Here is a 144,179-nt window from a genome sequence, read left to right on the forward strand (position 1 = left end):
AGGGGAAAAAGGTGTAGGAATCTGTGTTATGGATGGTGACATAGGAAGGACGGCGGGAGAGAAAGGAGCCGATCAGACGGACGTAGTTAATGGGAAGGGTGAAGGTTTGGAGCTTGAAGAGGAGACCGGAATGCCATACGCGGTCATAAGCACGTTCGAGGTCCAGGGAGAGGAAGATTGCGGAGCGACGGGAATTAAGCTGTTCGGAAAGGAGATGAGTGAGGTGAAGGAGAAGGTCGTCGGAAGAGAAGGACGGCCGAAAGCCACACTGGGTAACGGGAAGGAGGCGGTGCTGGCGGAGATGCTGGTGGATGCTTCAGGTGAGGATAGATTCCAGGACCTTGCTGAAGACCGAGGTAAGGCTGATGTGACGGTAGGAGGAGACGCCGGACGGCGGTTTCTGATGTGTATTTCTGCATGCCGCTCTTATACTGATTCCAGGAGAGGAGGTAAACATATTTACGTCAAATGAAGCGGCAGAGGCAGAGGCATGCGGCGCAGCCGTGCTGGCTCGTCCCCGGCTGTTGGCCCACCAACGCCACCCCCAGCTCGCTCACTTCCGTCTCGCCTCGGCCAGCCTGGCTGCCCCGTAGCTCGCGAGCCGCGGCTAGTACAGAGCCGGGCCGCAAGGCCACGATCGCTCCTTGAAGGATCAAAAGTTACACCTAACCTACCCAAGCCTGTAGTATAAACTAACGCAGCTACAGCTATTCTGCTATAACATGTGCAGGCACACCTACAGTTGACGATTCATTCCAATATTTGACGAACAATACGTTCAAAAATACATTCATTTTAAACATAGCTACCACAAAATAGCCGGCCGCTGGTGGCCGAGCGGTTCTAGGCGCTTCAGTCTGGAACCGCTGACCGCTACGGTAGCAGGTTCAAATCCTGCCTCGGGCATGGATGTGTGTGATGTCCTTAGGTTAGTTAGGCTTAAGTAGTTCTAAGTTCTAGGGGACTGATGACCATAGATGTTAAGTCCCATAGTGCTCAGAGCCATTTTAACCACAAAATATTTCACCTAGCTAGCAATAGAATGATTCAGGAAACTATTCTTTCTTGTAAGCGCTCTGCGTTAGAAATAGCCTTAAGAAAACGTGTATTCAACCACAACAACTAAGCGGAATGTAAAAGTGATTAGGTTTGGCGGCAGCTTCTCCAAATAATAGTATATACGTAGTACATAAGACACGTTTTGTGCACTTATAACATGTACTCAGTGTCTCTGAAACAATACGTGCTCCACGACGGAAAATTCTTTCTGCTAAGGCACATCATTTACATCTCAATGATACACGACTGCTAGAGAACATTGCTCTTTACGGCAGTCAATCCACTTGTAAATTAACACCATGATATCGCAGATATTAGGCAACACGTTACTAGGGATAAGAAAGGCCTTAAGGTTTGCAACTAAACATGCTACTCCTAGCTACTATTGAATAAGAATTTGATTATTAACGTGTCCTCATAACCATGTGTGGGGCGTTCGACTCTCAGTCAGCATAGACGTTTCCGTCGCCTTGTTTCTAGTTAAACATGCGCACATCTCGCTAATGGTGGACCAACATTGGACATTTCTCGTCTGTTCCTGGTTAGACAGCGACGGCGGTACGCGCCGGGTTCGAATCCCGGTCAGGCAATACAACTTCAGTCGTCATTTAAGGATCCAACCTCCCTACTGGTGACAAACTGTGATATCTACATTCTGATTTTACGTACTTATTCAACAATCTGATTAGGTGCTGGGTTGGCATCCTTGTCACCAGCATTACATGATGGCATTTCAATTTTAAACATGTGAATCCTTTGTTCCTTACAATGCAATAATATACAACGCCTTTCGAGGTTAATTACCAAGAAGGTAATTGTCATGTTAGGGTTCCTGGTTTCGTACAAACATTATCGTCATTTACGTTCAAGTTGAGAATTGATAATTGATACTGGTGCAAACGTCAGTATTTGACGTCTCTTTCTGCCTAGTGATCGAGTCTCGATAAGGCACAAAGCTTTGCTTGGTTAACAATGGCTTTACGTTCTGGGTTTGCATCTGGATCCAGAACGAAGACGTTGGTCATGTCATTTATAGTACAACTTTGTGTATAGCTAACTGTTGGTGAGTAAAGTGAATAATGACATTACTTGTGATTCGCTGTTAATGTTGGGATTTCCATAGAGTGCTTGCTGCTGTTAATCACGTTTTCTTTTAACTGCTTAGCATTACATAAAGTTAATGCGAAACGACTCCCCGTTGAACGTTGAATGACGTTCAGCATGTGTTGGGTAAACCTTTTAGACAGCAAAGACCTTGTTTGCAATTGCCATACAATTTTATAGCTCCATATACTGACTCAAATATTTAATTGTGCCTAAGGATTACTGAAAGATTTATGTGACAAAATTAGTTGTCCCATAACGTTTGAAATGTCACTTATTGTAATTAAGTTTACTTTACAAACGTTAAGGACTGTCTGATCTGCCCGCATCTCGTGGTCGTGCGGTAGCGTTCTCGCTTCCCACGCCCGGGTTCCCGGGTTCGATTCCCGGCGGGGTCAGGGATTTTCTCTGCCTCGTGATGGCTGGGTGTTGTGTGCTGTCCTTAGGTTAGTTAGGTTTAAGTAGTTCTAAGTTCTAGGGGACTTATGACCACAGCAGTTGAGTCCCATAGTGCTCAGAGCCATTTTTGACTGTCTGATCTCTTCTGTACTATCTCGTGGTGTTACTTTACATCTGGACCGACTGTCATAAAGACCGGTGTTCTCTAGTAGTCTCTAGCGGAACCCATTGTGTATCTTACAACGACTGTACTGTGGAGGGTTGCGACGATGTGCAGCACAGATATGATATGTTGGTTGCTATTCAGGTGCAGCCTACACGTTGGAATTCAGGTGTGACCCACTTTTTTTGCTGTCGAGTGTACATCAACAAAAGCAAAACGAGCATAATGCAATGTAGTCGAATTAAGGCGGGTGATGCTGAGGGAATTAGATTAGGAAATGAGACACTTAAAGTGTTAAAGGAGTTTTGCTATTTGAGGAGCAAAATAACTGATGATGATCGAAGTAGAGAGGATATAAAATGTAGACTGGCAATGGCAAGGAAAGCGTTTCTGAAGAAGAAAAATTTGTTAACTTCGAATATAGATTTAAATGTCAGGAAGTCGTTTCTGAGAAAGTATTTGTATGGAGTGTAGCCATGTATGGAAGTGAAACATGGACGATAACTAGTTTGGACGAGAAGTGAATAGAAGCTTTCGAAATGTGGTGCTACAGAAGAATGCTGCAGATTAGATGGGTATATCACATAACTAAGGATGAGGCATTGAATAGAATTGAGGAGAAGAGGAGTTTGTGGCACAACTTGACTAGAAAAAGGGATCGGTTGGTAGGACATGTTCTGAGGCATCAAGTGATCACCAATTTAGTATTGGAGGGCAACGTGGAGGGTAAAAATCGTAGAGGGAGACCAAGAGATGAATACACTAAGCAGATTAAGAAGGATGTAGGTTGCAGTAGGTACTGGGAGATGAAGAAGCTTGCACAAGTCTCAGGACTGAAGACCACAACAACAACAACATGTAGTACATAACTTAGAAAGCGTTGCGTCTAGTGTTTTGAACTTCTTGCCGAGCTATTCACCGTTTCACCCGTAGCAAATGGGAGAATTGGTGAACTCGGGCAGGGGTGATACTGTGAAAGACTTTTCTTATGTGTAAAGTGTAAAGCTTTTATTTGGGTACGTCCCAACCAGGGTTTTTGACAAGTCATGAAATGTTAGCGTTTCCTATCCCATGCGAGAGTTATATTCTGTTTTATCCGACGTCTCAATACAATCGTTAATTTAAAAATTAGTTTTCATATATTTTTTTGCGAGTACAGTTTGGTTTGTCAGTGATTATAAAAGTAAAGGTTCTAACTACCGCCATTGCTCCAGGCAAAGATGCCTACATTTTACAAAAGACAAAATGGATCCAGCCGTGCTGGTTATACAGAGGAGCAACTTACCGATGCCGTAAGAGCGGTGCAAAATGGAATGAGCCTGAATAAAGCCTCAAATGAGTTTCATGTTCCATGGTCAACGCTGAAGAGACGATTAGTAAACGAGTGCTTTACGAAAAAACCTTTGGATGGGCCGCCTGTACTAACACAAGAATGTCAGAAAAAGTTGGTAAAAATATCATAAAATTACAAAACTACGGATTTGCACCGACAAGCACAGAAGTACGTACCATGGCATATAAACTAGCTGAGTAATATAACCAAAATCACAAATTTAACCGAGAAAAAGAAACTGCTGGTATGGACTGGCTACAATTACTCTTAAAAAGAAATCCGGAACTCTCAATCCGCAAATCGGAAGGAGTTTCACAAGTATGGTCAAGGGGTTTAAGTACGAGAAACGTTTCAGACTACTTTTTAATTGCTGCAGAACATCTCGGTAGAGCATAACCTCCTTGATAAGCCGGTAAATATATTCAACGTAGATGAGTCCGGACTTCATCTGAATAATAGACCAGGTTACGTATTGGCAGCAAAGGGATCTAAGTGCGTTCCAGTGATAATATCCGGTGAAAAGGGTGAAACCATATCTGTAATCGCTTGCTGCAATGGAGAGGACATGTTTTCACCCCCAGCTTGTGTTTTGAAGGGAAAAAAATGAAAAGGCCGAGTACAAGGACGGTATGCCGCCGGGTTCCACGATTTTCATGTCACAAAAGTCGGCGTACGTAACAACTAATATCTTTCTTCTGTGGCTAAGGAACCATTTTGCACCGAAGAAGCCTGAGGGAGCAGTCGTGCTTTTTTTGGATGGACCAAAGGAAAAACCGTAACCAAAGAGACTACCAAAGGAATTATCAAAAAGAAGCAGCCTAAGAAACGAAAAGCGTCTACCACTGACACCGAATCCGTCTCGTCGCTGGATATCCAATTTTTAGACGATGATGACGACGCAGATAATGAAGAATGTTGTTGTGTAGGGTGTGGTGAACAGTACAGTTGCACTAAAAAGGATGTGGATTAGATCAAATGTATTAGCTGCCAACGTTGGCTGCATCAAGACTGTTCAAAATATGAATCTATGTGTGAGGTATGTGCAAAAAGCAGGGGAAATAAGTTCACCATTTCACCCAAAGGGCATTCGCCATTTCACCCATATCCATGGGTGAAATGGCGAAATTGATAAAAATAAGTATTCTTTTTCTTTTAAATTTTGTAGTGCCTTAAAGAGGATGTAGTACTGTTAATGTATTACTTATGTATTTTGTGAAAGGAGAGTGTTTTTATTTTGTTTAAATAAACAATTTCTTGTCTTCTAAGAGGCCCAAATTGTTTGTTCACCATATCACCCTGATTTACCCTATAGGTAAATATCCTATCTGTAGAAGGGAACAAAGGATATTAACCAGAAATCATCTGATGATACAATTTTTCAGTCCAGAACATAATACTGTCAAATACACTGGCGGAAAAAAATCACAACACCAAGAAATTTGTGCGACATAAGCGAAAATTGGTACGCGTATTTCGACATCTTAAAAATGAAGTCTTTGAAATTTCGTGCCAATCGAATAAAACTGGCACTAGCAGCGCCACTACAAGGACTCAAATCAGGTGTTCTTCAAATACACGCTGTAACGGACGTGAGCGTTAGTTACCTCTGATATCGGATTTGGTGACTTGATGTTAGTCAAGAACGCCTTTAAGGTCACAAATACCTCACTGAGCCTGAACGGGGTCGTGTAATAGGGCTACAAGAAGCTGGATGTTCCTTGCGCGATATCGCAGATAAACTTGGCAAGAAACTAGCCACTATACATGACTGCTGGCAGTGTTAGTCACGAGAATGTACGATCGCAAGAAGACCGGGCTCCGGATGGCCACATGGCACTACCAAGAGCGAAGACTGTCGTGTTTGGCGTATGGCTTTGGTGCATCGTATTAGATTTACAGTAGCAATTTCAGAAGCATTTGACACCACTGTGACACAATGAACTGTTACAAATCGGTTACTTCAAGGACAGCTCCGAGCCAGACGCCCTGTAGCGCGCATTCCACTGACCCCAAACCACGCCATTTGCGACATCAGCGGCGTCAAGCAAGAGCTCATTGGAGGGCAGGGTGAAGGTCTGTTGTGTTTTCTGATGAAAGTTGGTTCTGTGAGAACGAAGTCTTTCGTGACGGCATCGTTGTATAAAACATTCTCTTACCTCTTGCCGCCTCGATTCAGGGTAAAACATCATGCTTTCGGCGATTACCTCCGTCGTCTTCGTCAGTTGCTCCGGACCAAGACTTTGGAGGTAATCGCCGAAAGCATGATGTTTTACCCTGAATCGAGGCGGCAAGAGATAAGAGAATGTTTTATACGAAGCTGGTTCTGTCTCAATGCAAGTGATGGCCGTGTGTCGGTTAGCAGGAGACCATTTGAGGGCCGGCAACCAACCCGTCTGTGTGCTAGACGCACTGGACCTACACCTGGAGTTATGGTCTGGGGTGCGATTTCGTATGACAGCAGGAGCGCTCTCGTTGTTACCACACGCACCCTGACTGAAAATCTGCACCCCAGTCTGGTGATTCCACCTGTTGCGCTGCCTTTCATGAACAGCATTGTAGGGCATGTTTTAGAATAATATAACACCGCATCTGTCTCCAATAGAGAATATACGAGGGTTGGAACTTTAATAGTGTCAACTACTTATTTACAGCTCGTACGAAACAGATACGTGTTTCAAAGTTTTACTGACCTTCAAAGTGGAAGTCGTAGGATACCCTTAGCAATGGCAGCTGTGTTGACAGTTCGAGCGGCGCTGTCTATTGCCCGAAGAATTTGTAGCAGTTCGCCAGACGCTGTGGCCGAGCTGTTCTAGGCGCTTCAGTCTGGAACCGCCCTGCTGCTCCGGTTGCAGGTTCGAATCCTGTCTCGGGCATGGATGTGTGTGATGTCCTTAGGTTAGTTGGATTTAAGTAGTTCTAAGCGTAGGGAACTGATGACCTCAGATGCTAAGTCCCACAGTGCTTAGAGCCATTTTGTAACAGTTCTGAAGCGAATGCCGTGAAGTGTGTTCTTCAGTTTAGAAATCGAGTTGAACTCACGAGGGCTTAAGTCAGGGCAGTGCAGTAGGTAGTATAGCACTCAGCAGTACCATCAGTCAAACAAATCAGTAACAGGTTTCACTGTACGTGCTTGAGCAAATCAAATGTTCAAATGTGTGTGAAATCCTATGGGACTTAACTGCTAAGGTCATTAGTCCCTAAGCTTACACACTACTTAACGTAAATTATCCTAAGGACAAACATACGCACCCATGCTCGAGGGAGGACTCGAACCTCCGCCGGGATCAGCCGCACAGTCCATGACTGCAGCGCCTTAGAGCGCTCGGCGAATCCCGCGCGGCGTGCTTGAGCATTGTCCTGCAAAATGATGGTCAGGTCCTGCAGAAAGTGTCAATACTTCTGTCTCTATGCTGTTCATTTTTGGAAAACAACCTACGACCAGCTTAGAGACAGAAGTGATGACACTTTCTACAGGACCTGACCATCATTTTGCAGGACAATGCTCAAGCACGTACAGTGTAAGCTGTTACTGATTTGTTTGATGATGGGGCTGCTAAGTGCTAGAGCACCTGCTGCACTCCCCTGATTTAAGACCTCGTAAGTTCAACTCGATTTCCAAACTGAAATAAACACCTCACGGAATTCCTTCAGAACTGCTACAAATTCGTCGGGTAACAGGCCGCGCCGCTCGAACTGTCAACAAAACTGGCTCTGCTAAGAGTATCCTACGACTTCCACATCGCTAACAACGGGTTATACAAAATGCTGGTAACTACTTTGAAGGTCAGTAAAACTTTGAAACAAGTATCTATTTTGTACTAGCTGTAAATAAATAGTTGCCACTATTAAAATTCCAACTCTCGTATGGGGCATCATGAGATGACAATCTTAGTGTCATCCACAAACACCATTAACCATCCCTATATTGACCAACCAAATACAATAAGCATGGAATTCCTTACCACAAACTGCCATCCGGTACATGTTCAACAGAATGCAATGCATGCAGATTTGCATGACCGCATTCAACATTCTGGCGCTTACACAAGTAATTAAAGTACCAGCATTTCAAATGGCCCATATGGCTCTGAGCACTATGGGACTTAACATCTGAGGTCATCAGTCCCCAAGAACTTAGAACTACTTAAACCTAACAAACCTACGAACATCACACATCCATGCCCGAGGCAGGTTTCGAACCTACGACCGTAGAGGTCGCGCGGTTCCGGACTGGAGCGCCTAGAACCGCTCGGCCACAGTGGCCGGCACCAGCGTTTCACATCTGCAATTGCTTATCTTGTGTTTTCATTAATCTGTGATCTTGCAATATTAATAACTTAAATGTATTAGCTAGACAAAAGAATTCACGAAATTTCATTGCACTACATTAATTACGTTTTGATCTAACTTACTTTGCGTCAGTGTATATATCCAAGGTTCGTTCACCATGGAGGAAGATGCAGTTAAACTGTAGGCAAAATGAAAATACCGCAAGGCACTTGAAAATTATTTTATGTGTGGTAGACAACCCAGATGTGGACCGCAGCCATAAGCACATTGTTTATCCAACTGCAGCATATTACTGCCTTCTACACGCATCTGGCCGCGCGGGGTAGCCACGCGGTCTCAGACGCCTTGTCGGGATTCGCGCGGCTCCCCCCGTTGGAGGTTCAAGTCTTCCCTCGGGCATGGGTGTGTGTTTTGTCCTCAGCGTAAGTTAGTTTAAGTTAGATTAAGTAGTGTGTAAGTCTAGGGACCGATGACCTCAGCAGTTTGGTCGCACAGAAGCGTGCCACAAATTTCCAATTTTCTACACGTGTCTCGAAAAGAGAAAATCCAGGAAATTAGAGAAGGCAATGTAGGTTAGCCAACAATCACTCTTTAGGTTGGTTCATGGCTATTTTTAAACCTGAGGAATAATTATAATGAACGAGCATTTGTTTTGGTAGTAGAGAGGTAGACTACGTGGAAATCGATCACATAATATTTACGATTCCTCATCCAAATTACTCAAATCGGATCCTTGTTAAATTCGCAATCGAAGCAAGGCTTGGTTAGATGATTATTTGTGGTGATGCACTGGTAACTATGTCTGTTAACAACTCCACCTGTTTGTTGATGGAAGGCATTCTGATCGTGTTGCTATGCTAAACGCCTTCCCTGCACTAGAAGATGTATGTACGAGTGGTGGACTAGCTGAAACTGCTTTTGTGAAGCTGGGTTTACTTGGGATAGGCCAATGCTTCTCTAAGCAGCCATCGGAACATTTCGCCGTTTAGGCAATAATTCCTGTGTGCGATCACAATCGTCCATAATGTTGCAGATCCATGTGGGTTTTGCAGCATGTGTTACTTTACCTTTCAAGCTACGATTCAGGCATCACTTTAGCACATCTTTCCTCCCTAGGTGGCGGCGGCTGTATTAGAGGCATTGTGTATAATGGAGAGGATTACTTCTGAGAAAAAATCCAGGAGAGTATGATGCGATGATATATTACGTGGGTGAGTCAAATTAAAACCTTAAATTTGTAATAACAAATCGAAATTTCGCGCCGTTATCCTGTAATTTGCTAAGCGGGCTACAAACAGCGTGCAAAATGGCCTGTAGGTGGCAGCTTAGTGCTGATGCACACATACCGTCGCAGTATCAGTATAAAGATGGCCGCCCCACCAGGGAAGAACAGCGTTCTGTTATTCGGTTTTTGCATAGTGAAGGGGTGAAACCTATTGAAATTCATCGACGAATGAAGGTTCAGTACGGTGATGCATGTTTGACACAGCAGCAAGTCTACGAATGGAGTAGGAAGTTCGCAAATGGTGTGACTTCAGTGGAAAATGCTCCTCGTCCAGGTCAGGCACAACGAATTGTGACTCCACAGAGCACTCCATCAGTTGAAGCCATAGTGAAGGAAAACCGCCGAGTGACACTGAATGACATTGCAGCATGTTTACAGATTAGTCATGGGTCAGCGCACCACAGTTTCACAAAGTGTCTGCAACATGGGTGCCACGGTAGCCGACTCCTGAAATGAGAGAACGACTTGTTGACGCTTGTGAAGAACTTCTTCGGCGCTTTGAACGAGAAGGTGATGGCTTCCTTGCAAGAATCGTTACTAGGGACGAAACCGTGGTTCACTTCCACCAATCGGAAACGAAGAGAGCGAGCAAGGAATGGCGCCATTCCTCATCACCAAGTGATTTCCATATGTTTGGACCACTCAAAGACGCAATGGGAGGAAAGAAGTTCCGTTCTGATGAAGAGGTACGCCACGTGGTGCATGAGTGGTTGCGCGGACTACCAAAAGAATTTTTTTCTGTGGGAATCTATGCAGTTCGTAAGCGCGGCAGGACTTGCATTGAGCATGGGGGAGATTATGTTGAAAAGTGATACAGCTTTGTACCACTTCTGCACAATAAATAATATTTAAAAAAATATTTAAGGTTTTCATTTAACTCACCCTCGTACTTCGTCGCACAAATGTCTTGTGAAACATCACAACGAGAAATCACGTATGTTTAACAACAGCAATTCTTTCCACGAGAATAAAACAGAATGGGTGTCAATGTTCTACCTGCCACGTTCCGTAAGATGGGATGCGGATGTTATCAATATTTATCGAAATAAGCAGCAAGCAGATACACATTAGAAATTTTGTTTCCTTAACCGGTTTCAGGCACTTAGGTCCTTCTACAGAAGGTTATAACTGTAGTATTATTTGCGAGTGTCAATAATAAGATGCAAGCAGCATATTGCTATGGTCAGGTCGTTCATAGTTCTTGTACAAAAATGGCATAAAGGTTCTCAATTCTCTACACAATCCTCGGACATTGACACTAGGATTATCTCAGAAAGCTATTGTATTTCTAATGTTCAAGTTCTTAAAAAAACGTATGTTCTTAAAAAACATATGTAGATCACAAGCGAATTAAGGGGACGAGACAGCACAGAGCCCATATGGCGATGGGCAGGGGGGGGGGGGGGGGGGGGAGTATTCAACAACAGCTGAAATCTAATACCATGCTGATGCTATACTAAGCAGAATACAAGTAAAATTGAGGGTTTACTTGATCATTGGCCTGGAGAACTGTAAATCTACCTCCGTCAGTAATCTCGACATCAAAAAACTATTGTCTTCGAATTGTACACCAAATTTCCTCTTTCTCATTTTGAAATTCTATTACTTTATTTTCTTATCCATCTTAACAGAATGTGGAGATGTTTCGAATAGACTTAGGAAAATTCTCGCTAAAGAAATTACTTCGAGTTGCTGCAGGGGCAGAAGAGGTGAATGCTACTCTCCCCTAAATGCAGTATTGAAGTAATTGACTCTCGACCAGCTTGTCGGAAAAATGAAAAATGCACTAACTCCTTACATATCTTGCTATTCTCTGTATGGTATTGCTAAGCAATACAGACGTCTACTTCTCATCTCATTTATCTCATTTTATCCTATGGCATGTATTCCAGATATACAATTACTGGGATATACACTAATGTTCAGGAAAAAACAGAACACCTTGAAGGACTAGAGATAGGAATTTCATATTCACAGATCATGTACATGAGTATGTTCTGCAGAAATGATTAGCGTTTGAACCTTGTCGATCAGCGGGTTTAAGGTCAATATCAATATTGCGGTGCAACTCAACCTAGCGGTAAAATGTTCCTGCGTCTCTCGTTGTCACTATAAACCGAAGGTAATGGATCAGTGTGACTTGAGCAGACGTGCAATGTGGCTCTCAGACGTATGCATGAACCGTACGGTCAAATCAATGAGTTTGAATGGTTCAAATGGTTCTAAGCACTATGGGACTTAACATCTGAGGTCATCAGTCCCTATACTTAGAACTACGTAAACCTAACTAACCTACAGACATCACACACATCCATGCCCGAGGCAGGATTCGAACCTGCGACCGTAGCACCCACGTGGTTCCGGACTGAAGCGCCTAGAACCGCTCTTCCACAGCGGCCGGCAATGAGTTTGCATTATTGGCATGAAATAATGTGATGTATCAGTCCGAGAAACTCCTGCTCGACTGGGACGAGGTGTTTCGGCAGTGCAACGGGTGTGTGCAGAATGGTTCACGGAAGGTCACCCTGCGAGAAGATCGACACCTCATCCGAATGGCATTACAGGAGAGATCTGCGTCCTCCTCGACTCTGGCGCATGAGTGGAGCAGTATAGCACATCATACACTATAAGGGATGGTTGTCCATCGCCTTTAGTACGGCATAGGTTATGTGCGCGTCGTCCACTTCTCCGCCTACCTTTGACGAACGTGCAGAAACATGCTAGACGTGCGATGTATGGAACTATGTCACTGAGGGCAGGAATGACATCAGATAGTGTTTTCGGACGAATAGCGGTTCTGTTGGTGGCTGCATTTTGGTTCGCCGCGGACAGGGGGAGCGGCATCACAGTGACTGCATTCGCAAATGACATATAGCGCCAACTCAAGGCCTTGTGGTACGGGGTGCTATTGGGTACAACCACAAACCACAGTTGGTGCGTGTCTAGGACGTTGTGACCAGTGTGACCTACGCGAATGACATCCTGCACAACACCTTACACGCCAATTATCAGCAAGACAATGCAGGACCACAAGTTTCTGCACCAACACGTACCTTCTTGGTGTCACAGGATGTCAGCTATTGCCCTGGCCGCCAGATCACCAGACTTGTCGCCAACCGAACATCTGTGGAATTGGTGAAACTACGGATGCAGCGCTGTGACACAATGCCAACAGATGAACTTTGGAACCAAGTGAATTCAGCATGGATGGCTATACCAGAGGACGCCGTTCGCGCCTTATACGCGTTGATGCCATCAGGAATAGAACAAGTTATCAGGGCCCATAGCGGACTCTGTGTCTACTAGGCAATAGGACACATGCTGAACTGAGATGGCTGAAATGCTAATCATTTCTGCAGAACTTACTAATCAACATGTCCTGTGAATATGAACGTCCTATCTCTAGTCATTCAAGGTGTTCTGTTCTTTTTTTTCTGAGCATGAGTGTAATTATCGCTCCGTCTACTACAAACATGCATTCCCTAAAATTACTCAGCAGTGTTTCATGGAAAATATGTCGTCGCTCTTCCATGGAACCATATTCTACTGCAGAGATGAGAAACCAGTTCAGGAACTGCATATGTGTAATTATGCCCGATAATCTATCAGACTGAGATGTGTAACAGCTCTCGCAAAATACGGCACACATGTCGGTCATCTACTTTTTTTTATGTTCGACCTGTGTTTCGACGCGAAGAGACGCCCAACATTGATGTCCACTAGTATGGGTCTATATACTAACCTGGAGCATTGTAAGATGTTATAATAAGAAAACGCTAAAGTTGCAAATGAGAAATACGTGTATGTATCGAACTGGGAAGCTGACATGCACGTATTAGCGCTTTGCTATGTTCCGAGTATTGACTATTCTCCATTTTTTAATGTGTGTGTGTGTGTGTGTGTGTGTGTGTGTGTGTGTGTGTGTGTGTGTGTGTATGTGTGTGTGTTGCAGTCAAAATATAAGCCTACAAATCTCTTTGAAATTCTGAAACCTGCAGAGTAAAACACAGAGAGTGAAGAAGGCCTATTTATAACTTGTACAGAAACCAGAAAGGCAATTATAAGAGTCGAGGGGTAGTGGTTGAGAAGGAAGTGAACAGGATTGCAGTCTCTCTCCGACGTTTTTCAATCTTCGTATTGAGAAAGCAGTAAAGCAAACCATAGTAAAAATTTTGGAGTAGGAATTAACTGCCAGGGAGAAGAAATAAAAATTTGACGCTTGCCAGTGACACTGTAACTCTGCCAAAGGCAGCAAAGGACTTGGAAGAACAGCTTAACGGAATGAACAGTGTCTTGAAGGGAGGGAATAACATGAGCATCAACAAAAGCAAAACAAGGCTAAAGGAATGTAGTGTAATTAAATCAAGTGATGCTGAGGGAATTAAGTTAGGAAATGTGTCACTTAAAATAGTAGATGAGTTTTGTTATTCAAGCAGCAAAATAGCTGATGATGGCCGAAGTAGAGAGGATATAAAATGAAGCCTGGCAATGGCAAGAAAAGCGTTTCTGAAGAAGAGCAATTTGTTAACAATGAATACAGACGTAAGTGATAGGAAGTCTTTCTGAATGTATTTGCCTGGAGGTAGACATTTATGGAAGTTAAACATGGACGATAAACGGTATAGACAAGAACAGAATAGAAGCTTGTGAAATGTGGTGCTACGGAACAATACTGAATATTAGATGGGTAGATCATGTAATTAATGAGGAGATACTGAATAGAATATGGGAGAAAAGAAATTTTGTGTCACAACCTGACGACAAGAGCGGATTTGTTGATAGGGCCACATTCTGAGATATCTAGGGATCACCAGTTTAGTATTGGAGGCAAGTATGGGGGGTAAAAATTGTAGAGGTAAACTAAGAGATGAATACAGTAAAGAGATTAAGAAGGATGTAGGTTGCAGTATTTATTCGGAAATGGAGAGGGTTGCACAGGATACAGGAACATGGAGACCTGCATCAAACCAGTCTTTGGACTTAAGAGCGCAACAGCAACAATACAGCGATTAAACGAATACCGATCTAAATTAGCGCTGAATCGAATTACTAAATAAAATTCATTTTTAAAATAATAATTTTCGTAATGGGTGGACCATAAAATTTTATTATTTATTTCGGCTTTCCTAGGTACTAAGACTGACAATAGTTTGTAGAAACTGACGTGGGGTTGCATCTTGCACGATGATATGTGATACAATAATCATAGTTTACCACTGCATGCCTAAACAATATGGAAATTAAATGATTCCATCATGATCGTGCTGTCGTTGTGAAACAGCTCATTGTCTAATTGTCATCATAACAATAAAAAAGTTTGCTGTACATGAGAATTATGCTAGCAGCAGTAGTAAGTTGGTAACGTTTAATTTCTGGGAAAACATATTTGACTTTTTTAAGACATGCTGCTTGGCGTGTGTCCTCAAATCGTGTCTAGCCCCTATTCTCGGGCAGTACTGGCTGTGACCTGCTGACGGGTATCTTTCTTGTGTAATATGGTGCTTAGCAGCATCTTCATCTGCAGTACGTAGATACTCCGCAAGCCATCATACGGTGGGTGTCGGAGGGTACCCTGCACCACCTAATTTCCTTTCCTGTTCCACTCGCAAATACAGTGAGGGGAAAACGACTGTCTGTTTATCTCCCTATGAGCCCTAACTTCTCGTATCTTATCTTCGTGGTCCATGTATAGCGGTGGCAGTAGAATAGTTCGACAGTCAGCTTCAAAGGCCGGTTCTCTAAATTTTCTCAATAGTGTTTCGCGAAAAGAACGTCGCCTTTCCTCCAGGAATTCCCATTTGAGTTCCGGAAGCATCTCCATTAACACTTACATGTGGTTCGAGCCTACAGGTAGCAAATCTAGCATCCCGCCTCTGAGTTGCTTCTACAAGGTGTGATTCAGAAGTTTCAAGACTGATTCATTTCTAAGTAGGGGAGAGCGAGCGGACCCGTTCCGACGGTTGTGGGAAGTAGTGGGGGGTCTCAGGGAACGAACTGACGCTGCGGCAGTTGCCTCTGGAACCATGGAGAGTGCGCATCGCTTGCAGCGCGAGTGCGTGTCATTGACCTCGCTCGAAAAGTGGGAGAGGCGAAAGGGGAGCAGTACTTGGAGCAGCGTTATGCGATTAAGTTTTACGTGCGACTGAACAAAACCGCCACGGTGACTCTCGGTATGATTCAAAAGGCCTTTAAGGAAGAAGCCACGTCCCATGCAATGGTTTTCATGTGACACAAACGTTTCAAAGATGGCCGTGGGAATGTTGAAGACCACGACCGCTCTGGGAGGCCATCATCAAGCTGAATGGATCATAATGTGGAGAGTGCTCCGCCACTTGAGAGATGGAGTTCGCCGCGTCCTCCAGGCGATGAAGGGCTATTGGATTCTCCACCACGACAGCGCGCTCTCTCACACGTCGCACGCCACTGCCGAACTTTCGGTCAAGTTCAACGAGACAACACTGCCGCAGCCACCCTGTAGCCCCAACTTGGCTCCAAGTGACTTTTTCCTCTTACCCCGAATAAAGACAGTCCTAAAAGGGAAGTGATTCGACTCCATAGACGCCATCCAGCAGGCTTCGACGAGAGCCCTTGAAGCATGACGCTCGAGGCCCTCCAGAAGGGCTGCAAACGGTGTAAGACGATGTGTTGATGCTGAAGGATCATATTTTGAAAAAATAAATGTCCAATAAATTTCTAGTTCTGGGTTAAGTCTTGAAACTTTTGAATCACACCCTGTATGTCTTCCTTCAGTACGACCTGGTATGGATTCCAAACACTCGAGCAGTACTCAAGAATAGGTCCACTAGCGTCCTGTATGCGATCTAACTCCGTCGGCTGGCAGTGGTGGCTCTGGAGCGTAGACCACTACTAGGGAGGGGATACTCCATTTCTCGGGTGTGTGTAGGAAGCTTCTGGTAGTTATCGGGGGCCAGTGCGAGTTGAGTCCTGTTGCCTGTAGATACAGTGGCGTGGGCAGCAGGAGTGCTTCCCTGGGCTTCCTGATGTGACGAGTCTGTGATGGTTGTAGCGGCCGCAGTGCTCACTGAGCCAGCTAGAGACTCGTGAAGTCAACGTGGCGGTGGCCACCTCTGACAGCACTACACGCCGGACGTGGGACGGGGGGACGATACGGTCGCAGGTTCGAATCCTGCCTCGGGCATGGATGTGTGTGATATTCTTAGGTTAGTTAGGTTTAAGTAGTTCTACGTTCTAGGGGACTGATGACCTCAGATGTTAAGTCCCATAGCGCTCAGAGCCATTTGCACCATTCTTTTGCATTTGCAGCCCATACTGCTGAAGGAAACCATTCAGTGAGAAACATTGAGACCAACTTAAAAAATTTACATCTAGCAGGAAAAGGAGCCACTATGAATATATTAGAAGAAATAGAAATAAAAAAACAGCACCCCAAACTATACCCTTAATGAACAAACAGAGTTAGCTAACACCCCTTTCCCGAAAAATTTCCCAAAATTATTTTCCAACCTCCAAAGCAAATAATATTCCTACGCCTATCTACAGATCAAGTACCAAATTTATGTTACTATTATGCTCATGATGCTAAATGTAATTAAATAATGTACTGTTTTACCTATACAGTAAAAAAATGGAACAACTTTATAATTAATGTAATAGTATCCGCTCAAAAACTCAAAAAAAAGGTCTCTCTGTACTAGTGTTGTAAGTAGGCTGTTCAGGTTTTTATATTGGTAACGCCACGTAGCGCTCTGTATGAAAATCACTGGCTGTGCTGTGTGCAGTCTGTGGCTGGTTCGCATTGTTGTTTGCTATTGTAGTGTTGGGCAGCTGGATGTTAACAGTGCGTAGCGTTGTGCAGTTGGAGGTGAGCCGCCAGCAGTGGTGGATGTGGGGAGAGAGATTGCGGAATTTTAAGAGCGGATGATCTGGACGTGTGTCCATCAGAGACAGTAAATTTGTAATACTGGATGTCATGAACTGATATATATATATTATGACTTTTGAACACTATTAAGGTAAATACATTGTTTGTTCTCTATCAAAATCTTTCATTTGCTAACTATGCCTATCAGTAGTTAGTGCCTTCAGTAGTTAGAATCTTTTATTTAGCTGGCAGTATTGGAGCTCGCTGTATTGCAGTAGTTCGAGTAACGAAGATATTTGTGAGGTAAGTGATTTGTGAAAGCTATAGGTTAATGTTAGTCAGGGCCATTCTTTTGTAGGGATTATTGAAAGTCAGATTGCGTTGCGCTAAAAATATTGTGTGTCATTTTAGTGTTGATCAGTATAGGTAAAGAGCGAAATGCGAAATGTCTGAGTACGTTCAGTTCTGCTCAGCTGTTTGCAAATCAAATAACGTAGGGGCTTACCAGCAAAGTAATTAAATAATTTTTCTAAGGGGACGTTTCAGTGTAAAAGGCGTTTCAGTTGCATGAGTGAATATACGATCTTCTTCCGAACACAGGACATCTTCAAATGTTACGATATATCATAGCATCTATGATATTCATATGTTTGTAAGCTCTTTGTGTGTATCAAAACATATGGTGCGTGGTAGAAATCTTTTCAGTGGCAAATCTAAATTGTTCAGTGAGAAAAATTTACGTGTGCAAAAATAAGAATGCAGTGGGACTGTATTCGCATCTCTTGGACGAATGTTATGAAAACAAACACTCCAAACCGACATTTCACGTAAGCCACATCCAATGAAAATCTGTAACTCAACCATCTGTGTATGTCGTGCTTATAATTATGTATCATTTACATTTTAGGACACTTAATCTGTAAAAAAAACTCGCATGTTATAAGGAAAGCATGTAAACCGTCTAAAGATGAATCATAACGATTCGAAACCGGTAACGGTACCCTTTGAATAGTGGCTGATTGCTGTCCTAACACCATCAATATATATATATATATATATATATATATATATATATATATATATATATATATATATATATATATATATATATAGCTGGAGCCAGTGCACAGACGCTAGGACATAATGTTTCTGATTTAACTATCTCTTAAAGTTCGATCAGGAGGTCGACAAGGAAAACTAGGCAAGCAGCTGTAGAGCAGAAAGAGAAAAGTAATAATTGGGACGGTTACATTACAATGGCAAAATGCTTCCAGATATCAATGGGCGAAGAGTAAGGTTTGACAGAACTGCTGTTCTTGTTACTGGAAATGGTCAAGAAAAGCTTATAGGAGTTCGAAAAAGAGAACGAGGAACTGATGATCTCGGGCTCAGGACTGCATGAATTTAATTAAAGAGTGGAATCTCATGTTAAAAATGATAGGACTAGTGTTCCATACTATATCTAGTAACATATGGCTTCACGAAAGAGAAGGTTGCAGGAAACTTTCAGTACAGAGCAGGTGTGGATTGCTTGCCGTCATAATGTTCTGGAAGTTATATTGTCAGATCTATTTTCCTGTATTTTTGGTACTTCTGCAAGTACAGAAACAGAACTCTTCAAACAACTCTAATTATTCTGCAGCACCAGACGAACTATTCAGCGATCCACTAGTGAACAAATTGCGGCAAGAAATGCTGGATTAGTTACCAAACGCTCTATAAGTTCAGCAACCAAGAAATGATTATAAAGAATTCTTAGAATTTTCATCATTGGTCCTTGGTGGTGGAAGGCGTACTAGCGAGTCGTTTCGATATCCTGGTCCAACGCATCATGCTCGCTGGATGGCGAAAGGCACTGAAAAGATTTTTTTCCAATCCCATTTTAAATTAACACAACAAGAAATCTATAGTATAACTGACTTGATTCTATTTATCAGTGTTGTTTATATCAGATAGTGGGGTGAAGTGCACAATAATATCAGAAGTGCTTACCATGATATCAGACTTGTTACTACAGTCAAGAATTATCCCAGCAAAACTGTTGCTAATAATGCATAGAATGCTCTTTGCAGGCATCTTTGGTTTCTCTTTGAGCACTTGCTTGCCCTAGAATAGAAACAGAGGCAAAGAAAACTTGTAAAAACTTGCAACGCTCACGGATATCAGGTATTCCTCGTCGTCTCAAGATAATGAATCAGATGGAAGAGTTAGAAGACTTGAAATTAAAGAATCTTGTGACAAAAGAGCACTTACTTTTTCTATGTATTGACTGAAGGAGGAAGAATGAAATCAGCATCTTTCCCACTTATCTCCTACAGAATCAGCATCTTTCCTACAGTTATCTCCAACAGAATGGTCGGATCATCAGGTGCAAGTAGTTAATGACACCAGAATGCGCAATCAGCCTCATCCAAAAGTACAATGAAACACTGACGAAGGATGAGGAGCAGAAACGTTTTTCTTCAGATTATATCCAGACATCGAATAGTTCTCCCTACTTCTTCCAAAGCTGTTCTAACGGCATAGTGTACACATTTGTCAAGAGAATCATTTTGTTCTTACAGTTTAGTACCTTTTTAGGTATTAAAAAGGTCCAGGAGTAGACAACATTCCGTTACTACTGACAGCCTTGGGAGAGCCAGCCATGACAAAACTCTTCCATCTGGTGAACAAAATCTATGAAACAGGTGTAATACCCGCAGACTTCAAGAAGAACATAGCAATTCCTATTAGAAATAAAGCAGTTGCGGACACTTTTGAAAATTACCGAACTATCAGTTTAATAAATAACGGGTGCAAAATACTAGCACGGGTACTTTACACAAGAATGGAATAGCTGGTAAAAGCCGGCCTCGGAGAAGATCAGTTTCAATTCTGGAGAAAGTAGGAACACGCGAGGCAATACTGACCCTACGACTTCTCAGAGAGGAAAGGTTAAGGAAAGATAGACCCACGTTTATAGCATTTGTAGACTTCTAGAAAAAGATTCTGACAATGTAGACTGGAATACTCTCCTTCAAACTCTAAAGATGGTAGGGCTAAAATATAGGGAGCGAAGGGTTATTTACAATTTATGCAGAGGACATGCAGCTTTACTGTATGATTAAATGATGATGGCGTCCTCTTGGGTAAAATATTCCGGAGGTAAAATAGTCCCCCATTCGGATCTCCGGGTGGGGACTACTCAAGAGGACGTCGTTATCAGGAGAAAGAAAACTGGCGTTCTACGGATCGGAGCGTGGGATGTCAGTTCCCTTAATCGGGCAGGTAAGTTAGAAAATTTGAAAAGGGAAATGGATAGGTTAAAGTTAGATATAGTGGGAATTAGTGAAGTACGGTGGCAGGAGGAACAAGACTTCTGGTCAGGTGACTACAGGGTTATAAACACAAAGTCAAATAGGGGTAATGCAGGAGTAGGTTTAATAATGAATAGGAAAATAGGAACGCGGGTAAGCTACTACAAACAGCTTAGTGAACGCATTATTGTGGCCAAGATAGATACGAAGCCCACACCTACTACAGTAGTACAAGTTTATATGCCAACTAGCTCTACAGATGACGAAGAAATTGAAGAAATGTATGATGAAATAAGAGAAATTATTCAGATAGTGAAGGGAGACGAAAATTTAATAGTCATGGGTGACTGGAATTCGAGTGTAGGAAAAGGGAGAGAAGGAAACGTAGTAGGTGAATATGGATTGGGGCTAAGAAATGAAAGAGGAAGCCGACTGGTAGAATTTTGCACAGAGCACAACTTAATCATAGCTAACACTTGGTTCAAGAATCATAAAAGAAGGTTGTATACATGGAAGAAGCCTGGAGATACTGACAGATTTCAGATAGATTATATAATGGTAAGACAGAGATTTAGGAACCAGGATTTAAATTGTAAGATATTTCCAGGGGCAGATGTGGATTCTGACCACAATCTATTGGTTATGAACTGTAGATTAAAACTGAAGAAACTGCAAAAAGGTGGGAATTTAAGGAGATAGGACCTAGATAAACTGACTAAACCAGAGGTTGTGCAGAGTTTCAGGGAGAGCGTAAGGGAACAATTGGCAGGAATGGGGGAAAGAAATACAGTACAAGAAGAATGCGTAGCTTTGAGGGATAAAGTAGTGAAGGCAGCATAGGATCAAGTAGGTAAAAAGACGAGGGCTAGTAGAAATCCTTGGGTAACAGAAGAAATATTGAATTTAATTGATGAAAGGAGAAAATATAAAAATGCAGTAAATGAAGCAGGCAAAAAGGAATACAAACGTCTCAAAAATGAGATCGACAGGAAGTGCAAAATGGCTAACCAGGGATGGCTAGAGGATAAATGTAAGGATGTAGAGGCTTATCTCACTAGGGTTACGATGGATACTGCCTACAGGAAAATTAAAGAGACCTTTGGAGAAAAGAGAACCACTTGTATGAATATCAAGATCTCAGATGGAAACCCAGTTCTAAGCAAAGAAGGGAAAGCAGAAAGGTGGAAGGAGTATACAGAGGGTCTATACAAGGGCGATGTACTTGAGGACAGTATTATGGAAATGAAAGAGGATGTAGATGAAGAGGAAATGGGAGATATGATACTGCGTGAAGAGTTTGACAGCTCACTGAAAGACCTGAGTCGAAACAAGGCCCCGGGAGTAGACAACATTCCATTAGAACTACTGACGGCCTCGGGAGAGCCAGTCCTGACAAAACTCTACCATCTGGTGAGCAAGATGTATGAGACAGGCGAAATACCATCAGACTTCAAGAAGAATATAATAATTCTAATCCCAAAGAAGGCAGGTGTTGACAGATGTGAAAAATACCGAACTATCAGTTTAATAAGTCACGGCTGCAAAATACTAACACGAATTCTTTACAGACGAATAGAAAAACTAGTAGAAGCCGACCTTGGGGAAGACCAGTTTGCATTCCGTAGAAATATTGGAACACGTGAAGAAATACTGACGCTATGGCTTATCTTAGAAGCTAGATTAAGGAATGGCAAACCTACGTTTCTAGCATTTGTAGACTTAGAGAAAGCTTTTGACAATGTTGACTGGAATACTCTCTTTCAAATTCTGAAGGTGGCAGGGGTAAAATATAGGGAGCGAAAGGCTATTTACAATTTGTATAGAAACCAAATGGCAGTTATAAGAGTTGAGGGGCATGAAAGGGAAGCAGTGGATGGGAAGTGAATGAGACAGGGTTGTAGCCTCTCCCCGATGTTATTCAATCTGTATATTGAGCAAGCAGTGAAGGAAACAAAAGAAAAATTCGGAGTAGGTATTAAAATCCATGGGGAAGAAATAAAAACTTTGAGGGTCGCCGATGACATTGTAATTCTGTCAGAGACAGCAAAGGACATGGAAGAGCAGTTGAACGGAATGGATGGTGCCTTGAAGGGAGGATATAAGATGAACATCAACAAAAGCAAAACGAGGATAATGGAATGTAGTCGAATACAGTCGGGTGATGTTGAGGGTATTAGATTAGGAAATGAGACACTTAAAGTAGTAAAGGAGTTTTGCTATTTGGGGAGCAAAATAACTGATGATGGTCGAAGTAGAGAGGATATAAAATGTAGACTGGCAATGGCAAGGAAATCGTTTCTGAAGAAGAGAAATTTGTTAACATCGAGTTCCATTTAAGTGTCAGGAAGTCGTTTCTGAAAGTATTTGTATGGAGTGTAGCCATGTATGGAAGTGAAACATGGACGATAAATAGTTTTGACAAGAAGAGAATAGAAGCTTTCGAAATGTGGTGCTACAGAAGAATGCTGAAGATTAGATGGGTAGATCACATAACTAATGAGGAGGTCTTGAATACGACTGGGGAGAAGAGAAGTTTGTGGCACAACTTGACTAGAAGAAGGGATCGGTTGGTGGGACATGTTCTGAGGCATCAAGGGATCACCAATTTAGTATTGGAGGGCAGCGTGGAGGGTATACATCGTAGAGGGAGACCAAGAGATGAATACACCAAGCAGATTCAGAAGGATGTAGGTTGCAGTAGGTACTGGGAGATGAAGAAGCTTGCTCAGGATAGAGTAGCATGAAGAGCTGCATCAAACCAGTCTCAGGACTGAAGACCACAACAACAACAACAACAACATCGAACAAGCAGTAGAGGAACAAAAGAAAAATTTGGAGTAGGAATTAAAGTCCTTGGAGAAGAAATAAAAAAAATTTGAGGTTTGCTGATGACATCGTAATTATGTCAGAGACAGCAAAAGGCTTGGAAGAGCAGTTGAACGGAATGGACAGTGTCTAGAAAGGGGGATATAAGATGAACAACAAAAGCAAGACGAGGATAATGGAATGTAGTCGAACTAAATCAGATGTCGCTGAGGGAATTAGATTAGGAAAGAAGACAATTAAAGCAGTAGACGAGTTCTGCTATTTGGGAAGCAAAAAATTGATGATGGTCCAAGTAGGGAGGATATAGAATGTAGACCGGTACTGGCAAGACAAGGATTTTTCAAGAAGAGAAATTTTTTAACATCGAGTATATACTTAAGTGTCTGGAAGACCTTTTTGAAATTATTTGTATGGAGTGTATCCATGTATGTAAATGAAACATGGACGATAAACAATTTACATAAAAAGAAAACTGCAGAATTTGAGATGTGGTGCTACAAAAGAACGATGCAGATTAGATGGGTAGATCATGTAACTAATGAGGTAGTACTGCATATAATTGGAGAGAAGGCAAATTTCTGGCGTAACCTGACTGGAGGGAAACATGAGGGGGGGGGGGGGGAGATCGTAGAGGGAGACCAAGAAATGAACGCAGTAAGCTGATTGAGAAGGATGTAGGTTGCAGTAGTTACTCGGAGTTAATTACACTTGGACAGGGTAAAGTAGCATGGAGACCTTCGTCAAACCAGTCTTTGGACTGAAGACCACAACAACAACAACAATAAAAAACCTGTGTGCCCTTGAGCGGCCTTTAAAAGTAAATATTTTGATAATATTTTGTGTGTGTGTTGAGAGGTGGCTACACTGAGTCACAGCGCCAGAGATTGCGCCAAAGAGTATTATTCCGCCACCTCCACTGGTGCAGTTGTAGTTCAGAGATTGCCGTGGGCAGTGCTTGTTGAGAGGATGTCTAGAGCAGTACTAGTTGAGAGCATGTCGTGGGCAGTTATTATTCTGTTGGGCGAGAGAACAGATGCTGTTCGGTTGGTGTAATGTATATATGGAAGATGTTGCAATGATAATAGTGTATTTTTCGTCAACATATATGGAGGTAACAAAAAATTTTTTATTTCAAATCTCCATAATAATAATGCATCTTGTTCACAAGTTCAGTCAACAAAGCATCTGGCTCGTGTTCAGGTATTAGACATGTAATTCTGGTTTCTATGTGCAATTATAGTATTTGTGGTTTGTTGCTTTACATGGAACAAGGAGGTTTAAGATGGCAGACTAGAACACTCAAGTGGAAGGAAGATTGTCTACACACACACTTTGTTAAATCAATAAGCAGTATATACTTTTTTTGGGGAGAGGAAGTATTTGCATATCTTGGCACACTGACAGTTGTTCAGCAACCATACATTTTGATTTGGCTTGGCAAACATTGGTCTTGACATGATGACTATGACGTTGACTAACTATTATTGACTGTTATACACTGTTACCACTACTACTTGATACACATGTTGAACATCAAGTTTTGACAGAATTGCATTTACACAGTTAACACTATTCAATTACACAGTAGTACTTAATATGTGGATGAAAGATGAGTGAGTGTGTTTTGTGTGTTTTCCTTTCCTAATCCCAAATAATTGGTACCGACCTACCACCTAAATATTATTTTACTTGTTTGTTGTGGCTTGCACTGACAACCATACATATTATAGGTTTACTGATATTTGTGTATTTGTAATAGTTAATATGACAATTATCTGATATCGTTTGTGTGTTTATTATAATTTGTATGTTTAGTCTAAGAGCTTTGATAATAATTTTGTAAAAGCAATTGTGTGTGTATTCAAACTGTTGTTCGTGCTTGCATCTGTTCAACATTGATGGGTGCCACTTGGAAATGTTTAATTTCTGCTGATGAACTCTGATGAATTGTCTAATTAGTGATAGTGAATATTATGGACTGTTACCTGCACTTGTTCAACATTGATGGGTGCCACTTGGAAATGTTTAATTTCTGCTGATGAACTCTGATAGACTGTCTAATTAGTAATAGTGAACATTATGGACTGTTACCTGCACCTGTTCAACATTACTGGGTGCCACTGTTGGAACTGCTACTACTGATGGTGTCACTTGTTGGTGTCTGCACCTGTTCAACATTACTGGGTGCCATTGATGGAACTGCTTCTACTTAAATAATGTCTCTTGTTGGTGTCTGCACCTGTTCAACATTACTGGGTGCCACTGATGGAACTGCTTCTACTGAAATAATGTCACTTGCTGTCTGCGCCTGCTCGCCATTGCTGGGTGCCATTGATGGAACTGCTTCTATTGAAACAATGTCGCTTGTTGGTGTTTGCACCTGCTCGCCATTGCTGGGTGCCACTGATGGAACTGCTTCTACTGACATAATGTCACTTGTTGGTGTCTGCAACTGTTCAACATTGCTGGGTGCCACTGATGGAACTGCTACTACTGATGATGTCACTTGTTGCTGTCTGCACCTGCTCAACATTACTGGGTGCTACTGTTGGAACTGCCAACTACTCTGAGGAGTGCTACCTGTTTATTGAACCATTGAAAAGATTTTATGTGAATATTTGTATAAACTGATTTTTTGTGTATTTATTGTTTATGAAATGTTATGAGACTCTTACCTGCAGCTATTCGTCATTGCTGACGCTATTGATTGAATTATTTAACCACATTGTTTAACAAGGGTTACTTGTGTAAACTATTATGTAAAATCACATGTATGCAAAAATTTGTATTCCTTACTGTCTTTTATATATTAGGTTAATGAAGGGTCAGTGCAAGGCCAAAATTTATTTAGTTATGTGATATTTACTTATTAATATTACCTTTTATTTTTGTGTGTACTTTGTTTTGGACGAATTTGGTGGTATTTTCACCACCAATGCTGGCAAAAATACCATTAAATTCTAGCCCGTGGAGGAGGGGGAAAGGTGGCTACACTAAGTCACAGCGCCAGAGATTGCGCCAAAGAGTATTATTCCGTCACCTCCACTGGTGCAGTTGTAGTTCAGAGGTTGCCGTGGGCAGTGCTTGTTGAGAGGGTGTCAAGAGCAGTACTAGTTGAGAGCATGTCGTGGGCAGTTATTGTTCTGTTGGGCGAGAGAACAGATGCTGTTCGGTTGGTGTAATGCATATATGGAAGATGTTGCAATGATAATAGTGTATTTTTCGTCAATATATATGGACGTAACAAAAAATGTTTTTTATTTCAAATCTCCTTAATAATAATGCATCTTGTTCACAGGTTCAGTCTACAAAGCATCTGGCTCGTGTTCATGTATTAGACTTGTAATTCTGGTTTCTATGTGCAATTATAGTATTTGTGGTTTTTCAATTAGTTCATTGTAAATGGTGTTTAAAATTTTCTTGTCGTATTGAGGAAGAACCGTGCCAGATACATGTACGTTGAACCACACTACCACACACAGAACAGTTACACTTGTGCTTTGTCGTTTCGTAGCTTTTATAGTTGCAGGGCACTTAATTAATCAATTGTGTTAACGGAAATTTCCTTTCATTCTTTATTGTTATTTTATGCAGTCAGATTGCGTACTGATACTAGTCTGGGCCAACCGGTTACGAGACTTCGTATCCGGACATATAGCTACCAAAATTACTTTTATTGTAAATACTTAATTAAGCCCCCATGCAGTGTTACTTTTAGATATAAAAAACGCAATATTAGTCTTGTGGAGGTATGAAATTTGAAATATGAGGTTTTTTGACCACCCTACTGCACCATGTCTCGGCCCTCTGTAATCCTTCCTGTATTTATACAATTTTCTAGCGTTGCAAGTATTTTTTTATATGCGACAGCGTCGCCCATGAACAGCCAGACGGAGTTTCCGGCATTATACAACAGTTCATTTCCACATATGTTGAACAAGAACGGTGCTAAAACTTCCTTATTAACACCATCTGCTCTTTCCCTCTCACTACCACCTCCCTTCCAACGAAGTTATTCATATATCTTACGATTTCCCTTCGTTAAGAATGACGTGTTGAATTCTGTCTGCTAGGAAGTTCTGTATCTAAACACAAATCTGGTCTAGAAGAAACAGTTACCCAGTTGCAACAAACAGGTGAACAGATAGCTCCAATAAATCCAAGGAAAAGACACAATGGTGGAACGATGAATGTGATAAACGGTGGTAGACAGACACCGTTATCAGGTTTGTTGGTTGGTTTGGGGAAGGAGACCAGACAGCGAGGTCATCGGTCTCATCGGATTAGGGAAGGACGGGGAAGGAAGTCGGCCGTGCCATTTGAAAGGAACCATCCCGGCATTTGCCTGGAGCGATTTAGGGAAATCACGGAAAACCTAAATCAGGATGGCCGGACGCGGGATTGAACCGTCGTCCTCCCGAATGCGAGTCCAGTGTCTAACCACTGCGCCACCTCGCTCGGTACCGTTATCAGAGACATAAAAAGAAGAATCATACTTGGAACTCACAGAACAAAGAAAGATACCACAAAAAACTATAAGAAGGGTAAAATACCAAATGAAGACTTCTTATGGTAGAAACAAATAGCGAAAAAACAAACTCAAGGGATTATTACATAATATTTAGCGGACAACTACAAAGATACGAACCTCGAACATTAATGTTAAAGGTTAAAAATAATAAGATGGCCCCCAAAACAGTAGAAAAATGCAGAAATTTTGGCAGAAACATATAAAAAATTACGAAATTGCGAAGGTCCTCGTAACTACTTCATATACACACATTATCCCTATTAAAACAGCAGCAGGAAATATGAGCCCACCTGCAACCGAAGCAGAACCAGTAAAGATGTCTTTACATCAGTTCACAGTGAAAATATGAAAAATAAGAACTACCAGAGCATTAGAATACAGCTATAGTTGATCTATTCCACTCTGTTACACAGAAAAGGTGGAAAATCAAATCAAGACAACCGTAGAGGAATTTCCCTTTTGAATATCACGTGTAAAGTCGTATAAAGAGTTCTATACAATCGTTGTAAAGAACAACTTGACCTGGAACTAGGAGAATACCAAGGAGGGTTAAGCTCCTGGAGAAGCTGTCCAGAACAGACAATCACTAGGAAACTGGTAATCGATTACTACCAAAGAAATCAAAAATAACAAATCATAACCTTCTTAGACTTCAAAAAGCTAATAATTGTATCGACAGGTCTTCAACGATGAAGATATCAAGGAATTTCTATCTTCGTGCCAAGTTAATAAAAATGATAAATTTAATTCTAGCAAACACCAAATCTAATATAAAGTTCAGAGGAGAAATATCTGAGGCATTTACGATTAAAACATGATTAAGACGGGGAGATGGTTTATCGCCATTACATTTCGACTATGCCCTGGTGTACGTGATGAGGGGATGGTGCATGGAAAAGGATTGCCATCAAAAAAGATAAAATAAACTTAAATTGTTTGTGATTCGGAGGTAACTTAGCGTAACTAGCGAATAACATTCAAGAATCCAGAAATCAAATAACAAGCCTACGAGACATATCACAAAAGCAGGACTCCATATTTCATTCGAAAAGACTGAAGTGATGGTAGTAGATCCACTAGTAATCAACCACAGGAAAATAAAAACAGTGAAACTGTTGATATACCTTGGAGAAATAATAACACACAACTTGGACGGGAAACCTTCATGCCGAGAAAGAACTAATAAAATGATAAAAGCTCAAAAATTAACATGGTCTACTTACAATAAAAAACATGTATCAATCAGAACTAAATTAAAACACTAAAATACGATGGTTCAACCTATGGTGACACACGGAAGTGAAACTCTTTTCAGTCACCCAGAAGAACAGAATCGTCAAAATCCTTAACATGAAGCAACAAACAGGATGGATAAAGAAAATCAGAGATGATATGAGAGAGCTAGAATTAACCCTGGACAATTTGCAATACAAGACGGAAAATTTAAAGAAACTGAAGAACATTAAACAGATTTAAACCAAAAATAAACAAACGATAAAAGGGGTATTTACAGATGAGGAAAGACAAAAAAGATCAGAACGAATGAAAAGCTACTGGGAAATTCGGAAGGAAAACCTTTTGAAGAAAATTACCAGAAAATTATCAAGTGAAGTGGTCCAGTGAGGGCGTAAAAGCAGAAGAAGACGAAACCACGGTCAAAGTTACCGTTCTTTCACTTCAGTATTTAGAAACGAAGGCCTTGATCCCTATTAGCACTATTAACTTCAGCAATAACCACAACTATGTCTAACTTGTTGGGGCCACCTCTTCTCTTTCCGTTTCCTTTGCGTGCAGTTTATTAACATCTAGATCGTAGGGAGGCAACGTGCAGATCGAAAGAGTTCATTCGATTGAAATTTAAGGCACTGTTTATGTTTAGCTATAGTCCAGTGGCGTCTTGCACCAGATGAACCGATACAGCTGTGCTTGATGTTTCTTTGTACCTATCTTAGCTATTATAATGCTGTTCAGAGTAGTCACATGCATTCTCATTTTCTTCTCCCACATTACAGTTAACTGATTTTGTGTTTATAGCCCTCCACTCACCTGATAATAGATCCTATTCTTTCTGTCATTGGTCTTCAATAATTCCCACTACATGTGCCTTCAGCTTACCGATTTCCCTTCTCAGGTTCCCTAACTTGGCTACCCGATTAAGTGACGGAAAATTCCGCACTTCGACTTTAGAATAACATATTTGTTGTTCCTGATCACAAATCCTCCTGAGCTGCCCCACATAGATATCATAATGGACTATTATTTACATCAGTAAGTATAACGGCTGCATTCTCCTTTGCTTTCAGCTGTTTGCAGTACCCACATAGCAAGGCCATATCGGCGAATATTTCAAGACCTGATCAGTCAATCATCCAGACTGTTATCCCTGTAGCTTTTGAAAAGGCTGCTACCGCTCTTCAAGAGTCACGTGTTAAATTGGTACAGTTACTTGTATCGCTGAAGCATGTAAGGCGCCCCATTGCAGCTAAGCCCATGGTTCTTGGGGAGGGAGGAGATACAAATCTGTGATGGCGTAATGACCCGAGGTGGAGGGAGTATTGAAAGATTTAGTACTGATGGTAGTCGTTATTACTTGGATGGAAAGATCTCTGGAACGTAGTTATTAGCTGTCTGACACGCACAAGATATTCAAGGCGGATAAATGCTTCTGTTCTTTATTGAACAAACTAATTTGAGACCACGTTCTCCGTGGATCAGGAATGAATCCACATCTCGTGCGAGAGCGATCTTGGCCATCCGTGCCCTGATCGCGGCCTTCCCGTCGGATGAACCCCACCTCCCGCTCCGACCAATCCCGGCCTCCGCCTTCCCCCCTCCCCTCGCGGCTGCCACCTGCAGGCTTCCAGCGGCGCCGCAGCCACCAGTCGGCAAGCGGCGCTCGCACAGTGCGCAATACCCGTGTGCCTCCCGTCAGCGGCTCTTGTGTTTGTGTTGCGCGTTCTTCCTCGAGTCGGCTACAACTGTGCGGATCTGCAGGAATGACGCGGGCTGCACTCGCCTGAGAAGATCTACCTCTCCGTTACTTTTCCTTCCACTGCTGTCAACACAAGAGCCGACAAACTGCCTACCTACAGGTGAGTAGCTTAAAGAGCTATGAAAAAAATGCGCGTTCGCCCTCTCCAGCACACGCAACCTGATCTATCGTTTCCTGTTTATGTCTACAAGTAGCCGAATTCGCTTAACGCCAAATAGTTATGCACTGTACGGTGCTGATCTCCCCATTACAATAAAATTGCGAGACTGTTCTCACAGAACATGCTACTGTCAATGTCAACCTAACCCTGTGGAATTTGACTTTTCGAAGAGATACCGCTGTAGATGTTAGATAACGTTTCATGGAGAAAGAAAATACTTTGCAGCCCCTTGCGAAAGTTCTAACACACCTTGGGGAACCAGTGGCCAAAGTAGTAAGCTTCCTCCGTTGTATTCAGTGAATCCATGAACTCTGTGCTGAAGACATTGGCCTCTAATTCGCGAGATGTAAGTTTCATTTTTTGTGTGTAATAGACCATCTCTATACACTTATTCGTCGTAATTCAGACACAGAATGTTCAGTCAAAGAGTGTGTCAGAATTGGTCCTCCAAGTTTCGATTATACCGGTGAGTGGAGGGGGAAGGTTACTGAAAGGAAGTAGCAATAGTACTTGTAATTACACAAAACTTTTATTACAAATAGTAGGAGGTGAAACTAATTTAACGGTATAGCAGTCATTCGGTGGTTATTTAGGTTCATTGTACTGTCCTCGATAATCCTTGCACCACTTAATGAATGAAGTACGGGAGTTTCCTGATTTCCTTTTTTTAATAGGCCTACTTCTTTCTTCCGTATGTTAGTTGACTAATGTTATATTTAAAAGGTAAAACAGGATTTTTTAGTTAAAAAGTTAAGATGCATAAAGATAATTTTCACTGATGTTGTTTGACGACAGAGGAGATAATGATGCTCAGTTGCGTTTGTGGGTGTAGTTGCAGTGCGAGAAATTATGTATTATTTCTGGAATTGTGTGAGACGCAAGACTTTGTTTTTTGAAGGAGAAATGAGAAATATGCGGGTGACGTCATTGTACGTGAGGCTGCTGACAGCAACTTTCGCAGAAGCTTTAAAATGCTATCCTACAATCCAAGAATTACGTGCCATTCACACAATGTTACTAAGTTTCGTCTCGTGTGTCCTTCAGGCGTTGAGAGTAAAATTCTAGGAAATCACCTGCGTCATATCCCAGGAGCCTGTGCAAATTATTTACCTGAACGCGTGGTCCAGCACAAGTCAGGTATTATTCTGGACCGCAGTAGATTCAGAAAAGAATAACGAAAACTTTTAAGGGTTTAGAGTAGCTCATGACGACGAGAATTTGAATGCATTTCCACTTGTCACTAACCTTTGTCTCAGAGCCTTGAGTGACGTGTGGAGGAGGCAAATTTAAAGGACACATTTAGTTTCATATTCCATGGATCACATGTACGATAAATCGTAATTATGTGGATCGAATCATTTTACATACAATTTGCAACGTAATTTTTAAATTGGCTACATGCTGAACATTTAAGAAGTTTTTCCAGTTTTTGTGTTTCAGTTGCACAAGTTCTTTATAAGACTGTTTTATCTCAAGAAAATTCGATGTAAAATCCGCCTTTTCTGGGTCTAGAGTCTGCGTAAATGAATTCGATAAATTTCATTTAATCTTCTTCCCACTGGCTGCATCATGGACGGGACCTAGTGCTTTCATTGATTTTCGCATGCTGTAGACTTTTCTTCCATTTGTCAGCTCATCCTAGTTTAACAATAAATATACATAGTTTTTGATTATACCGCGAGGCTCTACTTTGTAGAACACATTAGACATTGACAGCCTGCATTTTTTTTTTTCTCGACTATGGAGAACAAGGTGTCTCCGTCTCACCGCTGATTACGTAACTAAAACAAGCCTCTGTTTACCCACACTTTGCATCTGTTGGCGGTAGATAAGACACGGACAGAGTAGGTGCTTAGCAACTGGCGACGCTGTATATTTAGGCTGGGCATCGTCGATCTAAGTAGACCACGAGTTTCGTGACTTCTTCTGCCGTTTCATTCGCTGAATAGCGGAGAGCTTGATGTTGCTTACAGGCAGTTAAGTGATGTGATCGTCATGCAAGGCACCTCTTAGTGAAAAAGCCAACGCTGTGGAGGATTCAAATAAAATGCATCCCAGCACGAGGCCCATTATCATAAGAATCCAGTGCGGTCCATGTGTATTACTATCTTCATCGCTTTTCGTGGAGGTGCTAACACATAGTGGTAAAGTTAATAACGCAGCCAAATATTTCGGCAAAAATGCATTTACTGTTGATCCAAATTTGTTGTCGGTCATACGATAGGGCGAAGATAGAGGCAGGTGTATCATATCAAAAGGTTTCCAAAAACGCTTAGTGACTGAAGGATCCATTTTTATGAGTATCTTCATAGAAGAAAGTTTGCCGGTATTTTCATCCATGTTTAGTGCAGTGGAGTTCGTGATCACACTTTGAAAGCAATAGTAACATTCATAAACGTTATAGTAGGAGAAACGATTTGTTATCTGTCACTGTCTCTACGTGGAATAGAAAGGAGTTAAGCGTTCAGTAACAATAAGTTTTTACTACGTCTATGGTTTGCTTCCGGCCGTTCTGATGAGTTGTTTTCATTTTATGCAGCAGCTGAAGAAGGCGGCTGGGTTGTTCGCCGCAGTAGTGTGCAAAAAATGGAAACAACTACTCTGCAGAACACACGGATGTAGCCCTACACCATTAATCACCCAGGGCAAGAAATCTTGAGAGAACGTATTTTTACCATTCAGAGTGTTATAGAATTTCAATTATCAATGCGTCATGAAAACTTAAGAAAGCTTTCGACAACATCTGGGAGTCTTTGAAAGGTTGCGAAGATCGTTATCCTAGGAGTTCGTGCACATGCAGAAAGGAAAACGTTATGAATATTAAAGATGAGTCGGTGGCATTGTAAAAAATTTGAGTTGGCAGTTAATGTGCCATTTTCAGTCGTTATCTCAATGCAAGAGGTTGAAACATTTCCTAACATATGCGTACACAGTACCTTTTCCGGCCTAAATATTCTCTGCATTTCTTATGCATCTTGTAATACGCTCATTGGGAAGGTTTTAAAATGAACGAGGAGTTAGTAAAACTGTCTCCCATTCCGACTCCTCATAGAGAAGCAGCAAATTATCTGGGTGCTCAAGCCATTACTGTCATAGGTACGTCAATTTGTGGTTTGTTTTTTTTTTTTTTTTTTTTTTTTTTTTTTTTGCGGTAGTCCTGTTAGCTCATGTATTTTGAAACGACGACTCACGGAGTTCACGATCTGTGTCTTGAGTTCCTAGAATAGTTGTATATTCTATAAGCTTTAGATTTAAGAAAATAAAGGTGTTGGCTATTTATAGTAACGTGTTATGTAAAGAGATTACTGTTGGGATGTGTGTCATAAATCTAATATACTCGCTTTCCGGGTTTCACTGTTCTAAAGCAATCTCTCTTTAGTTTGCTAAGGCCTCGTAGCGAAAAGAAATAACCTATGACATTTATTATTAGCTGGTACGAGTTCTCAATGTTTTGCTGCACATAGCCAGATACTTCCTAATATATAAAGCTGAGGGATGAATAGGAAAGTGATCACGAAACGTAGATAGGATAACACGACTACTAGCTGAACCTTAACAGTGTTTCAGCAGTGGTGTCTTAGGAAGACATCGATGGCATCGAAACACAGTTTAGAGCTGAAACAGAAAATCCTTTGTATCAAGTCACACTTCTCTCAACTGAACGTGCATATTGCACAGTTGTCAGAAGTCACTGCTTCCGTGTTCACTGAGATAGGTTCATACGACATTCCTGATTTAAAACTGACTAAACTAGTGTTGAGGAATCGATAAACGTTAAAGGCTCGTAATGAAGAATTTGAGAAGATTGCTTGAAGCTTTGAACAACTCGATTTCGTTACGAAAAATACTCTTCGAAGCCGTTACGTGAAGATGTCATTGAAGCCGCTCAGGGCAAGAAAAGTGTTCTCTATAGTATAATAGTTCCGGCATTATCCGGAAGCGTAAGAGAAAAAGCTGTATAGCATTCAGCAACTGTGTGATTATAAATAAATGTTGAAACGGGCAGTGTGTGATGTAATGGCTGCATAAATTGTTGCGTAAGCGAGTTGCCCTTGAAAAGGACTGGCTTCCTCGTTCGTCGCTGTTGTATTAAAGGCAAGGTAATTCATTTAATGTGATACCTATATTCCTCCTTGTGGAGCGCTAGGCCAATACTGGCACACTTATCTACACGGAAACATGGGTCGACTTGCAAGTGTGACTAATTACGTCGGTAACATGGATTGTCGCCGTGGAGCGCTGTGGCTAGTCAACGTCGGAGAATAATGGCAGCTGACTGAATTGAATTGTCCTGAAATTTTAGAATGTATGGAAACTTCCATTTAAAAACAAACAACAAAATGGTAATAGCTTAATGCAGACTAAGTAATTGCAGCAGTCCGGCTCAGACAGATCTGTCTTAGCTTCCTTACGTAGTTATGCATACGGAACAATGTAAGACGATCACAGTGGAAACTAATTTTTTTTTTTTTTTACCTGTTACTAGTCATGTTTCTAACCTACAAGTTGTACAAAGACTCTTAATGAGATTCGAGTAGGACAGTATTGTTTTCGTTCTCCCCCACACCGTACACAGAGATATAGAACGCTGTGGCTGACTGATGTATAGTATAGCCCGATATCTAGTTAAATTGAAAGGCGAGAACATATTTCGCGCTATCGAACACAACTACTGTGAATGCGAATTAAGTTGCGGCGATACTGACCAGTAACGTGGCTCGTCGTCTATATTCATCTTTGGCAACATTTGCTCGATATTTAATGCATGTCATTACGACGACGTGTTAACCCATCTTTGAAGCCGGCCGAAGTGGCCGTGCGGTTAAAGGCGCTGCAGTCTGGAACCGCAAGACCGCTACGGTCGCAGGTTCGAATCCTGCCTTGGGCATGGATGTTTGTGATGTCCTTAGGTTAGTTAGGTTTAACTAGTTCTAAGTTCTAGGGGACTAATAACCTCAGCAGTTGAGTCCCATAGTGCTCAGAGCCATTTGAGCCAGCCCATCTTTGATTGGTTCAGCCATTTATAATTTTGGAAAGAATCCTTAGCAAACTATCGTTCCGTACTTAACCCGCTCTATAAATAACTAAATTGCAAGCTAAATTCAGAAAATAGTATTTCATTACAGAGAAATATCCAGCGAGTATTTTGGTGTTTATTCTATCACTTGTTAAACATCACTTCAAAAATAAATGGTGCGGAACATTTCGTAATTCCTTCTTTCAGTGTTATTAAGGTTCAGAACTTTTGTACCATTGCTCACTGAAAAAGACCAATGTCACAAAAGAATTTCACCTATGAAGTGACATAGAAATTAAGACATCAAATTAGCATGTGAAAACGGTAATCATCCAGGTTTCGGTCCGCCTGGTTTGTCATGCCACTTGCGGTAAATGCTGAAATGGTTCCTTTGCGATTACGATGGACAATTCCACCCTACTTTACCGTATATTACCTAGTGGTCCACCAACACTAACCTTCTTTACTTCCTTTCGTAGCCCTCCAGAGTGCGTAATTTCAACAAGCTAGTTAGTAAATCTACATCCATATTCTGCAAACCAGTGTGAAGCGCATGGTAGAGGTACTCCCATTGTATAGTTACTAAGGCACTGTCCTGTCCCATTCAGGTATGGGGCGCTGAAAGAGTAACTGTTTAAAGGTCCCTCAGAGTATTGTAATCAATCTTATCCTGTCTGCGCGTTCCCTCCGGCAGCGACGTGTAGGGGATCGTGCTGTATTCTCCCAATGGTAGTAAGGAAAAAGCTCAACAACAGTCAGTTCCATTTCCTGGAAGTCGGAAGCAGTTTGTTCTCCAGTGTCAGCAAATTGGAGGAGATCTGAATCTGAATGGGGACACGTAAATTGGAAGGTGCCAAAGGGCCCTGTTCTTCACCTGTTATTTATTTTATTGTATCGGTGATCTGCCACTAAACGTGACAGGTGACTCAAATTTTCTCTTGATTATCGTGTAAGACGTGGAGAACAGTGTAAATGATCTAGATAACAGAGTTGCCGGTAACATCTGTACGTGGCTTTCAGAGAACGTACTAGCAATTAGCTGCTACAAAGAGCTATGCATATAGTGTATAACACGGACACTTGTAAAAGCGAAAGTGGTTACTCAGTAAAGTCTCATTTTAAATTCTTAGGTCGGAAGTTGGATGCAAAACTTTCTCGGAAGCATGACGCTCAAGATCTTATGCAGAAACTGAGTGGCACTGTTTTTACTCTAAGAATAATCTCAACTGTCTCTGACACTGAAACGGGAAAATCTGTTTACATTGCTTGCGTTCATTGTTTTTCTCCTATGGTACCATATTTTGGGGCAAATCTGTGCACGCACCAATAATACTGTCCCCCAAAACAGTTATCTGGCGGATATTCAGCGTCATTCTGCGAACTTAGGCCGGCCAGTGTGGCCAAGCGGTTCTAGGCGGTTCAGTCAGGAACCGCGCGACCGCTACGGTCGTAGGTTCGAATCCTGCCTCGGGCATGGATGTGTGTTATGTCCTTAGGCTAGTTAGGTTTAAGTAGTTCTAAGTTCTAGGGGACTGATGACCTCAAATGTTAAGTCCCATAGTGCTCTTCCATCTCTGTACATACTCTATCATGGAATTTGCTGTTAACAATGAATCATTCAGAAGAAACTTAAATATTCATTCAGCGAACACTTTCTTAAGCATGTACATAAAGCTGCACACTATTCATCAGATTTTATTTTCAATAAACTTCCAGCAGAACTGAAGAAATTGATTGATAAGTTCCAGTTCACCAAGTTGAAAGGTGTTCTTGCGCCACACACCTATTTTGTATAAGGGTTCTTCACAGTAGTTGACAACATTCCTCTGTAATGTGTTATTTACTCAAATCATCCCTCAGAGCTGTTTCTGCGTTTTATTGACTCATTTGTTTATTAAGTTTGTAGTCAGCATCCTGCAAATTATGTTGATGTCTCCCTTCGTGACAGAGTATCTTTGGTTCCACAGTATCTGACGGGTATACAGGGTGTTTCAAAAATGACCGGTATATTTGAAACGGCAATAAAAACTAAACGAGCAGCGATAGAAATACACCGTTTGTTGCAATATGCTTGGGACAACAGTACATTTTCAGGCAGACAAACTTTCGAAATTACAGTAGTTACAATTTTCAACAACAGATGGCGCTGCGGTCTGGGAAACTCTATAGTACGATATTTTCCACATATCCACCATGCGTAGCAATAATATGGCTTAGTCTCTGAATGAAATTACCCGAAACCTTTGACAACGTGTCTGGCGGAATGGCTTCACATGCAGATGAGATGTACTGCTTCAGCTGTTCAGTTGTTTCTGGATTCTGGCGGTACACCTGGTCTTTCAAGTGTCCCCACAGAAAGAAGTCACAGGGGTTCATGTCTGGCGAATAGGGAGGCCAATCCACGCCGCCTCCTGTATGTTTCGGATAGCCCAAAGCAATCACACGATCATCGAAATATTCATTCAGGAAATTAAAGACGTCGGCCGTGCGATGTGGCCGGGCACCATCTTGCATAAACCACGAGGTGTTCGCAGTGTCGTCTAAGGCAGTTTGTACCGCCACAAATTCACGAAGAATGTCCAGATAGCGTGATGCAGTAATCGTTTCGGATCGGAAAAATGGGCCAATGATTCCTTTGGAAGAAATGGCGGCCCAGACCAGTACTTTTTGAGGATGCAGGGACGATGGGACTGCAACATGGGGCTTTTCGGTTCCCCATATGCGCCAGTTCTGTTTATTGACGAAGCCGTCCAGGTAAAAATAAGCTTCGTCAGTAAACCAAATGCTGCCCACATGCATATCGCCGTCATCAATCCTGTGCACTATATCGTTAGCGAATGTCTCTCGTGGAGCAATGGTAGCGGCGATGAGGGGTTGCCGCGTTTGAATTTTGTATGGATAGAGGTGTAAACTCTGGCGCAAGAGACGATACGTGGACGTTGGCGTCATTTGGACCGCAGCTGCAACACGGCGAACGGAAACCTGAGGCCGCTGTTGGATCACCTGCTGCACTAGCTGCGCGTTGCCCTCTGTGGTTGCCGTACGCGGTCGCCCTACCTTTCCAGCACGTTCATCCGTCACGTTCCCAGTCGGTTGAAATTTTTCAAACAGATCCTTTATTGTATCCGCTTTTCGGTCCTTTGGTTACATTAAACCTCCGTTGAAAACTTCGTCTTGTTGTAACAACACTGTGTTCTAGGCGGTGGAATTCCAACACCAGAAAAATCCTCTGTTCTAAGGAATAAACCATGTTGTCTACAGCACACTTGCACGTTGTGAACAGCACACGCTTACAGCAGAAAGACGACGTACAGAATGGCGCACCCACAGACTGCGTTGTCTTCTATATCTTTCACATCACTTGCAGCGCCATCTGTTGTTGAAAATTGTAACTACTGTAATTTCGAAAGTTTGTCCGCCTGAAAATGTACTGTTGTCCCAAGCATATTGCAACAAACCGTGTATTTCTATCGCTGCTCGTTTAGTTTTTATTGCCGTTTCAAATATACCTGTCATTTTTGAAACACCCTGTATAAAGTGATGGTCCTAAATTCAAAACCTGAATATCCAACCCGGAACTGCAGTTGAAATTAATAGTAAATAACGATAAAACCAAAATCTGCGAATAAAATGGGGAGAGTGAGAAAGAGAAATACCTGCACATTTAGTATATGCTAGAGTTTTTCAAAGGCGCTGTGCCAATACAGTACTTGTTTTAGCCATATCTTGCAACTTGTCTCATTTTAGTAGTGTGGCTTCTAGTCTGTACGTGTCATAGGCGAGAGAAGATAAATAAAACACAGCCGGCGGTAGCACACATGCCTGACGATGACTGGGATGTGACTGCGTAATCGCTTCGTCCCGTCGCCTCTGTGTTGATGATCGCGTCATCGAAGACGAGCCAGTGCGGCCGTCCGTGCGGTATCTGCAGCGGTCACTTCCGCGCTGGTGGCTGGCGCGGCCGGTCGCTTATCTGAGCTGTCAGCGCGCGTGACGGCTCGTTTTCCGCACAGCCTTATGTCGTCGTCGAGTTCTTAGTACTTTCAAGATTCCAGACCTGTCACGAGGGGACATTTTGTTCCCCGTGTAATTTGTTGTTACACTTTAGTGCACATTTATCTTGACATAAAGCTAGTAATTTATACCCCGGTGTTGGACAGTAAAAGAAACGCTTTACACAGGCGTCGTACCTCGTTAAATGTCTGTAACGTTACCAGTGTTCAAAAAAGTCTTTAATACTATTTAAAATTCCACGCTGATGTTAATTCATTCGTCGATGAATTCTTATCAGGAAATATGTAGCTATAAGTCCGCCGCTCTCACGCTGATTGGCTCACTCGCGTCTTACATTCCTGTACTGTTCAAAATTTTAATGGTAATTCCGGAGCTACAAAATGTTTCATTGTAATTTACAGTCCGCAAAAAAGTATGAAAAAATGCTACAAGTATAACAGGTTGCTCTTTTTCTTCCACAAGTTTAATCCACAACCATGGAGCTCAACGACCCTTATTAGGGATAAATTCATATGTGGAAAATTAGTTTCCCAGCAACAGTTTACAACTTCGTCATTTACAAGCAAAGTCCTCTTGCAATTTCCATCTATTGCATGCGTGGTGTTCAGAACAGAGTGTCACATATTCCTACAATAATAGTATTGGACAAAACGGAGAAAGGTTCCTATAACTACACGTTCAGAAACCAGTACCTCTTGAGATATGGCCTGTTCTTCTTGTGACTAGTAATTTAGTTAAAGAGGTAGGATTCACAAGACACATTACCACAATATCCGCGTGTGGGCAGATGCAAATCCTCGACCAGTCGTGGTATGAAGCATCAGGACCGCTGCAGTGTCAATTTGTGGGCAGGAATTGTAACACTAATACAGTTATACAGTTAACCAAACAGTGCGACGAAATACCTACACTTGCAGGAACACGGTACTGGTTTACGCATGACGAGACGCCAACTCATTTTGTACGGATCCCCCGCAACATCTCGCCGCAATTGTCTCATGGGCAATGGATTGGTCGAGGACGTTCAGCTGCATGGCCTCACTGTACATCGGACCTGAATCCGTTGTTTCTGGTTATGGGGACATCACTGCTGTATGCCCAGCTAATGAATGTGCAGACCTTACAGAAGCGTGTATCCAATGCAGCCAAGCGTATTGGAAACACTGCGAAAAAGGGGGTGCAGGATGGGTCAGAATGCATCGTAACCACATGCAGTACTGCCAGTGGTATTTGCTTCTACACAGTAGACAGATGGGAATCAAAGGATACATACCTCAAAAGGGGATTTGTTTCTGGACATGATTATAGGAACTTTTCTTCCAGTTTTGACTAATACTACCTCTTCTTTTTTAACATCATTTGTATCTACATTGAAGAGCCAAAGAAACTGGTACAACTGCCTGATATTGTGTGGGTGCCCCACGAGCCCGGAGAAGTCCCGCAGCACTAAGTGGCATCTACTGGACTAATGTCTGAAGTAGTGCTGGAGGGAACTGACGCCTTGAATCCTGCAGATCTGTCCATAAATCCGTAAGAATATAAGGGAGGGAAGATCTCTTCTGAACATGCCAGTTAAGCTCAGTAACATTGTCTAGGGAGTTTGATTTTCAGCAGAAGTGTTTAAACTCAGAAGAACGTTCGTACCTTCCTGGAGCCACTGTTTACCAATTGTGTGCATGTGGAGTGCTGCATTGTCCTGCTGAAATTGCCCGAGTCCGTCGGAATTCACAGTGGACATGAATGGATTCAGGTGGTCAGACAGGATGCTTATGTACTTGTCACCTGTCAGAGTCGTATCCAGACATATCACTAACTGCACACGCCCCACATCACTACAGAGCCTCCACCAGCTTGAAAAGTTCCCTGCCGACATGCAGAATCCATGGACTTATGAGGTTGTCTATACGTGTATACGTCCATCCGCTCGATACAATTTGAAACGAGATTCGTCCGATCAGGCAACATGTTACCAGTCATAAACAGTCCAATGTCGGTGTTGACGGGCCCAGGCGAGGCGTAAAGCTTTGTGTCGTGTAGTCGTCAAGGGTACACGAGTGGGCATTCGGCTCCGAAAGCCCATACCGATGTTGTTTCGTTGAATGGTTCGCACGCTGACACATGTTGATGGCCTAGCATTGAAATCTGCAGCAATTTGCTGGAGGGTTGCACTTCTGTCACGTTGAACGATTCTCTTCAGTCGTCGCTGGTCCCGTTCTTGCAGGATCTTTTTCCGGCCGCAGTGATGTCGGAGATTTGATGTTTTACCATATTCCTGATATTTACTCTACACTCGTGAAATGCTCATACGGGAAAAATCCCACTTCATTGCTGCCTCGGAGGAGCTGTGTCCCATCGCTCGTGCGCCGGGCACAACACGACGTTCAAACTCACTAAAATCTTGATAACCTGCCTTAGTAGCAGCAGTAACCGATCTAACAACTGCACCAAGACACTTGTTGGCTTATACAGGAGTTGCCGACCGCAGCGCCGTATTCTGGCTGTTTATATATCTCTGTATTTGAATACGCATCCATGCCTATACCAGTTTCTTTGGCGCGTTAATGTATATTGCCGTCATCAGATCAAAGGGAGTAGAACCCAAGCTCTAGACTATATTTTTAGATTATGAATAGATCATAGATAGTGATACGAAATTATTTCACCCATGACATAGTACTCGCTAAGTTTATCATTCAGCAGAAGTTGGCAATTCAATCCTGGGCATCTGCCTTTTACTGAAAGTATTGGGTAAGTGGCTAAGACTCTGGGCTTCCAGTTGGAAGGAGAGGAGTTTAAAGTCTCAGACAGTTCAAATGGTTTAAACGACTCTGCGCACTATGGGACTCAACCGCTGAGGACATAAGTCCCCTAGAACTTAGAACTACTTAAACCTAACTAACCTAAGGCCATCACACACATCCATACCCGAGGTAGGATTCGAACCTGCGACCTTAGCGGTTCCGAACTGCTTCTACGGTCGCAGGTTCGAATCCTGCCTCGGGCATGGATGTGTGTGATGTCCTTAGGTTAGTTAGGTTTAAGTAGTTCTAAGTTCTAGGGGACTTATGACCTCAGAAGTTAAGTCCCATAGTGCTCAGAGCCATTTGAACCAAGAGTCTTAGCGTGAATAGGGTCGGCTACGGATGAATCGCTATACGATGGCTCTGGTTCTCGTTGCAGATGACACCAACCGTATTGCTAAATGTGCATGACTGCACAAGCTCGACAGTCAACAGCTGGAGCACTGTCAGCTAGGTATGAGCATCCACTATGGCAAGTTCGTACCGTACAGGAAAAATAGGTTTCAATTGTACTGGGGCCTAAAATCGCATAAGAAGCAAAATGACATCGGTTTTTAATAGTCATGGGGCCAAAGACGGAGTAAAAAGGGAAGTGACATCGGTTTCTAATTGTCGTGAAACTGGCACAAGACGTGTTGAACATTCTGTCTACTGTCTTCGGCCACAAGTTGAAGTCCAGAAAAAATGTTCCACAGCAGGTCGGTGTGTTTCAGGGATCACGTTCAGAATGCGTTGCACAGTGCGTGCAATGTGCGCACCGCTGTTATAAGAAAGCTTTGTCAGCAGCGCGCATCCCTTCGTAGAAGCAGTCATGTTGGGAGTCTGGGGCGTAATTTGAGGTACAGACGCGTGCCGCACTTCTGTTGGTGTGCATATTCTGACGCTTACAGCGCCATCTATTTTGTCAGATTTTCACTAATTTTTTGTTTCATGTTTCCCTTGCGCCATAATATGCTAGTCAAATTTGACGTTATTCCGAGCAGTGGTTCTCTTTCCACGGCGTTTCGAAACTGGAACTTAAATTACGGACATGCATAGGTAGTACAAGAGCTTTTCACTAACAAGCAACATTCACAATATTCAAATGACGAATAAGATATGCCTTAGAAACACGTTGCGTAATCATAACATGTAAGCTTTCATTAATTAAAGCTTCCGGGCTGAATTGCCGTGATCCACATATAAAACTTCTCCTTCCTGACGTTTCGTTTCCGGCTGCGGACAACATCTTCTGAGGTGAGTCGGCGACTGGCTGCTAGGCGCTGGAGGTCCCGCTTATATAGAGCGCTTAGATGGCGCCACCACTCATCACGTGATTTCGACTTTAAAACAATCTCTAGTTAGTGCCATCTCTCTCAATTACAAGTAATCGATTGTCACTTCGTTGGCGCAAAGTCGACCGCCATATCTTGTCTAGTTATAATCCTTCGTCTTTTTTATTAAAATTATTTTTGTGCTTGTAGATCTGTATAGCTTCTCTATACATAAGGGTATAATAATGTTTGTCTCACTAAATTTTATTTCGTGATCACCGTCTCTGAAAACGTGTTCCACTACAGCTGATTTGTCAATTTGTCCCAATCTACAGTTCCTTTTGTGTTCCGTTAGGCGGGTATTAACACACCTTTTAGTTGTTCCAATATAACCCATGCCAAAGTACACGGAATTTTATAGACACCTGGGGTGGCTAACGGGTGTCGTGCGTCTTTCACCGATCTTAAACTTTCACTAATTTTCTTGGTAGGTTGAAAGATTGTCTCCACTTGAAACTAGTCCAAGAAAATTAGTGAAAGTTTAAGATCGGTGAAAGACGCACGACACCCGTTAGCCACCTCGGGTGTGTATAAATTTCCGTGTGGCTGTGGCATGGTTTATATTGGACCAACTAGAAGTAGTGTTAATACCCGCCTAACGGAACACAAAAGGACCTGTAGATTGGGACAAATTGACAAATCAGCTGTAGCGGAACACGTTTTCAGAGACGGTAATCACGAAATAAAATTTAGTGAGACAAACGTGATAGCTAGGACCTCACGTTATTATACCCGCATGTATAGAGAAGCTATAGAGATGTACAAGCACAAAAATAATTTTAATAAAAAAGACGAAGGATTATAACTGGACAAGATATGGCGGTCGACTTTGCACCAACGATATGACAATCGATTAGCTGTAATCGAGAGAGATGGCACTAGTCAGAGATAGTTTTAAAGTCGAAATCACGTGATGAGTGGTGGCGCCATCTAAGCGCTCTATATAAGCGGGACCTCCAGCGCCTAGCAGCCAGTCGCCGACTCACCTCGGAAGATGTTGCCCGCAGTAGGCAACGAAACGTCAGGAAGGAGCAGAAGTTTTATATACGGACCACAGAAATGCAGCCCGGAAGTTTTAATTAATGACGTTGCGTAATCATTCGTGTGTTAGGCATGTAGTGTTACCAGCTTTGTATGGTTGCACTGAAGCGCTAATCATTTGGTTATTCAAACGTGCCAGTGCGACGTTTGTCAGCTGGCCACTTCTGTTGTGCTGCAGTTTTAATTATCAACGGTGCATCCGCCCTCATCGAGGAAGTAAATGTGTAGACGTCAGCACTGCAGCCACGGGTGTGTTGACAACCTGGTCAGGACAGTCCTCTGGCAACAGAGAGCGGAACACGGCCAGAAAGCGCAGCACAGCGCGGGACAGGATACTGGCTGGCGGGCAGGCCGCGCAACGTGGAGTCCGCAGCCTCTCGAGCATGACGCATAAACAAGCGATGACGACCGGCGACGAGAGCAGAGCTGCAATTCGTCCAGTCCCGCGACCCCGGCGGCCGAGTTACCGTCCGCGCAGACCGCAGCGCTCGGGGCCGGGCCGCGATGCCATTAATCGTGATTACTGCCTCTGCGAGAGCGCCGTAACAGCGTGCTTCATGAGTGGCGTACACAAGGTCTCGGAGATTGGTATTCTCGATCTCGTGCGGCTACTGGAGACTGCGAGTCGGTTAGAACCTGCAACGTTCATCATGCGCTATCTGACGGTCATCTGAAGTCTGTATCTGCGTTTTGTGATTGCTAAGGCTTTTCTCTGTCACTTTTCATTTCCTGTTCAAGCCTAAAAACCGTGTAACTACTGGTTTCAACCATTTCCCAGTAACCAGGATATGTTAACAGGTAATGTTATCAGAACAGCTTCAGCTTCCTTACACTGAAATTAAAACGGTCCTACAGCACAAGCTTGGATTCTATAACTCCTCCCGCACAGGCCATGAAGGCCCAAAGGTACCGACTGGCCGCCGTGTCATCGTAAGCCCACAGGCGTCAGTGGATGCGGGTATGGAGGGGCATGTGGTCAGCACACCGCTCTCCCGGCTGTATGCCAGTTTCCGAGACCGAAGCCGTTACTTCTCAATGAAGTAGCTCCTCAGTTTGCCTCACAAGGGCCAACAGCGCTCGGCAGACCGGATGGTCACACATCCAAGTGCTAGCCCAGCCCGACAGCGCTTAACTTCCGTCATCTGACGGGAACCGGTGTTACCACTGCGGCAAGGCCGTTGGCATTTTACAACATAATCCTTTAATAATTCCGGTCCTACTGCGGTAGCGTGCATTTAGTTTCCTGTGAATGAGAACGAATTTCCTCAGTCTGTTACAAAGGAAACAAAGTTTTGTATATTGATGCTGTCTTTCAACACTGGATGAAGCACTGAGCCAGAGGTGTTCGTAATGATCAGTGGCAACGAAAACAGTTCCTTGGAGCAGCTGGATTTTGACCCCGCCGGAGCAAGATTTCTATTAAGATTTCAGTAATGTCAAAAGTTGTGTATAGCTGAATGACTACTTCATAAAATCCATGTAAAATCGATTCAAAGACTATATACTTCCTATATGGTACTAGACGTGTCACAAAAATGTTTGAAATACAATGTTCCTGGTACTTTTGGTGCTTAATCTATGTGACTTGTCTGGTACCCTAAGGTAAAGTATACAATTTTGTAGACCCTCGTCGTCAGTTTTGTAAAGTCCTCGTCGCTACTGCTGTGGAGGCCGAGTTGCCACTGCTGTTACGGTAGGCAGAGTTTGTGCATTCGTGAAACACCTTCTGATGCAGTACGCTCCCTGCCACTATTACACAGCTATGGCCCAGGGTCAGGTAGCGTGATAGCAGAACGAAGGTTCTATAAGACTCCAACAAATTAGTAACGAAGTCACACAAATGGCCTCAAAAGGTTTACTTATCTTTGTGACTTCTTGAATAAGAAGTCTGCAATACTGCTTGCAATGTAACACAACAAAGGCCCTCAGTGGCTAAGGGCAAATAATAGTACGTAAACTTCACAGTACATAACAAATGCAATTTACAACTATCTGTCCACTTCTAAGAGTTCACTAAACGACGTTCCCTGTATAAGTCAGACGTGGACGATGGTCGGTAGCCAAGTGGGCGAGAGCTGATCTATCATCCGCGTAGGCTTCTATCCGTTGTCGTCCGGTCACTGACGAATTGTACTCGGCCGGCAATCGGCCGAGGCGAAGTCGGTATCTTCATTCTCAACGCCGCCCGTGGCGCTGGTGGAACTCGTGCAAGTGGCGAGTCCCTATGGCACTGGCACCAGCTCGCACCTTTGCGCCTGTGGGGATTTACCCTTGCTGTGTCTTGTTTCGACGACACAGAATACAGTCTTCCAATCAACTTTGCATGAATTGAACACAGAATACATGATGTAATTATGTATAAGTATCGATTCTGTTGCTGCAAATCTTTTTACCGCTTTCATTTCCGACTCATGAGAAAAGAGTAGGTTGTTGTATGGTTTCGACCTGGATATACAATCAGTAGTCACTATGCGGTGTTCATGTATTAACATAATCAATTACTGGTCCGCAGCTCGTGGTCGTGCGGTAGCGTTCTCGCTTCCCGCGCCCGGGTTCCCGGGTTCGATTCCCGGTGGGGTCAGGGATTTTCTCTGCCTCGTGATGACTGGGCGTTGTGTGATGTCCTTAGGTTAGTTAGGTATAAGTAGTTCTAAGTTCTAGGGGACTGATGACCATAGATGTTATGTCCCATAGTGCTCAGAGCCATTTGAACCATTTTTTTTTTTTTTTCTAACTTCCGGAAAGGACGAATCATTGGCATAAGGGACGTAGGAGCATCATACCAACATCTCGCACGGACTGTTAGTTGTTCCCGCATGCTGGCGCGAGTCTATTGTTGTCCCGATTCCTAAGCCGGGGAAGGACAAGCACTTGCCTTCCAGTTATCGACCTATCTGGCTTACCAGCTGTGTCTGTAAAGTGATGGAGCGAATGGTTAACTCTCGATTGGTTTGGCTGCTCGAGTCTCGCCGCCTACTTACCAATGTACAATGTGGATTTCGAAGGCGCCGCTCTGCTGTCGACCATCTGGTTACCTTGTCGACCTTCATCATGAATAACTTCTTGCGGAAGCGCCCGACCGCGGCTGTGTTCTTTGATTTGGAGAAGGCTTACGACACCTGTTGGAGGGCGGGCATTCTCCGCACCATGCATACGTGGGGCTTTCGCGGTCGCCTCCCTCTTTTTATTCGTTCCTTTTTAATGGATCGACAGTTTCGGGTACGTGTGGGTTCTGTCCTGTCCGACACCTTTCGCCAGGAGAATGGGGTGCCACAGGGCTCAGTTTTGAGCGTCGCTCTCTTCGCCATCGCGATCAATCCAATAATGGATTGCCTCCCAGCTGATGTATCAGGCTCCCTTTTCGTGGACGATTTTACCATCTATTGCAGCGCGCAGTGTCCACGTGTCTTGGAGCGCTGTCTTCAGCGTTCTCTTGACCGTCTTTACTCCTGGAGTGTCGCCAATGGCTTCCGTTTTTCTGCCGAGAAGACGGTCTGTATTAACTTCTGGCGCTACAAAGAGTTTCTCCCACCGTCCTTACGACTCGGTCCCGTTGCTCTCCCACTCGTGGAGACAATCAAATTTTTAGGCCTTACCTTTGACAGGAAACTTAGCTGGTCTCCACATGTGTCATATTTGGCCGCCCGTTGTACCCGTTCTTTAAATGTCCTCCGTGTTCTCAGTGGTATGTCGTGGGGAGCGGATCGAACCGTCCTACTTCGTCTATATCGGTCGATCGTCCGCTCCAAGCTGGATTATGGGAGCTTCGTATACTCCTCTGCACGGCCATCCATCTTACGCCGCCTCAACTCCATACAACATCGGGGTTTACGACTTGCGATCGGAGCATTTTATACCAGTCCCGTAGAGAGTCTTCATGCTGATGCTGGCGAATTGCCACTCACCTACCGGCGCGATATACTGCTTTGTCGGTATGCCTGTCGGCTACTGTCAATGCCCGACCATCCTTCTTATCGTTCCTTTTTTGACGACTCTCTTGACCTTCAATACGGGTTGTATGTCTCTGCCTTGCTACCCCCTGGAGTTCGCTTTCGTCGCCTCCTTCAACACCTTCATTTTTCACTCCCTGCAACCTTTCGAGTGGGCGAGAGCCGCACGCCACCTTGGCTCCAGGCTCAGGTCCGCGTTCACCTCGACCTCAGCTCGCTCCCAAAAGAGGTCACCCCCGGTTCGGTCTACCACTCCCGTTTTTTGGAACTTCGTTCGAAGTTCAACAACATGACTTTCATTTATACAGATGGCTCTAAGACCAATGACGGGGTCGGGTGTTCCTTTATTGTCGGGGCACCAAGTTTCCAATACCGGCTCCATGGCCATTGTTCGGTCTTCACAGCTGAGCTCTTTGCCCTCTACCAGGCTGTTCTGTACATCTGCTGCCACCGACATTCTGCTTATGTCATCTGCTCAGATTCCCTGAGCGCCATCCAGAGCCTCAGTGATCCGTACCCGGTTCACCCTTTCGTATACCGGATCCAACGCTCTCTTCAGCAGCTGGTGGACGTCGGTACGCCGGTTAGCTTTATGTGGGTTCCTGGCCATGTCGGTATCCCTGGGAACGAAGCTGCAGATGCCGCGGCCAAGGCTGCGGTCCTCCAGCCTCGGACAGCTTCTTGTTGTGTCCCTTCGTCCGATTTTAGCAGGGTCATTTGTCGGCGCGTTGTGTCGCTGTGGCATGCCGATTGGGCTGCACTTACCGACAACAAGCTTCGGGCCTTAAAACCTCTTCCCGTGGCTTGGACGTCCTCCTCACGCCGTTCTCGGCGGGAGGAGGTCGTTTTAGCAAGGTTAAGAATTGGACACTGCCGGTTCAGCCATCGCCATCTGCTGACGGCTGCGCCGGCGCCGTTCTGCCCATGTGGGCACTTGCTGACGGTTCGTCACATTTTAATGTCCTGTCCCGATCTTAAAACACTGCGCCTCGATCTTAACCTGCCTACTACTTTAGATGCCATTTTAGCGGATGACCCACGAGCAGCTGCTCGTGTTCTTTGTTTTATCAATTTGACAAACCTCGCTAAGGACATTTGATGATGTTTTTTAATCCTATGCCTGTCAGTCTGTCTTTTATTGTGTTTTCCCTTTTAGTTGTTGTTGTCAACTTGTGCCTCGCGGTGCATTCTTAGAGTAGTCAGGGCGCTAATGACCATTGAAGTTGTGCGCCCGAAAACCACAAAAAAAAAAAAAAAAAAAAAAAAAACGGACTGTTAGTTGTAGTGGAATGACTGCAGAACTAGAGTTGACGAGAAGGACTTAGGACAATAACCCGACAAGAAGAGCGTGCATTAGTTGTTCCAGGACTACACGACGAGAAGACCGTAGGACTGTTAGACTAGGTTTGGCAGACGGACGAATAACAAAAGTTGGAGTCGTGACGGACGTTACAGTTAACTTGTCACCTCGAACTGTCGCGAACAGACCATTGAAAGCTGGGATGAGATCTCGATTTTCCATGCGCCGTTAATCACTGACACCATACTTACCAAAAATAATATACATATAAAAATAAAATTGCCACTTTAAAAATGGATCAGTAAAAGCAGCAAGCTACAAAAAGTAAACTTGCATGATAAACCGCTAGGAAACCATAGTTACATCGTGTCTAAATGTGAAAGACAGAATAATGCAAGATGTAATAGAGACAAAGCTCCATGGTAGGTGTAGTGTGTGATGCCAGCGCAAGGATGATATTGATCGGATTCAAGCTCCGTACGAATAAAAGAATTTACTAGTCTATTAACGGCCTGTGAAGAAACCAAAAGCACAGAAACAAGTAATGTGGTTTCTCAGATCCGTCAACATTTCCCTATGTGTGCGACGCGTCATCAGAACAGCAGTCTGCAATACTGCTCAGCATCACGATGTGACAGACAGACGGGGTACAAGGGTTTAAAAAAAAAAAAAAAAATCAGTCAGGAACCCCAAAAATAGTAGAAGCGCAAGAAATATTTTCTAAGTTACGAGACCGAAGATCAACATCTCGTTGACACCTGTATGTAACCGAAAACCACGACTTACATGTAGCTGAACTAAAATTCATAAAGCATACCCATTATACCTGAGAACAAGCAAACGTCCTATTATGATATAGCATCATAATAAAAGAACACATGTAGCCCCTGCTTTCCACAGTAAAAAAACTGAAGTCGCAAACCATTTCACTGCGCAGCCGCGGCTACATAACAGCGGATATGGAAACCATATGTAGACGAATACATCACGGTATATAAACATCTAGTCGATATCGCCGAATGATGCAAAACCTTTGATAATACGCCTTCAATCCGTAAACTATATACACTGTGAAACTTCCTGGCAGATTCAAACTGTGTGCCGGACCGAGACTCGAACTCGGGACCTTTGCCTTTCGCGGGCAAGTGCTCTACCAACTGAGCTACCCAAGCACGACTCACGCCCCGTCCTCACAGCTTTACTTCTGCCAGTACCTCGTCTCCTACCTTCCAAACTTTACAGAAGCTCTCCTGCGAAGAGCACTTGCCCGCGAAAGGCAAAGGTCCTGAGTTCGTGTCTCGGTCCGGCACGAGCTTTTACTCTGCCAGGAAGTTTCATATTGGCGCACACTCCGCTGCAGAGTGAAAATCTCATTCTATATACACTGTGGTGACAAGTCATAGGATAGTGATATGCACATATACAGGTCGCGATGGTATCGCCTCCACACGGTATGAAAGGGCAGTGCATTGACGGAGGTATCATTTGTACTCAGGTGATTCACGTGAAAATTTTTCCGACATGATTACGGCCGCACACCGGGAAGAACACCGGGAAGAACCAGACTTTGAACGCGGAATGATACTTGGAGCTAGATGCATGGGACATTCCATTTTGGAAATCGTTAGGGAGTTCAATATTTCCGAGATCCAGTGTCAAGTGTTCGCCGAAAATACGACGCTACAGGCACTACCTCTCATCACGGACAGTGCAGTGGCCGATGGCCTTCAATTAACGATCGAGAGTAGCGACATTTGTGTAGAGTTATCAGTGCTAACAGACAAGCAGTGCTGCGTGAAATAACCGCAGAAATCAACGTGGGACCTACGACAAACGTATCCGGTAGGACAGTGCGTCGAAATTTGGCGTTAATGGGCTATAGCAGCAGGTCATCAAAGAGAGTGCCTTTACTTACAGCACAACATCCCGTGCAGCGATGCTAATGGGATCGTGGCCATATCTGTTGTACCCTAGAGGGCTCGAAACAGTAACCTGGTTAGACGAGTCACGGCTGCGTTGGTAAGAGCTGTTGGTACGGTTAGTGTGGCGCAGGTCCCAGGAAGCAATGGACCCTAGCTGTCAACAAGGCACCAAGTAAGGTGATAAAATGTAAATGTCGTGTGACAAGGGTCTCCCGTCGGGTAGACTGTTCGCCGGGTGCAAGTCTTTCCATTTGACGCCACTTCGACGACTTGCGCGTCGATGGGGATGAAATGATGATGATCAGGACAACACAACATCTAGCCCCTGAGCGGAGAAAATCTCCGATCCAACCGGGAATCGAACCCTGGCCCTTAGGATTGACATTCTGTCGCGCTGACCACTCAGCTACCGGGGGGCGGACATGTAAGGTGATGGCTGCCCCGTAATGGCGTGTCCTGTTTTTAAATGGAATGGACTGGGCCGTCTGATCCAAATGAACAGGTGACTGACAAGAAGTCGTTGCATTCGGCTACTTCGAGATCTTTCGCAGCAATTCATGGACTTCATGTTCCTGACGGACGATGCCATTTCACCGGGCTACAATTGTTCACGATTGACTGTGTACAGTTGGAACGAATGATTTGATCACCGTGATCACCCGACTTGAATCGGAAGTCAGTTCGTGCACATAAACCTGCACCGGCAACACTTCCGCAAATGTAGTCTGCTATAGGTACTTCGAACGGCTTGAGTCCACGCCACGCCCGGCAAATGGGGGTACGATACGATATTAGGAGATATCTCAAGCCTTTCGTCACCTCAGCGTATATCCCATACTAAAATGGAAAAATAAGCATTGCTTTGCGTAACTGTTCGTATCTATCAGATCCAAGCCAACACATCTGTGGACGACCCAGTGAAAGGTCACGGGGATCAGCGACTTTAAACATCTCCAACTCCCGGAATCATTATGTGGGGTTTATAATTTAATACGCATTGTGTGATGAACATGTGCACAAAGTTAGATAAATATTTGACTAGTGCCTCGTTGGGTAACACTTTCCACCTCCGTCCGTGTATTGAGGACACTGTCGCCTTTGAAACATCGTTCGTGGTCTACTGTCGTGGACAACCACTACCCCGCAAGTGAATTTATGACCTATGTATGTTGGAAGAATAATTTTCCAATTTTCTCCGGTAGAAGTTTATCTGCATTTGACCCACGCCGCTATAAGACAACGAGGTTCTGTTCGAAGTGGAGCGCTACCGTAATGATGTATGACCAAGAAAAGACAGTGTGGGCGGTGAGTGAAAGCTGTGCCGGTGCCGCTGCTCTTGCGACTGTGTTTGGGGGCGGCGGGGGCGACGGCGGGAGCAGGCTGACCGCCGCCTCGTTGCGTAAGCAGCCGCCCGCCAGCTCACAGACGCCTCCGCAGGGACTGGCCGGAGCGCTCCCACTGTCGATGCGGGCTCCTGTTGCTGGGCAACGAGCAGCGTCTCGCTTCAACCGTACGTTTACAGCGGCATTTCCTGAACTTCGCGAGAGAACAGTTGTCATCGGGAAAGAAGAAGACCTGGAGATGTTTGGGTGTTTAAAAGAGGAAGTAACTAACTACAGTGACAAGAGCAGTATTGCTTCCATTGCGAGAGTGGCACTTGGGAGACACCTCTTGCAACATGTACACGTGTACGGCAAAGTTTTAACACGTAAGTAGCTGAAGTATTAGTGTTTCTAATGTTAAGGTAACTGGTCGCTGAAATATGAACACAGTTCAATGGATAAATGATGATGTTTATATTTCGAATACATTTGTACTAAGTACACTGTCTAGTCACAATGTGACCACCTGTCAGAATCCTTAATAACCAACTTTCATAGCGTAGACCTCTGTGAGATGTGCAGGAAGAGTCAGGGTTTCTGGAAGGTAACGACAGGGATGTGGAGACAAGCTCCGCTTGGTTTTTCGGTTGAGAATCCATGGCGTGAACAGCCCAGTCCAGGACGTCCCACAGATTCTCCAGATCCAGGGAGTTTGGAAACAAGGGCAGTACGGTTAACTCATCCTTGTGTTCTTTGAACCACGCACTGTCCTGCTGGTTGATGCCAGTCGTGGTGGTAGTTATGATTATGATGATGGTGATTATGACTCTGGTGGTGACTCTGGTGGTGACTCTGGTGGTGACTCTGGTGGTGACTCTGGTGGTGACTCTGGTGGTGACTCTGGTGGTGACTCTGGTGGTGACTCTGGTGGTGACTCTGGTGGTGACTCTGGTGGTGACTCTGGTGGTGACTCTGGTGGTGACTCTGGTGGTGACTCTGGTGGTGACTCTGGTGGTGACTCTGGTGGTGACTCTGGTGGTGACTCTGGTGGTGACTCTGGTGCGGTGATGACGGTGGCAACACAAACACCCAGTCCCCGGGCAGGGAAAATCCCCAACCCGGCCGGGAATCGAACCCTGGACTCTGTGATCCAGAGGCAGCAAAGCTAGCCACTAGACCACGAGCTGCGGACCCACTCTGCCGAAGAAAAACAAAATTGCATGTAGGGGTGGGCATAGTCCACGGCGATAAATGCATACTTGTGGTGATCCATCGTGCATGCCAGAATGACGAGATCACCCATGGGATGCCACGAAAAGATTCCCCCAGACCATAACGCTCCGGCGATTTTTGGGAGGTGTTTGTTCTTAAATGTTTCATGCCGTACACGTCACCGATCATTTGTCCGATAAAGCATAAAACCTGATTCATCTGAAAAGGCCACCTGTCACCACTCTGTGCACGTCCATTTGCGTTACTGGCGTGTAAATTCCAGCCTTCGTCGCTGATGAGCAGCAGTCTGCATGGGTGTGTGAATCAGGTGCCTCCTAGGCCCATACGCAACGATGTTGGCAGAACGATCGTTGAGGAGCCACTGTTGGAAGCCCCTCGGTTCATCTGGGAAGTCAGTTCCCCAACAGTTGCACGTGTACTCGCGCGTACACATGTCCGCAGCCGCCGTTCACCTCGGTCATTTATCTTGACAAAAAAATAAAAACGCCTACAGCCGTCCTGATTTTATTTCATTTTGTCGCTACCAGTTCCGACGCTTCATTGAGTCATCTTCAGGCTGTTTTGATGCGGTACAGGTGGATACGATCCCCATGCATAACCCATCAGGTGCCAGCCTTACTGGATTCGCAGGTAATCCGAAACTCACGTGTCAGCACTCCAACCATCAACTGTCAACAATAAGGCTGGCAACTGATAGGTTATGCATTGGGATCGTATCCACCTGTACCGCATCAAAACAGCCTGAAGATTACGCAATGAAGCGTCGAAACTGGTAGCGACAAAATTAAATAACATCATAAGGACGGCTGTAGGTGTTTTTATTTTTTGTCGAGATAGTAAACGGCCGTCGTCTCAGAGACGTCCTGCTAAAAGGATAGAAATACAAAATCCCGTCATTTATGGCCTGTGGTGCACCACAGTTGCTTCGGCGCCGGTTTTGGATAGTGCCATTGTGCCATGCTCGGTTTATTTCAACCACTTGGCACGCGAACAGTTTACAGAGTCAGCTGTTTCGGAAATGATTCCGCCCCTAGCACGACAACTAATAATCATACCTTTCGAGCGCCAGAAAAATCGCTGTTTCCACATTACGATAACGAGTTCACGTATTTCCGTGTGCGCCCGACAAGCTTTATTTACTCCCCACTCCTATGACTGTCGCCTGTGACTGATCGTTGCTCGTTGACGTCGAGCACAGGCGGTGATCACATTAATGTGACTAGACCGTGAAGTACAAATTTTCGTGAGATATTAACGGCAGCTCGTAACCAAATAATGGCAAACGGCTCGGTAACGGATCCATACTTACAGGAAAGTTTCTGGCTTGTTTATAATTTCTTTCTCCCATGTCGGTTCCTCTATTGACTATGGTACAACCTGTATATGGTTTGTTTGTTTGATAGCTTCTGGAATGGATGTTCTCGGCAGATAGCAGTTCTTAGTGGACTTCTCTGATGAAAGCATGTAACACTTTTAGTTAGGCTTTTTCACTATCTATTTTAACATAATTACTGGTACAGATTTTATTTTGCTAAAGAGCAAAATAATAACAAATTAAAGGGTTTAGATGGAATAATCTGGCTGCGTATAGGTCAATAAATCCTTTAGAATTTAACTGACACCGAAAGCGAAGAAGATGGCAAACCCAGACACTATTTTGCACGTTTTTGCTGCATCGCAACTTGTTCGGAGTCCTTACACCATCTTCAGATGATATAAAAAAATTGTAATAATCGTTTTTGAAAGTGTCTTCCTGCTGCGACAGTAATCTGTCGGATGTCGTGTGCGCCAGCAGCAAAATGGTCGTAGGTTGTGTTCCAAAACTGAATAGCACAGAGACAAGTGATGACACTTTCTGCACGACCTGACCATTTTGCAGGACAATGCTCAAGCACGTACAGTGCAAGCTGTTACTGATTTGACTGAGGGGGCTGCTAAGTGCTATACCACCTACTACACTCCCCCGACTTAAGCCCTTGTAATTCCACTCGATTTCTAAACTGAAGGAAACACTTCACGGCATTCGCTTCAGAACTGCTACAAATTTGTCGGACAATAGACCGCGCCGCTCGAACTGTCAACACAACTGGCACTGCTAAGAGTATCCTACGACTTCCACATTGCTGGCAACGGGTTATACTCAATGCTGGTGACTGCTCTGAAGGTCAGTAAAACTTTGAAACACGTATCTATTTTCTACGAGCTGTAAATAAGTAGTTGCCAGTATTAAAGTTCCAACCCTCGTATCTGAGCATAGTATCTTCCAGTAAGTGATACTCATTCTGGGATCCCTCCTTGCATGTACCTGCAGTTTGCTATCATCATACTAACAGACTCTCTCTCCAATATGCGAGGACGAGCATTCTCTGAGAACCTTGTGGTTGATGTAACATCAATTTTGGCGGGCAGTTTGTCTCTGATCCGAAGGGAGGAGGGGCTCTCTAACCTGAGAAGACGGAAAAAAAAAATTGTGCGCCTCACACGTATTCTGCTATCCTAGTAGCTATCTCGTGCGTGTAGTGCACGCCTGACCTATTAAGGGGAACTCTACAATTCTCCACCGTATTACGGACGTCGAAAAATCGCATTCGATAAGGTCGCCGGGCCGTCTGCTTTCCATTACGCGATGGTTTCGACGCCATCTGCATTGTACTGAGGTGTTCGTCGTCGAGGTGGTAATGGTCGTTATCAGCAATTCGAATGTACACGCTGCCGCAGATGTTCAAATCGTGCACCTTGATTGGCCTGTGATGAAGAGTCATGTGTTTCAAGATTCTGATTCACTTCTGACGTTGCTTGTTTCCTATAGCCTCGTGTTTTTAACCCTCCTCTTACAGTACACAGCATTTTCTGAGTTACCAACGTGCAATCTTGGTTCAGTGTTTTTACAAAGTTTTCCACTTGTTCTCGTCATATGAAGAAGTCACCTGAAGGTGACTAAGAGGGAAACCAGTTGAAGCATTGTGTTGAAACTATGCTATTAGGCCTACACTGTTGACAGCCATACAAAATTGAATTAATGAAGTTCCCAAAAATTGTAAATTGCCACAAATTTTCTCCGGTCTACAAAGAATGCAGTTACTAAGGATTAGTGTCCTCTTTGGCATTCTTTGCTGACTGAGTTTCTCATCCGGTTCATGTGAGCTGTCACAAAGCGTTTTTGCACTTCTCTCAATATAGCTAATAAACTGATCTACCGTAGCCTTCGGTCCAGTCCAATGTGCGTCACCAGTGTATCCCAGGTCAAACAAAAGATAAGAATACTACAGTTCTAGCCTAGGGCACCTGACTGCAGCAAGGGTCGCAGACTTCAATTAAGGGTCCGAACTTTTTCAAGTATGAATGTAAGACAGTAAGACAGGCGAGATTAATTTACCCAAGTTTCAATAAGGGGAAGCAGAATTCCACCACTCTTGCTTCGTTAAGCAACAAATAGCAGATGGGACAATTAAGAGTAATATTAATCGTCCCGTGAGAGAGTCAAATGATAGGTGTTTCAGATTTTTGTATGTTGTAGTTAAGGGAACGTCTCGCTATAAGATTGAGAAACGCGTAGCAGTGGCAGTAAGATACTAGAAAAATTAACCATCTGAAATTACTTAAAGGTTCCAAATTGAGTGACTTATTTCCACTTCGTCTCCTAAATACAGCTCTTAAACAATAAGTAGGTAACGTTTTCTCAGACGTCTGTGTTGATCTAAGAATCTGATTCTCTTTGGCTGAACGCACGGGAAGGAGTTGAGAACGTTCTACGAGCAACAATGTCGCGAAACAGCTTGTAAGATTCAAGAGTACTAGTAACAAAGTAGTTTAGGGTAGCGTCATTGACTAGTAATCAACACCTCCTGGGTTGTAGGTTCCATCCCAAACACTGTATGAATTTTGAATAAAGTGTCTCCACTAATGGTGGCCTACACTTCCAATATAAGGAGGCGTTCTGCCAATGGTGTTGTCAAAAAGAGAGAGAGAGAGAGAGAGGGGGGGGGGGGGGGAGCGGATAGTGTTTGATAAAAATGGTTCAAATGGCTCTGAGCACTATGGGGCTTAACATCTGTGGTCATCAGTCCCCTCGAACTTAGAACTACTTAAACCTAACTAACCTAAGGACATCACACACATCCATGCCCGAGGCAGGATTCGAACCTGCGACCGTAGCGGTCACGCGGTTCCACACTGAAGCGCCTAGAACCGCACGGCCACACCGGCCGGCGGTGTTTGATAGCTACGTCTTTCCATTGCAGTTGGGAAACTGCCCTTAAAAGGCGGAAGCATCAGCACTGATCGACGGCACGAGGATGCAGAAGGCAATGGAAACCACTGTATTAAGGACAAAAAGACAATGTGCTTCCACAGGACATGTGGCCTGTAACTTAAATATATAGGTGCCCTTAGCCAGAACAAATTGTTATGCTATATACAGTATACAGTATGACAAAAAATTTGTAAACACTACAAATTTACGATTTTTTAAAATACTGTATACTGACCTGTAGCATAATTTGTTCTGGCAAAGGACACCCAGACTTATCGTGTTTCGATGTGGGCCCCCAAAGTTATGAACAATGATAACGTAGTTTTGTTTCTGTATTATATTGTAAACGCAAGGGATTTGTGTACCACGGTTATTACAGTCCTGCTGCACATGAACAATATACACGTTGTAGGCGGTAGCTTCTTGCCAGCATCCGAGGGAAAGCTAGCACCGCGAAGCGGAACGAGGCCGTTTGCACAAACTGTTGAAGAGCAGAGCACTAACCATTCTCCGGCACGCTCCAATTATTCTGCGCTAATAAATCAACAGCGACAGCTGCAGCAACAGGTCAACAGATCCAACATTTACATAATTCGAGTGGCGTGGCCTCTTACTCAAGAACCGTGCTACATTACCCAGTTTTCATGTCTGTTCCAGCCCAGGCGTGATTCACTTTCTGACGGGGAATGTCCCGTGTAGACTGCGCACTGAATCCAGTGACGGCAGAGAGAATAAGGCGAGGAATATCGATCGTGCAAGCACTACAGAACGAAAGGTATCCCACACACTTTTCCAGTTTGAATGACCAATGGTCAAGGTTTGGTAGCATATCCGTCGCACTGTGAGTACTCTTCTATTTTCCTTTGTATGAGATAGTGGACAGATGTTGCACTAAGCTACACCTGAAGAGGAATGTTTAAATGTAAATCACACATGTAAACCAATGTGATAACTACGATAAAGACAAGAAATAATATCGGTAACGGTTCACAGCACCTGCAGAGATTTTTAAGATACCTGCTTAAACTGACTCTAATGAGCCTCCACTTTCCCTCGGTCAAGTATTTCGTTGTACCTAAAAATATCAATTTTTAGAATGCTTTGACAATTTGGAGCGTATTTCCCATCGACAGGTAACGTACGTGTAATACAATTCATTTTTGGAGCAAGCCTGCTTCATTACCCGCCAAGCAAGATGTTACTGATATGTTTGACTGATGCGGCTGCTAAGTGCTGTACCACCTACTGCACTCCCCTGACTTAAGCCCTCGTAAGTTCAACTCGATTTCTAAACTGAAGGAAACACTTCACGGCATTCGCTTCAGAACTGCTATAAATTCGTCGGGCAATAGACCGCGCCGCTCGAACTGTCAACAAAACTGGTACTGCTAAGAGTATCCTACGACTCCCACATCGCTGGCAACAAGTTATATACAATGCTGGTGACTACTTTGAAGGTCAGTAAAACTTTGAAATACGTATCTATTTTGTACGAGCTGTAAGAAAATAGTTGCCACTATTAAAGTTCAAACTGTCATAGTATTAGGAACAGAAAGCTGGTTGAAACCGGAAGTGTATAGCAACTAAATTCCAGATTTAGATTAGAGTATTTACCTTTAGGATAGATTGGTCGCCACTGGTGGCGGCGTGCTTATTGCGGTAAATAACTTACTGCAATCGAGAGAGTTTATAATGGAAACCGAATGTGAATTAAACTGGGTGAAGTTAAAGGTCGGTCAAAAGTGGTAATCGCATGCTTTCATAGACCGCCTGGGTCAGGAGCTGTTGTGGTAGAGCGCCTTAGAGAGAACGTAAATAATATCGTTGCTAATGTTACTGATCATGCTGTTCTGATGGGGGGGAGAGGAGGGTGGTGACTTCAACTTGACAGATATAAATTAGCAGAGACATGCTAAAGCTGGTGCCAGAGACGGGGATTCGTGTGACATTCTGAATGTCGTCTGAAAATTACTTTGAGCATAAAGAGCACCAACTCTTCAAGCTAACGTCTTATACCACCTAGCAACAAGGAGACCTGAACTTATCGAATCATTTAACGTAGTGGAATTATTAGGTATCATGAGGCTGTGACAGCAACTATGACGACAAGGAGTATGAAGAAAGGTGGGAAGATTTTTTGCTTAGCAAGAGTGACAGGACACAAACTGCCGAATATCTAAATATTTAGCATCAAATATTTAGTGATGAGGACGAAGATGTGGAGCACGAATGGAAAACATTCAAAGACATCTTTAAGTATGCCTTAGAAAAGTGTGTTCAGAGTAAGATATAAGGGATGGGAAATACGAACCGTGGTTTAATAGCAGCTTTAGAAAACTGCTCCGTAAATAAAGATCTGTATCTCAGATTGAAGAGACGTCAAAACCGAGCTGACAGGTAAGAGTTGAACGAAGTGAAGATGAGCGCAAGGAGAGCATAGAGACAAGCGTTCAGACTTTGAAGAAGAGATTTTGGTCTTAGGCAAAATCAGTAATTCAGCACGTCGCTTGTAACGAAACAAAATCGACAGATACGGAGACTTCCAGAGTATTCCAAGGCAGCATGACAGGACCGTTATTGTTTAGTGTGTGTAAATGCTCAAGTAGAAAGCGTCGTATTCTCTTTAAGACTGTTCGCAGATGATGCGATTATCTACAACAATGCAGCACTGCCAGAAGACAGTATCGATCTGCAAAGGATTGATGAATGGTGCGGGCTCTGGCAGTTAACCTATTGCGCATACATAGGAAAAGAAAGCCACTACTGTACAACTACACTATTGATGAGAAACTTCTGGAAACAACAAAGTGACCTTAAGTGGTATGACAAATAGTAGGAAATAAAGATGCCAGGAATCTTAAGGAAATGTAACTCGTATAAGGCGCTTGTTTGACCGATTCTTGAGTATTCAGAAACAGGAGATCCTTACCAGGTAGGGCTCATAGAAGAGAGAGGGAAGATTCAACGAGGAGCGGTGCGTTTCGTCACTGGACCGTTTAGTCGATGCGAGAGTGTTACCGAGATGTTAAACAAATTCCATTGGAAGTCGTTACAAGAGAGACGTTGTGCTCCACGGAAGGGTTCACTGTTGAAATTTCGAGAGAGCATTTCCCAGGATGAGTCGGACAACATATTACTTCTTACCACATAAATATCACGTAATGACCACGACGAGAAAATTCGAGTATTACAGAGTGTAATGGTCGCCTAGTCGTAGATATTCCTAACTGCTATAATCGCACTATTTCACTCCAATTTACGGAGCTTGTTAGCACTTGATGTTAGGTTGGCACCATTAAAATGCATTGTGGTAATCGCTGCTGCTTGCTGGATCGCTGCTGTGTCTCGATGCTGATGCTGGCTCTAAATCTGGTTGTCTAGGGTTAAAAACATGATGATAAAGAACGAGCGAAACCAACAAATATGTAAACATCAAATATTTATTACTCTGGTGGCCATTTTAATTCCACTGTCCACCAAAGACCATGACACAACACAAAGTAGTACTTCCTTTACATGTTCTTTGCATTGTTTATCTACCTCAAACAATAACACAGAAACACACTTTACCAAAGTGACATTTCGACTGCGCCCCGACCCTTCTTGCTGCTTGTATTTATAACATTGCCAAAGAACTACTAAAAAGAGATATAGTTTATAAGTCACATGTACATCTGTTATCATAATTTGTGCAGAAAAGTTATTAATTTGCATCGAGTGACATAATTTAACATTTTATTAAAATGACAGACAGATTTGTTGACTTGCCAGAATAATTCTTTGTTACAAAAAGGCCGTTTTATAGAAGTTTGTCAATTGACTTCTCTAATTTGCATAAATAAGTAAATAACATGAATTATTAAGAATTACATTGGTTTTCGTCTAAAATAGGATCGATTACTTGAATACTGAGTGAAAACGCTCCTAGTGAACAAATAGGTTTCACTGGGTGATTTTTATTTAAGGAGATCCAAAATACCTAAGTTGGCCACTATTTTTCGTACTTCATATTAATTATTTAAGATGAACTTAGTGTTTTTACATGATGACATTTGCTGTATCAGTGATCAAGTGATATTAACTTTTGTGTGGGTCAGTTATTCAGTATAATTTAATGCGTTGACTGTTTATGGAGACATGTTATGCAATCATTGTTAACATACACAATAACTTTTCTATAATCATAAATACTCGTTAAACTGGTTGAATTTGGAGGGTATCGCATACTTCGGTAAAGTAAAGCCTTTAATATGTTCCGTTACAAGAGGCTTACCGACAGTCATTCTTCTTATGCGCCCTTCACGAATGGAACAGAACCACACTCCGTCAAACACCATCAGCTGGCTCGCGGAGTACGACGTGGATGAATTTCGTCCGATGAGTTATATTTCTTTCCGTTTACAACATTCGCGGCTAACATTAACCCGTATGGACTGTCTGCGTCCTGCCCTACAGTGACATGGCGTACTGTTCAAAGCAGGATTCAAATCTCCGCTCGACAGCTATAAATTTGGTTCAATTACACACCTTAAAGAAGGGCCGATGTGATTTCTTTGAAGACCACTGTACAATCCTTCGCCCATTCTTGTACACCTTAATGACTCCGATATGGAGTAGGCACTATACACGCACGCATTCGTTTCGGTTTATTAAGCATGCAAATGTGAAGATCTGCATCGCAGTCATGGTGCGCTATTAATCGTGTTGCCCAAAAACGATTTACAGCGAAGGATTAGGTGAAAACTTCTGGTTACGGCGTATGTTGTGAGGTACACGTGATACATACCGGATCGAAGACATACGGCGCTGACGTCTACTTAGAGATAAACGAATGTGTCCCTGAATGCTGCCAACGATCCAAGACTTCGCGCCAACAAGAGACAGGCTGACAAGCTGTATTTGCATACATCTGCTGACGAGTTGTCCGTGAGAACGCCACTCGCTGCGTGGGTTCACGATTCAGGTGCGTGTGTACGCAGAGAACACGAGGTAACGCAGGTGCGTAAAGGGAAGCTGCGTCCTTCCACTGTTTTTCAGCCTTGACCCACCCGAGCAGGCTCGCGCGTAGTTGATATCATTACTATTTTGCGACCTCGCTATCGTGAAGTAACAGTGGAGTTAAGACGATTGCGTTCAGACAACTGACTACCTCAGAAGCTGGCCATAGAAAGGACACTGGCACCGTAAACAGCTTCCGTAAAAAGATACTGCACTTTTTAAACAAAATAGCACACTTTCGTAAAATAAAATTCCTAAAGCGTATCCAAACACACTTCATGTAGTAGTTATAGCTTGCTGTTCTGTCTACATCTTTGGTGCAATGTAGAAATTAAAAATCATTATTCTGTAGAGTGTTCTTGTAGGGATGTTGTAACTGAATGTTACTACAAATTCAGCCCAAACATCCTCGAAAGCAGAAATCGTATTTCTTTTATACGTCAATAATAGGTGGCACTATGCACGCAAGTAATATCTAGATTGAATCGTCTCTTGTTGCGAAATAAGAAAGCGCGATTTGTTTTACTTGGTAAAAAACGTCCTAAAGCCAACAGAGGATAGATATTTCTTTATTTTCAACTACCAATTTCGACAGTCAGGTCCGTACAATAGTGTGCACCTACATGGATTGTATCTTCTATCATGAGTTATGACTCAAAAAAAGCTGCTTCTTTGACAATACAAAACCGAAAATTAAATTGTGCATTGAAATTTTTGAAACTATGTTAATGTACAGTTTTCATTTCCGTTTTTTGTAATGTCAAACAAAAACTCTTCATTATGTCGTAATTCATGATACGAGATAGATTCCTTGTATGTATACTGTGTTACAGACCTGAAGACGACAGCAAAGTCTGTCGAAACGGGTTGTCGAATATAATTTTTATGCGATCTAGCCTTTAGAAAGAGTTTTACCTAGTAATATCTAATTATACATCATTTTGACAGGGCAGCGCTAGAACAGGAATGTGGCAATATAATAAGAAATAATAAATGATGTTCGTTAAGAATAAAGATACACAGTTGTGTTTAACGTTGGTGTTCCATACCTCATAATCATCATTTAAGACTGATTATGCCTTTCAGCGTTCAGTCTGGAGCATAGCCCCCCTTATAAAATTCCTCCATGATCCCCTATTCAGTGCTAACATTGGTGCCTCTCCTGATGTCAAACCTATTACTTCACAATCATTCTTAACCGAATCCAGGTACCTTCTCCTTGGTCTGCCCCGAATCCTCCTACCCTCTACTGCTGAACCCATGAGTCTCTTGGGTAACCTTGCTTCTCCCATGCGTGTAACATGATCCCACCATCTAAGCCTGTTCGCCCTGACTGCTACATCTATAGAGTTCATTTCCAGTTTTTCTTTGATTTCCTCATTGAGGACACCCTCCTGCCATTGTTCCCATCTACTAGTACCTGCAATCATCCTAGCTACTTTCATATCCGTAACCTCAACCTTGTTGATAAGGTAACCTGAATCCACCCAGCTTTCGCTCCCATACAACAAAGTTGGTCGAAAGATTGAACGGTGCACAGATAACTTAGTCTTGGTACTGCCTTCCTTCTTGCAGAAGAGAACAGATCGTAGCTGAGCGCTCACTGCATTAGCTTTGCTACACCTCGCTTCCAGTTCTTTCACTATGTTGCCATCCTGTGAGAATATGCATCCTAAGTACTTGGAACCGTCCACCTGTTCTAACTTTGTTGCTCCTATTTGGCACTCAATCCGTTTATATTTCTTTCCCACTGACATTACTTTCGTTTTGGAGATGCTAATCTTCATACCATAGTCCTTACATTTCTGATCTAGCTCTGAAATATTACTTTGCAAACTTTCAATCGAATCTGCCATCACAACTAAGTCATCCATACCTAATACGATGAAATCTAAATAACCTGGCTTAGTCTTGCATGCTATGATATAGTCACTGTGACTCAAAGTATTATGCAAACGCTTCTATTAACTTTCTATTGCTCCATAAATAATGACTGCTAAGTCCGAAGTGCTATCTCTGAAAGCGACTGCTGGGGCTGAACTTGGAATCTCTTGTATCAGCACAGAGTGCAGACACACTGGGTAACGCTACTCGTCTATTTGCTACAATTCAGAGTAAACAAATGAAAACACAAGGAAAATGTCCGTCGGTGATTTGGTCAACTGTCTTCCGTTGAACGTTTGTGATAGTACGAGGTACACAAAGACGAGTTAAAAATGCTACTCATCGATGAAGAATGGAAGTTGGCGAAACATTAATTGCAATATTTTTCTTGTTTTTATATGGGTAGATACAGCACAGTAATTAACACTTTTAAACGTATGTTGTGTACAATAAAGGCAGTCCTTGATTAAAAACTGCATAATCAATTCTTCAGTTTCACTCTCTTCGTTGATGGACGGTGAACTCATACAAACGTCCAACTCAAGACGGTTGACTGAAAGACCACTGAGCATTTTGCTTGTGTTTACATTTGTTTACTGTCAGCTCCAGCAGGTGGACAATTTGCATCACTCTGGCTACCTGCAATTTTTTGTGGTACAGGAGGGCCATTCATTTTCGTATTAAAATTTTAATAATGGCATGTTTAAGTGAATGAAGTGAAAGTTTGTGAACAGATGTTGAGGAGAGGAAGTGGACTACCGAAAAAAAGATGCAGGGCGCTGTTTGAAGAAAAAAGTTTTGCTTTTGGCATCTTCATAACGAATAAAGTTCAAAGAAAGGCAGTCGTTCTGCTTAAAGACCGTCTGGTAACTAACAATGAGAGGCCACGACGTAGGATCACAGATTTACTTCTAACTTCGTTCACATTTAGTAGGCCATTAAAACAACATAACGAACAAGTAGTTAGGTGCACAACTTTGGCAATTCCGAGAAAATCGCAAGAGAAGTTCTACGCTTGTATTATGTGCCTTGTATATCTGTGATTAGGTGCCGGGCGTTACGGTTAATCGTGGTCATGTGATTAGTGCCCAAGCTTCGTAAGACAAATGTGTAGGAGGCGACGCTTACACTCCCACTCAAACTTATTAATCTATCTTTTTTCATCACTGGTCATATTATTTAATGTACGACATTTGACAGGTAATAAAATGAAAAAAGTAACCACGTACATTTGCATGAAGTTTCAATTTATGTTTTCCACGTCTGTGTGACAAATACCATCTTGCAACGCGTGTGATGTCGAGAGAACATCCGACGAGTAATTTTACATTACTCTTGTGATCTGCCACATACTGATTGTGACTAACGTCATTCGCATCATTATTTATCGAGGTTCGACTTGGGCTTTCCAAGGCTGTCCCTCGTCCTTGAAAATTTAATTACAAATTGTAAATAGTAAAATAACATACGAAATTCACAACTACTTAAAGAAAATGCACATGGTGTGTTTTTTTCACTATATTACCTCTCAAATGTATAAATTAAATAATTCGACCAGTGATGAAAAAAATATAGGTGGCTTCGTCCACAACTCTCTTGTTAAGCTCAAACGCCAACCATTAGACCATAATGACTTCTTACTTCTGGCAGCTTTGCACAGATACATCGGTTACATAATAGACGCGTAAAACTTCTCTTGCGATCTTCTCAGAGTTGTCGATGTAGTGCACCTTACTATTTGCACATTATATTGTTTTCGTGACCTACTAAAAGTGTGCAAAGTTTGAAATAAATCCGTGTTCCCAAAGTCGTAGCCTCCCCTTGTAAGCAACGTTTCCTTGAGACACTGCGTTGTTTTGCAAGTACCGCTCCAACTGCAGGCACGGCCTCTCTAAGGACGATGAACTGACGGTAGTACGCAGAAGCTAGGTGGCATTTATGAATACTCCATCGTGAAAGGACTGCGCTTGTTTGTTGTTCAGTAGGCAGACAGCGACTATCGTGGACAAAGATCGACCGAAATGGTTTTTGTGGAAGGAAGGATTCGAAACTACGAGATTCTCATGAATATTTAACACTGGTGTGTGGTCAAGAAGCTCCTGTGCAAAAGATGGTTTACAGCTATATCGATGGGTTCGGTAGTGAAAGTGGAAGGGAACCTACATGCAAGAATGTAGGTACTCGTCGTAGTTAAATGTCACAGTTTCCAGGAATCACTGAGGTTGATGCCTCTGTATGTGAGGATTTGGAACTGCGTTAGGTCTGTGTCTTTTAGCCGTTCTCCTTGTTCGCTGTTCGTCTTAGTCCCTTCACTGCATGTGTTCCTGTTTTCATGCGTTTGGGCGCTGATGACCACGCTGTTTAGCGCCCGTAAACCTCAACCCCCCCCCCCCCCACACACACACACACACTGAGGTTGAGTCCTCATGTCAACAACAGTGCGTACTATTACAGCCTTACACGACTTAGGCGTGAGATTCAACAGAGGCGACAGGGAAAGTGATCGAAACTTCTACTCCAGCACAGCAATGCGCGACCCTACACCAGCAATGCCAAGTTCACTTCACTAGCGCCCATTGTTGTGCCAAACCCACCGCATCTCGCTGCATCTGATTATGCGTTATTAAATAACACGAAGCATGCGCTACGATTTAAGAGGTTCGGCAACAACGAAGAATTGTTGGCATTAGTCCATGGGTAAGTGGGTAGTACTCCCAAACAGTGGTTCATAGACCCAATAATGAAGTTTCCAGGAAGATTGCACTGCTGTATTGAGGATAGTGGAGAGCATATTGAAAGATGCCCTGTACACTGGCTGACGGTAGTTAATAAGGCACAAAAAACTACTCTCCTAAGGAATTTCCGAGCGCCCCTTGTATTTTGCTCCTGGATAAAAGTGTCTTGATGTGGTCAACATATATACAAAGTGTTTCAAAGTCTTCGCATCAAACGACTATGGACGACAATCACATCATGAGAAACAGCATTTTTTGGACAAAAAATGTTCACCCACGCTTCGCGGCGATGCTAGGTGCTCTCAGTATTCGCTCGCCACGGCAGATATTTCACCTATGTAATAGGGTGTACTAACAGGGTGTGCTACATACTACCTACCATAGTAAATTGATAGAAACACTTCTTCTTGAGGCTTTCTTGTTTAGGTGACGAAATATGTATCAGGAACTTTAATTTTGCTAGGCCTCTCCATATCATATGGTTGAAATGGCTCTGAGCACTATGGGACTTATTAAATTCTAAGGTCATCAGTCCCCTAGGCTTAGAACTACTTAAACCTAACTAACCTAAGGATATGACACACATCCATGCCCGAGGCAGGATTCGAACCTGCGACCGTATCGGTCGCGCGGTTCCGGACTGAAGCGCCTAGAACCGCACGGCCACAACGGACGGCTCCATATCATACTTTGTAGATATTGGTAAGAAGAGGTGGGCCACAAAGTGGTGCAGTAACTGTCGTTGTACAGAAGCTGGACAGGAGCAGAAATGATTAGCGAACAAGTAAATACAGTAAAAAGAAGTTTTACTTAAGATATGGGTTTTTCTAAGCACTGTGAAGAAAGAATGAGATTTTCACTCTGCAGCAGAGTGTGCGCTGATATGAAACTTCCTGGCAGATTAAAACTGTGTGCCGGACCGAGACTCGAACTGGCGACCTTTGCCTTTCGCGGGCAAGTGCTCTGCCAACTGAGCTACCCAAGCACGACTCATGCCCCGTCCTCACAGCTTTACTTCTGCCAGTACCTCGTCTCCTACCTTCCAAACTTTACAGAAGCTCTACTGCGAAACTTACAGATCTAGCACCCCTGAAAGAAAGGATATTGCGGAGACATGACTTAGCCACAGCCTGAGGAATGTTTCCAGAATGAGATTTTCACTCTGCAGCGGAGTCGTGCTTGGGTAGCTCAGTTGGTAGAGCACTTGCCCGCGAAAGGCAAAGGTCCGTAGTTCGAGTATCGTTCCGGCACACAGTTTTAATCTGCCAGGAAGTTTCATTGTGAAGAAACTTCACAAAAGAGCAGACAGCAATAAATTACAGCTATTACAAGAAGCAAACTAAACAGCATTGTGCTGTGTAAGGCTCCTGCTACTAAGGCATAAGCAAAATGTCGAAGGCTGACTACGACTGTAGAAGACGGCGACTGCGCACGGGGCTAGTAGCTACTGACGCCCATCGTACATCGTGACGGCAGAGGGTGCTAGTAGTCGCAGCCGCCGAAGGTGTGGCTCAGCGGGCGTGCATCATTGGCTCCGCCGTGCGTTTCCGTTGCCAACTGTGAGAGGCTGGTAAGTGCGGTATCGATCTATGATTCCCCTCTGATGATGTAATCCATCACCCCTTAGACGTTTTACTCAAGGACTCAGGAAGTGTGTGTGTGTTTTCTAAATGAAGCCCAGTGGTTTCTACGTACTGGGTATAAATCGCGTCACAGCGTCCCACCTGGGTTGCCAATCGTCTGTTTTTTGTGATACACGCAGTTGACAGTAATTATGAAATGGACACACCTTAGTGCGCATCAAATGACACAGCTGACACCCCTCCAGCCGCTGGGTATACTTGTCCTCACGGTCAGGGACGAAGACCGCGTCGCCGCGATCTGCAGCAGACGTTCACAATGATGCGAGATTTCATTAACACGTGTGCCCGGTCTTTGTTTTTGCGCTGTCTGCCATGCATATGAATGAATATGTAAAATTGATCCTCATCGCTAATTAAAACACACTGCAAAGGGACGTCTCATTTGTAATGTAAAACTGGTGCCGCAGCCTAGCCCACTGCGGCGGCCGTGGTGCCTGTTACCCGGTACAGCAGCGTCTTTGCGAAGAAAAAAAAAAAAAATCCGGCGTTAAGTCAGAAATTAATGATCGCTGTCGTTCATATCTCTGGCCCGGCCTGTCGAAGCTCGTGAAGCATTCCAGAGCTAACGAGGCTCGTTAATCCTGGAAGAGCGGGCGGCAGCCTGCTGGAACGCTCGGCCGCGGACCAGTATTTCGCGCAGCAATTCAAACAAAACCGCGCTCTTACAGCTGGCTGCTCCAGGCGTGGCTCGGCTGGTTAGGCCGGTCGCCGCCCAGATTCGTGTAGCTCAGCCGGCAGCCGAGCTCTCCGCGAGCCGACCCCCATAAATAAGCTGCGGATCCACAGATTATTTCGCCAGATTTGTTGTGTGCGCTCAGACTTTGTCGGCGAAAAGTCGCTGCTCCATTGTTCGGTAAAAATGTGCCTGCGATATGCGAATAAATCCTGCTGTTTCACAACGCAGTATAATGGGCCGATATTATTTACAGTGTACGTAAGCGGCAAAGGGGAAAACCAGTGGGAGGGCCTCCGTTTATTTAGCAACACACTGGAACTACGGACCGTTTCCTCCTAGCGCACGCACACGCAAACAAGCGGGCGTTATAGCGGTAGAAATGGAAATAAGAGGGTAGTGGGGCTTACAAGTGAGTATAGACGCAAGGTTTTATGGAGTTTCCAGTAAGCAAGATGTTAAAATGAGCTATGTACAGAACATGCCAGTTTAGTCTGTGTCCAAATCATTTCTTCTACGCCTCATTAATTCTTCCTCCGATTACCCTGCTCCATGTTATCACGAATAACGTGTGTCTTCATTTGCACTGGAAATCTAGGATATGCGAGAGGCCTAACCGTGTTCTGCCGCTTCAAGTTAGAACACAGACTTCCTGATATATTTCAGTAACGTGATTTCTGGTACTAACGTCGTTGTCCCAGCTCAGTTGTCCTGCACAGGTTGTGAGTTTGTTGTCCTAGTGAGGCTGTAAAATAGCTGGTGAGGTTGGTGGGGCTCTCTATTCTACTAAAATATGTAAAAAGTTCCAAATTTTGGATGCAAGTAGCTTTTTAATAAACAGATCAAGCAGGTAAAGCTATAAATTGTTATAAGACGTTTTACTTCCGTTAGATGACAGTCACATACAATCCTGGAAATTGAAATAAGAACACCGTGAATTCATTGTCCCAGGAAGGGGAAACTTTATTGACACATTCCTGGGGTCAGATACATCACATGATCACACTGACAGAACCACAGGCACAGAGACACAGGCAACAGAGCATGCACAATGTCGGCACTAGTACAGTGTATATCCACCTTTCGCAGCAATGCAGGCTGCTATTCTCCCATGGAGACGATCGTAGAGATGCTGGATGTAGTCCTGTGGAACGGCTTGCCATGCCATTTCCACCTGGCGCCTCAGTTGGACCAGCGTTCGTGCTGGACGTGCAGACCGCGTGAGACGACGCTTCATCCAGTCCCAAACATGCTCAATGGGGGACAGATCCGGAGATCTTGCTGGCCAGGGTAGTTGACTTACACCTTCTAGAGCACGTTGGGTGGCACGGGATACATGCGGACGTGCATTGTCCTGTTGGAACAGCAAGTTCCCTTGCCGGTCTAGGAATGGTAGAACGATGGGTTCGATGACGGTTTGGATGTACCGTGCACTATTCAGTGTCCCCTCGACGATCACCAGTGGTGTACGGCCAGTGTAGGAGATCGCTCCCCACACCATGATGCCGGGTGTTGGCCCTGTGTGCCTCGGTCGTATGCAGTCCTGATTGTGGCGCTCACCTGCACGGCGCCAAACACGCATACGACCATCATTGGCACCAAGGCAGAAGCGACTCTCATCGCTGAAGACGACACGTCTCCATTCGTCCCTCCATTCACGCCTGTCGCGACACCACTGGAGGCGGGCTGCACGATGTTGGGGCGTGAGCGGAAGACGGCCTAACGGTGTGCGGGACCGTAGCGCAGCTTCATGGAGACGGTTGCGAATGGTCCTCGCCGATACCCCAGGAGCAACAGTGTCCCTAATTTGCTGGGAAGTGGCGGTGCGGTCCCCTACGGCACTGCGTAGGTTCCTACGGTCTTGGCGTGCATCCGTGCGTCGCTGCGGTCCGGTCCCAGGTCGACGGGCACGTGCACCTTCCGCCGACCACTGGCGACAACATCGATGTACTGTGGAGACCTCACGCCCCACGTGTTGAGCAATTCGGCGGTACGTCCACCCGGCCTCCTGCATGCCCACTATACGCCCTCGCTCAAAGTCCGTCAACTGCACATACGGTTCACGTCCACGCTGTCGCGGCATGCTACCAGTGTTAAAGACTGCGATGGAGCTCCGTATGCCACGGCAAACTGGCTGACACTGACGGCGGCGGTGCACAAATGCTGCGCAGCTAGCGCCATTCGACGGCCAACACCGCGGTTCCTGGTGTGTCCGCTGTGCCGTGCGTGTGATCATTGCTTGTACAGCCCTCTCGCAGTGTCCGGAGCAAGTATGATGGGTCTGACACACCGGTGTCAATGTGTTCTTTTTTCCATTTCCAGGAGTGTATTTTAAATTAATGTTACACTGATGAACCAAAGAAATTGGTAAACCTGGCTAATATGTGGGGCTTCTGCGAGTACGTAGAAGTGCCACAACACGACTAGGTATGGGGTAGACTAATGTCTGAAGTAGTGCTGGAGGGAATTGACACCATGAGTCCTGCAGGGCTGTCCATAAATCCGTTAGAGTACGGGGTTGGAGACTTCTTCCGAACAGCACGTTCCAGTGCATCGCAGATATGATCAATGATGATCATGTCTCGGGAGTTTTTGGCGAGCGAAAGTGTTTAAACACAGAAGACTGTTCCTGGAGCCACTCTATAGATATTCTGGGCATGTGGTGAGTCGCAGTGTCCTGGAATTGCTTAAGTACGTCGGAATGCACAATGGACACGAATGGATGCAGATGTTGAGACAGGATTCTTCCGTACATGGCATCTGTCAGAGTCGTATCTAGACGTTCCCATGTCACTCCAATTGCATACGTCCCACACCGTTACAGAGCCTCCACCAGCTTGAACAGTTCCCTGCTGACATGCAGGGTCCATGGATCCATGAGGTTGTCTCCATTCCCGTGCAGGTCCATCCGATCGATTCAACAACAGTCCAGTGTAGGTGTTGAGGGACCCAGGCGAGGTGTAAAGCTTTGTGTCGTGCAGTCGTCAAGGGTACACGAGTGGGACTTCGGCTCCGAAAGCCCATATCGATTATGTTTCGTTGAATGGTTCGTACGCTGACACTTGTTGATGGCTCACCTTTGAAATATGCAGTAATTTGCGGAAGGTTTGCACTTCTGTCACGTTGAACGATTCTCTTCAGTCGTCCTTGGTCCCGTTCTTGCAGGATCTTTTTCCGGTCGCAGCGATGTCGGAAATGTGATATTCGACCGGATTCCTGGTACGGTAAACACGTGAAATGGTCATACGGAAAAATCCCCACTTCATCGTTACCTCGGAGATGCTGTGTCGCATCGCTCGTGTGCCAACTATAATACCATGTTTACACTCACTTAAATATTTATAGCTTGCCATTGTAGCAGCATAACGATCTGACAACTACACCAGACACTTGTCTTACATAGACTTTGTTAACCTCAGCGCCGTATGGTGCCTCTTTACATCTCTCTGTATTTGAATACGCAAGCCTATACCAGATTCTTGGCTCTTCAGTGTAGAAACAATCCCAGTCATATTACGTTAAGTGTTGCAGAAAACATGTTAACAAAAATTATATACACTGTTACTTTGTTCTATGCTCAGAATATTCCCACAGCCGAGATCTTATTTATGCTGCTAGTAACGGGAACTGTACCGTTTAATCACTCGCTGCAGGGTTACCATACAGCCTGAATCACTCTGCTTCCCGGCGCAATTTTGGTGGGAGCCGAAGGTGCACGAAATGTTTCGTCTGTTTACCGTTATTCTAACATTGATGAAAACTTTCATAAAAATGGGATATGAATTAAGAGGATCCGCTGCAGAGTGACAGTTTCGTTCTGGAAATATCACCCAGGATGTGGCTAAGCAATGTCTTCGCAGTATCCTTTTTTCCAGGAGTGCTGGTTCCGCAAGTTTCGCAGGAGAAATTCTGTGAAGTTTGTAGTGCAGGAGACGAGGTGCTGGCGGAAGTAATACGGATAGTGAGTCGTGCTTGAGTAGCTCAGTCGGTGGACAATGACAGGTATGTTAAGTGACACATTAACAAACAGCGTCAAACCTGTAACAGACTTAACTGATCGGCAGGATAACATCCGACCGACGGCAGTAGATCTCTTCTGAAGATGTATTCCTAGCACACTGTAACACATTATTTTGCAGCAGAGGACTGACAACATGTGGCCTGCCTAATTTAATTCCATGACTTGGACTCCGTATGCTGCGCTGATGAGATTTTCTAGAAGCGCAGTTTGGAAATGCTGCAAACTGTTTGACAGTCGGTTGAACGTAGAGCTGTAATAAACGTCAACGGAGAGCCATGGTACTGCAGGGACGTTTAATTTGAATGTCGACGTAAAGGTAATTAAATCAGGGAAATAGGGGGTTACACCTACCAGTCATCACTAATCGGCAAGTCACTAGGCAGCGCATGGCGGAGGTTACTCTGTATCGCCGAAATCATAATGTCCCCTATTCCACTCGCTAATGGAAAAATGATTGCCTTTACACTTCTGTAGGAAATTAAAGTTGAAGCCAAATCTAGTTACTTACGACAGGCTGTTCGCCGTATAATACTCATTTTTCTGAGAAAATATTTGCTTTCACTATTCAGTGTTTCCTATATACGAGCATTTCCCTTTATTGGTTACGGATGGTTTCAGATCTATCTACAGAAAGCAATCAGAAGTACTGTTACTCACTGGCATCGTCTTTATTCTCTTTATAAATGTGGCTGCGGAACCATAAACAAAATGCATTGAAAACAGTCTTACACAAGCGATTTTAGTTGTATTTCTGTCTTGTTATGCCTTTTTCTCAGTCTTGTTCTCAAAGTCGGTTCTTCTATGTTTACGTTCTCAAACATCATTCCTTTCTTTACGACTGGATTTTCCGCTTGTAACCCAATTCCACAACGTTGAGCAGCGAAGGCCACGGTCGGCGAATCGAGGTGCGCCCACACGTCCTCCGGCTGGTAAATTAAACGCACACGAAGTCGGCTTGCGGACAGCGATTTATGCGGTGAGGAAATTTGATTCCACAGCTTATTTGCAAGGATGAGACGCCACTTCGGCTAATCCCAGTTCTCTGTGTATTCGCTCTCCGTTGCATACGTCATCGTCCTTACCTGTACTGCTTGACAGAGAACCACGTTTAATTGTGGTTACACGACAGCTTCAATAGCAGCTATGTTTCGATTGCACGTGACAAAGCGAGTGATACTTTGGAGATCTTAGTCGTGTTAGGCAAGAAGGAATCACTTTGTGAACAACGACATCTGGTTAGTCGCAAGTACCGCCCAATCTGGCCGTTAGTACTAACATTTTCTTTGCTTAAAATTCGTTAAACATTACCATAAATGACCAAGAAGCTATAGACATAGCGCACAAGTGTGTTACAGATTAACATGAACGTGACACGTCAATGTGCAAGATATGAATTCTGAGCTGGGTAACACAATTCGAAAAAAGTATTATTGCTAAAGCAAAATCGAACTACGATGACTGACGCTATATTACGTAATACGTATGTCTGCTCGAACGAAGTAAAATAAGAAATAGAAATTTTCTTTTGAGAAACTGGGAGATAACAAGCTAAGATTTCATCAAAGTGCTTATGAATAACTTTTGACGTATCACGACGAAAATGTTAAAGTATGTATTGCGGAAGACGAAGTCCAAGTAGTGAAATAATTAAACGATATCGGAAAACACGGAAAATGTTCAGTTTTATGCATTAATTAATAACTTGTTCGTTGAATGAAGTGTCACACTCTCATCTTGTTAAGTGACCCGGTACTTCGATCGTACATTTATATTCGAATCTTCATCCCTTTGTCTACCATACTACGAAACGTGCCAATGAATTTGCCAATCTAGAATCTGTCATTGAGTGAAAGTGTAACATGGGCAGTGCGAATATTGGAGAAAGTCATTTGAAGAGCGGTGCTACAAAAGGATGTTAAAAAGTGACTAAGTGATACAGAAAAATGAAAGCTGATAATAGCGGTAGGCGGGGAAACATGTGGGAAAGATTACCAAAGGTTAGCATAACACCTGTGGATGTATCCATGTGTAGACAGAAACAGTAGAGGAAATATTTTAGAGCTAGACAAGTATCAGAATACTGGAAGCTGTTTACTGAGAACGTTGGCTATAGTACATACGCACATACGGAAAGATTTGTTAGTGAATAGTATTACAACAAAAAGTGCTTAAATGAATCGTTAACAATGAATTGATTTTGTTCCGTGCCACTGAAGTGTACTCAACCTCTTTGACGTAACCTACTTTGTAGCTGAAATATTTTTTATTGACGATGGAAGTATGCCAAGAAATGTCATGCGTAAGCATAAAATTCATTGTAAGCTACTGTTGAGGTATAACATGCGCCTTCTGTGCATTGGGTTTCAGCATCTTCCCTTTCTCACAATACTGCGACCGCTGTACCTCTCACTCATGACATGATACACCACCAGCTTTTGCATACCACGTACTTTTCCCTTACCTAGGTGATCTATCACTGATACAAAGCGGGGAAGTTATTGCGCAATGTCTCACGTAAATATGTCCTAGCCCTCTACCAAGGGAATACATTTCTAAATCGTAGACTGTGAGCTATTCGCGAGGTCAAACTCTTTTCAGAACTAACTTACGCGATTTAAACAAGGACAGCAATTTACTGCCGTTGTTTCATAGTATGAAGGATACTTAATCTTGGGCACGAGCTCTCACGTAAAGGTCTTCATACAATTATAGTTCTTTATCTTTATCATCAGACTATGACTTGAAAGTATGGATTCTCCACGGCAATGCAAGACCCTGCATTCAGCCAAGTTGCACCTGCGTGATTCACGAGCACCGAGTGATCAGCTTTGCACATCTCACGCGGAACGTTGGAACCGGTAGTTTTGCTGCGTCGCATTCAGGGAAGTGGTGATGATTCATGCGGCGGGCAAGTGTTTCTCGAAAAAGATTTTCAACATCCTCCTGTGGTGCAATCTTTGCAGTATATGCAGAACGCGCCTATATTAGTATAAAGATATTTCGAATTTTCAGTTGTTTTAAACTGAAGCCGTAGACTTTCCATGGCCCTCCCGCATCACCGTCCAACGCGCAAAATTCTTCTTGCGATAGCCATAAGAAAATTCGTAGTAAAGACAAAAGAATAAATTGTGAAAAATTCGCAAAAACTTCCGCAGCTATGGCATCCGCAACCGTATTGTATTTTGCGGGAACATATCATACACAATACTTGCAACGTACTTGCAACATACTCAGCAAGTGACCGCAGTGGTCGTGATAGTGGACTCGTATCCAGAAGGCCAGATGGAACGTGGTTCAGGTTCCCGCCCGGCCATTTATTTACAGTTTTCGTGACTTCGCTAAATCACTTAACGTGACTGTCGAGAAGGTTCGTTTAGAAAGGTTACGCCTGATGTCAGTACCCAACCTTGTTCAATCCGAGCACGGGTCCGATAAGTAAGTTATCCGAACGAAACAAAGTGCAAGAGCAGCATTAATTTAGCTGTATGACAAGGCAATCATCAAGGAAACCTTTCTTGAGTAATGCTGATCATTCGGGAAGCCTTACTGAAGTGATAAGGAAGTCAGTCAGAGAGAGAGAGAGAGAGAGAGAGAGAGAGAGAGAGAGAGGTGGGGGGCGTTAAAACGATAGTTAAAAATTTCAAACGTGATAGATTCCCGTTGTTTCCCTAAATCATTTCAAGTAATTGACAGTATATTTCGCATTAAAAGCGTACGACTGGGAGTACAACTCATCATTGTTCACTTTGAGCACGTGGTCTCTCATTGATGACCTTGGCATCGATGTGAAGTTAAATAGCAGTCTACCTTCAGATTAGACGGATGATATTCCTCGGAGATCTCCATGGTTAGTAAACAATTCGTTTAGCGCTAGCGTTCACAACAGAAAAAAATGAGGGCATTCATCACACACAGCTGTAGTATTAAAGTTGAGAGTCTACATTCGAAAATGACACCTGACATACTAGCCATACTCTCCATTATCTAACGGCAATGAGGCTCTAGCTTTCAGGTGATACACATCTACAGAGCAGCAAGTAAAGTGTATGTCTTCTACTCGTAATATATTTTTAAAATTTCGTGCGTGTTTCTGTTTGAGGTGTAAGCTCGCAATTTGTAAGTGTAAATTCTGGCAGTCTGCAGTGCAGTTTTCATTTCTTATGAACAGCCAGCTACATATTCTGTGAGGCATCAGTGTCCGTTGGCGGAGGGTAGCAAGTTGCATCTCTAGGATTCTGCCTACTTTTATAGTTAACTTCTCAGATAGTGTTGTTAGGGTGGGTAGCACAAGTGCATGCTATGTGTGGATGTAAGAGGAGCTGTCCGCAGTTCGCGAACACCCGAATGCGCTTTCGGCTACGGTCAGTCACCTTCAGGCTGCCGTCTCGGGATGTAGCGGTGGTGGATAATTACCGAAGCACACAAAATGAACAACAGTGCAGCTCGCCAATTTCTTGACCGTTTTGAGACTGAAGGCAGAAAATTCAAAAATCACGAAACAGCGAGGAAAATCATAGTGTTTGGGACAGAAAATGGGTTCTTCTCATTGATTTTTTGGGAAGAGGTGAAACAATAAATGCTGCAAGATATTGAGAGACCATGAAGAAACTTCGCAGAGCCATACAAAGGAAGCTGACATCGGGAGTCTGTCTCCTTCATGACAACAAGCGTCCACACACCGCTAATGCATCACAAGAGCTGTTGACTTCGTTTGGTTGGAATGCTTTAAGCCACCCCTCTCACAGCCCTGATCTCGCACCTAGTGACTATCACCTGTTCACTAAACTAAGGAACACCTCCGACGACGACGAGGTGAAAATCGAAGTGAAGAACTGGCTGAAAAAGGCTCCGGGAGACATCTGTGACACGGGAATAAAAAAACTCACCCCATGAATGACAAAATGTGTTCAGGTAAATGGTGATTATATGAGAAAATAGTGCCAAACCTATACTACAATGCATGTAAATTTTATTAAAATAAATTCATTTTTTGTACTTCAAATAATTCTTGTAACCGTACTCTCCAAACAAGTCTCATAGATTGATATTGGGTTACGACGTAGCGTACTCGTTGCTGTGGAAACAAAAGTTGTGGTGGTGACCGTACAGCCCCACCAAGCCATGTGTGTCTTTCGAAGACCCGTTATGGATTTTTTTAACTACTCCATGTACAGTACACCTATGGGTTCTTGTCATTGTATTATACTGCTTTGTATGTCGTCTTCAGAAATGAGGATAACAGGGACCTTAACATGTTACACACAGCTTGAATGTGAATGTGTTAGGTACTTCACTATCACTGTGTATAAACCCCTCCATTTGTATCTGCTTTCATCACGAGACACATGCGCAAACACAGCTTCATCGGATTGTGTATTGCAACTTGACAAAACACTTGTACGTAACTGTTTACTAACAGGAAGCTCCTCAAAACACTACCACCTGCTTGTAAAGTAGAGCACATCTTGCTTATAAAGTGGAACACAGCTGGGGTTGTGCTGCGGGTATCTGCCGTAGCAAAATGGCACTTAGAACAGATGGATCCGATGCAAAGAGGCGATGATGACAGCCATGTCTGGCGTGATCTGGTTAATAATACAGATAGAGCATCAAACCTTTTCATTTGGGTCATCAATGCCCACTATTAGTAACTGTACATGAGCCAAGACTACTGCAAAGTCTCAGCCAGTATTTTCTGACTCGTTTGCTCTATGGTGTCGCGACAAACACGTAACAATGTCTCCAGTGTGTGGTACAGATCCGATTTGAGCTGAGCAAACGAACTGCTAACAATAAAATTTATTGCAGTCAAATGCTCACGTAATTTCTTTAATGGCTGAACAGATGGCCACTGACAAATCATTTTCAGTAGCCCAGAGGTAATTCGTAGCCGATGAGTGCGTCAGATCATGTGAGAAGTCAACATTTAAGTAAACATTGACTCTCCCGCGTGATACAATGTAGCCATTGTCAGGGAAGTATCTGTGGTTTATTGAAAACGAAGTGTCAGTTGAAACCTGTTCAGCCATTAAAGAATTTACGGTAACAATTGACTCCGATACAGTACACTCAGAGGTTAAAGACAGTGTATTCACTGATGCTATCTGCCAACATATCAGCAAATATGATCAAATTCCTTAAATTTGACAGCTTTATTCTTTAGTCCTTCATATTTTTCGACATTTCAAAGAAAGTTGGGATTAGCCTATTTTCTGAATGGAACAGCAGAAACTTCGCACTCAGTTCCACTTCATAATTTTAAGAAAGCGTTTTTCGTCGCACAGCTCTGTCATCAGTCACTTTGTGACGAAACTTCTTCCATCATCATGAACACAGCTGAATACCTGCCAATAGGGATTACTGCCTGCAAATAGAACGTCACTGTTCCGTCACGACGTTGCAACTAATATCCGACTGTTTTCTGGTTAGGAAATAGAGGGGTTAATAGAGATATATAGAGAGATAATACAGGGTGGGCAACGGGGAATAGTAAATTTTCATTTGGCCACTCTGCTAAGACGTATATGTTCTCGCGACGTCTACTGGATCTAACAGAACCCACATACCATGTCATTCAGATCGTGTGGAACGTTAGCCAGTGCAAGTGCGTACTGAGGAAGGGTAGTAGTTCTGTCATGTGCAGAGCTCAAAACGTCGTGGAAGAGACCGAAATCACCGTTTTGCACAGAGAACAACAAAACCCAGGCGCATAAAACAACGGCGTTAGATGTATTCTGTAACCAATGTGAAGCATAAGAGACCTGAAACGACTGTTCGGACGTAGAGTTCGTGCAGATGTGCAATGAAGCGCAGAGCAATCAGTTCGTCCTCATTCCATAACATTACAAATCTCTCGCCCGTCCTTACAGGGGACTGAGAGACAAGATTTTACCCGCGCGGAGTTTGGCCGCTCGGTTAGAGGCGCTGTGTCACGAACTGCGCGGCCCCTCACGCCGGTGGTTCGAGGCCTCCCTCGGGCATGGGTGTGCTAGTTTAAGTTAGTTTAACTAGGTCTAAGTCTAGGGACCGATGACCTCGGCAGTCTGGTCCCTTAGGAATTCACACACATTTGGACATTTTACAAGATTTTAAGTTTCACTCTCATAAGCTGCAAGTGGCTCAACTGTCACACCCGAGAGATAAGGCGAGTAGGTGCATTTCTGAACGACATTAACGGACAGAATTGACCAGGATGAGTCATTTATGACAAATATTTTCCGATGAGGCAATCTTTATTTATCAGTTTAAAAAAGCTTTTGATATTACTCTGACACAAACCCTTCATGAGAAGGTCCAGCGTAGCTCAAAGGCTGTCGTCGGTTGTACTACTGGATAGTACGTTGGAATCGTTGGCCCATATTTTTTTGAAGACTGCAACGGTCCGCCAGTGAGTGGCAGTTACGATCGGTATACGGTCCCATTAACAATTTTTTCCTTCCACAGCTGCAGGGACATTGCCGTCTACAGATGATACGATGTGAGTGAGAAGGGACTACAGCCGACACGGCCCCTAATTCAGTGGCTACACTGAGGCGCCACCTCCCACGTAGATTACTCCTACCGTTCCGAGATAATCCATAGTCGGCGAGGTCACTTGATGTTTCAACCATGATTTCTTCTTTTGTGGGGTCATCTCAAGAATAAATTGTCCTCACGGCATTCCACACTGATGATTTGAAGGCCGCAATCCAGGAAGAGATAGAGGCCATTCCTCAATGAATGACTGAGACGGTAATAGAATCTTCCGTACCGTCTTCGGCAATGTACCACCAATGACGAAAGTAATTTGTGCGGTGTACTTTTTAAGAAGGGAAAGTAATGGAAATGTGTGTAGAACAGTTATCTACATCTTAAATAGATGGAAATCCAGCATGTTCGGTAATTCCCGTTAAACTTCTTCCGCTACTAGAGGGGTGTGAGTGCGTAATATTTTGAATAGGAATTCATATCCGAAAACGTCATCCAACGACGCTGCAGATCGTCAAAGTTACAGGCGTCGGCGCCTTTAAATGTATGTATATACAGGGTGTTCCTGTGATGTTGCGAACTTCCTAGGATGATGCAGAAGGATAAATTTTGTCAACTTGATGTAAAGCTCCCTGTACCGTAAACGAACGAGTTGGAAGCTATAAGCGAAAACCGTGCTGATACCTTTGACGGCGAAGTACATGTACTGGTACTGTCGTTACTACCATTGTAGGATAGGCATCTTTCAGAGGTGGTAGTATGGACCAAAACAAGAAAAAAGTCCACTAAACATGGGTTTTAATGCATACCTCAGGAGCTATGAGCAGTTGTTCATCTTCACTACTGAGAAACACATCTCCTCAATCCAGAAAGTGCTCATAGCTCCTCGGGTGTGCATTTTAGAGCTCATGCATAGTAGATATTTTCTCTTCTTTTGGTCCATACTATCACCTCTGAAAGTTGCCTACCTTGCTATCTCAACAACAACGACACCAGGACAAATGTTCCACCGTCAGAGATATCAGAACGGTCACCGCTTCTAATTTTCGACTCGCTCGTTCCGGGTCAGGGACCTTTACCTCAAATTGATGCATTTATCCTTCTCCCTCACCCTAGAAAGTTTGTAACATTATCACGGAATCATCCTTTGTACATACATTTACAGGTGCCGGTGCCTATAGTTTCGACGGTCTGTAGCGTCGTTGGATGACTTTTCCTGACATGGGTTCCTATTCCAACTACCATGTGCACCTATCCTAAAATATCTTAGTAGTTTGCAACGGCAGTTTGAAAACCTCTTGCATTGCTACAACCCGTAATATCCAAATGAAAACTTAACTCTTTCCGTGGGCCACTCTGTAGGTAGGTAGGTAGGTAGGTAGGTAGGTAGGTAAAGTACTGCTGCAAGTGGACGGCAGGACTTCAGAAGAAAACTTTGCAGTGGCTTTGAACAAATGCTTTACCAATATCGTGGACATACGTTATTCAGAACACTGTATCTTCGTACATTTGGTCCGCCTTAGTGTCATGAGAACTGCTGTTATTTGCCTGAACTAGCTGCATTAAATGTGACACTTCGCAGAAAGGAGTCAAAGCAAAATGCTTCAGAACTGAAATGTGTAGTTAGCGCTGCTTAGAAGAAGGGAAGCAGCCCGTCTGGCGAAGACTTCCGCGTATCCCACGCTCGCCTCACCTCGCCGCCGGCTTGTGAATCACGCCACCTCTGCATCAGGAAGGTCTGCGGAGAGGACACCGGCGAAACGTGGCCACGGCCTGACTCACGTAGAACAGATCGGCAGCGCCGCCAGGACTCCGAGGATTTTAGGCAACTCGTTACAAGAAGTGGAGCTCTGTTTCTAGATTGTCGATGTTAATGGAATATCATCTGTGCCCATCTACACTTACATACATACTTCATAAGACACCTTACGGTGCGTGGCGGAAGGTACCCTATACCATCAATAGTCATTACCTTTCCTGCTCCACTTGCGGGCAGAGCGAGGAGAAAATGACTCCTTTATACCTCCGTATAAGCTCTAACTTCTTATCTCATCTTCGTGGTCCTTATGCGAAATGTATGTTGGCGGCAATAGAATCGTTCTGCAGTCAGCTTCAGATGCCGTTCTCGAAATTTCCTCAATAGCGCTCCTCGAAAACAATGTCGTCTTATCTTCAGGGATTCACAATGGAGGTCCCGAAACATCTTCGTAATACTTGCATGTTGTTCGATTCCACCCGTAACAAATCTAGCATCTCGACTGTGAATTGCTTCGAGATCTCCCTTCAGTCCGACCTGGTGTGGATCCCAGACTCTACCAGTACTAAAGAATAAGCGTCCTATACGCGGTCTCCTTTACAGATTAACCACACTTTCCTAAAATTCTGCTAATAAGCAGAAGTCTACCATGTGCCTTCCCTACCACAATCCTCACGTGCTCGTCCCATTTCATATCGCTTCGTAGTGTTACACACAGATATTTAAACGACATAACTGTTTCAAGCAGGGCTCTACTTACTCTGTATTCAAACATTACATGTTCGTTTTTCCTACTCATCCTCATTAACTTCAATTTTTCTACATTTAGAGGTAGTTGTTCGTTTTTCCTTCTCATCCTCATTAACTTCAATTTTTCTACATTTAGAGGTAGCTGCCATTTATCACATGAATTAGACATTTTCTTTAAGTCATGTTGTATCCTCCTACAGGCACTCAACTTCGGCACTTCCCCCGGACATTACAGCAACATCAGCAAACAACCGCAGACTGTTGCCAAACCTGTCCGCCAGATCATTTATGTACACACGTCAAAACAGTTTTGCATCAGCCCGGTTTCCAGAACTCCTGAAGAGAGACGTTGACTGTGGAAATTGTATCACAGACACAGTCTCTGTGACTGTTCAGAGATGTCACTAAAACCGCCCAAAGATACATGAGCAGCGCCTATTAGACGGAAGGGGTACGACAGCCGATCAGTTCCACTCATTCCACCAGGAAGGAGGTACACGGCACGTTTTGTCTGTGGTTCAACCATGCCTAGACGGTCAATGCCGCGGTTCGATCGTGTCCGCATTGTTACTTCGTGCTACGAAGGTCTCTCAACGAGGGAAGTGTCCAGGCGTCTCGGATTGAACCAAAGCGATGTTGTTCGGACATGGAGGAGATACAAGGAGAGACAGGAACTGTCGATGACATGACCTGCTCAGGTCGCCCAAGGGCTATTACTGCAGTGGATGACCGTTACCTACGGATTGTGGCTCGGAGGAACCCTGACAGCAACGCCACCATGTTGAATAATGCTTTTCGTGCAGCCACAGGACGTCGTGTTAAAACTGTGCGCAATAGGCTGCATGATGAGCAGCTTCACTCCCGACCTCCATGGCGAGGTCCATCTTTGCTTGCAACCATGACACCACGCAGCGCGGTACAGATGGGCCCAACATGTCGAATGAACCGCTCAGGACTGGCATCACGTTCTCTTCACCGATGAGTGTCGCATATGCCTTCAACCAGACAACCGTCGGAGACGTATTTGGAGGCAAACCCGGTCATGCTGAACGCCTTAGACACACTGTCCAGCGAGTGCAGCAAGGTGGACGTTTCCTGCTGTTTTGGGGTGGCATTATGTTGGGACGACGTACGCTGCTGGTGGTCATGGAAGACGCCTTAACGGCTGTACGATATGTGAATGCCATCCTCCGACCGATAGTGCAACCATATCGGCAGCTTATTGGCGAGAAATTCGTCTTCATGGACGACAATTCGCGCCTCCATCGTGCACATCTTGTGAATGACTTCCTTAAGGGTAACGCCATCGCTCTACTAGAGTGGCCAGCATGTTCTCCACACATGAACCCTATCGAACATGCCTTGGATAGATTGAAAGGGCTGCTTATGGACGACGTGATCCACCAACCACTCCTGGCAATCTACGTCGAATCGCCGTTGAGGAGTGGGACAATATGGACCAACAGTGTCTTGATGTACACTCCTGGAAATTGAAATAAGAACACCGTGAATTCATTGTCCCAGGAAGGGGAAACTTTATTGACACATTCCTGGGGTCAGATACATCACATGATCACACTGACAGAACCACAGGCACATAGACACAGGCAACAGAGCATGCACAATGTCGGCACTAGTACAGTGTATATCCACCTTTCGCAGCAATGCAGGCTGCTATTCTCCCATGGAGACGATCGTAGAGATGCTGGATGTAGTCCTGTGGAACGGCTTGCCATGCCATTTCCACCTGGCGCCTCAGTTGGACCAGCGTTCGTGCTGGACGTGCAGACCGCGTGAGACGACGCTTCATCCAGTCCCAAACATGCTCAATGGGGGACAGATCCGGAGATCTTGCTGGCCAGGGTAGTTGACTTACACCTTCTAGAGCACGTTGGGTGGCACGGGATACATGCGGACGTGCATTGTCCTGTTGGAACAGCAAGTTCCCTTGCCGGTCTAGGAATGGTAGAACGATGGGTTCGATGACGGTTTGGATGTACCGTGCACTATTCAGTGTCCCCTCGACGATCACCAGTGGTGTACGGCCAGTGTAAGACATCGCTCCCCACACCATGATGCCGCGTGTTGGCCCTGTGTGCCTCGGTCGTATGCAGTCCTGATTGTGGCGCTCACCTGCACGGCGCCAAACACGCATACGACCATCATTGGCACCAAGGCAGAAGCGACTCTCATCGCTGAAGACGACACGTCTCCATTCGTCCCTCCATTCACGCCTGTCGCGACACCACTGGAGGCGGGCTGCACGATGTTGGGGCGTGAGCGGAAGACGGCCTAACGGTGTGCGGGACCGTAGCGCAGCTTCATGGAGACGGTTGCGAATGGTCCTCGCCGATACCCCAGGAGCAACAGTGTCCCTAATTTGCTGGGAAGTGGCGATGCGGTCCCCTACGGCACTGCGTAGGATCCTACGGTCTTGGCGTGCATCCGTGCGTCGCTGCGGTCCGGTCCCAGGTCGACGGGCACGTGCACCTTCCGCCGACCACTGGCGACAACATCGATGTACTGTGGAGACCTCACGCCCCACGTGTTGAGCAATTCGGCGGTACGTCCACCCGGCCTCCCGCATGCCCACTATACGCCCTCGCTCAAAGTCCGTCAACTGCACATACGGTTCACGTCTACGCTGTCGCGGCATGCTACCAGTGTTAAAGACTGCGATGGAGCTCCGTATGCCACGGCAAACTGGCTGACACTGACGGCGGCGGTGCACAAATGCTGCGCAGCTAGCGCCATTCGACGGCCAACACCGCGGTTCCTGGTGTGTCCGCTGTGCCGTGCGTGTGATCATTGCTTGAACAGCCCTCTCGCAGTGTCCGGAGCAAGTATGGTGGGTCTGACACACCGGTGTCAATGTGTTCTTTTTTCCATTTCCAGGAGTGTACTTGTGGATAGTATGCCACGACGAATACAGGCATGCGTCAATGCATGAGGACGTACTACTGGGTATTAGAGGTACCATTGTGTACAGAAATCTGGACCACCACTTCTGAAGGTCTCGCTGTATGGTGGAACAACAAGCAGTGTGTGGCTTTCACGAGCAATAGAAAGGGTGGAAATGATGTTTATGTTGATCTTTCTTCTAATTTTCTGTGCAGGTTCTGGAGCTCTAGGAACCGAACCGAGGGGATGCAAAACTTTCTTTGATGTGTGTATACCATACAAAATAGTAACGGATCTATCATACCCCTGGGGCACTGCTGGCAGTATCCTTGCCTCTGAACAACACACGCCGTCGAGAACAATATACTGGGTTCTGTCACTTAATAAGTATTCAAGATACTCATAAATCTGGAAGTCGATTCCATATGCTTTTCGTTTACTATAAAAGGAATAAATTTTTTATTCCGCTGTAACAAACGTGTAGCGGAATCATCCACCAAAGCTGTCTCTAGCTTGTTACCTGTCGCATGAGTTGAGCGAGTTGGTGCAGAGAATTAGCGCAGTGGACTAGCATTCTGCGGGACAGGGGGTGAAATCACCATCCAGGTGACCCTGATTTTGTTTTTCATGTTCCTCTATGTAGACTAAGACGAATGACTAAGTAGTTCCCTTCAAAGAAACACCCGGTTTCCTTCCTCATCCTTGCCCTATCTTCCTCAACCTTGCTCCACCTTCCGCCTCCGTAGCGTTGAGGTCGGCGCATCAAGTTACTATGCAAAGCACCGTCGTTTAAATCCCTGTATTGCAAAGGATTGCCCCCTTGGTGGGAGGACTGGAACAGCGTACACTCAGCTTCAAGGAGCTTCTGAGAAGCTACTTGAAAGATAAGTAGCAGCACCAAGATTCGAACAGCTGTGAAAGACTGGTGGGTGAGCGATGTGGTGGACCCATCCCCTCCACACATCCACCAAATGACGCCACTGGTGGAGGATGACTCGGCGACCGGTCAGCATTGTGCAGCCCTCATGGTCTGATGCGGACTTAGTTACCTTTGTCTGACAATGAGCTTGCATTATGAGAACCTAACCTTCGTTCCTCTTTTTTTTTTTTTTACGCGTCTGTACCACAGTCTGTACAAACGAAACCCTTTTAAAATCATTTTATTAGCTGTCTGTCTGTCAATCTGTCAGTCTGTGAACACCCCTTTATCTCAGGAACGAGTGAGGCATCAAATTGAAAACTGTCACATTTTCTTAGGTCTACGATTCATTGCCGGTGTAAAAAGAAGTTGAGCTATCTCACCGCAGTCATAAGGTACGTCAATTTGTGGCACTTATTTTGATACTCGCAAACTCAATCATCAAAACCTGTTGATGAACTGTCTCTATACAAAATTAACTTTCTACGGAATCCTCAGGGCACGAACCCTACTCACGCTTGTCCGGTTTATTTAACCATGCAACCTTTCTCAAGGCTGCCGTCGTATTGCAATACTCGCTCAGGATGAGTCATAGCACTGGCTTTGGAAATTCATAACTGACGAAAACTTTTACTTCTGGCGAATGTCACAGTAAACCACACACATACTACTGTGTTCAAAGCTTAGTAACCTACTAGCTGATTACGCGCTTCTAAACTAGCTCCCGCAAATAGTTTAACATTCATCCTTTTAGCCGCTTAGCAGTGACAGATACGCTTTTAGTCGTATTAACGAGTATTTCCCTTCAGCTACTAATTACACCCCTTTGTTTAATTCTTTCTTGTGGCGGAACCTTCTCTTGCTTTAATTTTCAGTCTAATACTCAAAGGTTTTCACTGACTCAGTGGAAAACACACTTTTGTTGAGGGCATCACTGAAACTAGCTGAGATAATTTGCGAGGGATTGCTCAAAATAACCATATTGTAGGCTTCTCAAGTATGCGTGATCAAGCATGCTTGACCGTATACAAGGTAATTTTGCGCGAGCATTCAGACTGTTAAGGTTGCTTGAGGCTCGATCGCTATTCAATCATCAAGTTTCTGAAATCACATAATGAACATAATGTCATAAAATCTTAGTGTTTATTGTATAATATCGCAGTATGAGTGTTCGTCTGGGAAAGGCTATTCACTTTCTTTCCATCTTCTTTGCTAGGAGATGGAAAGGGAATAACATTTCCAAAACGTCGCGCTCACACTGTGACCTTTAATGACAAAAAAAGGAAAGAAAATTCTTTTATTGATACACTGCAAAAATCAATAAAGATCCATCATACCAAGATACTGGCAATAGGCAAGCTCGTACAAGCAAATTTCAGTTCTGTGGCAATCTTTATAGCGGCACTGTACAGAAAAAACTGCTGAAAAGATTATTCGAGTACAACCAAAAACAGTGTTTGGTTCAAGTGCATGCACTCTAAATCATATCACGATAAGGCAAAAAGTGATGTTCTTTGCGTTACACGTTTAATAGACTATAAAACGGTTAAACCTGCCATAGACATATAGGTCGTTATCAAATAGATATTTACTTATTTATTTCATTTATTTAGCATATGACTAATGCAGTCATACCATAAAATTAAATTACGTATACGTATGTACCTATTTATACACAAGAAACGTAAGTTTGGCTTTACAGCTAAATATCCAGTCCTTCAATCCAGGGCGCTGCATCTGGAGTTGCTAGGAGGAAATCTTCTTCGGCACCGTGATAGGCTCGAATCCTGCATTCACTGACAATGTGGTAAAGAGTCTGGTATGGAGCCCCGCAGCCACAGACTGTATTACGCAGCTTCTTCCACTTAAAGAGAACATCCCTGCATCGGACATGACCGGTACGGATTCTCTTGAGGGTAGTCCGTGTCTTGCGTGGTAGCTCGAATCCACTTGGAAGTATAGCACCTGAGAAGATGTTATGCAGGCGCACATCTGTCACTGCTTCCCACCGACCTTTCCATTCTTCAAGGGGTTTGAAACCCTTAGCAATCAGAGTTGGAAGGCGTGATTTCAGTATCTTGCGATTTAAGGGTAGGTTATAATTCCAGGAGATCTTGTAGAATTGCCTCGTAAGGGCAGTACATTTGAGTAAATCAGGAGGCACTATACCGATTAACAGTGGAAGCCAATAAACTGGAGTAGATCTGATTGCATAATATATTATGCTCTTTGTCGTATTCAGCTGGGTGTCAACAAGCCTTGTATGATGACTGTTCATCCAAACATGTGCACCATGTCAGCACTTGAGTACACCAAACTCAGAGCTGAAGATCGCAGAGTGGTTGCTGAAGATCCATAGGATATCCTGACAATGACATATCAACTAAATAGCAGAAACAGTTGTTTTCAGAGCTCATAACAAGAAACATTGGACCAACTATCAGACTCCTTGAACTGAATTAAAAAGATAGATTCTATAAGAACCAACTACAGGAGGGAAAATTCGAAGGTATTTGTTAATTTGGGGAAGATTTGGGGCAGATAAATAAACAGCGTTATACGGAGATGTGTAGAACCGTATTTGAGTATTCGTTGTCCCTTGATTTTGCAAAATATCGTAATACTGCTCTCAGTCTTTGATGTCGTGTTACAGCTTCTCCCTTGATTGTATTTTGCTTTTTAATCTGTGGTATTGTGAGTGATATGAGGTCGAAATGTTTTCTCTATTGATACTGAAATAGTTGTGCTAATTATGTGGATAGACAGTCAACTCTTGGAGTAACTTAATACTAGAATACGTATTTATTTTCTATGTTTTTGCACCACATACAACGTTTGCTCTTTCTTTCGGAAAGCCGTCCGAAACCACCAAGTCGTTGCCGTCTTCGTCTTCGGTAGAGCGCCATCTATTATGAGCAGAAGCTAATGTTCTTAAAGGCAAATGGGATTTTCCCACCCATCCGCCTATGGTTGCTGACAAATGATTCATCCCTACCCGTAAGTGGAAAAGCCACTGAACGGACGCTACGATATTTTGAGAGGGATTATTCTTATACTGCGACAGTATACACCGCCACAACTAAGGTTTGTAAAATTATTTCCCACGTCTTTCTTACAAGGTAGGAAACGATATGATAAAGCTGCCATACTAACTGCACAGCACAAGCTCGCGAACACCTGGTAGTGGATCCAGCCAAAACGTAGACGCCACAAGGAGGCGACAACGTAAGCAGTTGCAGAGGAGCCGTGGCTGCAGGCGACACGCCGCCAGGCGCAGCCCACACTGCCGCGACCTTGGGCCTGCTGAATGAGAATTATTACCGGCCGAGGGGTAGGCAGGAAGGCTGCCGCCAGTTCCGGGTAACGTGAGCCAGACCAGCACCGTAATTTTGGAGGCGAACCCACCGACAGACGGACGCGAACAACGTGCGCTGGGCCGAGCCACTGATTTAAACAGCTAACACCGCCTCTGGCCGCTGATAGCATCAGCTGTCGGCAGCGCGTTCAGCGATCCGCTCAAACACAGCCTCACTTTGTGTACTCCTCCCTCTCCCCCTCCCCCCCCCCTTCGAGTATTGGGTGCAGCAGTGTTACGATGTTTGGAGATAACATTCTCTCGAAGGTGATCCGTGACTGACGTATCTACATCTACGTACATATGTACAACTCTTGCAGTCATTCCCTTATGATTTCCATCCACAAATGGAGCGAAGGGAAAAGATTAACTACATATTTCCATATTAGCCTTGATGTTACTTTATTTTCAGGATCCTCACTCGAGACGTATATTAGTGGCAAGAAGATCGTTTTGCAGCTTGTTGCAAATGATGATCCTCTTAAAATTCCTCAGTAGCGAATAAAATCTTACTAGTTTCCAGACCGCATCACTTCGAATAATACTTCTAAGCTTTCTCAATAGCATTTCGCGAAGAGAACGTGTCCTGCTCCCCAGGGATTCCTAATGGAGTTCACATAGCATTTCGTAATGTTTGTTGATAAAAAGCACCAGTAACAAATTAGCACTGTCTGTGATTTGCTTCGATATCTTCCTTCAGTATGATGTGGTAGGGATCCCTCCACTAGGATTCAAGAGTCTACAGTCTATTATATACGAAAATGAGTGTCTCGAGTATTGGCACTGTAAGTTTATAACCATCAAGCTACAATAGGAGCAGAGATACAATTTTTTTTTTTTTTTTTTTTCAGCTTCTGGTGCATAGGCTGCCCAGTACGACTTGCATGTTGTGCAGGGACAGTGTCTGTCTGCCAAACAGACCTATTTTGCAGTGCAGCCTATATACAGGAGCAAGGAACACGTTTCTGGCCCTGATATAAAGGCTGTCTTGCATGACAGGCAAATTACGCTGGAGCAATATCGACCTGCTTTGCATGGCAGTCTGTACGTCGTGGAAAAATAAATTTTCAAATCCCTGGTGTTTACCCTGCCATGCATGACAGGTGTATTGTCTGTATTATTGAACTGCATAGCGGGGCCTACAGGCCCTGATAAACACGGCTGGGGACAGGTTGAGAGAGACAGAGGAAGGGGGATGGATAGAGCGAGGGGAAGAGGGGAGATGTGTGAGGCATGTGGAAGTTGTAAAGGGGTAATGGGCAACTTGAAGATTAAGAAGAGGAGGCAGAGACTGAAAGAGAGAAGGGAATGAGGATAAGCTGCGAGGGAGAGGAAGGAGGAGCTGAAGAGAGTGGGGAGAGGGAGATAGAGGTGGGAAGGAGAGGTGGACGCACAGGGAGACGAGGAGGTGTGTTCAATATATGTCATACATACTTCGGTAAAACTGTGGGGAAGCTGGCCAGTTGCCTCCTTTCTTGAGTAATCAGTTTTCTGACTAGTTTGATATGGCCCGCCACAAATTCCTCTCCTTCCTCATCATCTCAGAGTAGCGCTTGCAACTCACGTCCTCAATTATTTGCTGGATGTATTCCAATTTCTGTCTTCCTCTACAGTTCTTGCGCATACAGCTCCCTATAGTACCATGGAAGTCATTCCCTGATTTCTTAATAGATGTCCTATTATCCTATCCCTTCTCTTTGTCAGTGTTTTCCACAGATGCCTTTCCTCTACGATTCTGTGCAGAACCTCCTCATTCCTTACCTTATCAGTCCGCCTACTGCTTCGATTCTCTTCCGTTCCGTTTTCCCACAGTCCATGTTTCTCTACCATACAGTGCTGAGCTCCAAACGACCTTAGATGCTCGTTTAATTTCATGTCACTTTGCGACAGTGTGGCCGTGCTTGTTTAGTGGATAGAACACTGGAGTCTGGCCCTGCCGATACTGGTTTCATTCAAGCTTGGGGTGAGGATTGTTCCTCGTTCCAGTCCTTCCAAGATGGCCCTAGGTTAATTCAGATTTCTATCAAACGAGTACCGGCGATCTTTCACGAGGATAAAAGACAGCCAGGGCGCTGGGCTCGCTGTCCGCCCTCTCCTGGTATCTACTCTACCTACATTCACGCCAATATCCCATTCATGGACTAGCGTCAGAGACTTTACTTACTTCCAACTTTACGTGTACATATTTAACAGACGTGAGTGTCAGACAGCGCACTACTGATACTGTATTCGAACATTAGGAACTGTTTCTCCTACTCAGGTGTGTTAACGTACATTTTTCTACATGTAGAGCAAGCTGACACATACATCAAATATTAATTCTACCCATCTCCTCCTGTATCCTCCATCAATCACTGAACGACGATATAACCCGTACACTAAAGGGCCATCACCATACAGTCGCAAACTACTGTTCACGGTATCGGGCAGAGCGTTTAGGCTTTTGTGTTCATGTATACAGAGAACAAGGACGGTCCTGTCGCACTTCTTGGAGCACTCCTGATTACACTATTGTCTTTGAACACTCACCGTCCAGGCAATGGAAGAGTACTAGGTCCTTTTACTTAGGAAGTCTTCGAACCAGTAGCAGATTTATTCCGTATGCTCGGATCTTCGTTAACAGTCTGCAGCATAGCACTGTCAAACGCTTTCCGGAAATCTTCCTTTTTTTCTGTACACGGTCGTATATTTTGACAGAACTATAAGAAGTTTCGCTCTACATTGGCCGTCTTCTGATGCAGTGCGTTCCACAAAGAACACAGTTTTGAAATGGCTGCCGTTTGTATTTCAGTAAGCTGGAAGCACTAAACGTTGCACGACTTCCATCTGTTTCCACTGCTGACCGCTTCACGACGGAACAGAATGTTGTCCTAGGGAGAGCTTATTTAAAATGTGCTGAATGTTGTGCCTAGGCCGTAGAATGTTTGCTCAACTTGATGCATGAATAATTCGATTGTGAAGAGACTAACTGATAAATCTGTGAAAACCTGTTCGGTTACCGTGCATTAAACCCTCCGGACATCCAATCGTCAGACGTTCTGCGGAAAACACCGCAATCATGAGTGTTAATGTTGCTGCAAATCCAGTGAAATCCATTCGCTGGCGTTTGACTGGGTAATCCCAGAACCAACAGGAAACGAAATCTGGAAGATCTGTACCTTCTGATCTATAAAATCCAGCTGGCGCAAGAACCGCAGCTAAACGTTCACTAAAATCTCCAAACGTTTGTCATTAGGCGCTTGCGAAACAGTGGGAAACCTTTTCATCACGGAAATAGTGTTCACTGATGGGGAGTACTTTCTGTTGAATGGCTTTATGAAAAAGCCAAATTGCAGGATTTCTTGTACAGAAGACCCTCGTTTAATTGTGGATCGAAGTCGTTACATCCGCAACGGGTGTGTGATTGCTCACGAAGGTGTAATTGACCCGTACTATTTCGAAGATAGCGTCAGAAACGCAATACTTGAATGATGATTGTTACCACAATATCAGGCTAGAGTTTTTGTGATCTGAACTAGATCATGTGAATGCTGAAGAGGTTTGGTTTTAACAAGATGCTGCAACCTGTCACACGTCGATTGCAATAGTGGACTTGTTACGGGAGATATTCCCCTACAGGGAGATTTTTCGTTTCGGTGACTTGAAAATTGGCCACCCAGATCTTATGATTCGACACCATGTGATTTGTATCGTGTTATACCAACAAACCACAATCACCCAGATCTCAAGGCCGAGATTCAGCATGTAATTTCATCATAAGAGGTGCAAAATGCCCAAAAGTTACGGAAAATTTTATCGAAAGGACGAACGTGTAACTGCAAAGTTGTGGAATGCTTTACTATTACACCCTTTACTGTTAGTTATGGACGGCATTTGGTGAACAAAATGTTAGTTACAGGCGTTCTCAAACATAGTTTTTTGTAGTTCAACAACGCATATGATGAACGTTTTGTTCACCAAACTCCACCCGTGACATACAGTATCTGAAGATGATCAATACACGCCGTAATCGGTTATGCTTGTCATAAGAAGTAATTGTGTCAGAAATAAGTAGTTCATATATTGCAGTGTGTCATGAATTCTGATTCAGACATAAGTAACAAAGATCACTGTCACGGGCCTTGTCGATGTTGAGAGTTCTTAAATTTTGGTACACTTCATTCTTCCATAGTATTTTGATCAGATGTATCTGCCTTCTTGCTGAGGACTTCCATCGGAATCGGCTGCACTCTGTGCCCACAGGGAAACGGCGTCGGGACGAGGCAAAAACGGTGGGTCTGCATATTCTGTAAAATAATGCATACCAAAAGTAAAGAACTTTCAAAACCTCCAGTCATTACCGACATGCGATACTGAAATGATTTACTTTGATTTTCTTCTGATGAATCCATCTTCAACAAAATATAAACTCGTTTTCTATCTTCCTGTTGTCCATGCGTGTGTCACCATATTTGTGCTATCTTTTGTGGGTCTGAGTTTTGTTTCTGTAAAACCTTGGATTTAAATGGTTTCGGATAGTTTTTTGTTATAAACTATTGTGTGCATCTTTTTATTGTCTTACATTACTGTGTGTCAGGTGCCTTTTAAAATTGCAGGGTAGCGTTCTTTGGTAGGCTTTAAAGATTGACATCAGGCTACTTGTAAAGCAGTGAAGGCCATGGTGGCTGATTTTGTTGGAAAAGCAAACACTTTATCCGAAACTCCTGCGAGGGTGAAGGTAGATGCCATCCTGAGATTCAAGGAAGACGCCACATTGATGCCAAAACATGTATGGGTAACACAAAAGAAGATAAACATTTATTTTCCGGAAAGTGGATTTTTAAAAATGAAATTTATTTCCAAAACACTAATTAAAAACAACTCTTCAATATTCTGAACATAATTATCGTAATCTACATGATGTTTTTTTTCTCTCTCTCTCTCTCTCTGTGTGTGTGTGTGTGTGTGTGTGTGTGTGTGTGTGTGTGTGTGTGTGTGGTGGGGGGAGGGGGAGAGGGGAATTCAGGGTGAAGTGGCTATCGAAATGAATGAAAGTATGTAAGAGGAGAAGCAAGGTTAGAAATTTATAAACAAATGCAAATAAATCAGTGGAGTCAGCTCTATCTGATTTATGTTACATCCTAATAAGATAATTTCGCATTTCTTTCTACAGAGGATACGTAATTAAACATACCAGTTTCCCAGTGGATATGTTTCTGACGCTGCCTACAGCTACTACACTCCTTTTACTTTAACAGCAGAACTTTCGTGTAAATAGTTTTTCGTCGTGAAGATACTAGAGTCCTAGCTGACAATAACTGTGTTACTGAAATTCTCTCCCATACAAAATAGTTGCAAAAGAAAGCAGGTAATACCGGTTTCACTTCCCTGTCTGTCGCAGCATACTTCATTTGATGCGGCCTAAGGTTTTCAGATACGTGAAAACCTGCACGCTGAGTCGTGTGTATTGGGATGTTGCCAGTGTTCTGACGTGCCTGCACGAAGTGAAGGGGTACTATTATTCCTAACGGGAAGATGGGAAAGAGCGATGAAGAAGACGAGACGAGAAAGGCATCATCTGTTAGTGTCAGACTTTCCCTTTGACATCATGGTATTATGCTCTTCCATTGCGTCTGATTTTCACTTTCAGCTGCGGTTTTGCATAGTCCGGAATTGAGTACTACTTGTATCTCATATTGACTGTACACATTCTGATTGAACGAGGTATTCGACAGAGGAATTAAATCATTCAAAAGATCTCTTATCCTGGCGTTTTATTTAAGTTTTTGTTACTACGTTTTACCACTCTTCAGGGATTCATTGTAAAGCGAAACCATTGTTAAGATAACTACATAAGACTCATCCCTCTTCCATCCACCCTGTAATCAACGCTGTTTCTTTAAATTTATACGCCAATTAGGCATACTAAAAGAAAAACACGAAGTAAAATAACTGCTTTTTGTTAGAGAATAAGGTTTTTCATTTGATTACTCTGCGCCTTGTAGTGTGGGGGATAAACGAGCTCGTCTGGCAGCCAGCGTGCCTGCCGTCGTTCGTTTTGGCGTCGGGTTGGTCTTTCCCTACCCAGCTTCTTACTAGCCGTTCCAAAGACATTAGCTCACCTGCGTAACGAGTTTCTTTCTGCTGACTCCGTAAAAAGCTGTCGGTAGCAAACAGAAGCCAGCTCTCCTGGAGGCATTTAATCAGTGGCGACTGCTGTGTAATAGCACAAGGGCATGTTAACACCCCAACTTTTGGACACCTTGCGGATGTGTTACTTTTCTTTGAATGCTGTTAGACGTAATGTAGATGCGTTAATCTGAAATGCACGGCACTAAATCTGCAGCGCTGTGCTACGTACTGCTCCTCTCGACTCTGTAAAACTTGGTATCAGGGTCGCGAACGCACCTTCACTTGTGCACTTTTTAAGAATCTTCTGCGCATGTGCAACTGGTGTGCCGTAATCGTCTTACGGGTCAAATACATACGGATATGACAAACAATGTGCACTGTTCACAGCGTGCGCTGCTAGCCCTTACCTCTCAACTACAAGTGTATGTCAATGCCACTACTTGGTAGTCACACTGCAGCAGACGTATCTATGTTCGCTTCTCATAAATATCGCTAGGTGGTAGCACACTCCACGGACACGCGAATTCACTCACTGTACAGCAAAATTAGATCGGACATCAGTATATGTTATACTGATGGAAAAACACATTTTGTGGGATTCTGAATGAGATATAGTACATAAAGTTTTGGATTTTAACGTACGGTAATCGATTAGAGGCACTGAGAGCCATAAAACACATTGTCGATTGTGAGACTGTAGCATTTATTCATGCTTCTGACATCTGTTGAACTTACCGTCGGTCAGCTTTATGGCCCACATTGTACAGGTATCTGAACATTCGCGAAAAGCTGTCTCACTGGGTCCTCTGATATTCATTAAATAAGGAGGGGCAAAGACGGAATGCTTTTGGCACTCAGCACCTCATTTGTATTCTAGTCAAGTGACCTTGTTGGTAGACAGAACTACTTGAATTTAATGATTTCCGCAAACGGCAGTTTGTGTTTAGAGTTGATTGTCTACTGTGCAAGAATTAGCTTTCCTCTGGAGCGTAAGTTGTTGTTGCGGGTACAACATAACAATCCCTGACTTTCAGTCAATATTTAATTCGTTACTTAGTACATGAATTAGGGATCTTGTACATTTGTCCGAGAAAAATAAAAAAGCACGAAAACTCCATCTTACACGAAAATGTAAACATTATTTCGTTCTTGTCATAAACTGTACTTAATTACGTACAAAACAACAAAATTCCCCAAAAAAATTCCTCATTTCTTCAGACAATTTATGCATATTATTATTATTATTATTATTATTATTATTATTATTATTATTCTTTACTTTCTCAGACGTTAAGTCTGGTTAAAAATGGAAAGTGACGCGGACCTTGATCAGGCGTCACTTCCTTTTAACTGTATGGTATGTGTTATATTGCATTTAGGAACTTTCGGGTAATTGAACATGTATCAATAATTACGGATTTCTGTAGTTGTATATATGTGTTTGGATGTAGCTGTATTGCATTGATGTACTGGTGGATATTGTGTGGTATGACTCCTGTAGTTGATAGTATAATTGGTATGATGTCAACTTTATCCTGATACCGCATGTCTTTGACTTCCTCAGCCAGTTGGATGTATTTTTCAGTTTTTTCTCCTGTTTTCTTTTGTATATTTGTTGTATTGGGTATGGATATTTCGATTAGTTGTGTTAATTTCTTCTTTTTATTGGTGAGTATGATGTCAGGTTTGTTATGTGGCGTTGTTTTATCTGTTATAATGGTTCTGTTCCAGTATAATTTGTATTCATCATTCTCCAGTACATTTTGTGGTGCATACTTGTATGTAGGAACGTGTTATAAGTTTATGTTGTAAGGCAAGCTGTTGATGTATTATTTTTGCGACATTGTCATGTCTTCTGGGGTATTCTGTATTTGCTAGTATTGTACATCCGCTTGTGATGTGATCTACTGTTTCTATTTGTTGTTTACAAAGTCTGCATTTATCTGTTGTGGTATTGGGATCTTTAATAATATGCTTGCTGTAATACCTGGTGTTTATTGTTTGATCCTGTATTGCAATCATGAATCCTTCTGTCTCACTGTATATATTGCCTTTTCTTAGCCATGTGTTGGATGCATCTTGATCGATGTGTGGCTGTGTTAGATGATACGGGTGCTTGCCATGAAGTGTTTTCTTTTTCCAATTTACTTTCTTCGTATCTGTTGATGTTATGTGATCTAAAGGGTTGTAGAAGTGGTTATGAAATTGCCGTGGTGTAGCCGATGTATTTATATGAGTAATTGCTTTGTGTATTTTGCTAGTTTCTGCGCGTTCTAGAAAGAATTTTCTTAAATTGTCTACCTGTCCATAATGTAGGTTTTTTATGTCGATGAATTCCCTTCCTCCTTCCTTTCTGCTTAATGTGAATCTTTCTGTTGCTGAATGTATGTGATGTACTCTATATTTATGGCATTGTGAACGTGTAAGTGTATTTAGTGCTTCTCGGTCTGTGTTACTCCATTTCACTACTCCAAATGAGTAGGTCAATATTGGTATAGCATAAGTATTTATAGCTTTTGTCTTGTTTCTTGCTGTCAATTCTGTTTTCAGTATTTTTGTTAGTCTTTGTCTATATTTTTCTTTTATTTCTTCCCTAATATTTGTATTATCTATTCCTATTTTTTGTCTGTATCCTAGGTATTTATAGGCATCTGTATTTTCCATCGCTTCTATGCAGTCGCTGTGGTTATCAAGTATGTAATCTTCTTGTTTAGTGTGTTTTCCCTTGACTATGCTATTTTTCTTACATTTGTCTGTTCCAAAAGCCATATTTATATCATTGCTGAATACTTCTGTTATCTTTAATAATTGGTTGAGTTGTTGATTGGTTGCTGCCAGTAGTTTTAGATCATCCATGTATAGCAAATGTGTGATTTTGTGTGGGTATGTTCCAGTAATATTATATCCATAATTTGAATTATTTAGCATGTTGGATAGTGGGTTCAGAGCAAGACAGAACCAGAAAGGACTTAATGAGTCTCCTTGGTATATTCCACGCTTAATCTGTATTGGCTGTGATGTGATATTATCTGAATTTGTTTGGATATTAAGTGTGGTTTTCCAGTTTTTCATTACTATGTTTAGATACTGTACCAATTTAGGATCTACTTTGTATATTTCCAATATCTGTAGTAACCATGAGTGGGGTACACTATCAAAAGCTTTTTGGTAATCAATGTATGCGTAGTGTAGAGACCTTTGTTTAGTTTTAGCTTGATATGTCACCTCTGCATCTATTATCAGTTGCTCTTTACATCCTCGCGCTCCTTTGTAGCAGCCTTTTTGTTCTTCATTTATAATTTTGTTCTGTGTTGTATGTGTCATTAATTTCTGTGTAATGACTGAAGTTAATATTTTGTAGATTGTTGGTAGGCATGTTATGGGACGATATTTAGCTGGGTTTGCTGTGTCTGCTTGATCTTTAGGTTTCAGATAAGTTATTCCATGTGTAAGTGTATCAGGGAATATGTATGGGTCTGCAATGTAACTGTTAAATAATTTAGTTAGATGTGAATGTGTTGAGGTGAACTTCTGTAGCCATAAATTTGCTATTTTATCATTTCCAGGGGCTTTCCAATTGTGCGTAGAATTAATTGCTCGGGTGACTTCATGTTGCAAAATTATCACTTCAGGCATTTGTGGTATCATCTTGTATGTATCGGTTTCTGCTTGTATCCACCGTGCATGCCTGTTATGTTGTACCGGGTTTGACCATATGCTGCTCCAGAAGTGTTCCATGTCTCTTATGTTTGGTGGATTGTCTATTTTTATGTGTGTGTTATCTATTGTTTGGTAAAATTTCTTTTGGTTTGTGTTGAATGTTTGGTTTTGTTTCCTTCTATTTTCACTTTTTTTGTATCTTCTAAGTCGTTTCGCCAAAGCTTGTAATTTTTGCTTCTTTTCATCTAATTGCTCTATTGCTTCTTGTTGTGAGATTTTACCTAACCTTTTTCGTTTTTTGTCTGATATTTCATGTCTTATAAATTGTGTTAGCTGTCCGATGTCTTTTCTCAGTTTTTCTATTCTGATCTGTAGCCTGTGTTGCCATGCTGGTTTTGTGGGTTTCTTCTGTGTGTTGGTTGGTTCTGATATCTGCCTCGTGTGTATATTTAGTGTAGTGAGTGCTCCTACATAAACCAGTAGTTGTAACTCTTCCATAGTTGTGTATTCATTTATTTTGTTGTGTATGATTGTGTTGATAGTTTTTATTGTTGTTTCGACTTGTGGGCTATTTGGTGGTCTATGCAAGAATGGTCTAATGTCTGTATTTGTGTCTTTGTATTCTATATATGTCAGCTGAAATTTTTCTTCTTTATTATTATTATTTCTTTACTTTCTCAGACGTTAAGTCTGGTTAAGAATGGAGTGACGCGGACCTTTATCAAGCGTCACTTCCTTTTTGCTGTACGGTACATGTTATATTGCATTTAGGAACTTTCGGGTAATTGAACATGTATCAATAATTACGGATTTCTGTAATTGTATATATATGTTTGGATGTAGCTGTATTGCATTGATGTATTGGTGGATATTGTGTGGTATGACTCCTGTAGTTGATAGTATAATTGGTATGATGTCAACTTTATCCTGATGCCACATGTCTTTGACTTCCTCAGCCAGTTGGATGTATTTTTCAATTTTTTCTCCTGTTTTCTTTTGTATATTTGTTGTATTGGGTATGGATATTTCGATTAATTGTGTTAATTTCTTCTTTTTATTGGTGAGTATGATGTCAGGTTTATGTGGCGTTGTTTTATCTGTTATAATGGTTCTGTTCCGTTCCGTTATTATTATTATTCTTTACTTTCTCAGACGTTAAGTCTGGTTAAAAATGAAAAGCGACGCGGACCTTGATCAGGCGTCACTTCCTTTTAACTGTATGGTATGTGTTATATTGCATTTAGGAACTTTCGGGTAATTGAACATGTATCAATAATTACTGATTTCTGTAGTTGTATATATACGTTTGGATGTAGCTCTATTGCATTGATGTACTGGTGGATATTGTGTGGTATGACTCCTGTAGTTGATAGTATAATTGGTATGATGTCAACTTTATCCTGATGCCACATGTCTTTGACTTCCTCAGCCAGTTGGTTGTATTTTTCAATTTTTTCTCCTGTTTTCTTTTGTATATTTGTTGTATTGGGTATGGATATTTCGATTAGTTGTGTTAATTTCTTCTTTTTATTGGTGAGTATGATGTCAGGTTTGTTATGTGGCGTTGTTTTATCTGTTATAATGGTTCTGTTCCAGTATAATTTGTATTCATCATTCTCCAGTACATTTTGTGGTGCATACTTGTATGTAGGAACGTGTTATAAGTTTATGTTGTAAGGCAAGCTGTTGATGTATTATTTTTGCGACATTGTCATGTCTTCTGGGGTATTCTGTATTTGCTAGTATTGTACATCCGCTTGTGATGTGATCTACTGTTTCTATTTGTTGTTTACAAAGTCTGCATTTATCTGTTGTGGTATTGGGATCTTTAATAATATGCTTGCTGTAATACCTGGTGTTTATTGTTTGATCCTGTATTGCAATCATGAATCCTTCTGTCTCACTGTATATATTGCCTTTTCTTAGCCATGTGTTGGATGCGTCTTGATCGATGTGTGGCTGTGTTAGATGATACGGGTGCTTGCCATTAAGTGTTTTCTTTTTCCAATTTACTTTCTTCGTATCTGTTGATGTTATGTGGTCTAACGGGTTGTAGAGGTGGTTATGAAATTGTAGTGGTGTAGCCGATGTATTTATATGAGTGATTGCTTTGTGTATTTTGCTAGTTTCTGCTCGTTCTATAAAGAATTTTCTTAAATTGTCTACCTGTCCATAATGTAGGTTTTTTATATCGATAAATCCCCTTCCTCCTTCCTTTCTGCTTAATGTGAATCTTTCTGTTGCTGAATGTATGTGATGTATTCTATATTTATGGCATTGTGATCGTGTAAGTGTATTGAGTGCTTCTAGGTCTGTGTTACTCCATTTCACTACTCCAAATGAGTAGGTCAATATTGGTATGGCATAAGTATTTATAGCTTTGGTCTTGTTTCTTGCTGTCAATTCTGTTTTCAGTATTTTTGTTAGTCTTTGTCTATATTTTTCTTTTAGTTCTTCTTTAATATTTGTATTATCTATTCCTATTTTTTGTCTGTATCCTAGATATTTATAGGCATCCGTTTTTTCCATCGCTTCTATGCAGTCGCTGTGGTTATCCAATATGTAATCTTCTTGTTTAGTGTGTTTTCCCTTGACTATGCTATTTTTCTTACATTTGTCTGTTCCAAACACCATACTTATATCATTGCTGAATACTTCTGTTATCTTTAGTAATTGGTTGAGTTGTTGATTTGTTGCTGCCAGTAGTTTTAGATCATCCATGTATAGCAAATGTGTGATTTTGTGTGGGTATGTTCCAGTAATATTGTATCCATAATTTGTATTATTTAGCATGTTGGATAGTGGGTTCAGAGCAAGGCAGAACCAGAAAGGACTTAATGAGTCTCCTTGGTATATTCCACGCTTAATCTGTATTGGCTGTGATGTGATATTATCTGAATTTGTTTGGATATTAAGTGTGGTTTTCCAGTTTTTCATTACTATGTTTAGGAACTGTATCAATTTAGGATCTACTTTGTATATTTCCAATATTTGTAGTAACCATGAGTGGGGTACACTATCAAAAGCTTTTTGGTAATCAATGTATGCGTAGTGTAGAGACCTTTGTTTAGTTTTAGCTTGATATGTCACCTCTGCATCTATTATCAGTTGCTCTTTACATCCTCGCGCTCCTTTGCAGCAGCCTTTTTGTTCTTCATTTATAATTTTGTTCTGTGTTGTATGTGTCATTAATTTCTGTGTAATGACTGAAGTTAATATTTTGTAGATTGTTGGTAGGCATGTTATGGGGCGATATTTAGCTGGGTTTGCTGTGTCTGCTTGATCTTTAGGTTTCAGATAAGTTATTCCATGTGTAAGTGTATCAGGGAATATGTATGGGTCTGCAATGTAACTGTTAAATAATTTAGTTAGATGTGAATGTGTTGAGGTGAACTTCTTTAGCCAGAAATTTGCTATTTTATCATTTCCAGGGGCTTTCCAATTGTGCGTAGAATTAATTGCTCGGGTGACTTCATGTTGCAAAATTATCACTTCAGGCATTTGTGGTATCATCTTGTATGTATCTGTTTCTGCTTGTATCCACCGTGCATGCCTGTTATGTTGTACCGGGTTTGACCATATGCTGCTCCAAAAGTGTTCCATGTCTCTTATGTTTGGTGGATTGTCTATTTTTATGTGTGTGTTATCTATTGTTTGGTAAAATTTCTTTTGGTTTGTGTTGAATGTTTGGTTTTGTTTCCTTCTATTTTCACTTTTTTTGTATCTTCTAACTCGTTTCGCCAAAGCTTGTAATTTTTGCTTCTTTTCATCTAATTGCTCTATTGCTTCTTGTTGTGAGATTTTACCTAACCTTTTTCGTTTTTTGTCTGATATTTCATTTCTTATAAATTGTGTTAACTGTCCGATGGCTTTTCTCAGTTTTTCTATTCTGATCTGTAGCCTGTGTTGCCATGCTGGTTTTGTGGGTTTATTCTGTGTGTTGGTTGGTTCTGATATCTGCCTAGTGTGTATATTTAGTGTAGTGAGTGCTCCTACATAAACCAGTAGTTGTAACTCTTCCATAGTTGTGTATTCATTTATTTTGTTGTGTATGATTGTGTTGATAGTTTTTATTGTTGTTTCGACTTGTGGGCTATTTGGTGGTCTATGCAAGAATGGTCTAATGTCTGTATTTGTGTCTTTGTATTCTATATATGTCAACTGAAATTTTTCTTCTATATCTAACATGTGTGTCACTTCGTGTTCTATTTGTGCTTGTGCTGGTGGCTGTCTTAAAATTTCATTTTCCTCTGATTGTTTAATTGATGCGTGTTGTTCTTTGTTTGTTTGCTCTGGGATGTTTGAGTCCATTACTGTATTTTCTTCTTCTTCTAATTGCACATTATTTTGTTCCGGTATTTGTTGTACTTGTTGTTTGATGTTTTCTAATTCTGACTGTGGTATCCTGTTATTTTTTATTATTACACGAATCTGATCAGCTAGACGTTGTTCTGTTAAAAATTTTAATTCTGGGTATCTGGTAATAAATGTTGTGTATACTTGTGATCTGTATCCAGTTGTGTTGGTTCCTAGGTTTGTTGCTTGGTAATAACAGAACATGAGGTGTCGATTAACTTCATCTGACCATCTCATCCTCTGTCTTTGTTTTCCTTCTAGGGTGGTTGCAGGAAGCATATCCTGCAAAACACCTCTATTTGGATTTAAATCATTTTCCAGTTGGCTAGCAGTGTCATTACCATTGTGGGCGGGCGTAGGGTTCAAGCGCCGTCCCCGACCATGACGGCGCTTGTCCGAGGCTTCTTTAGTTCTGTCCTGAACCAAGTAATCACACTAAAAGGGGGGTTAGCCCTATTAGTGGTTTGTTCTTTTCGTCGCCTTTTACGACTGGCAGAACATACCGGAGGCCTATTCTTTTCCCGGGCCTCCACGGGGTTTATTATTATTATTATTATTATTATTATTATTATTATTATTATTATTGTTATTATTATTATTATTGTTCTTATTATTGACAGCGGCTGAAGTTATATACATAACTGTTGCATAGCAGTTGCTAGTAATTTCACATTCTCATATTTACGTGAATTTAAAAATTTCGGAACACCCAGAATGTATACCTACGAGCCACCATTGCATTTTATAATTTATGAAAGGAGTGAAGCGTGCTGGTGAAGAGCGAAATAGAGAATTGTAAGAAACGATGATTAAAAAATTCATTCAAGCTTAGAAGAAATTGTGACATTGAGCATCTTATATAGAACAGGAAAAAAAAAAAAAAAAAAAAAAGACAGTGCAAAAGCTTTGGGACTAATAAAGAGTGAAAAAGGAAGAGTCAGACGAAAATTTCGTAACAAAAGTACACGTTCGATATAGTTGTTGTGTAGCTAGATTAGTCTTAGTCTTTTCAGATAAGCCATTCTGGTACTGGTCTTAATGTTTTTAAGGGAACTACAAAAGTCGCAAATGTAAATCAGTCAACGGCGATCTGAAGCCCATTTCTCCTGTATGTACCACCTGCAACACTTCACCTCATGGCGAAAGTTTGAAGTGCAGCAAAAAATGAGAGAGAACAGTTGGACAGGTACACACAAAGTTTGAATGGCTCGCGACAGAAGGCCAACAAAATTAATGACTGAAGGAAAACTACGTCGCCTTCTGGATTAGGCTCCGACTGGACGAATGAACAAACGTTTAGCTAGCAAGTGCGGAATGCAGACGTAGGTAGTCAGTGAGCGCATCGAAACCTTCCAATCTGTCTGACCATACTGGCACCAGAAGGCCGAAATATCAGATATTGAGATAATGATAGCGGAATAGAAAATCAACTAAAAGCGCTCAATAGTAGAAAGGTCATGTACGTTACATAGTTTGATACTCGCAAACTCGCTCTTCAAAATGGTGCAAATGGCTCTGAGCACTATGGGACTTAACATCTATGGTCATCAGTCCCCTAGAACTTAGAACTACTTAAACCTAACCAACCTAAGGACATCACACAACACCCAGTCATCACGAGGCAGAGAAAATCCCTGACCCCGCCGGGAATCGAACCCAGGAACCAGGGCGTGGGAAGCGAGAACGCTACCGCACGACCACGAGCGCTCTTCAAAACCTGCTGATGAACTGTCTGTATACATACCGAAGTTCGTACGGAACCCTCAGCAGCCGAGCTCTACTTGCACTTGTCCGGCATTTTTAAGTCACTCTACGTGTTTATTTTTTACGGTCTGCTAATGTTTTCTGTGAATATTTTTTATGGAGACCAAAGTTGTTCATCTTCGTTCATCTGGATATTTACCAGCAGGGAACAATACTGTATACAACATAAATCCAATAACTTTGGCAACGGGCATATCGTCTTAGCAATCATGCCTTACTGGATCTGCTCATAAGCATTTGAAGAGAACAAAAGACGCAGGTTGAAAAGGCAGCTTAACTCTCTACAGCGTTTAATTAAAGCGCAGTCTGCTTTCGAGGAACTTAGAGAGGCCTTGTCCTAAAGCTCATCTTATCTCGTAAATAAGCTTACTCTCTGTCCTTTGTTCCTCTGTTACCATGGAGAGTTGCACTTGTTATAAATTCTGTCCACACACACACACACACACACACACACACACACACACACACACACACACACACACACACACGGGGGGGGGGAGAGAGAGAGAGAGAGAGAGAGAGAGAGAGAGAGAGAGAGAGCGAGGGGGGGTGGGGGGGACGAGGGAGGGAAGGAGATGGAGAGAAAGCGGGGAAGATGAGAATAGTTGTAGGAAGAGAAGATTGGAAGTTTGTATGTGGCTCACCAGGCTCGTCTGTCATTAATATCTGCCAACTGAGAGGAGATCAATAGCCACAGAGGAGGTGCAGCATCACCGCCACTGCCCGCCCCACTTTTCCCACGCCGGTGCGTGCATCAAGAAGCCAGAGGACCAACTTCAGCTCGGCGTAATTACTGCGCAGCGTCGGTGGCGGTTGTCTCACTGTTCTTGTGGCGACTAGGGTTCGTCCATATGGGGCAATTAGCTACGCCCCATCTCCCGAGCCGGTTACCCGTCAGGAAGCTTTCGCGGGTCGCGTCCAGCGTTCCGCAGCACAAATAACATACCCTCATTTTTTTCCGTTTGCGCTTTCTTCACTTGCTCGCTTCTAGACTGATAACCGTGCCCATCCCATTTTCTCCCTTGTCTCTCTCTTCCCTAGCAACTGGACCCGCTTTTTCAGGGTTGGGCAATATTTTTAATTTTTATTCTTATATAACTAGGATCGTGCTGACGCCACAGCCTAAGGGACGAAAGTCGTGTGTTGTTTTATTTGGTGTGTCGGTTGTTGTAGAAGCATACCCCCAGAATACACAATAACAGACTCTGGTGACCAGCGAAGTGAGGAATTATCCCAAAAGTTCGTCTAAATTAATTTAGAACAACTATACTGTCACACAACGGGAAATGTCTTATTTAAATGAATATCAAGAGTTAGCGCAATTAAGCATGAAATAAATTGGTACCATACCACTCCAATAGATACATCAGTGGCAGGAGGTAGCTCCTAGATACGAATTGAAATAAATGGTCACTATAACAATCAGATTTATTGCCTCGATATGAGATTGGACCACTAATATTTATTAACAACCACTAACAAGCAGAAAAGGGATTCTAGAATCAAATTTTCACTCTGCAGCGGAGTGTGCGCTGATATGAAAGTTCCTGGCAGATTAGAACTGTGTGCCGGACCGAGACTCGATCTCGGGACCTTTGCTGTTCTCTTGTGGTTTCGCAGGAGAGCTTCTGAGAAGTTCGGAAGGTAGGAGACGAGGTACTGGCGGAAGTAATGCTTAGAGAACGGGGCGCGAGTCGTGCTTGGGTAGCTCAGATGGTAGAGCACTTGCCCGCGATAACCAAAGTTCCCGATTTCGAGTCTCGGTCCGTCACACAGTTTTCATCTGCCATGAAGTTTCAGAAAAGAATAACCTTGGCGCAGCTGAGTAGGGAGGATAAAACACAGACACGTTAATGATTCGTGAAAACGGTGTAAGGTACCCCTTATTTGCAGAACAGAGCGCGTTTTACTTTATTTCTAATTTTGCTATTATACGTGAAGTGGATGTATCAGCGCTACAATACGTACGGCGTAAGAAGTGGGCGGTAGGTTCTCACGCTGGGTAGCAGAGGCGGTTGGCCCGTCAGGCGCTCTCAGAGCCAGTGTGATGAGGTGCCGATGCAGAAACCGCTTGTGACTTCAGCAAAGACATGTGTAGGAAAAGTACATTTATTCAGGTGCCAATCAAGTAATTGTTATTAATAAATACTTGATTTAAAAAGTTGTCTTTTGCTACTCAGACGTTAGTAGTTGTCGATGGGTTATAAATACTAACTTTCAGTAATGTTACACTGTCAGGAGCTATTGATATTAATAAATAAATGAAGAACATTGGCATAACCGAAGACGTACGATCTCATATGAACTATACCGATCGTACGCTCAAGTTAGACTGTGCGCCATAGCCAACAGTGGTCGATAGGTTGCCTTCGATCTAGTCATGCGGTAGACCAAGCTCTCGTACCCTTAATAGTTAACTTATAATCAGTGTGAACAAGTTCATTTTGGCCGGCCGGAGCGGCCGTGCGGTTCTAGGCGCTACAGTCTGGAACCGAGCGACCGCTAGGGTCGCAGGTTCGAATCCTGCCTCGGGCATGGATGTGTGTGATGTCCTTAGGTTAGTTAGGTTTAATTAGTTCTAAGTTCTAGGCGACTGGTGACCTCAGAAGTTAAGTCGCATAGTGCTCAGAGCCATTTTGAAGTTCATTTTGCAGTGTTTCTTATTAAACAAACACATCATGATTGCATCCCGTGTAAAAATTATCTGCACAGAAATCTTGTTACCATTTCATTATGTAAGTCATAGATAGTAGCATTGCACTTCCGGAATCCGACGACTCTGCTAAGACTCCGCAAGGTGACATAAGACTACTAGAGAATCTCCACATAACAGGTAGGAAGAATTCCTCACTGTCAGTTCAAGGACGTACTGGCTTAATGATTGCAAAATTCGGCTGGGAAAGCGTATCCAGTTATGCTGTAGGCCTCTTATACCTTATACCATTATCTATGGACTCACTGGCTAAACTGAGACATTTCTGGAGTTTTAGTACGTGTGTGTCCGTGTGCGTGTGCGGGAGGGGGGGTTCTTACAACGGCCAATGACTGTTCTTGTTCTTTAGATATAGAAAGTGCACAGGAGGGTAGGACTGAACACCATAGAATTGCGAAAACGCACATTGAGAGCAACAAGCTGTATACGAACTTTGACAATGCTTACTCGGCTCCGGAAGGGAGTGAATTAACTTCGCGTCTGAGCGACGTTGGCGGATGCGATGACGGCTCATCTTAGCAAATCACGCGGAGCCTGTATGAGGTAGGCGGTGGCAGTAGCAGCTGGAGAATGACTTCCGCCCTGTTTTTGTACTTTGTGGTTCAGTAGACATCCTTCCAGCGGCAGAAGGCTCATCAGTTTTCTCCTGTCATAACCTGAAGTCTTAACAAAAGCTAAATCGAAGTGTGTTCTCAAAGATAAGAATCACGGTTGTCTTGCTGCCGGAACTAGAAATCGCTCCGCAATGATCGAGAAAATAGTTGACGAAATAAATTTCGGGTGAACAGCCTGGCATGAGTGTGCATAGGCCACAATATTTCGGCAATCGACCATGTTGCCATCATCAGGTGCGCTGATGCCAGTACATCAGCGCACCTGATGGTCGCAACGTGATCTATTGCCGAAATAGTGTGTCCTATGCACACTCATACCAGGCTGTTCACCCGAGATTTATTTCGTCGTAAAATACGCTTGGAGAAATTGAAGAATCACGAGAAAATAGTTCCTTCGAATGAAAAATACGTAACAATATTAAACAATCTCCTACTCCTTTCTGTCTCATTATTAGGGCCTAGATTTTCATGCAAATGCACATATTTTTCTGTTATTCGAGAAGTATGCTTTTAGGATAATACGTGCGAATTATTGCTTTTCTTACGTTTTTGGCATGGATTTATAGTGAATATAAATGTGTATTTTGACTGTTTTGTGAATAAGCATAATATTTTCGAAAATCTCTAATTGCGCTGAATATTTTTTCGTTTTTGCGTGTTATTTTAATTAAAATACTTGTTCTTCAAAAATATGTAGAAATTTTAAATTTTGTGTTAACTTTTGGATGGTGTGAAAGCTTATTTTTATGTGTTTACGATTTTCCTTTATTCCCGAATCGCCGCTAGGAGTTACCCTTCGCGCTTCCTCGCGTAGTAAGTGGCCTCGTTTGTGGGACTTAACCGGTCTCCCTGCAGAGTTGCACCAACAAGGTTATTAAGGGATTATTCGTAACTGAGTTTTGGAGCTGCTTACATTGTAACACCAAGCAAAAGTCTTAAAAGAATTGTATATTTTTAATACGTTTTTTAAATGCTTCATTTCATAACATACATAACATTTAAATTAATACAACCCTAAAGTGGTGAATGACTCATTTTCGACGTCTCCCTCAGTTCGCTATGTTCAGTTGACTCCATGTCCTGTCTACGGAAATTCACTTAATATTTGTTGTGAGCGGTGAGTATTGGTTAGTGGCGACATGGCGCCTCAAACGCCGCGGTGTGTTTTCAGTTCTTCACAATTCAGTGCGATGCCAAAAGTGAAAACAAGTAGTAAGTCTAGAGTTCAACATTTTGAGCGGGATTTCGAAGGGGAGATAACAACGGATGGCAAAATACTTAATTGCCTTGCTTGTGAGAAAGCAACTGGTAGTGAAAAAAGTTCGAGTCGTTCAGCTCGTGTACATCAGTAATCAAAGAGAAAGTGAGACGCATATCCACGAAAAGTGCTCCCGTCCAGATATTGTCAGATGCATGTTCTAAAAGTACGTCTTTGCAGTTTTCTTTTGATTTGCGCGAAATCTTTTTGTCGGTACACATTCCACTGTGGAAATCAACTAAACCTGTTCTGAGTAATTTAATGGAGAAATAAGAGTGTAAATTGCCAGACGAATCCAAATATACGTAAAAATTCCGTACAGCAGTGCTACGATCAAACTATTACTAACATAGGCTATCAGGTTCAAAATAAATGGATTTTGAGTGTCAATCGACGAAGCACAGGACTGTGAGGGACGGTTTATGTAAAATATTGTAGTGGAGTCCTATTAAAAAAAATGTACAGTCTACGCCATTTCTACTTGTAATAAAGGAGTTTCAAATGGGAAAAAGCTCCGCAGTTCTGCCATTTTCTATCGATTCCATGAATTTATTACAACCAAACGGCATTCAGTACGAGCGTTTAGTTCTTTTTTTAGCTGATGCAGCAAGTTACATGCTCAAAGTCAGTACCGCTCTGAAAGTTATGTTCCCCAATATGATACATTTGACATCGCTTGCCCACGGATTTCATCAAGTTGCTAAACTATTCTTGCAAATTTTCACCTTGATGACAAGTTGGCGTCTGCTGTGAAGGAGGTGTTTAGTCACCTATAGAAAACAAGCCTTCAGAGCAGCCTCACCTGACATTCCCTCGCCACCAGAACCAATCATGCATGAGGTTGTATCCAGTGATTTACTACATCGAACGTTTAGAAATTAAGAGCGTCGTTTCTACCTTTGATTCTAAAAGTGCAGCCTCAATTCAAATTGCCCAAGATGTTCTGAACACCCCAAAAATAGGAGCTAATCTTGCGTACGTATCTGCTCATTTTTCTCATATTCCTGCTGCAGTTGTTTCTACAGAGACAGGCAGTTCTACACTTTGTGATTTATTAAGTGTGTTCGGAACCACTGTTCTGAACTTGGTTCTGTCCCTGGAAGAATTGGTGAAATAGTGAAAGAAAAACTTCAGAGCATACTTCAAAAAATCCAGAATACGAACAGATTTGTCAAATTGAAGAAATTTTAACCGGTAAGCTTACTGGACTTAAGAGCAACACGCCACTAACAGCAGAACAAGCAGTAGGTTTTGCACATGTACCCCCAAGTTCCTCTGTATAGAGAGAAGTTGCTCCCGCTACAAGCTCGTTTTGCGAGACAACAGCAGACGCCTTACTTTCGAACACCTGAAACGCACAGGGATTGTGAAATGTAACAGAAGTGGAAAACTAATTTTGGCTACGATTTCCGTAAATTAATCTAAAGTACTAGGTTTTTTGCATGTTTGTTAAGGTTTCTTTGTGAATCATTCATAGACATTTACGTATGCCCTTTTTGTACTAAAACGAAGCCAATTCAGTTTTCATATCATTTCATGTGAACAGTTTACGGGCATATTTTAGATTTTTTGCTGTATAAATGCATACATATTTAATGAAAATCCGGTCCCTGTTCACATTTCAGCCAATCGTTCAGACGGAGGCAGCCAGAGCCAGGAGGCGTCTCTCACACCATGACATGATCCTCAAATTGACGAATGGAAAATTGTGCATGTAGGCACAGCGTGAAAGTAGGGCTCTCTAGAAAAACGCAGTATAGCCCAATGAGAAGGCTGTGTTCTGAGAGGTTAACATAGAATTACTCCGAGGCATTGTAACGAAATTTACATTCCCTAAGGAAGCCACACATGACTAGAGATTTCTTCTCTGGTTAAAAGGTTCCTGCGAGGAATTCTATGTTTCTTTCAACAGAAGAACACGTATTCCACAACCCTCCTGACGACTGACGCTACCTGCACCCGGGCCCTGTCTTTTTTTTTTTTTTTTCTTTTTTGAATGTTCATTTTGTTCACTTTACTTCGTTGTGGGCTGACGTCGTAAGACATCCATTTAAGTTCGTTTTTGATCTGTTAACTCAGTTTTTTTTTATTACAGAGGGCACATTACCCTCTGACCGAACACGCTGAGCTACCGTGCCGGCGGCCCTGTCCTGAGCACAACAGTTTTACAGCTGCAAGTTCCTTTTAAAAGGACACTTAACTCGCACAACCTTCGAAACTCCCACCAACTACACAGGAGAAGCAAAACAACAAACAGTGAAATCGAAAACAGTCCCTGGCCATGCTAATCCAGACCTACAATTACACAGCAGTGTAACTGAACGTATACTTGATCAAGGGAATTTGCATATCACCCTCCAAAATATGTTACTGTCAAGTTTTAGGGAGAAATCGTCACGTTAAAGTGCCACCAGTTCGTGAGTCTTGTAAACTTCGTTCTGTGTCTTAGTATCTTTCAAAAGACCCTGCGCGCGCGCGCGCGCGCTCGCGCACACACACACACACACACACACACACACACACACACACACACACACACACACACACACACACACCATCTGTTGCCAATACTAGTCAGTCAAACCTTCAATATATTGGACCAACCATCACATCAGCAATAATATTGTCAATAATGTCAGTTGGCAACGCGATATAACAAAGTTAAGATTTGGAATATCCAGAAGAAAGCATTTGCTGTAATCATATTAGCTACAGCTACCAAGAAACAAAACAAAAATGAGGAAATAGCTCCAAGAATGAGTGAACATATGGGTGCTACTTGTCACATGTTAGTTTACTGACCGAAATTAAGACCAGTGACACCAAAATTTCATAAAATATTTTCCGTTGAGTCCTGCATCGTACGACAAATTATTTATGTTGATATAACATAAAATAGAGAAGTAAAATAAAGTACACGCAGGTCATTCGAATGTCTGAATCTGACTAGTGTAAACCCACCAAATTATTATGGTAACATGTGAAACAGTTACGTCTGCCCCAAAGTGATATTTAGTAATGAACATAAAGTCAAAAGTTTTGTGTGGTATTTCAGTAAGACTAGAATACATTTCGCAGACCTATAGTCGTTATATACGCGTACGGTTTGACGTATTTTTCGAAGACCTGGAATCATGAAGTATGCACATTATGCTGTGTGACTAGTTCATGAAACTCTCAACATCTGGATGATAATATTATCAAACCGTCAATACTTGATCTTAAACTTTCGGTACGTATCGGGAGTGCTGAGAATGTTTTTGAGACCACCAGTAGTGCTCGTCAATGTTTCTACAGTTGCGACGATGTCGTCACGCGCCTTTTGACTGCCAATATATTACCGTTTTGACAATATTATTTAACTTGTGAACACCGCTTGAATGTTTCCCTATCTTATTGTCTAAGGCTGACTTTGGGGAGCAGCCTAGCATTTTCCTAAAAGAGCGTGGGAAACCGCCTAAAAACCCCACTACGCTGGCTGATGTACCAGCAGCTCATGGTTGCTATTCCGCTGTGAGGAATCGATCTGGCTCTGATACTCTTTTATCTCGCAGGCACTATATGGGCAGATATTTTCTCTTGTACATTTACAATACTTACTTTGCTTGATACTACAATCATCCATTAATTAGAATTGTTATGTCATCCTCCTTGATAACTCTTCTGCTTGAAGTAGCAAGAAACTGGTTTTAGTATTCTGTAGGAAACACTCATTTGTAACCAGGCTAAATGTTTTACTAACTACTTAAGATGATTCCGAATTAAAGTAAAAATTATTTAGTCCCCACCCATAACTTAATTTCCGAATCCAGATCTTGAGTTCAGAGTTGAGTCAAGAAAATTTTTGCTAAGCGAGTTTCGTGTATGCGACTGAATAAGACATACGTGTTAGTTCGTAAACGTTCCATTTCTTTTCAGTTTCGATGTGTTCTCGGTGTACATGAACGTACTTACCGGTGCGCCGGCCGCTGGTGGCCGAGCGGTTCTGGCGCTACGGTCTGGAACCGCGGGACCGCTACGGTCGCAGGTTCGAATCCTGCCTCGGGCATGGATGTGTGTGTTGTCCTTAGGTTAGTTAGGTTTAAGTAGTTCTAAGTTCTAGGGGACTTATGACCTCAGCAGTTGAGTCCCATAGTGCTCAGAGCCAACTTACCGGTGCCACAAAAAATATAAAAATAGTGAAATATCCAGTACGAACTCTGAAAAACCAGTATCCTGTAACACAAAGTAGGAACCATGGGCAGCACAGAACGATGATCTCGTTGAATCGCCCGTGAGTTTCTGGCTCACATTTAGAAGCCTTTTTCATCTCAGGTTAATTTCGGCACTCAAGAGAACGTCTCATCTGACTCGGAAGCGGACTGATAACAGTGCAATAACGCATTCGCAAACAACTCAGCTGTTAATCTAGAAGGTAAATAAGCTGAAAAGTTACTTATTGTGCTGCGAGAAGTTGGAGCTGCTCTGCCCTCTACGATTCTTTCTCCTGTGCGTGGTCTTGCAAGAGCAGTAGGAAATATTTACGTCACAGCAAGAAAGAGTGGGAGAAATGGCGTAAACGAGCCAGAACTATGGTATGAGCACTGCTTTTAGCCAATAGGTGGTGAAAACAACTTTCTTTTGCTTGATGCTAGCGTTGCGTATAAAAATCACACTCCTTTAGAACAGAGAGTCCGTCCTGAAAATTGCGTGACACTGCCGTTCGTACCATCTGGAATGACTGGACAAATTCAGTCTTTGGATATTTGTTTTTTCCGTGCCTATAAAACTTATTATCGCACTGTCTGCAGCTGAGTCCCAGAACAAGTCAGTGAAGAGCACAGTTGCGATCTTGTGACAGTGTGGCAGCAGCGGCTGGACTACCACGCTAATTGAAGTGATACGAATCATCACTGCAGATGTAACATAGATTCATCAGTTTCTCCCTCAGACAAAATAATAGAGCATGTAACGAGTCCCCAGACACTTTTGGTGTCTCTAACTTCCAGGATTTCTTCCCTATGCATTTCCTTTTCAAATCCCGATTGATCGGAGTTGAAAACAAATGACTTACTAAACGATTGTATAAGTTTCTCATCTACAAATTTTCGGGCCAATTCCGCAGCTTACTGTGCGTCGTCAAGTTGACGCTTTGTTTAAAATTTCGTGATCTTTACGTCTTCCGATTCAGTAACGCTGAAGTTGCGCTTTCCTTGAAGTCACCGTGATCTATGTCGCGTGCAGTTTGATGCGCATGACGTAGTAGGTACCATGCACATCCTGTAAATCGTATCGAGCATTCTTGCAACGCGCAAACACCTGTCTTTGTAAAAAGTGCACCTTGTCCTCCCTTGAATATCCGAAGCTTTTCTTATACACTACACGATAATATTGCACCTGACTCACTCGAAATCTGTTCATAGTCGGTTGTTTTATTATTGTGCGGATGATCTTCCATGTAGATAGTTAAGTTTAATGCCCGTTTCTTGGACGACGCTGTCCTTCACTACGTTTCACTGGAGACAGGATCTATGGCTCCACGTCCAACAAGGATGACTAATACATGGCTTAACACCTGTTTCAACATCACTTTCACATGCTAAGCACGTGTCATCATCATCATCATCGTCTTGTATATTGCCCGCACAGTTGAGCCTATATACCACACATTCCACAGACTCATACTGCAGAAACGCTTTCTCACTCCGTGGAGTTCCTTGGGTTCATTTCTGGGGAAATGTCAACTTCGACAGCTGTTGTTGTGGGTATAATGCAATGTTTGCTTTATCATTGCCATTGGTCTCTCTTGTACAAACACCACAAACTCTGTAGCACTGTTGTGAATTACTCGTCGACCAAGCAGTTCAAGCACGCTCCATGGTCTCATGCTGTGCTTACCAACGGATACATCCAGTACCGCCCCCTTGTTGCCGCTAGCAGCCAATATTGTGGTTTCATGGTAGGCAATATGTGAAGGCGTCGAATGCCATCAACATGATTAGCTTTTGAGATCTCGCACTGAAGGGGTTCCTTGGGAGGCAAAGCACGCGGTTCTGATAGTAGACAGACTTGCGCTGACAATGTGGCTGTGTTCATCTAGTCCAGCGGGCCTCGTGCAGATGCACCTTGTTACTCCAGCGCGGGGCTCTCGTGCCGCCACCTGCGCCGCCATCCAGAACCCCCCTGTAGCTGGAGCACCTGTCTGAGCCCTCAGCACGCCACGCCACCTGCCGCGCCCTCACAGCCCTTGTCCCTACGCCACGCATCCTGCCTGCCCCGCGGCTCTCGCTTGTTTCAAGGACTGCGTGTCCTCAAAGGCTCACCCCGCAACCAGCCGCCTCCACCACAGGACTGCGCGGCCGAGCCTGCACGCTCAGAACCTCTGCCTCCTCCGGTCTCGAAACAAAATTCATTTTAGACAATATGGTTGTTCGGCGCATTAAAACGCTCTCGTGGATTAATTCTAGTGTGCCTTGATCAATAATGATATCCTCCAGTTTCTTCAGTTGTTAAGAGAGTAAGTCAACAAGTATCTGCACTTTCCTTCTACTCATCTTTAAGTTGGCAGTTCTGCTTTGTGAGTTAGCCAGCCAACAAAAAGCGCACTTCACTTCCAGCAGGTTTCAGCGTTATCACATCAGATAGATTTGCGGCTCTTGCGACGTAAACATGGCTTCACCACCATGTTCGCATCAATGAAAACAGCGTTCTTTAATACTTTTATTTTTGTGATCTGTCGGTTTATGAGGAACTGAAGTCCAAACAAGACTTAAAGCGAAGTCTTAACCAGTGGACTGAACAAATAAAAAGTGGCCGAATGACGAAAGAGCAGGGCGTCCGGTTACATCCACTACTGATGCAAACACTGAAAAAGTCCATGACCTGACTTTGAAAGCCAGACAAGTGACTGCTGATTGTCATGTGAAATGCACACTAGTAACGTTCCGCATATATCTGTAACAGGCTCAGCTTCCGTAAAGTATCTGGAAGGTGGGTCTCGGAACAAGTCAGTGAAGAGCACAGTTGCAGCCTCGTGACAATTTGCCAGCAGCTGCTCGACTGCGTTGCCACAGAACAAACAGCGTACACGGAACATACGCCTCAGGTACTGCGGAGGGATGGGTCCATTCTCAGTACGTCTAACAGTTCATTCCACCAACCTCAGTAGGCTTCTTGTTCTCTCTTCCCTTGACTCTGCATTGGTAGATACTGGTTCAGTCGACAGAAGCAGCGTTGAAGAAAATTAGACTAAATACCTACCAAGCAAAGGCCGCCTAGCTTGATAAGCCTGGAAGCAACGTTTGTAAGTATGTAAAAGTATCGGGCGTTCGGGATTCTAAATAAGTTACGTGAAAAGGTATAAAGGTCAAACAATTGGGCTTTATCCAAAACACGTTGTAAATGGCTATCGAATCAGTATTGACTGTGATAACTATTACTGGTGCAAGTAAGTTAATGTTTTCACACGTAGGCAGCCAGAAGTTCACCAGTTGGCGCTGTATGTCTAGTGCGATTTTCAGTCACTGTGATGACGCTCCCCCTGTATGCGGCGAACCAAAATGCGACCATCATTTTAAAATAAACAGAACATGAATTCGTACCATCATTTTAAAACAAACAGAACATGAATTCGTACCAAAACGCTGTCTGACGCCATTCCTGCCTCCACTGACGTCCTTCCATACTCCACTGTCGTGTAGCATGTTTCTGCACATTCGTCAAAGGTATGCGGAGAAGTGGACGACACGCACATAACCCACGCCGTAATAAACGGCGATGGACAGCCACCACGGAAATAAAATATCGTGTGTCGAGGGCCTCCCGGCGGGTAGACCCGATCACCTGGTGCAAGTCTTTTGAGGTGACACCACTTCGACGACTTCCGCGTCGATGAGGATGAAATGATAACCATGAAGACGATACAAACACCCAGTCCCTGAGCGGAGAAAATCTCCAACCTAGCGGGGAATCGAACCGGGGCCCCACGGCATAAGTCAGCGCGCTGTCTACTCAGCTACGGTGACGCACACAGTCACCCCTGATAGTGTTCGATGTGTTACACTGTTCCATTGTTGCGCCCGAGCCAATGAGGACACAGATCTTTCCTGTAACGCCATTCAGACGAGGTGTCGATCTTCTCGGGGGGGGGGGGGGGGGTGGGAGGTGTCTGCGTGGTGCGACCTGACCCATCTCGTCGTGTTCTACGGCCTTCCGTGAACCATTCTGCAACACCCGTTGCACTGCCGAAACACTTCTTCGTTCTGCACGAGCAGCAATCTTCCGGATGGGTGCACATCACATTATATCACGCCAATAAGTCGCACTCTTTCAAACTCATTCATTTCAAGGTATGGTTCACACACATGTCGGCGTGTCATCCCGCACATCTGCTGAAGTCAAACTGATCCATTACCTTCGGTTTATGCAGACAACGAGAACCGCAGGCACATTTTACCGGTAGGTGGTGTTCCGCCGCGATATAAATACTGACCTTGAACCCGCGGACCCACATGGTTCAAATGCCAATCGTTTCTGCAGAACATTCCAGTGTACATGTCCTGTGAAAATGGACATCCAATCTCTAGTCGTTCAGGTGTTCGGTTTTTCTGAACGTGTGTGTGTGTGTGTGTGTGTGTGTGTGTGTGTGTGTGTGTGTGTGTGTGTGTGTGTGTGCGCGCGCGCATGACATACTCTTTATGATCGCGTACTTCACTGTAAAGTGTAAATACTCGGAATAAGTTTTTTTCTGCGTTCCAGTACTCTAAGGCACTCGTTACTGATTACTTTAGTGATTGAAAGACGTAATGAATGAACAGTGTTATTGTAAAAGAACTGAAGTTTAATGCTCTGTACCAAGATATTTTACAGTTGTGCAGAGGTCGTACGTCAAACGCAGAAATAGCGAAAAACAACTACAGGCTCTTAAGATAATTTGTGTTTCTAACCGCCTGTGTCAATCTTAAGAAAACACAGCCGCACAATAATCTCTACCATTAGAGAACTTCATTGTGTTTGCAGAGCATTAAAGAATATTAGCTAGAAATTCCGACTGTTGATTGTATAAGCCAGAAGGACATTGCAGCAATAAAACAGGTCATTAACACACAACTATCAATATTTCAAAGTTATTACTGCCAGGGATAACAACTTTATTAGTATCTCTAATAATAGCACCGCTAATTGGAGGTCGTTGACCTTTTCAGTAGTCTAAAAATACGCTTCGGTGAGGTCCCAAATGTCCTTCGCGGTGTTACATCAAGATTTGTAAATCAGTCCTGCCTTCAGTCAGGAACGAGCTGGAAACACGTAGTATGGTCCCCCAAACTACAAATTCAGAAAAACAGTCTTAAATTTCCTTTTATTTGTCAGGTTACGCGCAGAGCAGGAAACACACAACACTTCCACTCCCTATCAGCTTGTTGTCAGACCCACGCGGATTACTGATCCACTTTCTCCGTTTCTTGTTCCTGTGCTGTCTCAAGGTGCGTCGTCAGTATAAAATTATTGCGGTTTTAAATTCGTATTTCTCCGCAAGGGGCCAGGCAGTAAAGTATCTTAATATCAATATCGCCCAGATACATTAATTGGGTTGTTGAATAGACAACGTATACGATACCCAAAAACAATAGCGGCCGTTGGTCCTCCCAGGTGTTTGTATGCTAAGCAGGCCAGTCGAGTTTCAAAACAGAAACTCGTTCGCGCCAGATTGTTTACAAACAACTGCTGTGCGTTGGCTCATCGAATGCCGTATATAATCTCGGCCCATTTGTCTGGCGCCGATAATAAACGTCAGTAAATATTTGTCGTTCTATGACATTTCGTAACCATTTGACGTAGAGCGAGTTTATAGCCCAGCAGCAGATACATTCTACATTGTCTGGCTAGTCGTGATAAAGTCACAATCACACTGCTGTTATTTGTGATAAAGGAGTCCCTATGAATTTTTACAGAACATAAAAGGAGCTGTGAAACTCTACGACCTACAAGATGGTTCCTAGCTTGTTAACAAAGTCGTAATCACGTCACTGGTAGTGAAGAAGGCGTTAAAGAATACGATCTACTGAAAAAATGCAAAGTTTTGTGATCTTGAAGATCATGAAAGAACTGAAAAAAAGTAGGATAATTTATAGAATATTGACCTCTTGAGTTGTGTGATGAAGAATTAAGAGCTTTCAGCTTTTCAAGGAGTAGTTGCAGATTAGCATGTTATTAATTTATCCATGATAATAGTAATGGAGCTCGGTGGCAGAGAAATAAATTTTTGGACTCAGCTAGCTGTACACGGCATGATTCTAATGGGGAGATTAAATGTATTTGTTGTATTCAGCCGCATGGGATGATCTTTGATCCCGAAACACGCTGGAAAAATTATTGGCTCCTTGCAGTTCTCATTGAGCGCAATGAGACAGATTGGGATTCGTACTTCAAATTAAAAGTCAGCAAATTGCAGAAAATAAATACCAGCATGTCATCTTCGAACGTGTTTACACGTAACCCTTTCTTAATGTCACCCCCACCCTCCGCGGTAGTAACGGTATTTTTGTACGAATATTGATGTATAAATCAAATTTGGTGGAAACTGCTCTAGGCGCTTCTGAGTAACTCTGGTATGTCAAGCCTTTTCACTCCAAACGCTAAACTATAGGGAAAATACGTTGGTGTTAATGTCACAGTAAATTCTTCCAGACAGCTGGTGTTACGTGTGCCAATTTTGGTAGAAATTTCTTCAAGCGTTACAGAAATGAGCTGATATCACTTTCTTTGCAGCCCCTTTCTCCATCTCTAGGGTGAACCGTCATCGTGACTTTCACTAATAAGTCAAGTTACCTACGAAAGTGATAGAATTGATACTAGTGCTGGTCGTTATCGGCTATTTTTACATGTCACTTCTTCTCATCCCCACGTCAACCTCTAAGTGTGGCTCTGGTATATGATTACACAATATTTTTGTACAAATAATTGTATAAATCATGTATATACAAAATGTGATTGAAATTGCTCCAGACGTTAAGCTTCTGTTTTTCCCCCTTTTCACCCCCAACCACGATGGGTGGTAGGTGGTTCTTACCCCTACAGAAATCATTGCCGGGCGTGAGCACGAAACTCATCAGTTTCAGCGTAAACGGATAAATGATATAGGAGCCCACAGAAGACGAACAGACAAATACCATTCTTTTTTGTGTAATAGGTTTATGCCAAGCCGCGTTTTGTGTTTTCTCCCATCCTCAGTTACAATAATATATTGTTTTTGTCGACCACATGTAAAATGCTTAAATATAAAAATTCCTTTATCTATCACTACACATAATATTTAATATACAGCAAAACTACTGTAAACGCCGGCCGAGGAGGCCGAGCGGTTCTAGGCGCTATAGTCTGGCACCGCGCGACCGCTACGGTCGCAGGTTCGAATCCTGCCTCGGGCATGGGTGTGTGTGATGTCCTTAGGTTTCCAGAATGAGATTTTCACTCTGCAGCGGAGTGTGCGCTGATATGAAACTTCCTGGCAGATTAAAACTGTGTGCCCGACCGAGACTCGAACTCGGGACCTTTGCCTTTCGCGGGCAAGTGCTCTACCAACTGAGCTACCGAAGCACGACTGACGCCCGGTACTCACAGCTTTACTTCTGCCAGTACCTCGTCTCCTACCTTCCAAACTTTACAGAAGCTCTCCTGCGAACCATGCAGAACTAGCACTCCTGAAAGAAAGGATATTGCGGAGACATGCCGAGGTACTGGCAGAAGTAAAGCTGTGAGTACCGGGCGTGAGTCGTGCTTCGGTAGCTCAGTTGGTAGAGCACTTGCCCGCGAAAGGCAAAGGTCCCGAGTTCGAGTCTCGGTCGGGCACACAGTTTTAATCTGCCAGGAAGTTTCATATCAGCGCACACTCCGCTGCAGAGTGAAAATCTCATTCTGGAAACATCCCCCAGGCTGTGGCTAAGCCATGTCTCCGCAATATCCTTTCTTTCAGGAGTGCTAGTTCTGCATGGTTCGCAGGAGAGCTTCTGTAAAGTTTGGAAGGTAGGAGACGAGGTACTGGCAGAAGTAAAGCTGTGAGTACCGGGCGTGAGTCGTGCTTCGGTAGCTCAGTTGGTAGAGCACTTGCCCGCGAAAGGCAAAGGTCCCGAGTTCGAGTCTCGGTCGGGCACACAGTTTTAATCTGCCAGGAAGTTTCGTCCTTAGGTTTGTTAGGTTTAATTAGTTCTAAGTTCTAGGTGACTGATGACCTTAGAAGTTAACTCCCATAGTGCTCAGAGCCATTTTGAACCTACTGTAAACTAAACGTAAATACACAAATCGCGAAGCGACTTAGCAAAAGAAATTGTTAGGTTTCACCAAACAGTTTCAACGTTCAGAATGCGTACGACAAAACTTATTATTATTATTATTATTATTAGTAAATGTAGAGAGCATCAGACCAACACTTCCCGGTAATTGGGCATTGTGCAGAGGTTGACGCAAACATTCCATCTCATTTAACCTGCGGAATGCGATGGAGTGCGCTTGGATTTACACATTTATCTGTAATTGCTAAGAGTGCATTCACTTGCAGTCTGAGCCGCAACTCGTTGTTGAGTACACGAAGGCAATGGAGGAGGAGGAGGAGGAGGAGGAGGAAGAAGGGCGCGAGGGTTGTGTGTGCGATATGGCTGGAGGGGTCTGCCGTCCGCTTACGCAAGGGGCTTCCCTTCCCTCGGCTCTCGTAATGCCATTAGTCGGATTAATAAAATCGACTGCCTCCCTTCTATTTACGCAAGACTTCCCCAGCACGGCCAGAGTAATCTGCGAGCGACTCGATTCTGCCGAGTCCCCACTATCGCTGACGATCGAAGCGTAACGCTGAGTATATCTCTGAGTGGCTAAAATACACATTCCGCTACGTCATGCTAATGCGTGATCTGTTTGCCGATGAGAAAAAGTGAGTGGTTCGCTTACTGCTGTAGGTTCTACAAAATCAAAACAGTCCTCTCGGATCTTGAGTATCGCTTACGATTTGCTTCTATTTCGAAAGACTAAGTGCTGAGTCACTGCTTCAATCAAAAGTTTGACGCCGGCGATCTCATTAATGAGGACGTTCTTCTTTCACATTTTATGACCTGCAAATAATTTGTACCGGATGAATCGTTCAAAAGTAATTCTCACTTCTTTCTTGACTGGTGTCCCCGATAAGCTCAATACGGTTTAGGTGACGTGCATCGGGAGGTAAAGTAGCACTCTTATGGCATTGTATTGTTCCTGTTTAACTATACCGATGGCGTTCTGGAGGTATGACACATTGTCTAGTTCAAGGTACAGATCCCTCCACCACTCACCACACGGTGGCTTGCTGAGTGTAGCCGCAAATACCTGTAGATGATCGACTGTAAACTGCTGTAGACGAATAAACGGATTCACGTGATGGCCCAGTATGTTTCCCATTTTGTTCGCCATTGACAGACTGTTCAAAATGGCTCTGAGCACTATGGGACTTAACTTCTGAGGTCATCAGTCCCCTAGAACTTAGATCTACTTAAACCTAACTAACCTAAGGACATCACACACATCCACGCCCGAGGCAGTCTTCGAACCTGCGACCGTAGCAGTCGCACGGTTCCAGACTATAGCGCCTAGAACCGCTCAGCCATTCTGGCCGGCGTGAGAGACTGTGTCAGATGTGTCAGTGACCCAATTTCGTCCCATTCAGACATCCCCACACGAGAACACCTGGAACACCTGCCATGACGATGGCCAACTGGGAAATTGGATGCATCACCTCATTTGATGGTTGATACACTCGGTCGCTCAACTGTCATCTCTTCAACTGGATGAACAGATACCGTTTGCATAACTATTTTTATTGCTAATGACAATTTGTTTCGATCTGCCCAGCAGGTGATCTTCAGCTCTGACGCCGGAAAGTGCAGTTTAACAGTGGTATTAATTACATAAAAATTACCACTGTTGACAAACTGCACCTTAATCAAAGAAATAGTGACCCTCATGGTGTTCGTTCATTATTCATAATAACAGAGACCACGGTTCGTGACATGTGGTGTCAATTACGAAACGTTCGAAAGAATCACGCGTTGATGCCAATCTCTATGATCTGAGCGGACGTACCCGTTGGTTTAATATACCGCTGACAAGGCCAAAAAAAGGAGCAGGTCCTCTTATTTTACGAGGATGATAAAGGAAATAAGCAGTGTGCTCTACAAATGAATCAACCGACACTCCGCTACAGTGATTTTTGGCGAGGCACGAGAGGTATACTTATGGAGGTATCGGCTTTCGAACGCTATAACGATGAGGCGGACCTAGATGGAACGACGTAAATAGTGTATGCGTGACTTGGCGCTTCCGCCCCCCTTCCCCATCCCCCTTCAACCCCCCCCCCCACACACACACACATACACGGCCTCATTTTTTATTTAACCTTCATCGCTTCTTACGCTTCTTAGCCTGTTTATTCTCATATGAGACCCTACATTACAAAGACGTGAAAGGCACACATTGCAATAATTCTATATGATAGGATTCAAAACATGGAATAACACACAGTTCACAGTCGCATTGCTCGCAACACTAACGGGATGATGTTTTCATTTTGCCTAGTATCGTAAAGCCTCACCAACAAACAAAACAACAAACGCAAAATACGCTTTTCACAATTTCGTTGCGCTGGTTCACGTAGCGAAACGTGTGGCGCCATCTAGCAATGAGAAATAACCAACTCAGTTTTAGGCAGATGTAAATCATAGGAAACTGCTGCCGAACACTCCAAATCTCCGCTTATTTCACTTTACACACTGGCTGATCAAAAGTATCCGGACATCTCTTCGTGGACGTTAATATGGGGGTGGGAGGAGAGGCCGGAGTGAACTCCGCTGCGGACATTTTCAATAAGGTGCATGAATGTCTGCGAATACATGACAGCCAACTCTTCCTCAAGAGCCGAAACCAGAGAACATAATGATTTTGGACACAGGAGTGTGGAGCGAAGTGGACCTTGTAACTCATACTAGAAGAGTTCGGCTCAGGTTCGGGCGCTGGGCAAGTCATTCTATTTCAGGAATGTCACAGACATCAAACCATTGCCTCACAGGTGTTGCTTAATTACTGGAGACACTGTCATGCTGACACAAACGCTCACAGTTTCCGAACATTTCCGCTACTGTTGGCATCACACAATACTGTAAAATGAGACCGTATCAACCTGCAGTCAGCATTTTTAAGCTCAATAAGGAGAAAACACCCTAACCACATAAACTCCCCCATACTGTAATACCACCACATCTGTACTTCACTGTCGACAGTACACATAAGAAGTGTCCGCAGCTCGTGGCCTCGCGATCGCGTTCTCGCTCCCCGAGCACGAGGTCCCGGGTTCGATTCCCGGCAGGATCAGGGATTTTCACCTACCTCGAGATGACTGGGTGTTTGTGTTGCCCTCATCATTCATCATCTTTCATGAAAGTGGCGAGATTGGACTAAGCCAAGGTTGGGCATTTGTACGGGCGCTGATAGCCACGCACTTGAGCACCCCACAAACCAAACATATCAAGCGACTTTCTCCAAGCATTTGCCAAATCCAAACAATCGGACTGCCACAGGTTATAGAATGAATCGTCACTAAAATTCACTCGTTTCCTGTCACCCACTGTCCGATGGAGTCGCTCTTTACACCACTTCAAGCGCCGCTTAGTCGGCCGCTGTGGCCGAGCGGTTCTAGGCGCTTCAGTCTGGACCCGCGTGACCGCTACGGTCGTAGGTTCGAATCCTGCGTCGGGCGTGGACGTGTGAGATATCCTTAGGTTAGTTAGGTTTAAGTAGTTCTAAGTCTATGGGACCGATGACCTCAGATGTTAAGCCCCATAGTGCTCAGAGCCATTTGAACCACATCTACATTGGCCTGCACATCGACACGCGTTCGACTGATCGATCATGGGTTGGAGCACCTCCCCGTCCCTGAAGTGGCCTTTCAACACGCAAGGCTATCGGGGCGGGTAAAACGTACAAGCGCCGCTTAACGTTGACAACCGAAGTGTGCAGCGTATGAGGAGCTGTTCGATCATCTTACCCCATTCTTTAAATTCCTTATACTCAAACAATGTGCTAACTGGACAGCTCGAAGTACTCTGGAACTCAGGATCAATTCCTTCCACCGATTTAATGCAACATTTTTCAGCTACCATACGCAATGCTCGGCGGTCCATGCCAGTCAGTACATGAGATCTGCCTGGTCTTACTTTGGCTGAGGTTCTTCATTAACGCTTCCACTCCACAATCACATCACCAAGCTGGGTGACTTGAGAGAGTTGAAAAGTCACTGATGGATTTGCTACTCGCTTAATAACAATTTCGTTTGTCTCAGTGACCAGGTGAAGTCTTCCAATTGGACGCAATTTCGGCGACTTGCTTGTTCCTAACGTACCCCAGTTTCGTAGTCGGAGAAAGGGGAGCTATATTTTAACGTGGAATCCAAACCACATGTCGTTGGTGAGTCATCACGTCGTTGAGAAATGCGGCTAGGTAAAACGCAGACTGAAAAAATTCTACTGTGATTCGATCCTGCGACCTTTCGGTTTCCAAACACGAGAGACCACCGGGCCTGATTGTTTCTCAGGTGACAACCAATGACTAGTCCACGTTCGTAGTCACTGAGCACTCTTGACCGACCCATAGTGCCTCTGTGGCCTCTCCACTGAAAACACAATACCCCCCCCCCCGCCCCCTCCTCCTATACTGGCGGGTCCCCCTCGCGTGGGAATTAAGTAATCCCGCATTAGTAGGAGTGTCGGAATACTTTTGATCCGATAGCGTTCATGCTGCACTTGCATCAGTAATTCTCAGCTTTTGTAGTTCCTCCAATCTCAAGGCCAGGCATAATGAAAGGGGGTTGGAGAAAAACATGGAAACACAGCGAGAATTGCAAGCTTCAGCATAAATGCAAATAGTAGCGCTGTTGTATTTGATCACAAACGGCATTCGTTGAATCTCCTGACTACTTCGTATCAGTGGCGGTAAAAGCAGTGTTCTGTGTAATTGCCGGTGCATTATGACGGAAGTGAGCGAATGCGAATGTGGGCAAATTGTTTGTGCTCGTACAGTGAGTGCTCCCGTAAGCAAAGTCGGCGAAGTGTTTCGCGTTTCATAGGGGGCAGCAAATCGAAGATTCATACCGCATACATGGAACGCGGCAACACATCATTCGCTAAGTCATAAAGCGGACGAAAATGTGTTCTGAGTGATTGTGATGGACGGTCATTGAAGAGGATTGTAATAAAAAATAAGAGAATGAAAAGTCATTGCAGTATTGAAATGTCAGACTCGTGAAACCTATATGCACCAAAACAACACGAAGTGAGCTTCATAAGCGGGGAATAGCGCGGAGATCTAAAATTCCAAAACTACTCATTGGTGGTGCAGATGTCAGTAAATGGGAAACGCGGTGCCGAAGGAGAAAATCCACGAAGACCATGCGGAAGGTAAGGTCCGATCGGACGCGAAGTGGAAACCACACTGAAAATCCGATCAAGCTTTGCACAGATACGGTGTGCAGTGTCTCTACTATTCCCGTCGATCGCGCCACGTCGCTATTTTCAGTTCTGGGCGCACAGTGAGCACCTAAAAATGCCTAGGAAATAGTTCCTACCGCCAAGTATGTGGGCCTGCCTGGAGATTACGCGTAATTCCATGCAGCCCCCGTAACGTAACTGTCATGCAGTTCCTTCTCCACGACGATTCGCCGCCGCTCTCTCAGGGGCAATGAAAACGCTCCTGCAGTGCTTTCAGTGGGAAATGTTTTATCGCCTACAATACAGCACGTAACTGGCTACCCTGAGTTTCATCTCCGCTCAAAAGAATCGCTGGCTATGAAGACAGCATTTTGGCAACAGATAACGAACTGTACACCAGCGTAGAGAATTAGCGGAAAGCCCGGGCGGCTATATTCTATGACGAGGGTATTGGGGAGTTGGGACAACGCTACGACAGACGTCAAAGTTGGAGTGGCGACTGTGTAGAAAAGTAGCTGGAATATGTAGGTAACTGTTTCAAATGAAACATCTTTGATTTTGACAGTGGTTTCCGTTTCGTGACGGATCGGACCATACTTTCTGGACTGCCCAGTTATAGCCGCACTTCGGCGGGCTTTTAACTTTCCCAGCACCCTATCTTCGGTGTTCGGCGACGATGCCTCAGCAGCAGCTTTATTTTTTATTTTATTTTTTTATCCGTGAGAGTGGGTTTTACACTTCTATGTGGGTTTTAGCGCATGTCCTTTGTCCCTCTGTGTTCTCCAGCCTAGAGCTCTTAGGGTGGAAGTTTTAATGTGTTGCAGAGTGGCTGGCTTTTCCTTTTTATTCTCGTGGTCGGTCAGCCACTGTAATCTTACTTGTTTTACTCTCTTCTGTTTCTCGCGTCTCTCTTGTCCTCTTTTGTTCCTTTTAGTGTCCGTTGCCTTTCCTTCGTTCTTGGGGTTTTTCCTTTCATTCTGTTTTATTCTCACACATGTGGCATTGTTTTATTAGGAACAAGGGACCGATGACCTCGTAGTTTGGTCCCTTTCTCCATCTTTTAAGCCAACCAACCAACCATACTTTCCGAATAGTCCTCGTAGATAGACTGCGGAGCAATGGGAGAAAATAATTTGGTCGGACGAGTCTTCTTTCACACTGTGTCCAACTTCTGGCCGAGCTTACGTCTCAAGAGTGCAACTTGACGTGGATTCGGTGACGATTGGGGTAGGTATACCGTGGTATTCCGTGGGCCCTTTGACTGCTTTGCGAGGTCTCATTGGGATAATATTGCCATTTTAGTAGATCAGATGTATCCTATGGTGGAAAGATTGTTTACCAATAGTAAAGCCGTGTTCCAATACGGTAGGGACCCTGTTCATACAGCTCGCATGGTCAAGGACTGGTTCTGCCAGCACGAGGATGAATGTTACCTACCTCGCCACCAGTCACCATACATTATTCATCGTCTACTTTTGAGAGAAGGACGTGTGATCGCTATCAGCCACCATCATAATTACCTGAAGGTGTCACTATTTCTCTGGAAGAATGGTATAAGATTCCCTTGAAAACCATACAACTTTGTAACTAACTTCATCCATTCCGTGACGACTGGAAGCTACTTTGAACGCAAAAAAAATGGTTTAGCTACACCATATTAGGCATTTGATACATTTTGAAAGGTTGTTTCTGTAAATAAAACATTGAAGCCACTTTCCATAGCGCATTATATTATCCGGTATATTATTAATTATTCCTACGTCTCTCTGTGCACAGAGTGCATTGCGCTTTTAATGTGGTTTTGCCAGCAACACTGTAACATACGTAATGTTCTGCGCGTAAAAGTAATGTTATTAGACTAGTCGACATAATGCCAATGGACCTCGTAATGCACTGGTAACGTCAGGTGGTCTATAGCTATAAACAAGCAAGCGTGCATTGACTAACGTGTTGCACATTAGCAGGTAGCCTGAAACAGCCACGCTTCATTAGCGTACTTGTACTAACGAAACGACACGACTGCAACTATGTATCCTCTCAATGTACCACCTAGCTAGCCCATAATTGCCCACTCAAACTGTCGGCACTTCAGCCAACGGGTGGAGAGGCGCAGCACAGCTCATCGATTCCGTGTTAAGCACAGTCAAGTACGAAATTTACACTCAGCTTCTTGTCGTATCCTGAGCTCTGCTAGAGGTACCAATTAAGACTCGGCGATAAATACCCTATCAACCGTAGGGTTGAACAGCACTGCGGAATAACCTCGTAAGGTGCAACTTGTCTGAAACACAATTATTTTTTAACACGAGCGATATTTTACTGTGATGACACAAGATTTATTTGCAACATGTGATAAGAAGCTATATCTGGTTAACCCAATATGAGTTTCTTAAAATACGATACGCAGTAGTTCCTTCGTGTTCATGAGGAACATCTGCATAGTGAAAATGAAATGCGTAAATTCATAATTTTCAGCTTTAATTTGAACGGCTGACCAAACATTACTTAGCAGTTGATAAGTAATTTGTCAGTCTCATCTTTCAGGTGCCTGTATTCCCTTTCCCCTGCTTCATTTACTGAACTTTTATATTTTCTTCTTTCGTCAGTTAAATTCAGTATCTCCAGAATTAACTAGGCCTTTTGTAGATATGTGATCTTCTGCCTTCCCTATTTCCTTTCTCAAAGCTATCCGTTCGTCTTCTATTCTGTTCCTTCTCATTTGTTACAGTAGGAAGAATGTAACAATTCCAAGCCAAAAAAGCACCTGCTTTTAAGTGTGAAAATAAAGGATGCAAAATACTGACACCAATTAGTGGCAAAACAATGGAGAAAGTGGTAGATTATCTTGAAGATCAGTTTGGATTCCGTAGGAATGTAGGAACGCGCATGTCAGAAATGACCCTACGACTTACCTTAGAATATAGGTTGAACGAATACAAACCTACGTTTGCACTATACTTTTCGAAATTTTTGAAGTCAGCGAAGATAGAATAAGGGAGCAAAAGGTTCTACACGACTTCCACAAAAACTAGACTGCCGTAACAAGTCAAAGTCCATGAAAGGGAAGACAGTTGCTGTGAAAGAAACCAAGGAGAAATTTGGAAGGATAATTAAAATTCATGGAGATGAAATAAAAACTTTGCGGTGGCTAATAACGTTATTCCGTCAGAGACGACTAAGGAGTTTCAAGAGCAGTTGAACGTAATGGATAACATGTTGGAGAGAGATTGTAAGATCAACATAAATATAAGTAAAACAGGGTAATGGAGCGTGGTAGAATAAAATCATGTGATATATTCTTTTACAGCACCACGTTCCAAACTTCTTTTCTTGTATGTTCGGTTTATTTTGCGTTTTCACTTCTATATAAGGCTACATTGCAGACAAATATTTGCAGAAAAGAAATTCTAACATTTAAATTTATACTCTGTCAACAAATATCTCTTCTAGGAATGGTCTTCTTGCTGCTGACAGTCTGCTTTTTACATATTCTCTGCACTGTCAACGATAGTATTTTTACTGCCCAAATAACAAAACTTACGTACTTCTACTTTGTGTGTCAGTTGCCACCCTTTGCTGGGCATCGCTTGATTTGATTAGACTGCATTCCATTGTCGTATTTTTACATTTGTGCATAATGTTCTAATAATATGCGTTAAAGACATTATCCATTCCGTTAAACTGGTCTTCAAAGCTGTAACCTCCCCGGAGAATTTTGAAAGGACAATATTTAAATGTGAATAGACATCGTGCTAAGTGTAACCTCCCGTAATTATTTTTAAATAATATGAATTGAATGAAAATGCAAATAGGAGCCAAATCTCATCTTCCCACAGTAACAAAACTCAATGATAACAAAAATGTGCAAAAATGCTAAGTCCCCACAAAATTAACGTTACGATCAACCTGAAAAATTTTATAAGCTCATCTGCGCTGACCTTAGGCCCTGTGCAAATCTGATAAATTGATTCTGGCAGTAAAAGCATAGGAAGTATTGTTTCAATTGTAATGATTATTTTCTTAAAAAATTGCTTTCAGAACAAAATTATTATTGGGGCGATTCTTGAACAAATTAATTACTGTTAAGATACATTACATTATCAGATGAGCGCAATGCTGCTTCATTACCTTATTTAAAAATACACCTCGTCCTGAACCTTGACCAGAGCCCCATGTCGACGCCCGCCGACTCCTCACACACAACTGCGATGTCTCTCGCGCGCTACTACATGCTCTCGCGACTCGCTACGTACAACTACTGCCTCGCAACTGCACTGAACTCTCGCGCGGTGAAGCGCAGACTAGCAACGATAAATAACTCTCTGGTCAGAGATTCTGTCATGCCTCGCCATCGCTGTTAATGAATACACTGAATACATACGCGTTTCAAAGCACATCTCCGTTTTACATAATTTCCGTGTCATCGGCAAAACTCAAAGATTTTCTTTCTTCTCCCTGAACGTTACTTTTCTTCCCTAATTCCTCCTTGGTTTTCATCACAGCTTGATTAATGTGCAAATCGAGTAATAGCTGGAATAGCCTACAATCCTGTCTCACTTCCTTCTGAACCACTACTTCCCTTGCATGTCCTTCTACAGTAACTGGTTTCCATACAGCTAACAAACTTTACCTTCTCAAATGTTATCAATGAACTTAGAGAATCATCTGTTAAGCACAGCTGCCAAACTTAGAACTCGGATAATCATCTTGCGGACGCTTTCTGGCACTTCAGGGGGCTCTTCAGGCACCACGTTACGTGCTTCAGTTTTGGGTCTAGTATATCGGGTAGTAGAAAACTGTGCACTGGTTTGGCTCAGCAGTACTCATACTAGACGCACCTCTGTCTAGCTTAAATTACGCGCCTTATATTAGGCACAATAAATGCTAACCAATCAGCTGGCTATTCACACCAAGCAATACAGCCCCTCCCCATCTACGACGAAAGAAATCACTCATCAGAATACTCAAAGATCGAGAGCGACCCTCTTCTACAAATCCATCATGATGTCCCCGACAGCGAGAAAACCAGACTGCACTCTGGACACCCATTCCTAGTGAGTGCAACAATTCTGGATGAAAATGGATTCTTCCTAAGTGATCGCTGGAAACAGGAGTGGACTAAACAGGCACCCCCTGCCTCTCATAAGATGCTTTGCCTCACCACCACACCACCAGGATTCGACAAGCCTCGAAAACCCCTGAGCTACACGAAATACAATGCGAACGAATTGTGGCAGGTGTACTGACTCCCTGTATAGAAGGGAAAAAGTAGTTTCTCGAAAGCGCGACTGTGGCGCTGCAAGACAAACTGTGCAACATACGGTGCAACTTACACTGACAGCCTTCACTGGTGACCATACAGAATTCTTGCACGCTGCCTTAAAGACGGTAGAATACATCAGCAAAATAAACTTTCTGTTGTAGTTGTGTTCCAGTATATTCTGTGGTTGTAGATATTCTATGTATTTGTGCATCAATTCTTTCATTTTTCTGTATAACCTGCGCGTTATACACTGAGGAGCCAAAGAAACTGGTACACCTCCCTAATATCTCGTAGGGACCACGCGAGCACGCAGAAGTGCCGCAACACGATGTGGCGTGGATTTGACTACTGTATGAAGTAGTGCTGGAGGGAACTCACACCATGAATCCTCCAGGGCTGTCCATAAATCCGTAAGAGTACGAGAGGGTGGAGATCTCTTGTGAACAGTACGTTGCAAGGCATTGCAGATATGCTCAATAATGTTTACGTCTGGGGAGTTTGGTGGCTAATGGAAGTGTTTAAACTCAGAAGTGTGTTCCTGGAGCCACTCTATAGAAATTCTGGACGTGTGGTGTGTCGCATTGTCCTGCTGGAATTGCCCAAGACCGTCGGAATGCGCTATGGACATGAATGTCCAGGTGGTCAGATAGGATGCTTACGTACGAGTCACCTGTCAGAGTGGTCTAGACTTATCAGGGGTCCCATATCCTTCCAATTGTACACGCCCCACACCATTACAGATCCTTCACCTGCTTGAACAGTCCCTTGCTCACATGCAGGGTCCATGGGTTCATGAGTTCATGGGGTTGTCTCCATACCCGTACACGTCCATCCGCTCGATACAATTTGAAACAAGACTCGTTCGATCAGGCAACATGTTTCCAGTCATCAACAGTCCAATGTCGGTGTTGACGGGCCCAGGCGAGGCGTAAAGCTTTTGTCGTGCAGTCATCAACGGTACACGAGTGGGCCTTCGGCTCCGAAAGCCCATATCGATGATGTTTCGTTCAATGGCTCTCACGCTGACACTTGTTGGCCCAGCATTGAAATCTGCAACAATCTGTGAAGTGGTTGCACTTCTGTCACGTTAAACGATTCTCTTCAGTCGTAGTTGGTCCCGTACTTGCTTGATCATTTTTCGGCCGCAGCGATGTCGGAGATTTGATGTTTTACCGGATTCCTGATATTCACGGTACACACGCGAATTGGTCATATGGGGAAATTCCGACTTCATCGCTACCTGGGAGAAGCTGTGTCCCATCGCTAGTGTGCCGACTATAGCACCACGTTCAAACTCATTTAAATGTAGATAACCTGCCATTGTAGCAGCAGTAATCGATCTAACGACTGTGGCCACTCGGAATTAGCCGAAAGGCACGCGTTAACTCACGCAGGCAAGTAGATAGGTCTGAAACAGGATACGTAATGAATGCTATAAAGAAAAGTACGTAGCTCCTGGATTACTTAACTTTAATCCATCCTTGTGGTACATCGCTCTTGATGAGACATGCTTCATACGATAACTATCAATTGCTATGTAATGCTAATGGCGCCTTGCTAGGTCGTAGCCATTGACTTAGCTGAAGGCTATTCTAACTATCGGCTCTGCAAATGAGCAAGGCTTCGTCAGTGTGCATCGCTAGCTAAGTCGTCCGTACAACTGGGGCGAGTGCTAGTCCGTCTCTCGAGACCTGCCGTGTGGTGGCGCTCGGTCTGCGATCACTGACAGTGGCGACACGCGGGTCCGACATGTACTAATGGACCGCGGCCGATTTAAAGCTACCACTTAGCAAGTGTGGTGTCTGGCGGTGACACCACAGATGTTGCCGACCGGAGCGCCGTATTCTGTCTGTTTACATGTCTCTGTATTTGAATACCCATGCATACATCAGTTTCTTTGGCGCTTCAGTGTATATACGTTCTTAATGGCTGTATTGTCGACTACTTATATGTAATTGTGATGCACAATGACATACGCTAAATAAATATATCCCCGTTAAATTCAAAAGTCCAAAAAGAGCGTTGCCGCCAAAGGTGTAAAAACAGGTTTATAAATCTAAATGTTCTATAAATGTTGGGTTTTTGTTGTTGTTGATAAATAAAGATAATACTGTGGAGTGATCGTCTGTCACAAAATAAACCCTTGCAGAATGATGGCGTAACGAACCGCATAGCTTAGTAACGAGGAACTATGATTGACGGTTGCCCTTCAGCTCGCCAGCCAGACAACAGTGAGCACTTTGCTTGCACGGATGAGGCGCGCTGCTGTGTGTTTGCACAGCGTCTGCAGGTGGCGCGCGTGACTCAGGCGGTGCTATGGCGTGGGTGTCAGGTGCCCGAGGCTGAGTCACCGGGAAACAGCCCCTCCCCAACAGCACACACAACGGTTTTCCACCCTTGTCACGAGCGGACTGCGTGTGGGGAGGAAGAGGAAATGTTCAAACATTAATACGCAAATATGGCCAGAATATGACCTCTTCGTAGTCGGGGTTGCTAAGGCACGGTACAGCTGTGGCACTCCACACAGAATAGAAAGCGGTAAGACACAGCATCAGTTTTCGAAGGGATGGATCGTCACCAGTTTCGGGTCAACAAAGTGGAGATGATGGGGACAGTATGAACGAATTAACCTGGGCTAAATGTTCAGTCTTTCCGCAGTGTCTCATGCATTTGGAAGACATATGATGCTGCAGATGATGGTACATCCATCGTCGTAGCGACTACGGCACTCCACTTGCATTCTGTGGGAGTGGCGATCAAGACTCTTACGAAAGAGATACGGGAATTTTCTTCACTATCCTAATCCATTCCGAAACTTTGCTGTCACTAATGGGTTCGTTGTCGATGTAACGTCAAACCCTAATATTCCTTTCTTCTCGTCTTTTTCTTTCTTCAACTGCCTCAAGATGACTGGATGTTTGTGTTGTCCTCATCATTTAATAATCATTCATGAAAGGGGCGTGTTTGGACTGAGCAAAGGTTGGGAATTTGTACGGGCGCTGATAACAGCGCAGTTGAGCGCCCTTATAAACCCATCATAATCATCTACCTTTCTTTCCTTTCTCTTTCCTTCCTTCCTTCCTTCCTTCCTTCCTTCCTTCCTTCCTTCGAATGGGGATATTTAATTTGGAGGCCTTTTTGGTGTTACTGTGGACATTGTGATAGGACATAATATGGGGAAACTTATATGTGGTACTTACATCACGCTGTTACGTATTATACGATACACATTTCACAGTATGGCAAATGTTAAAATATAACTTTTGGTGCTCTGTATTATATCAAATAGCATTATACACGAGATAAATAAAATGTTGCACACCCATAGAATCAACTACAGTTCATTTAAATACAGTTGATTGGAATCTTTAATTGGCGGAAAAGCATCTTACTGTAATCATCGATCTTATGAAATATGCAGGAAAAACTAATTATTTTTTTGTGTAAGTATTAGACAGTAATCACGTAGAAATGTTAGTGTTAAAATCTGTTCTGTCGTTAAATGGGAAATTGTCAAAATTCGATTATTTCGTAAAAAGTGAAAATTAGTGTTTTGGGAACATTTCTGGCTAACTGATGCACTGACAGTTACGTTCATTCTCAAGACATTATGTTTCTATGAAAACTCTAATCAGATTCATCGTAATTAATTCTGTAATTACGAATTCTAGAACTTGTATCAAGCAAACTATTATTTCGATCATTTGGTCAAAACGAGATTATTATGTAAAATTTGAACATCAAATCTATTTCCACATTTTGTAACATACTCCAAAATACGTTAGCATCAAAATTCGTGTTGTAATTAACGAGAAATTACTTTGTATCAAGTACTGTTAGTCATATTTCTCAAGCAGAATTTTCGATACTAAATTTGAAAAGCAAATTTACAAATTACGTTTGTTATCAGTGATTTATTATCTTCAAAATTGCAACTTAATTTCTTATGAAGCAATTGAGTTTAATTGTAACTCAATGTGTCTTTGTTGAACAATAATTCAAAGACAATATAAGCAATGAGCCTAAGGGCTCAGTTATGCTGGAGGTCGCAGTTCATACCTCCGTCGTATTTACGTCAAGAGAAAGGGGTGAGATTTTGGTAAGGGGAAGTGTGACGACCTTCCATTATGCGACACCTCCACGGGGCGTTGGATAAAACTGTAAAATTTCATTGCAATGTGACGCAATTAACCCATGTCACATGAACCTTTGAGCTTTGGCCACTTACCTGCTTGTGTCTGCGCCTTTCTGTTAGAAGCTTCGCCGGGTCCGACGGTGAAGTCGCAAGTCGCTGTAGGGAAGAATGTTGTAAGCACCTTAGAGCCAAATTTCGAACTTCTGCGTCGCAATGGAGAGATAGTTACGGGGTTCCTTTTGCGCAGTGCATTATCTAACTATTCCTGAGTAAATAAAGTCTTATAAAAGCTTCTTGGCGACCGTAATCTCTTTTTTGAAATAGAAAAGTGTAAATGCGCAACACAATGTTGTGGTGTTCAAACCAGTATTTACGGCAATGACTGCTTTGTTTCTTACGATGGACTTGAATGTAAGAATTTTTGTTGTGCTTTTCAGCTGGAGGACTGGTTTGATTCAACTCTCGGCGCTCGTTTGTCCCCTGCTAGCATTTCTTCTGTGCAGCCTGCATCCATTTGAACGAGGTTACTGTGGTCAGGCTTTAGTTCCCCCCCCCCCCCCCCCCACCTCCCCCCGTAGCATTTACCATCGCACACTTTCACACCTTTACCAAACTGGGAATTCTTTGACGCCTCTGGATGTGTCTTACCAACAAATTCATTCTTTGTATTTAGTCGTGCTACGAACTTCCTTTTATCGTGACTCGATTCAGTATCTCTTAGACATGAATCTACCGATCTAATCTTCAGCATTGCACTTAAAGCATCGCATTTACAAGCTTCCACTTCTTGTCTGAACTGGTCATGCACTACCTGATGCTGATACCTATTACTGGATATTAATGTAAGTCGTGTCCATCCTTCGCCTTTGTGATGGCTTGAACTCTGCTTGGGACACTTTCCGTGAGGTTTCTTAATGCCTGGAGATGGCAGTGTGGACATTCGAGTTTGGAACGAAGTCCGCGTTCTGACTCATTCTGAAGGTAATATATTAACAGACCGATAAAATTGTCGTCTTCTAACTTTCTCTCTACGGGTCGCTCTGTGCGATTTTGTGAAATAGGTTCATATCATCCTGAATTTAGGGGTTTCCGTAGCGCAGTAAAGGGACCTTTCCGTAAGCTCGAGACACACACCCATATCGTGTAAGTAGGCTGTTCAGGTTTTTAAGTTGGTAACGCCACGTATCGCTCTGAATGAAAATCACTGACTGTGCTGTGTGCAGTCTGTGCCTGGTTGGACTCATTGTTGGAATATTCGCTTGTGTAGTGTTGGGCAGTTGGATGTGAACAGCGCGTAGCGTTGCGCAGTTGGAGGTGAGCCGCCAGCAGTGGTGGATGTGGAGAGAGAGATGCCGGAGTTTTGAGCGGACGATCTGGACGCGTGTCCGTCAGAAAAAGGATATTTGTTCAATTGGATGTCACAAAATTATATATATAATGACTTTTGAACGCTATTAAGGTAAATACATTGTTTGTTCTCTATCAAAATCTTTCATTTGATAACTATGCCTATCAGTAGTTAGTGCCTTCAGTAGTTAGAATCTTTTTAGCTGGCAGTATTGGTGCTCGCTGTGTTGCAGTAGTTCGAGTAACGAAGAATTTTGTGAGGTAAGTGATTGACGAAAGGTAAAGGTTATTGTTAGTCAGGGTCATTCATTTGTAGGATTATTGAAAGTCAGATTGCGTTGCGCTAAAAATATTGTGTGTCGGTTTAGTGTTGATCAGAATAAGTAAAGAGAGTAATGTCTGAGTTCGTTCAGTTTTGCTCAGCTGTCTTCGTATCAAATAACGTAGTTTACCAGCACAGTATTTCAGATTTTACTGGTTGCAATCATACAACCACCACCTCCGAACTTAGCTGTGGGCGCTACGAATAATATAGCAGTTAACTATCTCCAGGCATTCGGCAAAACCCAAACCCTTCAATCAGATTTCTACAGCTGGCCAGGGGCGTCGCCCTTTACACCACCTCATGTGTCGCTTAGCCATCGCTACAGAAATGTGCGGCTTAAGAGGAGCTGCTCGACCATTGACTTCATTCTTTTCAATTCCATACGCATGGTGATTTTGGTAGCTGGACTGCAGGTTGCTCTCTGGAACTTCAGCTGATTTCATGTGATATTTTGCAGTCACCCCTTCCGCAATGCTCGACAGTCCAGTCTGTCAGTACACGTGGCCTGCCTTGTCTTCATTTAACTGTGATTGTTCCTTCGTGTTTCCGGTTCAAATGGTTCAAATGGCTCTGAGCGCTATGGGACTTAACTACTGTGGTCATCAGTCCCATAAAACATCACAAACATCCATGCCCGAGGCAGGATTCGAACCTGCGACCGTAGCAGTCGCGCGGTTTCGGACTGAGCGCCTAAAACCGCTAGACCACCGCGGCCGGCATTTCCGGTTCACAACCGCATCACCAGCAGCCGACTTGGCAGCCTTACAAGGGAACCTCCCCATCGCACCTCTCTCAGATTTAGTTATAAGTTGGCACAGTGGATAGGCCTTGAAAAACTGAACACAGATCAATCGCGAAAACAGGAAGAAGTTGTGTGGAACTATGAAAAAAATAAGCAAAATTTGCAAACTGAGTACTCCATGCAAAGATAGGCAACATCAGGGATTATTTGAAGTGAGGAGCGCCGTGGTCCCGTGGTTAGCGTGAGCAGCTGCAGAGTGAGAGATCCTTGGTTCAAGTCTTCCTACGAGCCTAAAATTTTATTTTCAGACAATTATCAAAGTTCGGGCACTCACACATAATCAACTTCGCTTTCCAAAATTCCAGGACATGTTCAAATTTGCTTGGACATATGCAGGATTTAACGGTCTACACACGGAAAAATTTAAAAACATATGTTTTGACAGAGCACAGGGAAACGTGTGCGACTGTGAAACTGTTGGATTCATTTGTTGAAGTTTATGTGACAAACTCTTACGTTTTCATCTTTTTTTTTGGGAGTAATTCTCACATCCACAAGAAAATTTAAATCGGGCACTGAAGAAGAATCTTTTTACCCATTCGCCAAGTGTACAAGTTAGGTGGGTCGACAACATATTCCTGTCATGTGATGCACATGCCGTCACCAGTGTCGTATAGAATATATCAGACGTGTTTTCCTGTGGAGGAATCGGTTGACTTATGACCTTGCGATCAAATGTTTTCGGTTCCCATTGGAGAGGCACTTCCTTTCGTCTACTAACCGCACGGTTTTGCGGTGCGGTCGCAAAACAGACACTAAACTTATTACAGTGAACAGAGACGTCAATGAACGAATGGGCAGATCATAACTTTGCGGAAATAAAAAAAAAAATTTAACTTGAGAGGAGACTTGAACCAAGGACCTCTCGTTCCGCATCTGCTCACGCTAGCCACTGGACCACGGCGCTCCTGAATTCAGGTTATCCTTGATGTTGCATATCTTCGCATGGACTACTCAGTTTGTACATTTTGCTTATTTTTTCATAGTTCCACACAACTTCTTCCTGTTTTCTCGATTGATGTGTGTTCAGTTTTCCAAGGCCTATCCACTGTGCCAACTTATAACTAAATCTGAGGGGGGTGCGATGGGGAGGTTCCCTTGTTAGAAGGGTTGAAGCGTCCCTAACGCATTTGTTACTCAGGTGACATCCAGTGAAAAGTCCACGTTCGTAGGCACTGAGCTCTCTTAACCGAACCACTGTTTTGTTGGTTCTCTATTAATAACACAATACTCGTCGCCTCCTTTTACACTGGCGAGTCTGCCTCTCGTGACATCTAATGGTCAATTCTGCATTACATTAGGGTGACGGGATAACTTTGGTCATATGGTCTGAACGACTTTAATTTTTGGTTACCTTATTTTCAAGCTAAACTGTTCCGCGACGATTTCTTGAAGAAAGTGTACGGAGCGAGCAACAAGTGGCGGGGAAGCCCCTGAGGGCGGAAGCGGCTGCAGCGTGTCTCGAGTTGCCGGCGGAGCGGCGGGCCGGCCTCCGCCACCCACGTGGGGCCGTGGCCGAGGTGGAGGCTCAGCCGCCATATGGCCCTGCCTGCCTGCTCTGTGGTCGCACGCCTCTGCCTCCAGTCCGGACCACGCTGGGACGCGCTGACGTTGCGAGACGCGCTCCTCACTGGCGCCACGCGGCGTTTCGAAATATAATGAGAGGGACGAGACTATTAGTCCAGTTTCGCGGTTGCGTGAAGCGGGTCTACCCACTGGATGAGACGGCCCCGTGGGTCGAATACGCTGGATACAATGGGACAGGCTCACGATATTTCTCCTCAGCAACAGCTTTTCTGCGAAATTTAA

This window comes from Schistocerca nitens, chromosome 6 (genome assembly GCF_023898315.1).
Source record: "Schistocerca nitens isolate TAMUIC-IGC-003100 chromosome 6, iqSchNite1.1, whole genome shotgun sequence".
Taxonomy (NCBI): domain Eukaryota; kingdom Metazoa; phylum Arthropoda; class Insecta; order Orthoptera; family Acrididae; genus Schistocerca; species Schistocerca nitens.